At 38.8% G+C, this 144179-nt stretch overlaps 4 protein-coding genes across 4 annotated transcripts; 3 read left to right on the forward strand and 1 right to left on the reverse strand.

The window, feature by feature from the left end:
• Nucleotides 1-9448: 9448 nt before the first annotated feature.
• Nucleotides 9449-18719, forward strand: LOC114358921 (nuclear receptor subfamily 2 group E member 1). The gene is made up of 5 exons (XM_028313093.1): nt 9449-9515; nt 10931-11061; nt 12131-12246; nt 16970-17014; nt 18634-18719. Exons 1-5 carry the CDS (start codon nt 9477-9479, stop codon nt 18717-18719), a joined length of 417 nt encoding a protein of 138 aa, XP_028168894.1. The 5' UTR covers nt 9449-9476.
• Nucleotides 18720-18839: 120 nt separating this feature from the next.
• LOC114358922 (uncharacterized) lies at nt 18840-40920 on the forward strand. The gene is made up of 8 exons (XM_028313094.1): nt 18840-18866; nt 32355-32547; nt 33090-33160; nt 34318-34434; nt 35425-35490; nt 36329-36494; nt 39213-39259; nt 40756-40920. The coding sequence occupies exons 1-8, from the start codon at nt 18840-18842 to the stop codon at nt 40879-40881; spliced, it is 813 nt and encodes a 270-aa protein (XP_028168895.1). The 3' UTR covers nt 40882-40920.
• A 924-nt stretch (nt 40921-41844) lies between these two features.
• On the reverse strand, nt 41845-102589 carry CalpA (calpain A). The gene is made up of 18 exons (XM_028313156.1): nt 102275-102589; nt 93224-93400; nt 91321-91439; nt 84621-84689; nt 80032-80166; nt 79113-79281; nt 68645-68826; nt 61102-61215; nt 59949-60055; nt 59217-59326; nt 58047-58243; nt 57408-57515; nt 57206-57248; nt 56296-56425; nt 48583-48710; nt 47897-48018; nt 45251-45324; nt 41845-42652 (listed from the first exon to the last, which is right to left on the reverse strand). Exons 1-18 carry the CDS (start codon nt 102461-102463, stop codon nt 42570-42572), a joined length of 2256 nt encoding a protein of 751 aa, XP_028168957.1. The 5' UTR covers nt 102464-102589; the 3' UTR covers nt 41845-42569.
• A 21638-nt stretch (nt 102590-124227) lies between these two features.
• LOC114358946 (60S ribosome subunit biogenesis protein NIP7 homolog) lies at nt 124228-125454 on the forward strand. Its single transcript, XM_028313132.1, has 3 exons — nt 124228-124356; nt 124469-124761; nt 125236-125454. The coding sequence occupies exons 1-3, from the start codon at nt 124301-124303 to the stop codon at nt 125427-125429; spliced, it is 543 nt and encodes a 180-aa protein (XP_028168933.1). The 5' UTR covers nt 124228-124300; the 3' UTR covers nt 125430-125454.
• Nucleotides 125455-144179: the final 18725 nt, after the last annotated feature.

Below are 144179 nucleotides of genomic sequence, written 5' to 3' on the forward strand. Positions count from 1 at the left end.
GTTTTATAATATGATGCAGTTTCGTTGTATGAGTTGCTATCATGGAATAGGAATGTTCTGTTCCTTATTAAAGCGTGTTTATGTTTGTCATAATCTGCTGACATCCGAATTTTCTTCATGATAGAAAGTCAAAAATTTAAAATATTTTGTGGAGTAAAGCCTTACATTTCAAAATAATGTAAACTCCATTATTGCACTTGCCACCGTAACAACACAACAGTAGAGTGATATCGGTGTATAAATATTGGTTAGTATTAGTGGAATGCTTGTGTAAGTATTATGAAGAATTTGTTGATTGTATAAGCACAGAATGTGACAACCCAATTAGGTAGTCGTGCTATAAAATTACGTCCCATAACATGAAATAAATGCTGTGAATGTATACAACATCATGAAATATACTTTCATTCGTGTTAAATTGTTTTTACTTACGTAAAACTCTACCGCGACACAAAACTATAATGGCTGAAAATATTAGAGGCCCGCCCATGTCCATTTCCTTTTCATGTCCTAATTTAATTCTTAATGCTGGGGCCATACTAACGGCTAACGTCAATGCCCATTAACGTTATAATTATTTCGACACTGATGTAGTGTGGTATTGCCGCATCATCGCATTAATTCTCGCGTTGATCTCTTTTAGCTATAGCCAACGCCAAACGGCAATTTTAATGCCGTTGTCAAATTATCGCGTAAAGTCGTGGCTATTACACCTATCACCTACGGTTAACGTCCATTATCGCAATAATTAATGGCATTTCCCGTTAGTGTGGCCCGAGCATAACAAATACGATCTAATGATTTCATTTTAATTGGTCCATATTACCCACTTTGGCATGAAAAGACGGAATTAATGGAAAAATGTATGCGCACTGTACTGCACTAAAATCCACGCGAAAATATGTAGGTAATTTAAAAAGCCATTTCTTGATGGATTTCAAAAATAACTTCACCGGCTTTTTAATTTTGGTATATATATATTTTAATCCCATTCAGTGAAATCTTATGTTTTCAACATCACGATACTTGTCCATTACTTACAGCAGAAAATAGGTAGGTACGCATAAATGCCTCATACACAAGATACCAATAAAATCAATTTAAACAAAAAAAATTTAAAATAATTTTCATAAATTAGCATACAAAAAAAGTTTTCGTTTCTGAAACACGAATTACATAATAATTTCATTAATCTTTAGCGTAGTTACTATTTTTACTAACGTTGATACAACTTTGTTGTTTATTAATTATATGTATTATTTACTATCACAGTTAACATCTTTTGGCATGCAACGCACTTTTGTGTAACCCTTAAATGTTAGTTCATTTTGTTTTCATGAAAATCGGACTCGGGAATAAATAGGTACTCAATCAGCGGTAAGGGGGCAATTGAGAATACAAAATGTCGCGGACACGGCTGTGGGCGCTTGAAGTGAATAATACCTAATCAGCACAAAGTAAAGTCTAATCCGGTTTCGCTGGAAGCATAGAATATTACGGAAGTAAAAAGTACCGATTATGAAATACCTACTAATAGTCTAAGATCCCGCTATACAAGGACCTTCACCGAGATGCTTATTTGATGAAACATATTTTATATTCAATTTAACATGTCAATAATTATATTGCTTAAGGGTTGCTAATAAATTTCAGTCCAGGATATGATTAATTAATTATTAAAAAAAGTTTTNAAATATTTAAAAATAAAACTTTTTTTAATAATTAATTAATCATATCCTGGACTGAAATTTACTAGGCAACCCTTAAGCAATATAATTATTGACATGTTAAATTGAATATAAAATATGTTTCATCAAATAAGCATCTCGGTGAAGGTCGTTGTATAGCGGGATCTTATACTATAAGTAATATTATAAATGCGAAAGTAACTCTGCCTGTTTGTCTGTGTCGCTTTTACGCCTAAACCACTGAAACTATTTGGTATAGATATTACGAGTAGTTTAAGTCCCGGGAAAGGATATAGGATAGTTTTTATCCCGGTTTTTGAAACAGGGGCGCGCGCGATAATGTTCTGCGACAAACAAAATTCCACGGGGGCGAAGCCGCGAGCGGAAAGCTAATTACCTATACAGATACAGGTACAGGTCACTGAAAGATACAATCGCATGTACGAAGTTTCAGTTAATACCGCACCTATCGGTACGGAAAGATCAGATAGCCCATGACACGACTCTAGATTCTTTCTTTGGAAGTATTAAGTTGGAACATATTATCAAAGGGCGGGTGCTTGAAAAAACTATAATACATTTTACTGACTGAAGTCATTGATTTCAACTGAATACTATGTTATGTACCTAATTATGATAAAACATGTTTTGGTACCTAAGCACGCTGCTGATATACGAGTACGTAACAAAGATTGTACGTTATCAAGCTTATCAAAAGCTCTTCAAACGGAGTGGGTCAAGGTAGATAATGATTGTGTAATAAATAAATAAAGCACAACTTGTTATTCTTCAGTTACGTCACTCCCACGATAAGTCACTTAATGGACACACTTGAACTTGTCCTACCTTTCAATTGTCCGTTAAAACACACTTTTGAAAATATTATCGTAGTAAATATGCTGTTTCAGTGAAATAAGTGATAGTTTGGAACAAAAGAAACTAATGCCAGTGTTGAAAAGTAAGTGCTCTGGGTAGAAATCGGTGCGGTACGCCTCTTTCTTCGCCCAATGGGGGCGCGCAGCGTTGGGGCTGTTATTCGCCCCGCCCTGCTGAAGTCCTCCCACCGCGGCCGCCCCGATGCCGCAGCGAAGAAATACCCCAAAGCTTTTTTGTGCCCCGTGCTTGCCGGGCTTCGAAGCTGTGAGCGGTGAGTTCCTTATTTTTTAATTATCACAGCCCAATTAATATTCCGTGATTTTTAAATATCTTAGGTCAACTGCATTTTATTTTATCTATCTTATGCGCCATAAACGTTTTGAGATTAGTGTGTCAGATCGAGGTTCGATTTCGGTAAAATAATTCCTATTATATTGTTTTATTTATAATAATAAAATAACGCGAAGTAGTATAGGTACTTGATATTCGTACTTTTTGACGTTTATTAAGGTCAATTAAAATAAATAGAATTCACACAGGCAGGTACCTGCCTGCCTTATGTACCTAATGTACCTAATAGGTTTGCGTTGAAATATCTTTTTCGGAAAAGCTTATATTTTGAACATAGATTAAATCATTGGATTAAAATAACCAATCATACTCGTACATAGGTGCATACCATGCCCTTTTCTCTCACCTTTTAAAGGTTTTTTCTTACTAAATTAATAGTAACTTACCTTTTCTGTGACTCTCCAATTCCATGCGTTATTTTTCATGAAAAGGAGGACTAATAAAGTATCCTTCAGAAAAGTCCGAGTGTCGCTTTCTGTCTGTGAAAAAAACGAATACCTCTTTTTCCCGTTCAGTTACATCATTTTATGTTACGCTGTTACCCATTGGGAGAAAAATTACTGATTAACATCCGGAAATCAACGAAAACACGTATCATTTTCTCAGGTGACAAAACAAAGCTTTAGTAACTATACTTTTGCTACGTTACCTCTTCGTAGCACTCCGTAGCGTATTTTCGACCACTTGTAAACTACCTTTTTTAGACCGGCCTACGGCCCGATTTTTCGCCTGATTTTGCAGTGATGTATGGTTTATAATGATATGCATCGGACATAGGTCCGGCGTGAAAATTGACAGCAAACAAAGGATATATTCGATTTTTGGCGGTCTGTCTTGGATAAAAACGGATGTTGTACAAACGGCCTAGTTACCTCTTCGTAGCACTCCGTAGCAGAAGTAATTGTGAGGTATTGGCGAACGAAGCAACTTGCAAAATATTCCTTTCTACTTTTCTACTAAGCTTTACACCTTCTACGTTCTAAGTAATAGCAGGCCTGTTCATCTCCGCGAGTTTACATCGAAAACAAAACACGCACGATGGCCCACCTACAGGATACTATTCAACTTGAAGGCCTCACAATACGAGCGAACATTGACTCACGCACGCGTATTCTCGTGTATGATGGAAGAAAATAAAGAAAATGGTGTACTAAATACCATGTAGTATTTAACTGCCTAAACAATAATAAAAACACAGAATGTACTTTTTTAAGTTGCCTCAAGACACTGAAAGGTAAATAAGTAGTTAATGTTATTCATGATAATTTATTCACGCTAAATCATGTATTTCCTCCGCCATTTTCCGTAGTTTGGCACCTCACGTCACATCATTTTACCGAAGTCAGCCCTATAGCTTCGGCGCAGTGCCGATCACTGACGTTTGTCAACAAAATGGTGCTTGACTCTTGAGACAGGCTAAATTACACCATTGTTAATGACATTGAGCATCCTTTGTAAATACCTTCTAGTACGAGAGCCCACGACCAAAACCATGTCTCATAGCAATACGGCAAAAACCCTATAAAATCGTTAGATTGTATGATTCTGAACCCGACTAGATGTGTAGTAACGGTCGAAAGTGTAGCAACTGCGTGGGAGGCCATTTCTGCTGTGTCAAAAAAAAAAGACAGTCGGTATTATAGCAATACGTCTGATAGTGAAAATGTACATAGATTTTATAATTGTATTACGAAAAAGTTTGTTTTCAGACATTTAGCGCGTAGCATATAGCCTGTGCGCATTTTTAAAAATGTCAACAAATTTAGCCGACCTGTATCATAGCAATACGGATAATTATTTTTTTCAACTTTTCGTATTGCTGTCATGATTACCAAAAACCTGTTTTCAGACACTTTAAGTGTATCAAAAAGTTGTATGATAGAGAAGGTGCTACACATAATTTGTCTGATATAAATTTTTTGCACATGTGGACAACTTATTTTATCATGTCCAACAATTTTCAGACATATTGCTATGATACCGATCGGTAAAATTTGTTAACATTTTCAAAACGGTCTCAAAATTTAATGCGTTCACATTTCCGTCTGAAAATTGTTTTGTTCGCATCAAATTACCAAAATTTACTAATAAAAAAGATTTTCAGACGTATTGCTATGAGACATTTTTTTTGTCTCATTTTTAATTTTTTTAAGTGATTTTTCGGGTTTGCGCTACACCACTAACGTCTGAAAATAATGTTTCCGGTATCTCAGAACTATTATTCAACTACAGTCTGCAAATCAGACATATTGCTATGATGCAGTTCGGTAAAATTCTTTGACAATTTTGAAAATTCGGTCAGATCAAACGCTACGCGGAAAATGTCTGATATTAGTATTTTCGAGTTCAGGATAATCGTATCTATCGATTTGATGCGGTTTTGGCCGTATTGCTATGAGACAAAAATTTTGGTCGTGGGCTCTCGTACTATTCGCGAAGTAAAACTTCTGTACGTAGTACTTATAATTATTCTGTGGTAATAGGTAATTGGTAATACACACTGATCAAGAGTTCAAGACTGCCATGAATGGCGCCGGTCAAGTTGGCATGCAGAGTTACTATAAAATTCGCATAATGCTGAAAAATACGAGTTTCCACATTTATAAAGGTGTTCCAAAAATTACTAAATATTTTCTGCTGTACCTGTGAATTAATTAATTTAACCCTTACCCCTACTTTTGTGCTAACTTAATCGGGCTAAGCCTTCAGTCAATGCATTTTCAGGCAAGTGCTAAAATTAGTGTTCCACCCTTTTTAGGGCAGTATTTACACAGATTTTTTGTCTATATATTTTTATTTTTATGCTTATTTTATCTATTTACTTAATCCTTTCGTCAATCTTGCGTATTATGTATTTACAAATAAAAAAATGGGTACCTACCTATCTTGAATTTAAATGTACGAGTACCTACACGATCGGGGTTGAAAAAAACATTCAAGAATATATTACTTAACGGCCATTTAAATGATTTAACTTACGTAATAACTTCAGAACTAAGTTAATCGATTCGTTTTTAGGCTTCCGTAGCCAAATGGCAAAAAACGGAACCCTTATAGATTCGTCATGTCTGTCTGTCTGTCCGTCCATCCGTCTGTCCGTCCGTATGTCACAGCCATTTTTTTCCGAAACTTTATGAACTACACTGTTGAAACTTAGTAAGTAGATGTATTATGTGAACCGCATTTAGATTTTGATGCAAAAATAAAAAAATAATAATAAATATTGGGGGCTCCCCATATTTAGAACAGAAACTCAAAAATATTTTTTTCGTCAAACACATACGTGTGGGGTATCTATGGATAGGTCTTCAAAAATGATATCGAGGTTTCTAAAATACTTTTTTTCTAAACCGAATAGTTTGCGTGACAGACGCTTCCAAAGTGGAAAAAAGTTGTTCCCCCCCCCCCCCACCCCCCCATAACTTCTAAAATAAGAAAATGAAAAATCTAAAAAAACCTTATGATGTACAAATATAAAATCCGATTTGTATGGAAATTAAAATAATTAAAATGAAGATATCAATTTTCTGACTTCACCATACCATTTATATGACCATGTTAACATGGGCTAGTGTCGGCTCATATACCCATTTACCTAACACCCTGTATTTACCTAATAAAAATTCATTAGATGAAAATATTGAAAATTACTTATGAAGTAATTGCTTGCTTCTGAAGTATATTTTGTTAACGACGGAAAACTAAGTACGGAACCCTACACTGCGCGTGCCACAACACGCGCTTGGCCAATTTTTGGAAATAATTTTATTTTTACGAATTTTTATTATGAAAATCGCTTTTTTGCCTGTTATACCTACTTACGTTGAATTTTGCCAACCGGGTAGTTGACACCTTTATTAACCGATATGACGATGAAATTATAGACCTTTATCACTTCCTTTCTAGCACTTTATTCTACCCCTGAAAAGCTTTGAAATCAAAATAGTCTATTTCCTTCGTGGTTCTCTTTGTCATAGGTAGGTACAAAACATACGGGAGAGTCGCACCTACCCAGTAGAGTTCTGGCTCTACAATCTACAATACATCCGCATCTTTGAAGTCAGGATCTACATTCTGAAAGAACGCTCCAGCACGCTCAAGCGTGTTCTCATACACACAAGACTAGCTTTTTTTATTCAAATAATTAGATAGATCCATCAATTTTTAACTACGTTACTCGTATACAGAGATCTGTCTGTCTTCTGGTGTGTGCTAACAAAGTAATTTTCTAACTTCTTCATGAAACTGTGTTGTCTGATGAATCAAATAACAGACTATTTTCCTTTGCTTCTTTCTCTCTTGATAAATAATATATCTGTTTACCCAGCTAATCCGTAAGTATTTACGCTCAAGCCTCGGGGTTAGAGTTTAAGTAAATGTCATATGGCATACCGCCCTTTGGCGCGGGCACGCGAGGCCGATTTCATAATTACCCGGTTTAATAATTCCGGCAATATGTTTACATGCACACAAGCCACTTGTCTCGACCCCAAATTATAGTTTGGGCCGAAATCACTGTTTTCAGTCACTTTTGCTAACCAAAGTAGATACTCGTACATAGGTATTTGAGTTCTCTTTTGCCCAGAGTATATTTATATATAATATTTGTATCCATTTGATAAACAGTCAATATAGTTTCAATAAGTAGAACAAAAAGCGTGGACGTCCAGACAAAGGTAGCAGGAAGGCGCTGGATGCAGGCCGCTACCAACGGGTCATTTTGAAAATCATTGGGGGGCCTATGTTCAGCAGTGTACGTCATGTGACTGTAACGATGATGAGAAAAAAAACATCTAAAATATTTATTTGAGTTAATGGGACTTGAACCTACGACCTGTGGGAGTTGGTTGCTGGACGATTTAAACTGATCCGACGGGCACGATTTCGTACTTAGTTCTTTTTCACTGACAAAACCAAACATTTTAAGATGACTACGAGTAAAAGGGATGATTTTATTACCTCGTAATTCTTTAATATTAACATACATTTATAAGATACCTACATTCAAGTACGTTGCTATGCTATGCGTCACGCAGTTGGTATACTTCTTATACAGGGTGTTGATTTCAATCCTCGCCATATTAATTTAGGGAGTTGATTAAGTATTAGCTTATTCTGATCACGAATCAGTAAAAAAATTGACTTTGAAAAAAATTTAAAACGAACTTCAACTTTAGTTAGTCAAAGAAAAATACCTATTTACACTACCTATTTTACGTGGCTTCCTTCAGTAGGCTATCCGACATGATAAGCAAGCGATCCGCGTAGTTCGTTGGTGCCGCAGTGTAAACTTATTGCAGTAATGCGAGCCACAGTACAGTAGATATCGCACGAAAAATATTCGCTAAAAATTCCACTTTCGTTTGTAATTTTTTTTGGTGGATAATGCGTTTACTTTATTGTATAAGTCATAATAGATCACCTAAATAAACATAGCAAGGATTGAAATCAACACTCTGTATAGGGAATTTACTTTGTGTTGGTTGTCAGTCAGACAGGTTCGACATGGTGTAGGCAAAACAAATGGCCCTAAAGTACCAATCGTGCGTAAAGTCAAAACTTATACGTAACACGATTTATCGTCATTATCGGCCCCCACCGTTTAGCGGCGGCCTGGCGGCCTGCCGAGATTGTCGGCATACGGCGTAATTGTTTGTGGGCGGGCCGCGGCACGCGCTACCAAAACATTGATACCACGTCCACGCCACTTGCCGGCTTGCCGGAACCACGGTCGTCCTCTTTTGTTTTATTAATTGACGACCGTTTGCTAACTTACAAGTTACGTAACGCGAGGTGATTAATTGCATTTGTAACTATGAGATTTATGTAGTACCTCCTAAGTCAATTTTCCAGCAACTGTTATCATCTACCCACTTTATAAATGGTGTATGTTGGTAAGCTGTAGAACTGACGAAATATTTTTTTTTCTTTTCGCCTCATTTTCTTGCCCTTTGCTAATATGGGATATTATTTGCCAACCTTTACACTTAAACCTAAAATTCAATTCTAAATATTAGTCTACGTCCGTGTAGGTTAGATACTTCAGCAAGTAGGTGCCTAACAAGTGCCATCGTTTCGTCGTGGGTAATGTGCTGCTAATCACCAGATTTTAGGTTTATATTGTTTGCACAACAAACCAACTTTTTTACCATGAGAAATTGTTCAATCTCTAGCATTTTTCTCTTTGTAATTAATTTCCAATAATGTCTTTTTAATGCGATAAAGATGTCGCTATACGATAGAGATATGACTTTAGACAAATCGGAGGGCCGTGTTGGCAACTCTGACACCATTCGACGAAGTCACTCCCCCTCCGCCGTGACGTCCGTGGGAGACACTGCAGCCGGTCCAATTATCGAGGCACCCAACAACAAACCACCACAGAATAATTCCTGCCTATCGCGACATAATTGCAGTATAGGTACGTCACTAGATATAACTCGAATTATACTTTGATTGCTCATTGATTGCATCGATAGTTAACTTTAAATGAACGTTCTGTTGTCATTTTGAAAAACTACATTAGGAAGAATCCCTACTAAACTTTACGTACAGTTTTGAATGGACTACGCAGAGTGTTTTGTCAATGTTATGTTATTGGTACGTTTTTCTATTAATTATAATGCTGGTTTTTCACATAACAACATAGCGATATAACCGGTGGTTAGCGCGGGTGTAGTTAGAAGAAAATATTGATGTCAGTCCCATGGCCAATCCCGTTGATCTGATTTACAGAATCAGTCATTTGAAAGTCGATGTATTTTCATCGACTTTTAAATTGCACTACTTACATTCTCTTTTGTGGATACAACTTTTCTTAAAGATCACTCGTAGAATCAAAACACGCGTCAAAAAATCTCTTCTAAGAGCATTGTAGGGCAGCTGCTCTTTAATATAGTTAAAGTCGCCCTAACATCTAAGTTCTTCTGAGACCGACTATGAAAAACCACTGTGTCATGGCAAGTGCGAGGTAATGACCTGAACACTGGCACAGGGAAAGGAAAGGAATATTATTAGCCCACAACGGCACGTGACACGTCGCAATTTCACGCTCCTATCAAACACCCATTTATCTGTCGCCAACTCATATTTTTATATTTTGCGGTAAAGCATCGGGGCGGCGTTGAATAATCAATCGCTTATTAATACTTGATGTCGGTGACGCGGCAGTATCCTTTCACAATTACCTATCCCAAAAGGATTTGCGAAAGTTTGATTGAGCTATTGTATAAAAAAAAACTTTATGCGCATATTTTACGCTCACCACAATTGCATAAGAATAACATTATATGTTTTTGATAATGCGTTTATGATTTTGCAAACATTCAAAAGAAGAGATATCTTGGCTCAGTGTATATGGTGCGAATTCGATTTTTTATGTTCTTGATATGTTTGAAGTGAACATCGTAGTAAGTAAACTCCATGCGTCGTAGCACTCTATTTGTGCATCTCTAGATTATTAATTTAGTAGTTAGCATGGACTATTAATATTTCTCTAACTAAAGGACTGGCCATCGCCATACTGAGCATCGTAACTCATAAAGGAAGTTTCTATATTTTTAGGTAACAATAATGTTAATGTTTGTTAGGTGCTTGTAGGTGCCACAGACGGTAATGATAGGTGACTGTTTCGTCCGACCATTTCTTGCATTTATCATCACAGTAACCATCACCGAGCTTCCGGAAGGCTGGGCTGCACCATTTTACTTTAACTTTGACAAACGTCAAAAATCTGTCAAAATCCACAGGAAAATCATGTTAAGTGGTGCAACCTGGTGCAACTCAGCCTAAGTAATTTTTAGGGTTCCGTAGGCCTGACAAGGAAAAATAAAAGTAAATAAATAATTAAATCCTTAGAAGAAAATATTAAAAGTGACTTTAGATATAGTAATTGCTAGCTTCTGAAATATATTGTGGTAACGATGGGCAACTACGAAACCCTACACTGCGTATGGCACGACACGACACGCATTTGGCCGGTTTTTTCTAAACAAATCGTTTTCTGTTTTAAGCAGGTGGCGATGGAGGCGAGTGGCGGCAAGCCGGAGGCGCTGTGCCGGGTGTGCGGAGACAAGGCCTCCGGGAAGCACTACGGCGTGCCCTCCTGCGACGGCTGCCGCGGCTTCTTCAAGAGGAGCATCAGACGGTATCAGCTGTACTCGGACAATACACGATTCTGTTCGCTTTTGTCACGTGTGCGCCAGCTTCTCAGATAGTAAAAGTTCTGTTTGCTTTCTGACAATCCACCCTCAGAAACAAGAATATTATTACATGACGTGCAGTGGCGGATTTACAGATTTGCCGCTAGGCTAGGTAACCCGTTAAACATACTTTTGTCCCTATTAAATTATGTTTTACAAAGAGTTTAGCATTTGTTCACGTAGGGATGTTGAAATATTCAGTACCAGCTTTCAGCCCGCGGCTACGCTTGCATGGAATGTTGTCTGTCACAGAAAAATGTCGGGCGCGTCCCTGTTTCAAAAACCGGGATAAAATCTATCCTATGTCCTTTCCCGGGACTCAAACTATCTCTATCCCAAATTTCATCAAAATCAGTTCAGTGGTTTAGGCGTGAAAGCAAGATATGTACACAGACAGAGTTACTTTCTCATTTATAATATTAGTATAGAAGTGAGTCTGCCGCCCCATTAAATTTGCCGCCCTAGGCTTCAGCCTACTCAGCCTGCTGGTAAATCCGCCACTGAAGACGTTTCACATAAATCACGTAGAATCTACGTCGTAGATCTACGGCGTCGCGTCGCAACTGACTACAAAACGACCAGTGTCTTGCATGTCGTAGCAAGCTCGTAGCACCGATTCTGTAGACCGCGCTAATTTGCCTAACTTATTTTATTAAATAATTAAACAAATCTTAATCTATGCCTAGTATCTTTAATTGCTAAGAGTGAGTCAATATTTATTTGGTAAAAAAAAACTGATCAACTCATACGGTGCCTTCGTCGTAGCATGGAGCTTATATGTTCGTTTTGCCGAATTTAAGTATTTGTTTTGTCTGATTTGCACTCCTGTAAAATTACACTTATTTATCTTCTTTCTTCTTCCATAGTTTTTTCCAACTTTTCCCATATTTTAATAAGGTTACTCATTCATGTGGTCTATTACTGTGAAGAGTGTAATATTTTTCGCGTGAGTGAATACCGTCTCTTCTCAGCAGAAATCCAAATAGTGGATAATTAACTAGGTATGTGTTATAGGAACTTGGATTATGTGTGCAAAGAGAACGGGCGGTGCGTGGTGGACGTGACGCGCCGCAACCAGTGCCAGGCGTGCCGCTTCTCCAAGTGCCTGCGGGTCAACATGAAGAAAGACGGTGAGGTTCACTTTAACTTATTATATACTCATTCAGGCTGGGTTGCACCATCTTAAACTTTAACAAACGTCAAAAATCTGTCAAACTCCATAAAAAACACCGGTTATCGTTATATAGTTCCAAAATACTGGACTGTCCTGTCGATGACATTGACAGCGGGGCGCCACCGTCAATACCGAATCGCTGGTTCCGATTTTTTCCATGTTGGAAACCATATAGTTGAACGATGGTAGCGCCCCCCTGTCATTGAGTTTGGCGGGACAGTTCAGCGTGGGTCATTTATAGTTAGGTACTGCTAAAGTTAGGTGGCAACTCAGTCTCATATTTTATTTTACAATATATCGGTAACAAGACCCTGCGGCTACAGATACGACACTTTCTAATTGATTCGTAATTTTTTGCCACTTCGATAGGCACATTGCACACACTGCATTGAATGGCATCATGATAGAGAAAAACAAAAACGATAGCAACTTTTTCTATTACACATTTTTTTGTATTTTTATTAATACTTTATTTACTACATTAAGTGATAGTTGATACGCAAAGATGTACGCCATGAGAGACACCTTCGAATAGGCGAATGATGGTATGCACTACCAAACAGTTATGAGTATTTCTACATTACTTTTATTTATTTATTTATTCATGAATAGAATATTACGTCTTACAGCGGAGTGAGTAGATACTTTCGAGAATACACGTCGCACGTAAATATAATTTGTATATTGCACTTATTTTCGGCATTTTTCGCTAGACATAGAACTTTAATCAATAGCGAACACGGCCAAGCACTTGTCTCAATAAAGTATTTATCCAGGGCGCTCATCGCAGCATGTCTTTTCCATTAGGACGCGGTAGAGTATTTGTGGTATACAAGTGTCAGTAAGTGGCGCCGCCGAGGGGGCTTGTGCGACTCGCGAGCCCTCCGCGCTGTTCACACGGACGTGTATTCTTCTGGGTGAATGCATTCAACAAATTGTTCGTACGAAAAATCATATTTTTACTTCCACGTTTGTTGTCCACAAATATCGCATATAGGTATTTCTATCATACAGGGTGTTTTTTATACTTGGTAAACGAGAGGGGTTGATTATACTCATTACTTTGCGTACATCCAAAACAATTACATCCTCATACTAAATAACCCACGTGGAAAGGTTAATTTCGGTCTCTTGGGAAAAGTTGTTGTTTGAGCAGCAGAATCAACCCTTTCCGTTTGATCAAGTATAAAAATCAACACACTGTATGTATACGATCTAGCACGTTAGTAGGCTACAGTGCTACAGATTACGCATAGTAATCAGTTCAGTTTATAAGTTTGGAAGATGTCTCGGTCGGTAGTTTTTTTATTCTTTAGCTTGTTTTTGTAGGTGTTAAAATAAATTGCAATTTTGCAAAAATACAGATGTTATAAAATTTCTATTCAGCTTTAAGCTAATATCAATGTTGTTTTTTATCTAAAAAAAATACTTTATATACAGGGTGGAAACGATAAGTGATCTCACTCGATTATTTCTAAACTACACCAGATATCAAAAAACTAGTTACTGATCCTGAAAGTGCTTCATGAGCTCTATCAAACGGTACCAATAATAGGTTAAAGAATAAACTGGATCTATCCGAAAATTCAATGTTACCGGCTTCCATACATTTAGTATAGCCTCATAATATTAAAAACTGCAAAAGATATCGTAAAACTGGTTACTGATCCTAAAAGTGCTTCACGAACTCTATCCAATAGTATTAATATTAAGTTCCAGAATAAACTGGATCTATCTAAAAAATCATTGTTTCCATCTTCCATACATTTAGTACTGTCACAGATATGGCATGGCACTCATCTCTTGATAATATTATAGCAAATTTTATAAAAAAAGACTTTGAGGCTATATCATTTTACAGTTTTTGTTATCACGGACTTATTTCAAAAAAGTGATTAAATATATTTAGATCTAGCCTAAGGATACATTTTTTTTCATAATGATTCAATGGAAAAATAATCCTGTAGAAAAGAAAAAGAAATGGGAATTTGTGCCATTTTTGGCCAGCTTTACCCCATTTCTGGCCACAGTCATGTGCCAGTTCTGGCCATCAAAATTCATCAAAAAAAAAACAAAAACTACCCGACGGATTTTAACGAAACTTGGTACAATTATTTTTCATACTCCTGGGCAGGTTATAGTATACTTAGGGATTCCCACGGGAACGGGAATTAGCGGGAAAATCCTTTTGTATGAAAAATCTAAACTGCTTAAGTTAGACGCTCTAAATTTGGTATGTAGGTACCTTAGTAAACTTAAAGCTTAGTTAAAACAAGGAATTCCCGAAATTCCCACGGGAACGGGAATTCGCGCGAAAATCCTTTTGTATGAAAAATCTAAACTGCTTAATTTAGACGCTTGAAATTTGGTATGTAGGTACCTTAGTAAACTTAAAGCTTAGTTACATCAGGATATTGCAAAATTCCCACGGGAACGGGAGTTAGCGGGAAGAAACATTTGTTCGAAAAAATCTAAACCGCGTAAGATAGATGAAGGGGGTAAAACGGGATCCACGCGTACGAAGTCGTGGGCGGCCGCTAGTATTAAATATAATATCTCAGCTCGAATTGAAATTACAATTAAGAAGATCAACATTAACCTATAGTATAAGTTTATGCGGTTAGTACTGGAACAATTCTTTTCACAACACCGATTTTTTGAGTATTTTGTTTCGATGGAGGCATTATAATCGTAACTTATATCAAAATAGCTAAGTAATTAAATTGAAAAATCACGATAATAACTAAATGGCCAAAAGTGGGGTTCTTCGTGCACCACTTTTGGCCAGGCATGTGGCCAAAGATGGGAAAATTCATTCATTCTGGCTCCATTAGTGGCCACCTCTCATAAACCCACTTAATAAACAAATAGCGATAAAATATCATTAGTATCACTTAGACAGTGTATTCTTTATTAAGGATTAACATAAACATTAAAAAAAAAGAAGGATTTAGAAAATAATGATTGTTTACTCACCCGCTCGCCTTAGCCTTTTTGCTAAGACTTAAAACAATTAACGCTTCTCAAAAAGTAATGACTTGTTGGATTGAAGTGAAGCTTGACACATCAAAGCTGTTAACGCTATCAGTGTTGCTAATATTAGATATTTTTATTCCCGTAAACCATAGAGTAATATATTAGTCTTTGCCTTAGTTATAACGATTTGAAGTTCTAAATGGCCACAAAGGGGTCGGTGGCCACAACCGGGTCACTTGCCCTAAAGCCTAAAACTAATGTTTTCCATAAATAATTTTAAATAAGAATGCAATTTACGAGTTTATTTTAAGTTTTTTAAAAATTACACTTCTAATATTGAGCGGTTGGCATACATTTAGTATGGAAGCTGGAAACATTGAATTTTCGGATATATCCCGTTTATTCTGTTACCTCTTATTGGTACCATTTGAAAGAGCTCGTGAAGTACCTACTTTCAGGATCAGTAACCAGTTTTTCGATATCTGGTATAGTTTAGAAATAATCGAGTGATATCACTTATCGTTTCCACCCTGTAGATATTTTAGCACTGCGAGGGTACGTCTATTTACAGTTCATTACTTAAAGGTTTTAGGTAGGTACCATACCATTACGACCTCACCTCATAGTCTAATAGTTCTTGTTTACGTTGCGGTTTCAACTTCAATTTCATAGTTTTGAGATAAATCTTCGTAGACATGTTGGTTTTTACACTTCATGCTATACGATGTGTAATATTATTCGTAAGACTCCCGGTTGAAAAGTCGAGGTAGCGCGGTTTGTGATTTTCTTGACCCTTTCAACGCGCGGTGTGTGCGTTTGGCGCGAAAGTAAACATGGCGGGGCGCGGGCTGTCGCCAGCAGCCGCTATTCACACCGATATTTATTTACTCATCGCTTTGATTGCGAAAGCGAGACTCCAGGGCTGAGATCAATTTGTTTGCTATTACACCACAAAAAACGAGTAAGAATATAACTAACTTGATAAAGAAAATAGCGCATCGTTCAGTACAAATATCCAACTATCAGCAGAAAGACGCTATCTGAAACTCACGGCGCGATTTTCACCCGCGCCCGCGGTTGCAGGCCCGCAGATTCTATCTACATAATTATAGAGTGTAGATACTTATGTAAAAATTAATGCACAACTCACGACGCGGTTTACGCCCGCAGTGTGTGCGGTTGTATGCGGGTCCCGCTGCACCGGCGGACAACTAAAAGAATCGCGCGGGCCGCGGTAACCGCAGCCTCTGCGGTTATCGCCTGCGCGCTCTGCAATCGATTGGCGGGCGAACATTTTGTACCAGTGCAGCAGTGCTGGCAAGCGCCCGACTTGCCGTCTTGCGATTATCGCCCGTCACGTTTGCGGGCGATGATCGGCGGCTGCGTAACCGTTCAAATAACCGGTCCCGTGAGTTTTGAAATAAAACCGCAATTCCACAACCACCGCGGGCGCGTGTTAAAATCTCGCCATGAGTTCTTAGCCTTATAAACAATTTAGAAGAAAATAATAATAATTAAACCATTAATTAATACAATCAAGTCTTGGTTAACACATACGTAGCCATGAGTATGTAGGAAAATCTAAGTACGCTAATAGACTCAACTCTAAATTCAGTTTATCTACTTTTCTGGTAGGTGCCTAAATGGAAAATACTTTCCATTTATCACAGTATGTTTCTGTTGGGTTTTTAATTATTTTCCAGACTTTATTGAACTGATGTCTCCGACTCTGTATTCGCTTCTTCGATGTAAGTATCCACTGAAAATCCTCGTGAATGAAAACCTAAATATTGCTTAATCAGTATCTCTAATTCTCTATGCTATGGCATGTTGGGTTGGGGTTGTGCATTTGATTTTATTTAACTGATATTTATTAATATAAATGGCCTTAACTTCGCATATTTTTACTAACACATCATTCGTATCAATGAGATGTTCTCTTTGAATTTTCCATTAATTCCTTACATACATAATTCCATCCAATAATAAATAAATGAATATGAATAAATTAAAACTTCATGTACCGACTAGGTACTCCATTAAATAAGTTTCTCAGATTACAGTGCTATGTCAATTTCCCATTTTAATAACTGAAGATCTATTGTTTAATTTCAATGAACAAAAAAACATCGTAAGTCTAGTTAAGATAAACTATTGTTTATCCTTGGACATTTTTACACTGCGCGATTTAGTCACAAACTATGCAAAGTCCAAATTAAGAATAATTCATCGTTTTGACTGTTTATGAGTTTTGACTGTAACATATAACATTACATAGGTAAAGTATGTAAATAAAGGACAGTGCCAATCCATGTATGGAAGTTGGACCAAGTGCTGTCCAGAATGAAACTATAGTGCATTTTGTTCCTCAGGCCAATACTAATGTGTAAACCGGAGCGCACTGAAATCTATCCCTGGAGTTAAGAGAAAAAAAGAGTTTTGTTTTGAATTATTTACATATAAAATATCATCGATATATACGTACTACGCATAAGATTTCGCGATTGTGGCATTAAATAACACTCGATATTATGTTGAACTTAACCATACTGCATCCGTACACCTTACTTAAGTGCGACGAGCAGCTGGACAAGCTGAAGGTAAGAAGGCCAGAATCATGCACAAGCAGCTGGACAAGCTGAAGGTGAGAAGACCAGAATCATGCACAAGCAGCTGGACAAGCTGAAGGTAAGAAGACCAGAATCATGCACAAGCAGCTGGACAAGCTGAAGGTGAGAAGACCAGAATCATGCACAAGCAGCTGGACAAGCTAAGGCGAAATTGACAATAACCGTGCACTAGAAGCTGGACAAGCTGAAGGTGCGAAGACAAATCATGCACAAGCAGCTAGACAAGCTGAAGGTGAAAGACCAGAATCATGCACAAGCAGTTGGACAAGCTAAGGCGAAATTGACAATAACCATGCACTCGAAGCTGGACAAGCTGAAGGTGAAAGACCAGAATCATGCACAAGCAGCTTGACAAGCTGAAGGTGAGAAGACAAGTCATGCACAAGCAGTCAAGCTGAATGTGAGAAGACCAGAATCATGCACAAGCAGCTGGACAAGCTAAGGCTAAATTGACAATAACCATGCACTAGAAGCTGGTCAAGCTGAAAGTGAGAAGACCAGAATCATGCACAAGCAGCTGGACAAGCTAAGGTGAAATTGACAATAACCATGCACTAGAAGCTGGACAAGCTGAAGGTGAGAAGTCCAAAATCATGCACAAGCAGCTGGACAAGCTAAGGTGAAATTGACAATAACCATGTACTCGAAGCTGGACAAGCTGAAGGTGAGAAGACCAGAATCATGCACAAGCAGCTGGACAAGCTAAGGCGAAATTGACAATAACCATGCACTAGAAGCTGGACAAGATGAAGATGAGATGATAAGAACAATGCACAAGCAGCTGGACAAGGTGAAGTGGAAGACAAGAGTCATGCACAAGTAGCTGGAAAAACTGAAGATGAGTTGACAAGAATAATGCACAAGTAACTGGACAAGCTGAAGGTGAGAAGACAAGAGTCATTCACAAGCAGCTGGACAAGCTAAAGGTGAGATGATAAGAACAATGCACAAGCAGCTGGACAAGCTAAAGGTGAGAAGACTTATTCATTATTTCCAAAATGAACTTCTTGCTTCATTTTGGAAATAATGAATTTCTGTCAACTAGCCAAATACTATTAAAACAGCGCTAGATCGTTTCGCACTAAAGTAACGTGTACGGATGCAGTACGGTTAAGTTCAACATAGCGAGTGTTATTTAATGCCACAATCGCGAAATCTTATGCGTAGTACGTATAATCGATGTTAATTTGCATGTAAATAATTCAAAACAAAACTCCTTTTTCTCTTAACTCCAGGGTAGTCCAGTCAANTTTTTTTGAATATTTTTTTCATGATTTTTATGCTTCCTTTTGTAAGTTCTTGCTGAGAAATCAATTATTATTTACAAAAATAATTATCGGTCTAAATGGGTTAATAACAATTAACGTGATAACATCTTATTATATGAGATAATGTTATTATGACGTATGAACATCATTCATGTTAAATTGTACACTATCAAGTCGTCATGAAAGTGACGATCCCATTTAATGAATCGAAAACACTTGTATAAAAAATTTGACAGTTGTGTTAATTATAAACGGGACTATTCCCACATTTCCCACCTCTCTTTCTCACTACTGCAACTCCTGTGTAGCCAGGATCTACAGCTTGACCGCCAAAACCCAACCAGCGAAGGTCAAGTTTATCCCGGGGGAAAGTTAAACTGTCATTGGACCCGCAACGAAATTAATCAGAAGAACATAGGAGTTCGAAGTTAAGGTTCGATTTCCCTCCGTTGCAAAGCCTGTGCTTTGCTTTATGTTATTTATAAGGAAATTCCATATTTTGATCCTTGATATCATTAATTGTGAGAGGTCTTCAGCATTGTCTACTCCTGAAATGAAGTTTGAAGGAACTCCACCATCGTTCGTTACAGCCAAATGATGTCCACTGCTGGACAAAGGCCTCCGTCAAGGATTTCTGCATGTTGTTGCAATTTTCAAAGTGGGCTAAAACTGCTAAAAGGTCATACAATCTGTCTTACATAATTTACAATCGTTTGACTGTAGTAAGATACATAGGTATCTGTTATTTACCACTCCGTGTGTGATAAAATAGAACAAAGAGTTAATATTAGCCTGAACAATAACAAGTTTACAACAAAGTATCAATGTTCTAATGAAAACATTATTTCAAATCACGATTTTTCAGTCCAAACCAGCTTCGTTGTTTTCAGGCTGTATTACTGTAAAACGAAACACATTTACCTACGGAAGTAGTCAAGGTGAGTAAGCTAAACACTGTAGCTTTACGTAGTTGAAATAAATGCTAAAAAATGTATTAACTTAAAACAAATTTTATTTTTGCAATTAGGCTTTCAAAAAGCACTTTTACACGTCCCAGTATTAACCCTATCACTGCTTCGGGACAATAAATGGGCCAGTGCTGAAAAAAAGCATTTATATGTCTTAAGCAAGCTTATGTCTAACTATTCGATTGCGAAAGAAGAATTAACAATACTCGTTATTAAATTGACGTTTACTATAGTAGATTAAGTATTATTGGTTTTATAGTGATCTTTAGTAGCTTAAAATACTACTTCTGTCTAGGTTAACTTATGAGTAAGGTGTGTTAGTTTCATGAAAACAATCTCTCAAGGTTTTTATTTTTAACTGATGACTAAATTGATGTAGGTATGACAACTTTTTTTTTTCATTTTCTTTTACCGCCAGATTTTTTAGGTAATTCACGATAAGTTATTTCCTAAATACCTAGATCCCTATGATTTTGATTAACTTTTTTTAAAATTAAAAACAAGGATTTAAAATGTTTTTTCCGGATTCCTTTTTTGACACGAAAGTACCTTACCTTATTTGTGTTTATTCTTTTTTTTTGTATGTTTTCGTGTGAAATAAAGTTTTTTTCATTCCTCTCTAATAATTAATTTGTAAATATTAAAAATAAGTAATTTAGTTTAACAGAGCAATCGTCTGCACCGTTTACGATAAACAAAAGAATGGGCACGTGACCTCACCACGTGACGCAATTATGCGCGGGAGTGCATGGGAGCTATCGCTAGAGCCTCTTGAGAGGGCTTTACACCTATCGATTGGAGACACGTGAGTGTAAAAGACTTATTTTTAAATCAAAATCAAAAATATCTTTATTTGTTGAGACTAATTAAATTAGTTTTTACAAATCGTCAAACGCTCTTAAGGAACCTTTACATGTCTCATTATTTTTTTGCCCTGCCCTTTAAGTGCTGATTATAGTGTTCGGTAGTATCAGAGAACATAGAAAGAGGTTACTATTATCTTTAATCCGTACTAATATTAATAAATGCTAAGGGAATTCTGTCTGTATGTTTGTTACCTTTTTGATAGAGATAGTTTGAGACCCAGGCAAACATTTTGGATATATTTTATCCTGTACCTATTTCAAAGGGTCGACACGCGCGAGTTTATCGCCCGTATTCACAAACATTACTATGAGATCTCACAGTGCGCGTGGACGCACAGGGTGACACACGAACCAATCACAGAGCTTTACTCAACGCTGTGAGTTCGATTTTCTGATTTAACTTAAGCAAGCGTTTGTGAATACAGGAGGCGTATGTCTTTTTTAACAGGCTGAAATTCAAACGGGTTAAGCTAGTTTATTGTTAACAGTTTGCATTCGAAGACATATTTTTTAAACAGCAGTTTTTATAATATTTTTACAAGTTCTTTATAAAAAAGGTAAACTCTACTTTTAGGGAAAAATTTAATAATCATATTGTCTGACGCGGACAATAAGAATTTATGATCTAACAGGAAAAAGGCTACCACAAATCTAACACCTTCACTGGATTTCGTGTGAAACAAATACATAAGGATGAAGGTACATATACAAAAGAATTTAAATGGTTGTAAAAGGTGTGATTTTACAACAAAAATTATACATATAGTGTTGGTGACTGTACATAAAATACATAGGAATGCGTCAACTGTTATGTACATTATTTTAGTAGGTACCACAAACATATTGTTTAGGGTTAGTAATTTAGGTAATAAATAGTGTATTAACTAACAACAACAATGATTTATCCATGACGAATTCATTTTAGTTAAAAAAAAATAGTTTTAAGTACTGTGTGCCTACCATGAGTTTACGTTAGGTGAGCTCGCTAGCGAATACGTCAAAAAATTCTATGAAGATTTTATTTAATGAAAGTAGCCGCTAGGGGCGCTGCACAATATGTCATACATTTAAATGTCATTTTTTTACGCAGTCGCTAGCGAGCACACCTAACGTAAACTCATGGTAGGCACACTGGTAGTATTACCAGTCGTAGTGTAAATATGTAAATAGCAACGTCACGCGAGGTATTAATCGCTATAAGTATTGTAATACCTGGTAATACTGAAATCGATATCTGATGAGAGGTTTAGTAGTTGTTGTAGTATGAAGTAGTTAATGGTAATTAAGTAAGTAGGTACATTTACATATTTTTTTCCCGAAAATATCTTTGAATTTTTTTTTTATATTAGCATCAGAGATGGGCTAAAGACTGCGTGCGTGGAGAATAAATGACCAGGTGATGATGATCATAAAGTTGATTACTGAAATAATAATAATTATTAGTAATAATAATTACGATAGTGACCATAAAAGTTTAAAACAATATATTGATTACTGAAAACATCTTAAAATAAGTTAAGTCAATTCTAATCAATTAGGCTGGGTTGCACCATCTTACTTTAACTTGGACGCACGTCAAAAATCTGTAAAACTCCATACAAAAAGCGCCGGTTATCGTTATAAGTAGCTACGGTTAAAGTTAAGTGGTGCTTAAACTTCACAATTAGACAAGAATGACTTTTAATTCCTTTAAGGCTGAGTTGCACCATAAAAAGTTTGACCATAACTTTAACGATAACCGGTGTTTTTTGTATGGAGTTTGACAGATTTTTGACGTTTGTCAAAGATAAAGTAAGATGGTGCAACCCAGCCTAAGGATTTTTCCATCAAAACTTAGTTTAACCACGTCCTTTTCTCTTCCTTTTTGATAAAAACAATTATCTAAACAAGATTACCGTTGTAGCGACCTTTGGACGGCCTTTTATCCGGTTGAAGAAAGATGAGTAATGTTTTGACCGCGACAAATCCTAAGGTAAAACTGAAGTGGTTTGCATGAAATCAGTACTTATTGGATAATTCATTCGTTTTACTGACTCTGTGAAGAATCAAACTGTTACATTTTTTATTAATTTAATAAAATTATCATGGAGATACAGGGCTATCTAGTTTCAAACTATGCAAAGGGGTAACTAACCATTTTTTTTATAAAACAGATTATAATATTCATGCATGAAAATGTTTGTCTTGTGTGGGTACTGATCCCGTGAACTCTAGTAGTACTGTAGTTGATTTATCAACCACTGCCATATGGGTTATTAAATAATAAGCAAATGAATGGGATTAATAATACCTAGGTATTGTTTATGATACAATGTGTGTACCTATATGTATTATTAATTAAAAGTTTACTGAAATCATTGATGAGTAACAGCATGCGTAAATAAATCGTATTAAATCACTATGTGACTAATTTTACATTACAATAACAAAGCAAACAATATAAAAAAATTTGTAAAGAAAACATTTAGTTATGAGCACCAAATAAATGTAATAACCTAATTCATTATTTTTGTGTAAATAACAATGATTCATTATTAATAATGTATCATGTAGTTACGTGTTGATTAAAATTGTGCCTTATTATTACAACTTTTTAAAAACAACAGTGTAAAAAATAACATTTTCCTGATTGTTGTTATTTTAACAAAATGTAGAGAAATCTGTGCCTTTAATAAGGCATGGCCTTTTATAATAATTATGGATAATAAAGCAATGTAGGTATTAGATGTCGACAATATGCACGTGTTTAACATGGATAAAAACATACTACAAAATTTCATATAAATCCCGAAAGTAACTTCTGTCTGTGACCAATTTTGGTAGAGATGGATTGGACATTAGTATAATAGGCAGAATGAGAAGGACGTAATTTTTTAAAGGTTCGTTCGAGGTGGCGATTCTACTGATTTCTACTGATCGCCATCGCCATCGCCATCGCTATCGCGCACGCGGGCTGCACGCATTGGTTCGACGAAGATGTGAATTGGCCATCTGACAACCCAGGACAGATTGTCCTGGAGCCGCAGAACAACCAGAGCCGACTCCATGTAATGGAAAATGGCTAGGACAAAGAAGAAGAAGATATGAATAGGGGATTGAACAAATTATTTCTTAAGACAAAGATTTAAAATAGATATTAGTGACTGAGTTTCTTGCGCAGCTTCTTCTCAGCACTGGCCCATTTATTGTCCCGAAGCAATGCAATGGTAGGGTTAATACTGGGACGTGTAAAAGTGCTTTTTAAAAGCCTATTTGCAAAAATAAATGATTTTAAGCGTTTGGTTACTTATTAATCTTTTGAATAAAATTTCAGTGACAGTAAGAGATCCACACGAGCAAATCCTCGGGTAAAAACAAATACCTACCATAACACAATAAGAACAAAACATTGAAAACACGCCTTTTCCTTAAGCCGTGAAATACGTGAGGCTTCACAAACAGAACTCAATAAATACTAAGTCAAATATTGTGCGCGCGCGCACAATGGCGGGCGCCTACAAGACAGGGTAACGCTTATTTATGGTATAGCAAACAGGTTAAAAATGTGGCAAGTGTGATTCGAAGTAGAATGTAGAGCTCTGGAGACGTATATTATTTATGATTATTATCGAATGACTATTACTTATTAGTTGAAATTGAAATATTCACAAAATTAGAAAAAAATATAAACAAACCGCTGATTTTGACAAGTCCTTTGCCCAAAAATCGGTATTTCGGTAAATTTCTTTCTTCAAGAAACAATTTAATAGCAATACTAAAACTTGAGCAGTCCAGTATACCGTGGTCAGATTGTCTTCAACTTCAGAAAAACAATACCTACTTTAACTATCCAAACTCTATTCGAAAATGGGAGTTAATTTGTAACGCAAAACATTAAAACTTAATCACAAAAGATTAAAAACTTAAAAGTATTCTCTACATGCTAACCACACTCTCCGAAGGGACCCCGATCACATCCCTAAGCAGGCTCTGGATTGGAATCCCCAAGGAAAACGCAAACGTGGTCGACCCAGGCAAACTTGGCGGGGCACTGTATCGGACGAGGCGAAGAAGATCGGCAAAATCTGGAGCGAGATCAAGCGAGAAGCTCAAGACCGAACGAGATGGAGGACTGTTGTGGACGCCCTCTGCCCCATCTAGGGGACATAGGACCATAAGTCAAGTAAGTCAACATGCTAACCACCTTGTTGTTCTTTCATAAGACCCATGTCATGGGAGGAGTCTACATAATAATAGGGGCATATTTTACCATGTTTTCTTTTTGCCATGGGATTCTTACAATCCTGTGATTTATAACATAACTAATTCATTTGCATACAGAAATCAAAGCAATTTGATTGTTCTTGCAAAAAAAAACATCAAGAAGTGTGTACCTTCAGTGTTACTAAAATCAAGTGTTCGTGGGGATTTACTAATAAAATCAAAATAAATTGACTTCTTTCATCAACAGCTGATGTTAAACTTAATTTACAAACTGAAAAAAAAACTTCGATACGTTTTAAAAGAATTCTAATGTTTGTAGGAAGGAGCAACTCCTTAGAGCCTTTTTATGTTTTGGAATTTGAAAACAAGAAAATGAAGAGGGTTAAAAAATAGACTGACAAATGGTGACTGAGTTTCTGCACTTCTTGTTCCGAAGTAGTGGCAGGGTTAAAATAATACTGGGACGTGTAAAAGCTTTTTAAAAGCCTATTTTCAGAAAATAAATAACTTTTAAATCTACGGAACCCCAACCGATGAGGCAACCGTAGACGAGCACAAATACCGATAATGAGAGGGTAAATAAACATCCACAGATAAGATGCGACTGAAGACGATCAAACACTACTGTAAGCGCTACTTGACCTACTGAACAATGTGGAATCTGTCGTTGAGAAAGGAGAAATGACAAAATGTGTCAAATTCAAATTTTTTCAAATTTTCATTTATTCACAGAAATACACGTCCATTAGATGTTTGTAAATAATCAATTTCGTTACAGTGTACCTTGCCATAACTGGCATGTGAAAGTTAATTAGGAGAACATGTCAAAATATTAATAATCTTATGAAAAGTCATTTGATAAAATCATAACAATGTCAACAATCCAATTATACTAATCATTACAATTAAATGTCAATTACATAAAATAACACACAACCAATATTAATACATAAAATTTCACAATTATTTAATTCTAAAAAAACTCATTTACAGAGTAGAAACATTTATCGAGCAGCCACTTGTGCAATACATTTCTAAATTCAGGCATAGAAGCTCCCTGTATATAAGCTGGCAGTTTATTGAAAACTCTTATAGCCATACAAAATACATTTCTTTTATATAACGTTAAATTAATTTTGGGCAAATACAATCTGTTCTTGTGGCGAGTAGTCTTTTCTAATACCTGTTCATGCGTCTTAAAATTATCAGGATGTTTTTTTACAAATAGGCATAATTCCTTGATATATAAACATGGCAATGGCAATATTTTTAATTTTTTGAAGAGTGGCTTACAACTATCTCTATAGCCTGCCCCACACATCGCACGCATGCATTTTTTTTGTATTTTAAATACTTTTTCGGAATCAACAGAGTTCCCCCAGAGAATAATTCCATAATTTAGTATAGAGGAGACATAACCGTAATATGCCGACATCATTGCTTCATTGTTTGAAACGTATTTTAATCTTTTTAATACAAATACAAATCTGTCTAGTTTATTGCACACATTATCGATATGTGGTTTCCAAGTGCAGTGTTTGTCGAGAATTACACCTAGAAATTTAGTTGTTTCGACCTCATTGATAGATTTATTTTGATAATGGATATTTAATTTAATGTCTCTCGATTGAGTTGTCTTAAAATGTATCCTATTTGTTTTGTCAATATTTATTTTCATATTATTACTATCTAACCATGTCATCAATGTTTTTATTGTGTTGTTTATTTCAGTTTCAAGATCATAAGTTTTATCTGCTTTAATTAATATAGTCGTGTCGTCAGCATAAAGTAAACATTTGTGTCGTATTGTGTCGGGAAGATCATTAATGTACAATAAAAATAATATTGGACCCAAAATGCTTCCTTGGGGGACTCCAGTATCATTTATCACACAGTCAGAGAAAAAATCCTTTTTATAAAAATTCTGTAATCTATTTATTTTAGTACATTGCATTCGGTCACTGAGATAACTTGTGAACCAGTCATTTGCAATACCACGAATTCCATAACTGTGCAATTTATTTAATAGTTTTGTGTGGTTTACAAAGTCAAACGCTTTACTCAAGTCTAGGAAAATTGCCACTAAGGGAACCCCGTCGTTGATACTCTCGGTGACATATTTCATCAAATTAAAGCAGGCAAGTGTTGTTGAGANGCAGGTGGTTCAGGGTTCTGGCAATTTGAGTGAAATATCTATAGTCTGGCTAATATAATTTAGCAGAGAAATTGGAAAACGATGGTAAATATCTGTTTAAAAAAATACAAATATTTCAAAGTTCCTGATTGGCATCGGCCGATGGGGCAGCAAGGTTCTGGAGTGGATGCCCAGTACCGGAAAACGCAGCATGAGACGTCCACCCACAAGGTGGACCGACGACCTGATAAAGGTAGCAGGAAGGCGCTGGATGCAGGCCGCTACCAACCGTGCGATGTGAAAGTCATTGGGGGAGGCCTATGTTCAGCAGTGGACGTGCTGTGGCTGAAATGATGATGATGATTGGCATCATATTCACAGAGGTGGAAAATATAAAGTTATCATAAAGTACGTAATCAATAGACCTGAAAGGGATAGTCGATCTGAAAATCGAGAAGTGGCGCTATCCCATATTAATAAGTTTGCAAGGTCAAATAATCAGTAACTTTTACTACAACATCGAGTCATGAAAAGCTTATAAAGTTGGGCGCCAATTTTGTTATAATCGTAGTTTGAAGTAGCAGAATCAAGTAAAAATTTAATGTTTGATAAAAAAATACCAAATACGAGTAGACAGTCAATCAAATCACTCGCAAAAATAAACTAATAACATTGATAAAAGGACTTAAAATATTGGAAACCTGTGTTTCTGTCTTAATGGATTACATATTGATTTATTACATACTAAATCCTCATAATCTACAGATAGTGGATATTATATCACTGTAATTAATTACAATGCTCATTGATCACTTTGTAATTTGTAACCTATTTACCTCAATATTTTGTTTGTTAAGTTTTTATGAATAGTATGAATTAATAACACTCTACTAACTGTGACACTGTTTTAGGAAAGTCTGAAAATTCGGTGAATCTCCTTACTCTACATTTGGGGTGATGTTTGTAAGTAGAGTCGAAAGCATCTGACATACATTTTGATTGCAAAGTAACACCTGTTTAGACTGGGTGGGGCACATAGATCGTAGAGCTATCAGCTCTTGGCTGTTGGGACAGAAAAGTTTTCGAGTGGCGACTACGAGCCGGAAGACGTAGTGTGGGCAGGATCCTACTAGATGAACTGATAAACTGGTGATGGTCGCGAGAAGCACCTGGATGCGGATATAGCAGGACCGGTGTTTATGGAAATCTTTGGGGGAGGCCTTTGTCCAGCAGTGGACGTCATTTGGCTGAAATGAACGTCAAAAAATCGTAGAAAGTAGTTGAATAAAGCACCATTAATCAATGTAGTGATGGCCCTACTTATTCTACATTTGGGATTATAGATCGTCTTATCCACAGACGCGCACCACCAATTTTTGGTCGAGGGAAGAACGGTGTGCGGGGAGTTTGATCCGAGCAATCCGAGCGTCATTATTGTAATGTGCGTGTGCACTCATGGATGATTTAGCTTGTACCGATAACACTCAAACGTTAGCGCAAGAATGGCGGGGCGCGTCTTCGTGGATGAAACGATATGGTCGATAGATTTTTGTTTCAAATTAGCACTTATTGCAAGCAAATAAGTGGCCACAGTGTACCTATAGCTTGAAGTGTTTTCTATGAGCAAATAAATTGAATTCCAATGATGAATAACACCAGCACTTGATTTTTCCTGTCTTACAATCGTGTTATCGCCTCACTCATTGTTTGTACGTGACAGCTTGGAGTTAAGATTAGACAAATTCTTGTTCTCGTCTCACTTGAGTTAGATAAAAGGCTAGAATAAATCCATTTTGTCTTAGAACTGTGGCGCAATCACAAATAATATTAACAAGTCAGTAGAGTCAATTTTTTGACTGAAATATATTATGTTATTTTGATGTGCGTAAAGACACTATAGAGACGCTACAATGTTTGTATGTTTGTTTAAATGCATTTTCTTTATTATTTTTCAATTTTTACCTGAGAGAGATACGTATACCGGTACCTACTAGTCAGTGTTCACTTTTGCCCTATGCTTGGAGAAGATATCGGTATCAACAGAAAACAGAAAAGAATTAGCGAAATCAACTGCACGCATGAATGCTACTGACAACGCCACTCTTGTAGCGGAGTTTTGGGCTGATACTGTTAGATTTGTTGTCGACACTACAAGAAGAAGAAGAAGCGGAATTATTAGCGCAGGTGGAATATAAGTAGACCATATAGGAACGGCATTATCTTCAGCTATTGATAATAAATTAAACTGAGTTTTTAGGTAGACTTCAGCATCACAAGTCCCGGGCACGAATTAATGTTAGTACAGTCGCGAATTAAACCCCAATTTTCAGTTTATCTGGGCGACTGACTGAAAGTACTTTATCGTCCAAAGTTGCTATTTTAATGCATGAGTCCGTAAGAAAGAGCGTTTCAGTCATATCTCGGCACGAGGTCAGTCCGGCTATTTATCAAGCAATCAACAAATTATCGCGACAGGCACAGATTTTGGTTATTTCATTTATTATCGTTATCAAATGATAACGATTTGCTGCACATAGATCTGAGTTAGTTATACATAGAATAGGCTAAATAAATACTAAGATGTATGCCCTAAGGCCTAAGGCTTACTTCAAAGTACCTACTTCAATGGGACTATTCCCAGCTCTCGTTCCCACCGCTGCAACTCCTGTGTAGCCAGGATCACACACACACACAGATACAGTTTGACAGTTATAAAGTACTACAGTCAAATTAAGGGCCAAGAAACTGGGTCAAATTATTTTAAAACGTCATAAAAAGTTAACTATAACCATTAGATAGCGAAATTGTTATTGTAAAATTTTACATTAATTATAACTTTTAAAAATAGGTAGGTACTATGCTTCAACCGGCCGTCAGAGTATTAAACCATAAAAAATATTTATTTTCTAGAATTCCCACAAAGAAAGTAGTTGTATTTTAGCATAAAATTACACCTTTTGTACAGGGCTAGAATGAATGAAAATGAAAAATCATTATTCGATTTCGACCAATATTTGGCATTAATTTTAAACCATCTTGTTTATTAGATGCCAGTATACAAGTGATAATAAAATAAAGAATATTACATTGAATAAAACATGACTGCGTGATAAAATAATCGTAATCTTAACCGAGATAAATCCATGGTTCATATGGAAGTCTCAAGGTTAACGTACATGCATGAGATAGATTCACGATAGTTATTTATTATTTTACCGTTCGTATTGTCTAATGGTTAGGTAATTGGTACTTTACCTTAGAAAGATGGGACATTCAAATTGGAGGAAAAATAACTTACTTCACAAACTATTACTATGAGGTCTCACAGTGCGCGTGGACGCACAGGGTCACACACGAACCAATCACTTTATTCAACGCTGTGCGTTCGATTTGCTGCTTCACTTAAGCAAGCATCGTTTGTGAATACGAGTGTTAGCATGATTGGTTAGTAAACACTCTAACTTTAGATACTGGCACCTTAGGAAAATAGGACGACAAAATGGAAAAAAAATATTCGCAGTGTCCCGGAAAAAACCGAATCGTTTGAATTTGGAATTCAGAATCAGAATCATGCATTACTGCAAAACTGGATTCCTTATTCTCAAGATTAAAAACTGAAAAAAAAAAATAGTTTTCCATTTATAGGACCAATTGCACAACCATTGGTTAAACCGTCAATCAAATCCGCGTTTAAAAGAACAGATAAACACAGACGAGATGTCAACATAGATAGAGTGACAGCGTTTTTCAATGTTAACATCTGATAGTTGGTCGGGAAGAAAAGATTCTTTTGATATTATTTCGGAGTCTTATCATGGATACACAAGTATAAGATACATTATCTAACTGTCATACAAAATCTCTTTATTTGTGAAATACTGAGCTCGGCAACTGGTGATTCAACGTGGTTCAGATATGAATAAAATCGTGGAAATGTTGTGGAAGGACACATTAAAAAGCTTAGTTAAACTCAACTATATCACTCCTCCTATGTTCTTCTGATTAATTTCAAACAAACTTGACCTTCATTAGTTGGGTTTTTATGGCGGTCAAGATCCTGGGTACACAGGAGTTGCAGTGGTGGGAAACAGAAGTGGGAATAGTCCCGTAACTATATCATTATTTCAATATAGGTACTCGTATTTGTATAGTTGATCCCAGGACCTGCTAGATACTATCAGATTGACAGAAAACTCATGAACCTAATGTCATTTCCATGTTTAGAAAAAAATACTGGGTGACATTACACCCAAACGAAACAACTTCGAATGTTTTCATTTGATCTATACTAATATTATAAATGCTAAAGTAACTCTGTCTGTCTGTCTCGCTTTCACGCTTAAACCACTGAACCGATTTTGATGAAATTTGGCATAGAGATAGTTTGAGTCCCGGGAAAGGATATAGGATAGTTTTATCCCGGTTTTTGAAACAAGGACGAGTGCGATAAAGTTTTTCTGTGACAGCGAAGCCGCGGGCGGAAAGCTAGTTGTTTAATATCTTATGTGATTGAACATTATCTTAATGTACTTACATGAATGAAATGTACGCTATTTTTATTTTAGTACATTGGCAATTCTTTTACTAAGAAAATGCCCGAAAATGTTAATGTTCTATTAGTACGTCCGATTTAAAATTCGAACATCAGAAACAAAAGCCAGCTTAAATAATCTGAACTAATTACCGTCTTCAACTCTAATTATACAATTAAGACTGAAAATGTTCATTTGGTTCGCAGCTTACATCACTAGTGTCCTCTACGTTGACACTCGGCCAATTGTGAAGTTAATCACCGGTTTAACTAACAAAGCTTTGTGTCGAATTTTCACTAATTACCAGAAACGGTGCGGAATAACCTAACTATAGTTAAGTATGGTTAAGCAAACCGTCACGGCGTGGAAGGTCTTTGCGTTTTGTGTGGTTAACACTTGCTTCACTGAATGTCAATAATTGAGTCAAAGTCACTGTTTTTGTCACTTCATAATAAATAAATAATAAAAATAGTGAAAAATTAANCAGTCAAGACACAGGTCCCGTCAGTCAAGACACAGGTCCCGTCAGTCAAGACACAGGTCCCATCAGAAGGCGCACCCGCACTTCGGCGACTTCCAGATGATCCTGATGGCGCTGCACCGCCTCGAGGACGCGGCCGGCAGCGCCAGGACCCAGGTGTCCGAGCAGGAGCTATCCGCCTACAACAACAAGGCGCACGGTGAGTCGCAGACACAGGTCCCGTCAGTCCAGACACAGGTCCCGTCAGTCAAGACACAGGTCCCGTCAGTCCTTTTCCATTTCCAGGGCACCTATACACGTCCCAAATATAGCATACCCTACCACCATTTTATCCTCACGCAATTTTTATTCTCACGCAAAAACTACTGAACGGTTTTGACGAAACTTTACAGTTTTATTGTTTATCCAATCAATTTAGTCATTACATGTTATGTCTTTAATTTAATGTTCTTTAGTTTTACCAGCGTAAATACAAATGAGTAGGTCATCTTCATAGAAACTCGCAGCAATTTTCAAGATTCGGCGCAACTCCCCGCTAATCCCCGCTAAATTTTGTCAGTGTGTGCGTGCGCGCCGCATACGTATTGGCGCGCTCACATACAAATCGCGCTCGGGCGTTTCTATGAAGATGACCTCATTTGTATTTACTCTGGTTTTACCCAACTAGTCACGCTGGTCTCAGTCTTTACATAATATTCTATTCCGGCCTCCAAGCTTCTAGCATTATCTGTCTTGTTTCAGCCTTGGACACCATCCCCTACTCGCAGCTCCAGAATTGGAGTGTTAAATATGCAGACAGAATATCTAAGAAGGTAACGTAATCCAAACATCTGAATATCTTTTCATATTAGGCTAAGTTTCTGGGGTGGGGGTGTTGGATCTCATTTGACTTTTATCTTCTGAAATCGAGTAAGCGTCCTCTAAAATCCAGGTTTATACGGCGTATTGACAAATCCAGGACTGATATTAAAGTCGCATTAACTGCGCGGATTGCAGTTCAGTTGAACTGAGCGCGTGTTTGGATCGCGAAATCTAGTCATCATCATCATCATCTCAGCCATAGGACGTCCACTGCTGAACATAGGCCTCCCCCAATGCTTTCCACATCACCCAGTTGGTAGCGGCCTGCCAGCGCCTTCCTGCTACCCTTATGAGGTCCACTTTGTGGGTGTACGTCACACGCTGCGCTTTTCGGTGCGTGACCTCCACTCTAGAATCTTTTTTGCCCCATCTGGTGTTAGATAGTAAAATAGATAAAATTACTTAGCTTTTCGTCGCTCCACGCGGCATTCACAGGAGGTGACATTGTCGTCACGGCTGCGCTCCGACGACTAACCTGTGATTGCGTTTATGAGTGCGAATAGGCCTTTTATATTTTTTCCCCACTATTGTTGTAACGTACTACCGGCCGTCACTGCTTTGTTATCTATACTTATAATAAATCTGTAGAGAGGTCAATCCTGTACATGAAATATATTTTCAAAATAACTATCAGGGGGTGATTAGTGATCGATACTGATGTCAAAAATGCAATCAGTAAAATTTTTGTCTGTCTGTCTGTATGTTCCGTATAGAAATAAAAACTACTCGACGGATTTTAACGAAACTTGATACAACTATTCTTCATACTCCTGGGCAGGTTATAATATACTTAGGAATTCCCACGGGAACAGGAATTAGCGGGAAAATCCTTTTGTATGAAAAATCTAAACCGCTTAAGTTAGACGCTTGAAATTTGGTATGTAGGTACCTTAGTAAACTTAAAGCTTAGTTACAACAGGATATTGCAAAATTCCCACGGGAACGGGAGTTAGCGGGAATAAACATTTGTATGAAAAAATCCAAACCGCGAAAGATAGATGAAGGAGGTAAAACGGGATCCACGCGTACGAAGTCGCGGGCGGCCGCTAGTTACTAATATTATGGTATGATATTGTCGGCCTTTAAACTTAATTTTGCTTGTCCGCAGATCTTGGAGCACATCGATGGCTTAGACGTGAACGTGGGTAGTTCCGACCGGCCCGAGGACGTCGCGCGCCGCCGCGTGCGCGCCGAGCTCAAGAAACTCGTGCCTTACCTACCCACGGTGAGCTGAACAAATTAAATCAAATCAAATCAATTGAGCTGTATAACTATTGTAACATCTACCTTATTGTATTACCTTGTCTCGGTGAATAAATGATATTTTTAATCTTTTTTTAGGGTTCCGTAGCCAAAATGGCAAAAACGGAACCCTTATAGTTTCGTCATGTCCGTCTGTCCGTCTGTCCGTCTGTNAATGAAAATTTAAAGAGATAAAGCGCCCCAAAGTTCATAAGAAGAGGCCCGTGACGTCAACGCTTGCTTAAAAATGCCGCACGTTGTGACGTCGTGCGCAACTTCAACGCACCATAACTATGTAATTATTTGTTAGATTGACAAATAAAATTATACGTGTCCAATATTTTTTGATATTATACATTACGGACTAAAAAAATGTTTTTAGGCAACTAGCCTATTGAGCTGTATAACTATTGTAACATCTACCTTATTGTATTACCTTGTCTCGGTGAATAAATGATATTTTTAATCTTTTTTTTTTGAATCAAAAATGTGGTTTTGTGGACTTTTAAGGCGGTTGACGTACTACTCGTAGTCAATTAAGTTTTATCGCCAGAAACGCAGATCTTATTATCTTTGTAATAATAAAATGATTTTAACCAAATTCCACAATTTACTTCCAATTGAAATCCTTTACACAATCCTTCCTTCCATCATCGGGGAACCAGACGCAGGTTAGCGTACCATCCCTATATTGTTGACATTCAACCAGCTTGCACTAAGCGTTTCGATGACTTATAATGCGAAGAGCTAGGGACTGGAATTCGCTGGCTGCTGCTGTCTTTCCCGAAGACTATAATCCGGGCCTTTTCAAGGCGAGAGTGAATAGGCACTTACAGGGCAGATATGTACCATCCTAGACTGCATCTCACTTAACATCAGGTGCGATTGCGGTCAAATACCTGCCTTGTTGTGCATAAAAAAAATCTAGTTTTTTGTAAAAATATCCTTACTCCTGCATTTCTTTTCTTTACAGATCGTGCGTGATGTGGCCACAGAACAAATGACCCCAGATCACAACAACAGCGTCTTCAGAATGAGGGTAAGTGTGTTTAACCGTAAATATAACTTTAACTGGTGTTTTTGTATGGAGTTTGACAGACTTTAGCCTCCTTACTAATAAAAAGTTACACAAGTGTTGTAAAGATGTTTATATGTATTACTTTTTTATACTAAACGTCACTTTAAACAACCTGTGTAGGATCTACAGCTTGACCGCCACAAAAACCCGACCAATGAAGGTCAAGTTTGTCCCGGGGGAAAGTTAAACTGTCATTGGACCCGCAAATAAATTAATCAGAAGAACATAGGAGGAGTTCGAAATTAAGGTTCGACTTCCCTCCATTGCAAAGCGGATGACAAACAAAGGTTTAAAACCTTTAAGAAAAGATTATGCACCACGGACAATAAATATCAATTAAGGGGGCCTATCTTATGAGCAATTAGCAACTATAGTCTGGTCCGTGAGCACGTAGAATTTTGTCCAATGACCCCTAGCTACCCATCTTTATCGCTCGCGTGTAATTATGTTGCTATTGCGCTCGCACACTCACTGCGGGTGCCAGTCGCACAGTCGCGACAGCAATATAATTACGCGCGAGCGATAAGGATGGGTAGCTAGGGGTCACTGGACAAAATTCTACGTGCTCACGGACCAGACTATAGTTGCTAATTGCTCATAAGATAGGCCCCCTTAATTGATATTTCTTGAAGGTTAAAGCTTTGTTTGTCACCTGTCATCCGCTTTGCAATGGAGGGAAGTCGAACCTTAATTTCGAACTCCTCCTGTTCTTCTGATTAATTTCGTTGCGGGTCCAATGACAGTTTAACTTTACCTGCCAATAATATTTTTCACACGCGGCTCATTTAATTTATCCCAGATATACGGCGAGCCGTTCCTGCCAAACCACCACTCGGTGGACCCGATCCTGCGCAAGCTGCGAGCCACTCACATCAGTCGCTCGTCGTTCACCTTCAACATGGTGCGGTTTAATGTGCCCAGCGCTACCTACCATCAGACTATCGCGCTAAACGGCAAGGAAGTTGGTGAGTCACTTATTGTTCTTGTAGAAGAACAAATTTGAGCCCCTTTAATTCAAAATGAAGGCTATCGCTGTGACCTCTTATGGTATAAGGCACGCGCGTACGGGTGACTTTTGCAAACGTGACAATACTGTCATACTTGTCTTATATATGGAGAGACATACATTGTCTCTCTTTCCTACTTTATAGAAGTGTAAAAGAGAAAGATATACTGTCACGGTCACAAGAAGTCACCCGTGCGCACATTGCCTAATAGGGTAGGTACTCGATGCCATTATCAGGTCATTCTGTTTCGCCATTGCAGGAGGACGACTCTCTCCAAATCATCAAGGGAAAAATCCATTTGAAAGGACCAAATCTTTCATTTACTTCTGATAAATTAAAGAGGTTCGCGCTCCTACAACGAAGACTAAATTACCTGATGATGATGAATTTAGTACCAAGATGATGATTAGTTTATATTGCCCATAGTTTGTAAATAACCATTTCAGCCTGAGAACATTTCACCGACCTTCAAGACTAAACTTCTTCCAAGTCAAAGCTGGCAAGTGTAAAAGAAACTGGAAACAACATCCGACAACTGTCAGCCGCCTATCTTTAGCATAGTACCTACATTGACGTTGCGAGGTGCCATGCTAAAGGTAAATGATTGGCGTTGTAAGTTCAACGTGATATCTTCCAATAATAGGGATGTTTCCTGGGTAAAAAAGCAAGAGTTTTAATTAGTCCGTCGGTTAACTTATCAAAAAAATTCGACGCATATAAACTTTCTCAAAGTAATGAAAATTGAAAGAGATATTAAAGCGAGCCAATGTTCAAAAGAAGAGGCCCGTGACGTCAAGGCGTGCTTAAAAGCACTTACTGACGTCACACGGAAGTTCAACGCAAAATAACTTAAGTAATTACTTGTTTGATTGAGAAATAAAAATGACTCAAATTTTTTGATAATCTACTTGACGGACTAAGTTATTTTTTAGGAAACTAGCTTTGTATTGCCGTAGTTTGTACATAATCATTTCAGCCTGAGAACATTTCATCGGCCTTCAAGACGAAGCTTAAGAAACTGGATCCGACAACTGTCAGCCGCCTATCTTTAGCATAGTACCTACATTGCCGTTGCGAGGTGCCATGCTAAAGGTAAATGCTTGACGTTGTAAGCTCAACGTGATATCTCCACGCGCCGTCTGTCCACCGCCTTCTATTTAGCATTCATCAGAGGTGTTATATATCGCTTCATCCACGAAGACGCGCCCCACCATTCTTCCGCTAATGTTTGAGTGTTATCGGTACACGCTAAGTTATCCATGAGTGCACACGCACACTACAATAATGACGCTCGGAAAGCTCGGATCAAACTCCCCGCACCTCGCGCTTCCCTCGACTAAAAATTGGTGAGGCGCGTCTTCGTTGATGAAACGATCTATAACCATTTCAGCCTGAAAACGTTTCTTCATTGACCTTCAAGACTTCTTCAAATCTAAGCTGGCAAGTGCTTATGAAGCTGGATCCGTCCGACAACTGTCAGCCGCCTATCTTTAGCATAGTACCTACATTGCCGTTGCGAGGTGCCATGCTAAAGGTAAATGATTGGCGTTGTATAGTCAACGACTCAACGTGTTATAAACCAATAATTCCACTAAATTGTCAAAATGTTTAGTTTGTAGTGCCGTGTGCCGTAGTTTGTACATAATCATTTTAGCCTGAGAACATTTCTTCACCGGCCTTCAAAATGGCGAACTTCTTCAAATCTAAGCTTAAGATGCTGGATACGACGTGCGACAACTGTCAGCCGCCTATCTTTAGCATAGTACCTACATTACCGTTGCGAGGTGCCATGCTAAAGGTAAATGATTGGCGTTGTAAGCTCCACGTGATATAACGTCCTTCGTTTGAAAGTTTGAAACACATTTTAAATCTGCTTTGTAAGTTGTTATGTGGTTTAGAATCCATGTATGTAACTGTAACACAAATAATTATAATGAATAATTTTGTAATAAATGTTTTAAACTACGTGCTTCGAAATAACTGTTTTTATAATTATGTACTGTCGACAGCACCTCAAGACTAAATTTTTAATAAAAATAAAACTAATTGCAACTGTATGAAATAGCTCGAAATGCCGTCGTCTACTCGTCTTTAAACATAGTATGTGCGTTTTAATTTCTAATTGTTTTTATTTGTATTGAGCCTGTTTCATGTTTTTAGTGTCTATTTGATTACGAGATCATGTAATATACTAAGCCTAGGCGCAGACTACTCACTTTTAGTCGGCCGATAGTTGGCCCGATTTTAATTTGTATGAAGAATCGGCCGATAGCAAATCGGTGTAATGTGCGCACTTTCATACATCTCCGTACTGATAAACAGCCCGACCCAACTATCAGCCAACTAAAAATCGGTGGTCTGTACCTAGGCTTAGTTATTTATTTACATACATGCCTGTTTGATATTATCTACCTATTTAGATTTAGTACTACTAAGCTGCTGAGTTTTATGTTATTTTTGTGAAAGTGATATTTATGATAATGTAATTTGTTTTGTTTTGTATGTTTCCCTACAAAACATTGTAAAATTGGTGTTGCACGGCATTCAAGATGGTTTCCAAATCAAGAACTATTTATGTTTTTTTTTTGATAAATAATTGTATGTTTCCCTCCAAAACATTGTAAAAGTGCTGCACCGCATTCAAGATGGTTTCCAAATCAACAAATGTCTTTCCAGACGGCGCGAAGCTGATCGTCCGGTTCTCCATGGGCATGAACTACAAGGTGAAGCCGGAGCTGAAGCTGAGCATGGCCACGGCCTTTGACCCGGCCAGCAACTTGGACCCCATGGCGCTCGCCGACATGGAGGAGGAGATCGGCTTCGAGAACGGGGGCAGCTGGGACGAGTGATGAGGGGGTGGGCGAGTGATACGGGGAGTGGGCGAGTGATGCGGGGAGTGGGCGAGTGATACGGGGAGTGGGCGAGTGATACGGGGAGTGGGCGAGTGATACGGGGAGAGCTGGGACGAGTGAAGTGCTTAGTTAGGAAGGACTGCTTGTAATGTTAGGTTAAGTGACAATAAAGTTTATAAAAAAACTAATGTGGTTTTTCTTCACGTAGGTTAACTTACACCGAACGAAGATATAGTGAGCTGCCTAACTAAATGTTCGAAGATATAGTGAACTGCCTAAATGTAGTCCCAGGTTCGATTCTGAGGGATAATGACGTCTGCTGAATTTGCTCTTTTATTTGTCATGGCTGTCTGGCTGCATAGCTCACTTTTTACTGTCACTATAGGTAGAAGAAAACACCTGTATTTAAGTACCTTAGATATTGGCTACATGCGGCGGATTGCTTAATTAGGTCTAATATTCAAGTAGGATAGATTATCTGCTTGAAATCTTTTGAATTTGAGTACCACTATTTGGCTAGAAGGACTGATAGTGAGGTTTGCAATAGTTTGACAGTCTATCAGTGTTAGTAGATGGATAGTCTATCAGTGATAGTCGGTTCTCCATGGGCGTGAACTACAAGGTGAAGCCGGAGCTGAAGCTGAGCATGGCCACGGCATTCAACCCGGCCAGCAACTTGGACCCCATGGCGCTCGCCGACATGGAGGAGGAGATCGGCTTCGAGAACGGGGGCAGCTGGGACGAGTGATGCGGGGGTGGCCGAGTGATACGGGGAGTGGGCGAGTGATACGGGGAGTGGGCGAGTGATACGGGGAGAGCTGGGGCGAGTGATACGGGGAGTGGGCGAGTGATACGGGGGGTGGCCGAGTGATACGGGGAGAGCTGGGACGAGTGAAGTGATGTAATTGTGTAGTTAGGTGTATCTACGGACTGCTTGTAATGTTAGGTTAAGTGACAATAAAGTTTTTAAAAAAGCTATTTTAAGTGGTTTTTCTTTGTGTAGGTTAATTTAGAAGGATCGAAGATATAGTGAACTGCCTAAATGTAGTCCCAGGTTCGATTCTGAGGGACAATGACGTCTGCTGAATTTGCTCTTTTATTTCTTCCCATGGCTGTCTGGTTAGTGCTACATATCCCACTTTTTACTGTCACTATAGAAGAAAACTGTATCTATGTAGGTACCTTAAAGATATTGGTCATTTAATTCAAACGTAGTCGATTAGTCGGGTTGTATTTCGTCTAAAAAGTAGTGGTATTCTTTGGTCAGGGGGCATTAGTAATCCAACGGATGGCGAGAAACACTGATAGTGAGGTTTACAATAGTATAATAGTATCAGTGATGGTTCTCCATGGGCGTGAACTACAAGGTGAAGCCGGAGCTGAAGCTGAGCATGGCCACGGCCTTCGACCCGGCCAGCAACTTGGACCCCATGGCGCTCGCCGACATGGAGGAGGAGATCGGCTTCGAGAACGGGGGCAGCTGGGACGAGTGATGCGGGGGTGGCCGAGTGATACGGGGGCAGCTGCGACGAGTGAAGTGATGTGTAATGTGTTACGGACTTCTTGTAATGTTAGGTTAAGTGACAATAAAGTTTATAAGAAACATCATGGTTTTTCATTGGTCCCAGGTTCAATCCGTAAGGCTAAGAACTCATGGCGCGATTTATCACCCGCGCCCGCGGCGGTTGCGGGCCCGCAGCTTCTCTAGAATGCAGATACTTATTTATGTAAAAACTAATGCACAATTCACGACGCGGTTTTCGCCCGCAGCGGGCGCGGTTGTAATCGGGTCCCGATCGGCGGGCGACCATTTTGTACCAGTGACTTAGCACGCAGCGCAATTTAAAATCGCGCCGTAAGTTCTTAGAATAACCGCTCCCGTTGTTTTGAAATAAAACCGCAATTCCACAACCACCGCGGGCGCGGGTGAAAATGGGCCGTGAGTTCTTAGCCTAATAGTTTTCTCGCTACATATTTCAATATTGCTGTCACTATGGCCGATTGGAAATCTCTATAAATCTATTTACCTGATAAGTGTGCTAGGTATATCTAGGTGGAATAAGAGATTCTCTACTTCCGCCAGCGGGTTAGCCGGCGCGCGGTGGTGTTATAAATGGCCTTATGAATTTAGTATAGTGTTGCTTTTGCTTTGATGTTCAAAAAGCTGTGGCCCGGCGTCGCCACAGTTTAAGAAATTGCTTATCCAGATAATCTATTGGGGCAGCCTTGAATTAGTGTCACGAATCACTACCTATGCTGCAGTGTTTAGCTTGACTCTTGAGGGATCATTATTTTGGGGAATCAATTAAAACATATTTTTATATAAATAAATGAAAACAATTTTATTTCAGATCTCGATTGAAACAATAAATAGCAATAATTGTCATTATAATATTGAATAAAATTAACAAATGCATAGACAATGCAATAGTTTGGATACATATTTATATCTTTGAAGGTAATAATTATATAAAAATAACATATACGGAAGCATATAGCGTTGGTAAATCGCACAGAACTAAACAAGGATGTTGGGCGAACAATTTGACCAACAACACTGAACAAATCGAACAACAAAACCATTTCATATGGAATGAGAATTCGGTGGATAAAAAAATACTGATTCTATATCTCTTATATTAAAATATATGTTTGTACATCTTATAATGAACGAGGCATTTGTTTTCGTTAGAATGAAAAAACGATGTTTTAGAAATACAATAGCAATTTTAACATGAACTAAAGTACATATTTTTAAGTTGAAGATCAAAGGACAGGTAAAAGATGTCAAGAAGAACAACAATGCCAATGTATTCTAAGCTCATGTTATAAATGCAAAAATTTATAAAACACTATGTACCTATACCCGTATTTGAAACAAATTATAATAATGACATGAAATAAGTTAATTTGTGACTTAGAATGAATAATTTCTTACAAGGTACATCAAATTGCATCGGCCTATCTCAATATACGCGATTAATTACTATAAAAAAAGCTTGTAATATTTAAGTCTCATGAGTAAAGTTTTATAATGTTTCTTATATAGTATTTAACAATTAGGTCCAATATGTGTGTAGGTTTAAAATTCATAAGTTTTGAACAACCGCGTAGACCAAGATGGTACTTTAACATCGAATATTAATGAATTAGGCCAGTATAAGGCGTTGTGGACAAATTCTTACGAGTAGACTGTGCGATTCAACCATTCTTCGAGGGAGAACGTAGCGTATTCGCCTCCCGAGGATCTTCCTTTGAACGTATCTGTAATTTTGAATGTTTATTTAATAAAAGGTTTAAATTGGCGCGGTGGTGACATTTAGTAAGCGTTGTGCGGTGTCTGTGGTTTATGGCGCTAGTTTTATAAATATAAAATTGTTATTTATTTGATGTATTAAATTATAGTATAAAAAATAGGATAAAAGGCTTTGGTTTGGCTATGAAAGGTTTTTTTCACGCGAAATCTAATCTAAAATGTCTCAATGCATTTTTTGCGACTCATTATTATTTATTTGACCAAACCAAAGTCTAATTTATTGTGTAGCGTAATCAACCACTTTTGCTGAACATTAAAGGAACAGAAGATGTTACAGAAAGTATATTAGTGAACCTGGAACAAGCCCAAATGTGTTGCTTTATTATTTGCGAACAGTTGCACGTATAATAAACTTTTCAATGTTTTATTTAGTTGAGTAATTTAATTTGTTGAGTCTTATACTGTCGCAAATAATATTAGTCAAGAGGTAAAAGAGGAGATGCCATTTTGTTTAAATTTTAAGTTACATTTAATAAGGACTGGATCTTGGTGAAATATTATTAACAGAGTTAAGATTAGACCCCATATTTTTTTATTTACTTTTGTGGGATATCTATATTATAAGAACTTTCTTTTGTTTGAAATTGAGTTTTGGCATTGTCCTGCCCGGTGGTACCAAATTATCTCAATGATACCACCTTTGTAATACATAAAATGCAGCGAGTATTGATTAGCATAATCAAAAACGACGAACTTGAACAGTAATCCGCCAAGATCCAATAAAATTGTCAATAACATAGGTCAAATTTTTCAATCGTCTGACATTTTGACTGAAGAATAAAAATCAAATCGAATCGAATGAAAACTTTGTCTTAGCTTCTAAAAGCTAAAGTTCTTTTAACCACAAAGACTTAATACTGCTTGTCGTGCTTGACTCCTGCATTAGCAGAAGAAAGAATATAAACCCATAAGAAAACTGTCACATTCTATAATGAAATTGTCAATATAAAGATGAACTACACTGAAATGTCCCACCGACGACATTGACAGAAGGGCGCCACCGTCTTCGTTCAACTACATGGTTTCCACCGTGGCAAAAGTCGGAACTAGCGATCCGCTACTGACGGTGGCCCACCTGTCAGTGTCAAATAAAGGACAGTTCAGTGTAGTTCTTCTCTACCAAATGCACCGTCTTACTTTATCTATAACAAACGTCAAAGTCTATCAAACTCCATACAAAAACACTCATTAGAGTTACGGTGATGCAACTCCATCTAAATATTCTTCAGTTAAAAGTTATCCTACGATTGAATAATCAGTCCAAACACATAAAAGTTATCTAGCGGTTAGAAAAATCTGCAATCTCCCCCTTTCCCCTAGTGGATGTCGTCAGATGTGCGTACTTTGCACTTGTAACCTGCGCCGGCGCCTCACGCGTTCCACTGCATGTCACGCTCAAGATTCTCCAGCGGTTCGTTGTTCGCTGTTTTGATTATTGCACACAGTAAATTGTAGGGTAGTTAAAGATAATAAGTACTAATCTACCAGAGTAAAAAATACATTGTAAAGTACCTACTGTTTCGCTGTTTCGAATTGTTACAATGTTATTATTGTACACAGTAAATTGTAGGGTAGTTAAAGATAATACCTACAGTAAGTAAGAAAAATAAAGTACCTACTAGTCTATTTCGCTGTTACATTGGGATTATGCACACTTTAGTAATCAAAATAAGTAAGTACCTACAACAATAAAAAAAGAAAAACAAAATGCCTACTTTCAGTGGCGTATTTTTTTTTTTTTTTTTATCCACAACGAGGAAGCTCTTGGCCTGTATAGTCTGGTCCGGGAGCACGTAGAATTTTGTCCAATGACCCCAAGCTACCCATCCTTATCGCTCACGCGTAATTATGTTGCTGTCACGTTCGCACACTCACTGTGGGCGCTCGTCCCACAGTCGCGACAGCAATTACGCGCGAGCGATAAGGATGGGTAGCTTGGGGTCATTGAACAAAATTCTACGTGCTCTCGGACCAGACTATAGTTTGCCTTAGACAGGCCCTGTATCAAAATTTGTCAGGGGCTCGACCTAAAAAGATCATAGATCAAGGTGCGCTTTTCGTCAAAAAATATGACATTCCAAAATCTAATAAAAAAAATCCGGCACTGGGGCCCCGTATTATTGATACGGCGGCAGCTACGCCCCTGCCTGCTTACTTAAAAAAAAAACAACTAATTGCAATAAAAAAAACAATAATCAAAGTCTACCCTACTTTAAAAGATCGTCTACAGCCTAGCCTAGCGTAGAAATCTGTTGAATAAATTACATTACTTTTAATAATGGTTTGTGGACTATTTGTTGATTAACGGACTGTAAAGCCTGGTCCGTGAGCACGTAGAATTTTGACCAATGACCCTGCGCACTCACTGCGGGCGCCCGTCGCACAGTCGCGACAGTAATATAATTACGCGCGAGCGATAAGGATGGGTAGCTTGGGGTCATCGGACAAAATTCTACGTGCTCACGGACCAGGCTTTAGTAGGTATTGAAAATAAGTCCCTATCAGTAAAAGTTAAAATGATTTAGCAATATTAGTGCAAAACTTATCGATCATGGTCTTGAGTCGCACGGCGCACATTATGAAGTCGTCGAACTGTATGTACCCGTCTGATGAACCGTATCTGTGCGGACATAAAGTTTAAATTAATAATAATAAAGTTACGTAAGATTTGATAAGTTTAGATCAGACATTTGGTTTCTATTTGTGTACCGACTACCGGCTTCCAATGGGCAGTCAAATATTCCATAGATTATATATGGCATTAAAAGCCGATTGTGTCACTATTTCACTGCAGAAAAATGACTCTTTTATCATAATATAGGTTAATGGAGGATTTGGAATACACTCTTCACGTTAGTCAGACAATTTGGAGATGGGTCTATTACAAGCTTTTTACAAGCTTTTTTATTACTTTCACATGTCTGGTGTCTGTCGTCAAATCTTGCAACTTAAAATTGACCCACTTCCCGGTTTTCTATTGAGCTGGAATTTTGCATGCATGTGTAAGTCGGATGACAATGCAATATTATGATGACACGGAGCTGATCTGATGATGGAGCTGGAAGGTAGTCATAGGAACTCCGCAATAAAACGACACAGGCCTATCGAGTTTGGGCTCGTTTAATTTGTATTGACGAGAACTATAATCCTGTATGGTAACCATTAGGGTCTGATGATGGAGCCGGAAGGTGTCCATAGGAAATTCGCACTGAAACAACACAACCTCGTCGAGTTTGGGCTCGTTTAATTTTTATTGACGAGTACTTTAATTATAGATGGTAACCATCAGGGTCTGATGATGGAGCCGGAAGGTGTCCATAGGAAATTCGCACTGAAACAACACAACCCCGTCGAGTTTGGGCTCGTTTAATTTATATTGACGAGTACTTCAATCCTACATGGTAACCAGGGTCTGATGATGGAGCCGGAAGGTAGTTCAAGGTAGTCATAGGAAATTTGCAATAAAACGACACAATGTCATCGAGTTTGGGCTCATTTGATTCGTATTGACGAGTAGGTACTTTAATCCTACATGGTAACCAGGGTCTGATGATGGAGCCGGAAGGTGGCCTTATGAAATCCGTACTAAATCGACACAACCCCGTCGAGTTTGGGCTCGTTTTATTCGTATTGACGAGTACTTCAATCCTACATGGTAACCAGGGTCTGATGATGGAGCCGCACGGTGGTCATAGGAACTTTGCAATAAAACGACACAATACCATCGAGTTTGGGCTCGTTTGATTCGTATTAATGAGGACTTCAATTTTATATGATAAACAGGATCTGATGATAGAGCCGGCAGGTGGCTATAGGAATTCCACACTAAAACGACACCACCTTATCGAGTTTTCGCTCATTTGATTCGTATTGATGAGCACTTCAATCACATAATATGATAACTAGGGTCTGATAATGAAGCTGGAAGGTGGTCACATGAACTTTGCAATAAAACGACACAATACCATCGAGTTTGGGCTCGTTTAATTTGTATTGACGACAACTTCAATCCTATATGATACTAGGGTCTAATTATGGAGTTGGAATGTGGCCATAGGAACTCCGCAATAAAGCGACACAACCCCGTAGACTTTGGGCTCATTTAATACGTCGCAAGTCGTAACCCTATCAAATGGGAATAATGTTCGTTACATTTAGTATGAATGTAAGTAGTTTCATTTTGATTAGATGAATAACCCATTGCAAAGGTGCACGAGCTGAGAGCTGAATATGAATATTATGAGGGTGTATAAAAAATAATATGTCATAATCACTAACGCTGCGCCTTAACCAAAATGTTTCAATAAATTTCAACTTTTCAAACCCGCATTATAAATACTAAAAAGTCGAAAATAAAATTAAATAAAAAAATATTTTTCAAAAACAAGCTTTTAATGCTCTAAAAAGAATAAAATAAAACAAACCCATCAACTTATTACTTTACTCAATTTATATGATTAAAAGCTTGTCGCGAGATTTACTTGTATAAAAAATACATTAAATACGTAACTTGATCTTGCTAAAACTTTGATCTAAGAAAAAAATCAAATAGTTAAATACATACATCTAGTAAATCTCGCGACAAGCTTTTAATCATATAAATTGAGTAAAGTAATAAGTTGATGGGTTTGTTTTATTTTATTCTCTAGAGCATTAAAAGCTTGTTTTTGAAAAATATTTTTTTATTTAATTTTTTTATTAATATTATTCCTATAATCAAGGCAATAACATTTAAAATCTGTTGGGAACTAAATTCCCACCGTCATTAAAAGGCATCAAAGGGTTAACCTGAGACCTAGAATGTTGACATTACCCGGCTGATTCCAGAGCATCACGCAGGTTGTGTTATTAACCAGAAGAATAATAAAAAGAGTTGGAACTACAGCGCCCTTCCTGTATCCCGCTCCCTGGGTAAGCCCATGACTATAAGGCAGCGGTTCCCAAACTTATTTAGTCTACTGCCCACTTTGAGAATACATTATTTTTTAGCGCCCCCCATTTTTGTAGTCAAGAGTCGAGCTCAGTCGGTGTCTAAGAGTCCTCCTAGTAGATGACGCCTCCCAAGCCTCTACACAACGTCCCGATTTTTTTTCTGGGTCTCTTACCGCCCCCCTTTAAGCCTGCAGCGCCCACAAGGGGGCGTTATCGCCCACTTTGGGAAAGACTGCTATAAGGGGAAGAAGAATACGTACCTGTGAGCTAGAACGTTGAGTATATGCGCGTTGACAGTATATCCGGCCGAATGGAGTGCGTCACGTAGATGGTGAGCCGGGATCGCGCCGCGGCCTTCTGTGTCGTAGAGCCGGAATACAGCCTGCAACCATGATCATCATCATAGAACACAAAATATGCAGCTGGAACACAGCTCATGACCACGCACCACAAAATAAGGGAAGATATGTTACATTACATGTTATATTTGTATAAAATGAAATGTCTTTTATGAAATCACTGGCTCTTGCTTGCCCGAATTTTAGTCTATCATACAAAGTCACATTATCATACGCCCCTACTGATATTTTTACTGTGCCTGGATGAATTCTTGGAGAAATGTCTAAGCATGATAGCTACATATTATGTACTATCCTTCCTTATTAAGGACAATCGGAGCTATACAATTTATTAACACTCATTTTGACCTATCTTTTGAGATCATTTTCTTATCATTCAATAATAAGTCGATTTAATAAATAAAAGTTTAAAAAATGTAATACAAGGAAAATACACTAAATAATATTTAATTTCATTCAAATGCCGTAGACGTGCACATTTCTTTTTTCAAACTCAAATACAGGGCCCCTGTCCCTGCTCCTGTAACAGGGGTAAACAAGTTCAAATATTTAGAGGTGTTCTAACGTCAACAATGATGTAAACTCACCCGCCAATTGCGCAGATCTATCCACAGAGCCTTGAACTCCTCGAAGCCCAGGCCGCCGGAGCCGTCCTTGTCTAACATCGCGATCATGCTACGGCACACATCCTTGGAGAAACCTTGCCCTTTGAGTTCTGAAACAGTTGGTAACGGTTAGAGGGGGTGGTGGAGATTGGGAATGGGAGACGCGACTTGGAAATTAATTTGCGTTTTTTAAGAATGATGAAAACAAGACAAACATCTTCCATTGGTACTGAGGGGCGAGATAGCTGATGTCGCGTATTTCCCCATCTTTTGACACTCTGGCAAATTTGGACCAATGCTACGCTCACATGGTTCAGTGGTTTACGTGCTGGAAGTAAAAGTTGTGCAAGCAATGGTTGAAATATGAGAAACTTCTCAATATTAAAGTAGAGGGAGACAGAAATATACTGTAGATGAATATCACATCAAGACAGGACGAAAAAACAGCATCAATTGATGCTCTTTTCAATTATGTAGTTTGAAAAAGAAATAGATTTTGTAATATACATAACACAGCCGAACAAGTTTTTAAAGACATTCGTAGAGTGAGTAATTCATGCTAATTTCATTCATATTATACGTGAGTAAGGTTGATATTATCTCAATGAACGTATAATAAATTAAGTTCCAAGTCGCATCTTTAAATACACAATTAAATAACATAGTATGTACCTAATAAGAAAAAAACTATGTCATTTAATTATACTTAAAAATATTTATGGAAATGGAGGTGATTTAATTAAGACTAAAAAGTTTATTTCTTTTAAAATGCCCATTTTTGAGTGCCTTCATAGATGTGCCATATTTACATACATGCGTACAGAGAAGCTGTTATGTTGATATTTCCAATTAAATTGATAATATCAACATATGGTGTTAGTAGCAACGTTACAGCTAATAAAAGTTTTGTAAAACAATGCTTTTATGTACATTTTGTACAATAAATAAACAAAAACATAGATAAAAGCATAATTTTACATAAATACATACAGAAATAAAACAAAAGTATAATCGGAGACCACCTGGAATAAAAATAAAACACGAAAAAAACTTAAAACTAAAAAATAAAGAAAATAATAATCAAAAACAGACATTTTAAATTTTATTCGCCTCCATTTCAATAAAAACAAGTTAAAAATAAAAAGAAGATAGTCGCATGCATCCGACGTTCCGGGAAATTCTGAAAAATACAAAACTGAATACACAATTAGTAAATCAATTAATTATGAAGTTAAAAAAATTGAAAACAAATGAATATTAGATAAAAATAGAATTTTTATCAGATATTTATAAGAAACGGACATGGGAAATGTCTTAGTTCAACCGGACATTAAGTGAGCGAAGAATCGTGGTGAATTTAAAATACTAGCAAGTAGTTATTTACTTGGTTCACAATTTGACAGTTGCAAAGATGGTCGCAGTCAACCGTTTAAGAGATATACAAAAAGTTTTTGTGCAACTAGTATGAACCCTTAGACAGATGGCAAATTTGACTCTTGTAATTTCGAAAAGCCATCGATATGGCGGTTTTATTTTAATATTTTTATTAGGAAATTATACAGCGTGTATGGCGTTGCTTTGCTCCGCGAACGGATTCGATTTTCGGCGCAACAGAAAAACTTGTCTATGTCCGTTGAACGAACGATTGAATGAACGAGTGACTGAACGAATGAACCTATACCTTGGGGCTGCGGTTGAGTGAGGTGCACTTGCTCGCCCTGCTGCTGCGTGACTTGCTGTAGGTCCACGCCGATTTCCTTGCAGATGGGTGCGCAGAGAGCGCACAGCAGTTGTTCTAGGCAGCTCTGTTCCGTAGGGGGGGACTGGGGCCCCCCCACGTAGCCCCCGGGGCCCCCGCCGTCGTATGCGCCCCCGTGACGCATGGCCAGCTCTGGACGATATTGCTACGTTAGTTTGTAACCTAGCACCAGTACAGCTGGCCTATTACGACTTTTTAATGGCTAAAGTCTGTTCGCCGAGAGTTGATAAAAAAAAATATCAGAGGTTCTAAACTCATTATAAATTGCGGCCCGCTAATTATTTTTGTCGATTTAATGAAAAAGTTGGTAGATTATTTGGCCTGGCCTTTTTTTTTTGGCCTGGATTCTCGGCTCGGTTACAATTTAATTTTGGACTACCATTTATAAGAATGTTCTAAAAATACCAATTATCTACCAAAATCTACTAAACGATTTCGCACTACTAAATCATCGTTCTCTTTGCCTCAAATCTACCAAAAAAGTAGAAATCTACTAAAAGTGGTCACGCTGTGGCCGCCGCCGCCCGCCGGCCGGGGCGCTTGACGACAGCTGTGTGGCTCGTACCACGCCCGCCATACAGAATGCGATAATCAGTCGCTATTGCAAGACATTTCATAATATTTATCAACTCTCGGCGAACAGACGGTAGGTAGGTATAGCATTTATTTTGTGTAATCTTGTAAGGACAATGGCAAACATTAAGGTACTGTATAGATCGTTTCATCCACGAAGACGCGCCCCACCATTCTTCCGCTAATGTTTGAGTGTTATCGGTACACGCTAAATCATCCATGAGTGCACACGCACACTACAATAATGACGCTCGGATTGCTCGGATCAAACTCCCCGCACCCCGCGTTTCCCTCGACCCAAAAGTGGTGGGGCGCGTCTTCGTGGATAAAACGAACTATATGTAATGTATAGTCTGATTCGCTTTAATTATAAGTGTAGCTAATGTAATGTTTATTTCAGATATTTTGATCAGAACTTTAGATTAATTGGGCAAGTTGTAATGCATGTAATAACAATATCGATGAAATAAATTTCATTTATGCAAAACTACAAATCTAACTACGTAAATAGCAAAATTGCAAATTAAAACGCACAGAAATGATATTTGTAACATAACTATTCTTTCAATACTAATAACATTCATTCAACATGATTTAATTTATTTGACTAAAAAATAAGGCTGTAATAAAACTTCTTAGAGGCCGACTAAAAATATAACAAGACTAAATAAAATAATCAGATTTTAGCTAAATTGATCCATTAAATTGAGTCAATGGCGGTTTGGAGGAAAAAAGCGCTTGGAAGCCCCCATTGTTTTAAACAGAACGCGTTCTTAGCACATTTGACGTAAACAGTAAACAGCACATCAAATTATATTTTAGCCGGAAAATAGCATCCATCACAATAAGATGCCTCAGTCTATAGCATTGGTTCCCAAACTTATTTGAGACGCGCCCCCTTTCGACCATACAAAAAATTCCGCGCCCCCCATCCTCCAGTCAAGATTATTTATTGGTCGTATCGAGCAGTTTGGAATGCATTTTCTCAGCGGTCGCAGGTATTTTATACTTAAGTACACAGATGGCCCGCGCCCCCCTTTAAAGGTCTTTGCGCCACTTTGGGAACAGATGGTCTATAGCTTGACGTGCTAGGAATGCGTTCTGTAGGGGTATAATTACTCAAAATATTGCCTTTTTTAGCTCATAAGTATTGCTTATGGTAATAAGGTGAAAGAGATATCTAACGCTCTATACTTTTTTCATCAGTACAGCATTGGCTCTTTCTTAATTTTTCAGGATTTTGGTAAGTTTATAATTAGGAATTATCTAATTAAATCAACATAATATTATATTAATACTTACATATAATATATCTTCACACGGATAGCGAACGTAAAGACAAAAAAGCAGCTTTAACTCGGCACATAAGCGTTCCACATCGAAAGCTCAAAAATGGGCATTAAATAAAACTATTAGTTGTATTATTCTTACTTAAATAACTTACTTATAAATACTGAAAATTGTATCTTTTTCACAAATTTGCATTACTAAAAAAATGCGTTAAATATGTGTAAGAAAATAAAAAAAGCCATCAAAAATAATTAATTTAAATAATAGAAAACACGAAATAATAATTGGTTCTAGATTTTTGTAAGCTATTCTACTTTACTTGCCGTTTGGATATTCATCTGTCAATTAAGATATTTATTTTTTATTCGGGGCTGATTTTTATATCAGATTAAAGTTAATAAGACAATAATTAAGAACTAACTTGGAAAATATTTCTTTGCTAGATTAAAAATACAACTTTTAACTTATTAAAAATATTTGTGTAAGTTTTGAAATAATATTTATTGTTATTTGCATATTATCGTGTTATGCGTGGATTAAACACAATATTTTGTGAGTGAACAACATCCACACATGTCTTATTGTGAGGTTTTTAAGTTATTTTAAACCATACACATAGGTAAAATAAAAAAAAAACCTATTAAATATTAAGACATCATAGCTGTGAAAATGTTTATAAGCGTTCTGCCTGTACAAAAAATAAAAATGAAAAATAGGAATCGATTGGTAATCAATCAGTATCAAATAAACGAATCCTTACTGCATTATCAGTGTGTAACACCAATTAGATCGCTAGTTCCCAACCAGTAACACTGCAACGTGTAACACTGTCACTCGTTGGGAAAAAAATCCCGTCAAGCCACATGATTACGCGTTTAGGACATCTGTCTACTTATCTTTTCAACGATTTGCACATTAAGTACGTTTAAGATTTTAAACTTTCGCATTCCATTTCAACTAAAAGAGACGGTTCGACGTGTCGTGAGTACATAATGTAACTCATTCATAAATGTCGCGTAAAGACCTGTGTCTTTTCAATTTTAAGTACGTTTAATGTCAAGATAGAGATTTCATGAGAAAGAAACAATATACAAGAAAGTTACAAACCTAAAATATTTCAGAAAATGCTGTTTAGTAGTGTCACCGGTGTGGAAGAATTAAGTACCCGACTTCGTGACTTGATGGATTTTTTTTCGGCTTGTCGTACAGGGGTACTACACGGTAAAATAAATCTCGGAGGCGAAAACAGGATAATTTATATTGTTTTGTCTTCACTTTTATCTCCACCAGATATTGCTAAAATACAATTTCTCAGCGTAAAACACCGTTACTGGCACTTGCTTATAGACATAAAACAAACTTTTCCAAAGTAAAACATTTATAGTGGCAGTTACGGCTAGAAGATACTTTTATTTTCCGACGTAAAAATAGGTGTAAGATGTGGTGTCAAAGTAAGACTGATGTCAAGATGTCAGACAACTACGCCGTATCAACCGCTGATGGGATTTATTGAAAGACGTGTTTTAGCTGCCGAATGCTTTATTGCACTGATTATAAAATGTTAAACTACCAAAGTCCCAAATGTAGGTCAGGCGTAGCTGGCCAAAGTGCATGAATAAAATGCAAGTTAACAATAAATTACTTAGTTATAAAAAATGTGCGAGTTGACTCGTACAATAGGTAAGTGCCACTTACTTATAATAGTAACTTTAATTTTCCCTAGTGAAACAACGCAACTACCAGGTTCCTACAGTTAATTGATTAATTTGCCGTTAGTATAATGTTGAGTGAAATAGATTAGGTTAGAAACCATAATAATACCTATTTTCTTCATAAATTACGTATCAATTCACTCGATCTGCGCGAATTAAAGTGGCAGTTACGGGGCTGGGCGCGCGGGGATAAGCGTGAAGTCCAGCGTAAAATTTCGTAACTCCCACTAATGTAATTTTACTGCGGAAATCGTTCTAATTTTGTAGTTGCGGGATTTGTTTTTTGGCGTTTTAAGGTTCAATTTGAATAAAAAGTGTATGTTTTTTGAACTGAGCCGCAACTGTTGGGTCCTCTGAAGGTTTTGCAAACAAAAACGGCAATTCACAGAACTGGTAGATACTGAATTGTACGTAGGGACCGTCTATATAATATCTCAAATCAATTTTAATATTTTTAAAGGTTCCGTACATATTTTTTGAGCCGTGGTTTGAATTTTTGTCGAATTAATTTGGTTTTACATAATTATTTTTGAAGGTTCCGCATAATTTAAGTAATTTTTAAAATGAGTCATCAAGTTAAATTTTTATCATTGCAAAAATCGGAACTAGAGTATGAAGTTCTCATAAGAGGTTCTACTCCTGCTGCTACTGTTTTTGATTTGCGCAAACAAATTGCAAAATTAGGACCGATATTTCCTTCTGAGGACATTTTAGATAGTCCCTTGGAGCCTGCTGACGATATAAAAGGTGTTGAAGAGACTCAGCAAGGTTAAAAACAATCTAAAATCAAATTTAGATAGGAACACTTTGTTACGTACACAAAACTATCTAAACCATTTGTACCACCGCATAAACCGAATCATTAGCAATAAAGATACGGACGAACAATTTGAATTTTGCGTGTCTGAATTTAAAAAGTATACAGATATTTTAAAAATTAATACAGATACGGTTACCGATTCTTTAATACCAACAAGCAATTCAGAATGTCCGACTACCTCTGCTGCCCCACCTCTAAATATTTCTGTCACTTGTGATCGTGGAGGAGCAGTAGACTTAGGTAGGCTTAAATATGACGGTAAGTCTTGCGTACGAGCGTTCATTCAACGTCTTACTGAATTTTGCGTCGCTAGGAGTATCTCTGATACTAAGGCCATGTCTTATGCCACTGAAATTTTCACCGGAGACGCTTTTTTTTTGGCCTGGATTCTCGGCTCGGTTACAATTTAATTTTGGACTACCATTTATAAGAATGTTCTAAAAATACCGATTATCTACCAAAATCTACTAAACGATTTCGCACTACTAAATCATCGTTCTCTTTGCCTCAAATCTACCAAAAAAGTAGAAATCTACTAAAAGTGGTCACGCTGTGGCCGCCGCCGCCCGCCGGCCGGGGCGCTTGACGACAGCTGTGTGGCTCGTACCACGCCCGCCATACAGAATGCGATAATCAGTCGCTATTGCAAGACATTTCATAATATTTATCAACTCTCGGCGAACAGACGGTAGGTAGGTATAGCATTTATTTTGTGTAATCTTGTAAGGACAATGGCAAACATTAAGGTACTGTATAGATCGTTTCATCCACGAAGACGCGCCCCACCATTCTTCCGCTAATGTTTGAGTGTTATCGGTACACGCTAAATCATCCATGAGTGCACACGCACACTACAATAATGACGCTCGGATTGCTCGGATCAAACTCCCCGCACCCCGCGTTTCCCTCGACCAAAAAGTGGTGGGGCGCGTCTTCGTGGATAAAACGAACTATATGTAATGTATAGTCTGATTCGCTTTAATTATAAGTGTAGCTAATGTAATGTTTATTTCAGATATTTTGATCAGAACTTTAGATTAATTGGGCAAGTTGTAATGCATGTAATAACAATATCGATGAAATAAATTTCATTTATGCAAAACTACAAATCTAACTACGTAAATAGCAAAATTGCAAATTAAAACGCACAGAAATGATATTTGTAACATAACTATTCTTTCAATACTAATAACATTCATTAGTGTGACTGATTGGGAAGCGTCATATACAAAACCCATAACTACTAACATCCGGCGGAGTAGGTAAGTAAACAGACTCCTAACGAGTAACAGTGTGACTTGTTCGGATTTTATTCCCAACGAGTCACAGTGTTACAGTGTGACTGATTGGGAAGCGTCATATACAAAACCTATAATTCCTAACATCCGGTGGGGTAGGTAAGTAAACAGACTCCTAACGAGTAACAGTGTGACTTGATGGGATTTTTTCCCAACGAGTCACAGTGTTACAGTGTGACTGACTGGGAAGCGTCATATACAAAACCTATAACTTCTAACGTTAAGTAAGCAAGTATGACGTACCTTCTCTCATGGCATAATCCAGGATCTCCTTGAGCTCCTGCCAGTCCACCTCGCCGTCAGTGCCGGCCAGGCGGTTGAAGAAGTCTCTAACAGGATCCGCAGGTTCAGGGTTCGGGGTTACTTCTTTCACCTGAATTAATAAAAAAGTAAGTAAAACGTCATTTATTGCCAACAAAAGGTTCACAGACAATGTTGTTCTAGCTATAGTCTGGTCTGCGAGCACGTAGAATTTTGTCCAATGACCCCAAGCTACCCATCCTTATCGTACGCGCTCGCACACTCACTGCGGGCGCCCGTCGCACAGTCGCGATAGCAATATAATTACGCGCGAGCGATAAGGATGGGTAGCTTGGGGTCATTGGACGAAATTCTATCTGCTCGGCGACCGGACTTTAGTTGTGCGTCAGCCTTAACAAAATTTAATTTTATTTTAATTAATATGCTTGCCATCTAATCACAAACTAAAAATGCCAAATCCGTAGGACAAGGACCAGACCATACCATGCTATTTTAGAAATAATTTATTATGAAAAAAAAAATGTTCTTCATGTAAATCGATTATGTTACTGCTTCTGGGTCGCTTTTAATAAATTGGCAACACCTTGCAATGTCACTCTGTCATCTATACTAATATTATAAATGCGAAAGTATCTCTGTCTGTGTCTCTTTCACGCCTAAACCACTGAACCGATTTTGATGAAATTTGGCATAGATAGTTTGAGTCCCGGGAAAGGACATAGGATAGTTTTTATCCCGGTTTTTGAAACTGGGACGCGCGATATAAAGTTTTTCTGTGACAAACAAAATTCCACCCGGGCGAAGCCGCGGGCGGAAAGCTAGTGACAAATAAAGATGTGTAATAAATAAAATAATTACATAATTAGGTATGTCATGGAATTTTGTAACTTACCCTATCATCAACATCACCCATGCCGATATCTTCATCATTTTCTCTGAAAAAAAAGTACATTAACTTAAATAACCGAAAGAAAAAAAGATACATAACTCTCTTCTCTCTCTTTTGTGTTTCTTATTATCTTTTCTTGTTAGTTTTCTTTCTATCTATCGATGACTAACCTAAAAACTCAAGTAAAAAATTAATAAAAACTTACGCCATATTGTTGTCCTTTTCAGAGAACACACGTAGTAAGAATTCTCCTTCTTCGTTGGGCTCGAAGGTGGAAGGCACTATGACGTATGAGCCAGGCTCGAATTTGAACCTAAGAACAATACAAATAAGGCTTATAATTGTATAACTACTCTACTGTATGAGGCAAACAAGTATAATATAGATAATAATTTTTGATTTATGAGGAAAAAATAAACCCTTTTTCTGCTTATGAATGAAAGTTTTAAATTACTAGCAACCGTCGATCGGTAGTCATTGGACCAAGGAGGAGGATTTGCAATTTAGACTTCCAAATATATTTTTTTAGAGTTTTGGAAACATAGTCCATAGGAAGGGTTGTTTTGTCGATTATATACAAATCGATACTATATAAAATCGATTGCTATAACAAACTTACCGAACAGAGACCTCTCTCGGGTTGATAAAAGCTTGCGAACGCCCAATAGAAGCGTTTAGGCATATGACCGTAGTTGGAAGAGCTGTTCTATCGATACTTAATACATCGATATTCTATTCAAATCGATTGCTATAAAGGCGCTTTTACACTGCGCGGAAATTAGCCAAGTCAAGTAAAAAAAACAGTGGGGTGGGGATGAAAAATGATCCGCCATAACACACTTACCGAGCAGACACCTCTCTCAAGTTGATAAAAGCTTGAGACCGTCCAATAGAAGCGTTATACTTGAAGAAATTAACGTCTAATGGTTTGGGCACATGTCCATAGTCAGGCAGACGGTATACGGCGAAGCCAATGGTGAGGCACTCCAGGCCTTGGTGCCTTTGCGAACGACGGTTCTTCTGCATGAGAGCCACGATTATCTGGAAGAAAAGAAAACATTATTTTAATTAGATTTTGGAAATAGACTAGGCCAGCCCGAACTTTTGCCAATAAATAAATTATTCCTTTGTTTGGATGGTTAGATGCGTTTCGTTCGTTCGTTCGTTTCAGCCGAAAGACGTCCACTGCTGGACAAAGGCCTCCCCCAAGGATTTCCACGAAGACCGATCCTGCGCCGCTCGCATCCAGGCACCTCCCGCGACCTTCACCAGATCGTCGGTCCACCTAGTGGGAGGCCTGCCCACGCTGCGACTTCCGGCTCGTGGTCGCCACTCAAGAACTTTCCTGCCCCAGCGGCCATCAGCTGTAGGAGCTATGTGCCCCGCCCACTGCCACTTGATTTAAGCTATTCTGCGGTGCGCGATATTACATTTACATTACATTATTAAAGTAAAGTTTCGCGTGACTTTTATTCGGTCGTAAAATCAAACTTTCAGCACATATTGAGTTTGGTTTGAGAGCGAATCTTCTTAAAATGTCGTCTTCGCTAAAAGACAACTTCTCATAATGTCTTTTTCTCACAATGACAAATTCGCATTTGGTCTACTTCGCATAATGTCAACTACTTATTGATATTATATTTTCATTATTTTTAGAGTTCTAGTTCTTCTAGAGTTGTCATTATGTGAAGTTACCAAATGCGAATTTGTCATTGTGAGAAATAGACATTATGAGAAGTTGTCTTTTATAGATGACCCACGCTGAACTGTCCCACCAAACTCATTGACAGGAGGGCGCCACTATCGTTCAACTGTTTCTAACATGGCAAAAACCGGAACCAGCGATCCGGTATTGACGGTGGCGCCCCACTGTCAATGTCCCAGATAGGACAGTTCAGTATATTGGGTCTATATTTCCAATCTTTGCCATTTGACGTTTCGAAATCTTTCAACTATAAACTCACGGTGAAGCGACTGAACTTTGAAAGCACGTCAATCACTGCATACAACTCACCGTGCATTTGTTCTCATCGTCTCCCTCATCCACGTCACGTAGAGTGATGGTGTACTGTGGATTACGCCAGAAGCTCTCCAGGTAATTTCTGCAGCCGCCCGCCGTGACACCTGCGAGACACGTAAACGAAAAGATAAACATTTTTGTTGGTTAAAACGTTAAGCTTAGAAACTTTTCGTTTATTTACTACTGTACCGACAGCAGGGTTCGAAATTATCAAGATAATTACGCTTCATCATAATTATCAACAGTATAAGATACATTGTCATATCGTTTCATAAGAAATTCTGATTGCGAATGTTGCTTTATGTTTTTGGTTGCTGATTGTTGTAAAGTTATTCTTCGCTAGTCGCATAAAGCTTAGAAAATAGATAAATATTTTGACGCTAGATAACTAGTGATCATTGTGGAGCTAAATAGGTTTTATAACTATCTATGTTGATTAACGCCTACCACTAGACGCAAGTGCGGAAATACGTTCGAAAACTTCGAATACAGTTCATTTTCACGAGCGCATTTTTTTGTTATTATCAACCGATAATTATCGTGATAATTATCCTTCCAAACCCTGCCCGACAGACGTTGTCCTGTTTTAAGAAAAGTTTTTCTGTGCAACTTTCTTAAATTGTTCACAAATACAAACAGCGCTTCGTTTGCGCTAAATATTTTCAACTGCAACAATACAATCAATATACAATCTTAATAATATTAGTAGTAATAGTAATTACTAACCTCGAACCCACTCCCCTTCAAACACAGACATCTCCCACTTCTTAGTGCAGCCTTCAGGACATTCTTCGGGGTCCAAGGAATCCGGGTTCAAGTTACAGATCTCCACTCTGGAAAGAATAATGTTAAAGATGTAAAAATGTGTTACAAAATTAATCCAGATCAATGAGAAGATGTAATTCCATTGAGTTTTTTTAAAAGGTAACAGAAATTGAGTTATTCTCAAAGGGTTCTTTTTTTAGTATGGAACCCAAAAAGAACATAATTGGAACTGATACCTGCATTATCATGACATTTTATTCTGCAAATAAAATTATTTTATTTGATTTGAAAGAAGGTCAGAGAATTGGCTAGCACAAGACTATTTAGCATGTACACATTTGATTACACTCACGAAATGAAAGTTGAGGGGAACATGACGTATTTTCACCGATGTTATATTTGAATACAGGACACACGTATCACATTTCATTAATGTTCAAATATCAAGTACACTAGGCTACCCCGCTCTCGTTAAACGTTTGCAAGTGATAAAAAAAAACTCATTTATTTTTGCAAATAGGCTTTTAAAAAGCACTTTTACACGTCCCAGTATTAACCCTACCACTGCTTCAGGACAATAAATGGGCCAGTGCTGAGAAGAAGCAGCGCAAGAAACTCAGTCACTTTTGTCAGCCGCCTTTTCAAGGGATTACAGTCTTTAAGTATGTCGTATCAGAAATGAGGAGATCCGTAGGAGAACCAGAGTGACTGACATAGCCCGCAGAATCGCTAAAATCAAGTGGCAGTGGGCGGGGCACATAGCTCGGAAGAGCTGATGGCCGCTGGAGCAGGAAAGTTCTCGAGTGGCGACCACGAGCTGGAAGACGTAGCGTGGGCAGGCCTCCCACTAGGTGGACCGACGATCTGGTGAAGGTCGCGGGAGGTACCTGGATGCAAGCGGCGCAGGACCGGTCTTTGTGGAAATCCTTGGGGGAGGCCTTTGTCCAGCAGTGGACGTCTTTCGGCTGAAACGACAGTCTTTAAAACTCGTGAGACACTGTCAGTGCAAACAGCATATCCAGATACAAATCTTTTTTGTGTTGATGGCCTCAACTCACGTTGCGCGACCTATAATGACTAAAATAAACAAGTTAAAAAGAAGGGTATTTCTCACCTGTCAAAGTGTTGGGCGAAGTCTTTGAACGACATCCAGAACTCGCCGTCATCGTCGAAGTTTAGACCCAACTCCTCCTTTTCAGACTCGGGGATGAATCTCCACTCGGGAGACCTGAAATTAAAGTTAACGTTAATGGAATTATGGAACACTGTGGAATCTATGTGGTTGTAATGGGGGTAATTTTAATTTTATAATTACCCTAACATTGCAAAAAGAAATGCTGTGTATACCTGTAATTGAGGTCATATACGTATCATGTGTTAAACCATGTTAAAATGTATGAACTGTATTATGTATGTGACTTTGTTGGTGTACCTAATAAATAAATAAATAAATTTTGCAATGAAAATATGCAGTCTGTTATCTGTGAATTGCAAAATTTGTAAATAAGAATTTTTTTTTGACATTTACTACGCCAGCTGGGTCAAAACTAAGAAAAGTTTGTACAATGGGTACCAGACGACGGATACAAACATACTTTTAAATACTTTTTTGGAAACACATCATAAGCTACATAGAGGCCTATGCTAGGCGTTTCTTTACGAGATCGAATCAGAAATAAGGGGATCCGTAAACGAATTAAAGTCGCAGACATAGCCCGACGGATTAGCACGCTGCAGTGGCAATGGGCAGGGCATATGCATGCAGATCTGACGGCCGATGGGATAGCAAAGTTCTGGAATGGGGACTGTGTAATGGCAAACGTAGTGTGGAACGTCCATCCACAAAACGGATACAGGGTTTCATAAAGGCAGCAGGAAGGCGTTGTCAACCGGCTATTTTGGATTTCTTGGGGCGGCCTATGTTTAGTAATGGACGTCTTGGGCCCCGATTACGCTAAAATTTTCATCTTCAACGTGCCCGGACGACGAACAAACATCAGCTGTTTTGACAAATTCGTATCGCGGTGTCGTTTTGACAGCTAGTTGGTTGAAACGAAGCATAGACGTAAACGTAAAGCTAAATATATCATGTGACAATGAAAATACTAGGAAGGTACGTCCATTACCGTGATACCGAATTTGCACCTCAGCTGGAATGAAAAACGGAGCGCAACTGGAGAAGAAGCGCGTATGTATTGGAGACGTTAAAAATTAGCGTAATCGGGACACAGGGGCTGAAATGATAATGGTGAAGGATCTCACTTGTCGCTCCAGGGCCCGTTCCACTCGGCCTCGTTGCTTCATGTCGCGTCTTGTAGCGTTATAAAGCATCCCGTAGCGTCATGTAGCGTCCCGTAGCGTCATGTCGCGTCCTGTAGCGTCGCGTTATGTCGCGTCCTGTAGCGTCCCGTCTCGTAGCGTTATGTCGCATCCCGTAGCGTCATGTCGCGTCCCGTAGCGTCATGTAGCGTCCCGTAGCGTCATGTCGCGTCCTGTAGCGTCGCGTTATGTCGCGTCCTGTAGCGTCCCGTCTCGTAGCGTTATGCCAACTGGTGAGCGCTAAAGTGGTAGGAGGACTATCGCATTTGCACTCATCAAGATGGCGCCACTGTAGAGTAAGGTCCTGTCACTTGCTAGTCGCGAAGACAGTGGCACCAACTGGTGAGCGCTAAAGTGGTAGGAGGACTATCGCATTTGCACTCATCAAGATGGCGCCACTGTAGAGTAAGGTCCTGTCACTTGCTAGTAGCGAAGACAGTGGCACCAACTGGTGAGCGCTAAGTGATAGGAGGACTATCGCATTTGCACTCATCAAGATGGCGCCACTGTAGAGTAAGGTCCTGTCAATCGCCAGGGGTGCCAACTGTTAAGTATAAAAACGATAGCCCTCATTACACATTGATGTTTTTAGACGCAGTTTAGGGTGGTGCATACTGCATTCACTCCCGCCTTGAAAATACCTAGATTAGTAGTTTTCAACCTTTTTCATGACATGACCCCCTTGGATGAAAAAAATATTTTGCAACCCCCCGACCGTTCGTTTTTTATTCATGCATTTTATAATGTTACAAGATGTTTTAGGGACCGAATATGACGTGGTTTTTACGACCTCTCACGACCCCCTTAAAGAGGCTTCGCGACCCCACAGGTCAACTCTGACCTATATCACAGTGTTTGGGAAAGACATCAGCAGGCAGAGACAATTTTATATCTGAAAGTTGGTAGGAATCAAAAACTAAGGGGTCATTTATGAGTTGGAGCAACGAAGTACGCTACTTTTTGTTTGTTTTTTAGCGGATGCCTACGTTATGTTATATTATCGATAAACAGTAAGGGTTGCCTTTTATACTTATGGATTTGTCAATGTTGATATACGCATCCTTTTGGTAGTTACCCGTTCCACTCGGCCTCGTCGCTTCATGTCGCGTCCCGTAGCGTCGCGTCGCGTCCTGTAGCGTCCCTTGTTCACTCACTTGTCGCTCCAGGGCCCGTTCCACTCGGCCTCGTCGCTTCATGTCGCGTCCCGTAGCGTCGCGTCGCGTCCTGTAGCGTCCCTTGTGCACTCACTTGTCGCTCCAGGGCCCGTTCCACTCGGCCTCGTCGCTTCATGTCGCGTCCCGTAGCGTCGCGTCGCGTCCTGTAGCGTCCCTTGTGCACTCACTTGTCGCTCCAGGGCCCGTTCCACTCGGCCTCGTTGCCCCACGGGTTGCGCAGGCGGAGCAGCGGGATCTTGCCGGCGCGGCCGGGCGTCTCGATGTCCACGTACTTGACGCGCGTGACGGAGTACGCGTGGCCTCGGACCAGGCCCACGGGGGTCTAACCTAGGTGTCTTAGGTAGACGACGAACAAGGCAACGCGCGCGAATGTATGAGTAGTGCTACGTAGTCGCGTAGGACAGACGTCGCGTCGCGTCGCATCTTGCAGCGTTACAAAGCATCCCGTAGCGTCATGTCGCGTCCCGTAGCGTTATGTCGCGTCCCGTAGCGTCATGTCACATCCCGTAGCGTCATGTCACGTCCTGTAGCGTTGTCGCATCCCGTAGCGTTATGTCGCGTCCCGTAGCGTCGGGTCCTGTAACGTCGCGTCTTGTAGCGTTATAACGCATCCCGTAGCGTCATGTCGCGTCCCGTAGCGTCATGTCGCGTCCTGTAGCGTCGCGTCATGTCGCGTCCTGTAGCGTCGCGTCATGTCGCGTCCCGTCTCGTAGCGTTATGTCGCATCCCGTAGCGTCATGTCGCGTCCCGTAGCGTCATGTCGCGTCCTGTAGCGTCGCGTCATGTCGCGTCCTGTAGCGTCGCGTCATGTCGCGTCCCGTCTCGTAGCGTCATGTCGCGTCCCGTAGCGTCATGTCGCGTCCCGTAGCGTCGCGTCGCGTCCTGTAGCGTCCCTTGTGCACTCACTTGTCGCTCCAGGGCCCGTTCCACTCGGCCTCGTCGCTTCATGTCGCGTCCCGTAGCGTCGCGTCGCGTCCTGTAGCGTCCCTTGTGCACTCACTTGTCGCTCCAGGGCCCGTTCCACTCGGCCTCGTCGCTTCATGTCGCGTCCCGTAGCGTCGCGTCGCGTCCTGTAGCGTCCCTTGTGCACTCACTTGTCGCTCCAGGGCCCGTTCCACTCGGCCTCGTCGCTTCATGTCGCGTCCCGTAGCGTCGCGTCGCGTCCTGTAGCGTCCCTTGTGCACTCACTTGTCGCTCCAGGGCCCGTTCCACTCGGCCTCGTCGCTTCATGTCGCGTCCCGTAGCGTCGCGTCGCGTCCTGTAGCGTCCCTTGTGCACTCACTTGTCGCTCCAGGGCCCGTTCCACTCGGCCTCGTCGCTTCATGTCGCGTCCCGTAGCGTCGCGTCGCGTCCTGTAGCGTCCCTTGTGCACTCACTTGTCGCTCCAGGGCCCGTTCCACTCGGCCTCGTCGCTTCATGTCGCGTCCCGTAGCGTCGCGTCGCGTCCTGTAGCGTCCCTTGTGCACTCACTTGTCGCTCCAGGGCCCGTTCCACTCGGCCTCGTTGCCCCACGGGTTGCGCAGGCGGAGCAGCGGGATCTTGCCGGCGCGGCCGGGCGTCTCGATGTCCACGTACTTGACGCGCGTGACGGAGTACGCGTGGCCTCGGACCAGGCCCACGGGGGTCTAACCTAGGTGTCTTAGGTAGACGACGAACAAGGCAACGCGCGCGAATGTATGAGTAGTGCTACGTAGTCGCGTAGGACAGACGTCGCGTCGCGTCGCATCTTGCAGCGTTATAAAGCATCCCGTAGCGTCATGTCGCGTTCCGTAGCGTCATGTCGCGTCCCGTAGCGTCATGTCGAGTCCCGTAGCGTTATGTCGCGTCCCGTAGCGTCATGTCACATCCCGTAGCGTCATGTCACGTCCTGTAGCGTTGTCGCATCCCGTAGCGTTATGTCGCGTCCCGTAGCGTCGGGTCCTGTAACGTCGCGTCTTGTAGCGTTATGTCGCATCCCGNTTACTAACATCCGGTGGGGTAGGTAAGTAAACAGACTCCTGACGAGTAAGTGACTTGATGGGATTTTTTCCCAACGAGTCAGTGTTACAGGTTATAGTGTAACTGATTGGGAAGCGTCGTATGCAAAACCTATAAGTACTAACATCCGGTGGGGTAGCCGTAGGTAAGTGAACAGACTCTTAACGAGTAACAGTGACTTGATGGGATTTTTTCCCAACGAGTCACAGTGTTACAGTTTACAGTGTGACTGAGTGGGAAGCGTCATATACAAAACTTATAACTGCTAACGTTAAGTGATCAAGTATGACGTACCTTCTCTCATGGCATAATCCAGGATCTCCTTGAGCTCCTGCCAGTCCACTTCGCCGTCAGTGCCGGCCAGGCGGTTGAAGAAGTCTCTAACAGGATCCGCAGGTTCAGGGTTCGGGGTTACTTCTTTCACCTGAAGTAATAAAAAAGTAAGTAAAACGTCATTTATTGCCAACAAAAGGTTCACAGACAATGTTGTTCTAGCTATAGTCTGGTCTGCGAGCACGTAGAATTTTGTCCAATGACCCCAAGCTACCCATCCTTATCGCTCGCGCGTAATTATGTTGCTATCGCGCTTGCACACTCACTGCGGGCGCCCGTCGCACAGTCGCGACAGCAATATAATTACGCGCGAGCGATAAGGATGGGTAGCTTGGGGTCATTGGACGAAATTCTATCTGCTCGGCGACCGGACTTTAGTTGTGCGTCAGCCTTAACAAAAGTTTATTTTATTTTAATTAATATGCTTGCCACCATCTAATCCCAAACTAAAAATGCCAAATCCATACGACAAAGACCAGACCATACCATGCTATTTTAGAAATAATTTATTATGAAAAAAAAAATGTTCTTCATGTAAATCGATTATGTTACTGCTTCTGGGTCGCTTTTAATAAATTGGCAACACCTTGCAATGTCACTCTGTCATCTATACTAATATTATAAATGCGAAAGTATCTCTGTCTGTCTCTCTTTCACGCCTAAACCACTGAACCGATTTTGATAAAATTTGGCATAGAGATAGTTTGAGTCCCGGGAAAGGACATAGGATAGTTTTTATCCCGGTTTTTGAGACAGGAACGCGCGATATAAAGTTTTTCTGTGACAAACAAAATTCCACGCGGGCGAAGCCGCGGGCGGAAAGCTAGTGACAAATAAAGATATGTAATAAATAAAATAATTACATAATTAGGTATGTCATGGAATTTTGTAACTTACCCTATCATCAACATCACCCATGCCGATATCTTCATCATTTTCTCTGAAAAAAAAAAGTACATTAACTTAAATAATAATAAATAATAAATAAATATCCTTGGACATTTTACACTGCGCCTCTAGTTCCAAACTAAGCAAAGCTTGTACTATGGGTACTAGACGACTTAACCGACGAAACTATAACTTAGACGAAATAACCGAAAGAAAAAAAGATACATAACTCTCTTCTCTCTCTTTTGTGTTTCTTATTATCTTTTCTTGTTAGTTTTCTTTCTATCTATCGATGACTAACCTAAAAACTCAAGTAAAAAATTTAATAAAAACTTACGCCATATTGTTGTCCTTTTCAGAGAACACACGTAGTAAGAATTCTCCTTCTTCGTTGGGCTCGAAGGTGGAAGGCACTATGACGTATGAGCCCGGCTCGAATTTGAACCTAAGAACAATACAAATAAGGCTTATATTTTTGTAATTACTGTACTGTAAGAGGCAAAGAAGTATAGATTTAAGAGGAAAAATAAATAACCTTTTTTTCTGCTTATGAATGAGTTTTAAATTACTAGCAACCTTCGATCGGTAGTCATTGGACCGAGATAAATAAATAATAATAATAATAATAAATATCCTTACACTGCGCCGCTAGCCCCAAACTAAGCGAAGCTTGTGCTATGGGTACTAGACAACGGATATAAACATACTTAAATAGTTTTTTTTTGTAAATACATACATATTATACATAGAAAACACCCAGACCCGTCACAGAAATTAAAATTCAACATTTCAATTCCTGCCCAGCCGGGAATCGAACCCGGGACCTTCTCAGCATAGTAGTCCGTTTTGAACCACTACACCAATCGGCCGAAGATTCCAATATAGACTACCAAATAGGACGGACTAACTCATAAAGGTAGCAAGAAGGCGCTGGATGCAGGCCGCTACCAACCAGCCATTGTGGAAATCAATGGGGGAGGCCTATGTTCAGCAGTGGACGTCCTGTGGCTGAGATGATGATGATGAGTCCATAGGAAGGGTTGTTTTGTCGATTATGTACAAAGCGATTCTCTATATAATCACAGAATAATAATAAGTACTACGTAAAGAAGTTTTACTTCGCGAAGGTATTTAAAAAAATGTATGCTCAATGTCAATAACAATATNATGTCGCATCCCGTAGCGTCATGTCGCGTCCCGTAGCGTCATGTCACATCCCGTAGCGTCATGTCACGTCCTGTAGCGTCATGTCGAGTTCCGTAGCGTCGGGTCCTGTAACGTCGCGTCTTGTAGCGTTATGTCGCATCCCGTAGCGTCATGTCGCGTCCCGTAGCGTCCCGTAGCTTCATGTCGCGTCCCGTAGCGTCGCGTCGCGTCCTGTAGCGTCCCTTGTTCACTCACTTGTCGCTCCAGGGCCCGTTCCACTCGGCCTCGTCGCTTCATGTCGCGTCCCGTAGCGTCGCGTCGCGTCCTGTAGCGTCCCTTGTGCACTCACTTGTCGCTCCAGGGCCCGTTCCACTCGGCCTCGTCGCTTCATGTCGCGTCCCGTAGCGTCGCGTCGCGTCCTGTAGCGTCCCTTGTGCACTCACTTGTCGCTCCAGGGCCCGTTCCACTCGGCCTCGTCGCTTCATGTCGCGTCCCGTAGCGTCGCGTCGCGTCCTGTAGCGTCCCTTGTGCACTCACTTGTCGCTCCAGGGCCCGTTCCACTCGGCCTCGTCGCTTCATGTCGCGTCCCGTAGCGTCGCGTCGCGTCCTGTAGCGTCCCTTGTGCACTCACTTGTCGCTCCAGGGCCCGTTCCACTCGGCCTCGTCGCTTCATGTCGCGTCCCGTAGCGTCGCGTCGCGTCCTGTAGCGTCCCTTGTGCACTCACTTGTCGCTCCAGGGCCCGTTCCACTCGGCCTCGTCGCTTCATGTCGCGTCCCGTAGCGTCGCGTCGCGTCCTGTAGCGTCCCTTGTGCACTCACTTGTCGCTCCAGGGCCCGTTCCACTCGGCCTCGTTGCCCCACGGGTTGCGCAGGCGGAGCAGCGGGATCTTGCCGGCGCGGCCGGGCGTCTCGATGTCCACGTACTTGACGCGCGTGATGGAGTAAGCGTGGCCTCGGATCAGGCCCACCGGGGTCTCCGCTTCGAGCACGTTGGGGTCAGGCTGTTGACAAACATACAAAATATTCTTAAGGATCACAGGTGAGAGTGCTTTTTTAAAAGTAATGAGCGGCACCAGCAAATATCGATTGATTAAATAACCGGAAACAATAATGCCACAAATCAAATTAACGTAATAAAGATATATAATGATCTAGGTCACAAATATCAGTCCCTGAACCGAGAGAACGTCCGTCACAGCCAAGCGCTCGAGCTAAAGTGTGGCGGTGCGCCGGCGGTCGGTTTCTCGTGCCTTCTCACTCTAACAAGGCGAACACAGGATCGAACGATATGACGTCACGCTCACGGCGGATGTTATTTCTAAGAATATATTATAGCACATTTAATAATCCAAGCAAGGAAGCTCAAAGTTGCACAGCGTGCTATGGAGAGGGCTATGCTCGGTGTTTCTTTACGAGATCGAATCAGAAATGAGGAGATCCGTAAACGAACCAAAGTCGCTGACATAGCCCGACGGATTAGCAAGCTGAAGTGGCAATGGGCAGGCACATAGTACGCAGAACTGACGGCCGATGGGGCAGCAAGGTTCTGGATTTGAGTACGCGTACCGGAAAACGCGGCACCCACAAGGTGGACCGACGACATAATAAAGGTAACAGGAAGGCGCTGGACGCAGGCCGCTACCAACCGGGCAACATGGAAATCATTGGGGGAGGCCTATGTTCAGCAGTGGACGTCCTGTGGCTGAAATGATGATGTGACTTATGAGTAAATGTCTCGACTGACCTCGATACTGCACCCCATGAGCGAGTTCCTCTCATACGCCTTGAGCAGTATGGTGTAGAAGTTAGGCGGTAACTCCAGCTTGTCATACATTTCGGTGACGCCGCCGGTGAAGTCCTTATTATTATTATATTAACCCTACCACTGCTGCGGGACAATAACGTGGGCTAAAGTCCGGTCCCCGAGCAATATAACTACGCGCCAGCGATAAGGATGGGTAACTTGGGGTCATTGGACGAAATTCTATCTACTCGGCGACCGGACTTTAGTAACTATGAGTAAGGCCGGGTTTCCACTAAAGCGAAGAGAAGACGAGCGGAGAGGAGACAAGGTGTGAGGTGTTTGTAGCTGTCATACATCAATATGCTAACTAAAGCCCGGCCTGTGAGCATGTAGAATTTTGTCCAATGACCCCAAGCTACCCATCCTTATCGTTCGCGCGTAATTATGTTGCTGTCGCGCTCACACACTCACTGCGGCCGCCCGTCGCACAGTCGCGACAGCAATATAATTACGCGCGAACGATAAGGATGGGTAGCTTGGGGTCATTGGACAAAATTCTACGTGTTCACGGACCAGGCTTTAACACATTTAATAATCCAAGCAAGGAAGCAAGTTGCACAGCGTGCTATGGAGAGGGCTATGCTCGGTGTTTCTTTACGAGATCGAATCAGAAATGAGAAGATCCGTAAACGAACTAAAGTCGCCGACATAGCCCGACGGATTAGCAAGCTGAAGTGGCAGTGGGCAGGGCACATAGTACGCAGAACTGACGGCCAATGGGGCAGCAAGGTTCTGGAATGGAGGCCGCATACCGGAAAACGCAGCGTGGGATGTTCACCCACAAGGTGGACCGACGACATCATAAAGGTAGCAGGAAGGCGCTGGACGCAGGCCGCTACCAACCGGGCAACATGGAAATCATTGGGGGAGGCCTATGTTCAGCAGTGGACGTCCTGTGGCTGAAATGATGATGTGACTTATGAGTAAATGTCTTGACTGACCTCGATACTGCACCTCTCACTGCTCGATAATTCTACGTGCTCACAGACCAGACTATAGTAACAGTGTTACAGTGACATAATGGGAATTTTTGGGTGTGACTCGTTGGGAATAAGCGGTGACTTATGAGTAAATGTCTCGACTGACCTCGATACTGCACCCCATGAGCGAGTTCCTCTCATACGCCTTGAGCAGTATGGTGTAGAAGTTGGGCGGTAACTCCTGCATATCGTACATTTCAGTGACGCCGCCGGTGAAGTCCTTATTATTATTATATTAACCCTACCACTGCTGCGGGACAATAACGTGGGCTAAAGTCCGGTCCCCGAGCAATATAATTACGCGCCAGCGATAAGGATGNCCGCTTCGAGCACGTTGGGGTCAGGCTGTTGACAAACATACAAAATATTCTTAAGGATCACAGGTGAGAGTGCTTTTTTAAAAGTAATGAGCGGCACCAGCAAATATCGATTGATTAAATAACCGGAAACAATAATGCCACAAATCAAATTAACGTAATAAAGATATATAATGATCTAGGTCACAAATATCAGTCCCTGAACCGAGAGAACGTCCGTCACAGCCAAGCGCTCGAGCTAAAGTGTGGCGGTGCGCCGGCGGTCGGTTTCTCGTGCCTTCTCACTCTAACAAGGCGAACACAGGATCGAACGATATGACGTCACGCTCACGGCGGATGTTATTTCTAAGAATATATTATAGCACATTTAATAATCCAAGCAAGGAAGCTCAAAGTTGCACAGCGTGCTATGGAGAGGGCTATGCTCGGTGTTTCTTTACGAGATCGAATCAGAAATGAGGAGATCCGTAAACGAACCAAAGTCGCTGACATAGCCCGACGGATTAGCAAGCTGAAGTGGCAATGGGCAGGCACATAGTACGCAGAACTGACGGCCGATGGGGCAGCAAGGTTCTGGATTTGAGTACGCGTACCGGAAAACGCGGCACCCACAAGGTGGACCGACGACATAATAAAGGTAACAGGAAGGCGCTGGACGCAGGCCGCTACCAACCGGGCAACATGGAAATCATTGGGGGAGGCCTATGTTCAGCAGTGGACGTCCTGTGGCTGAAATGATGATGTGACTTATGAGTAAATGTCTCGACTGACCTCGATACTGCACCCCATGAGCGAGTTCCTCTCATACGCCTTGAGCAGTATGGTGTAGAAGTTGGGCGGTAACTCCTGCATATCGTACATTTCGGTGACGCCGCCGGTGAAGTCTTTATGATATTACACTGTGGCGACATCTATCAACACGCCACTATAGTCATCACTCAACAGATGGCGCTGACCTACCTTACTATGGCACATGGCGCCTACAATCCTGCATCGCGGTATGAAAGTTCTCCGCTCTAAGTATAATATGTAGAAAACCGAGATGATTGATAACTGGACCTTGCGCAGCACCCGTTCAGATATTTCGCAAGCAGCTGCTATCCTTATTATTAAGCAAAGCCCCCGTTCAGATATTTCGCAAGCAGCTGCTATCCTTATTATTAAGCAAAGCCTACTATACATTGACAGAGTTTTTAACTGACAAATTGTAAGATTCTTGACCTTTTTTATGTTTAAATGTTTATGAAATTGTTACTGATTGGACATTACTAACTTACTTTTTATTTTATTTAATTTCTACTAACCTAATACGACTCAATGATGTTATGTAAATTTGTACGCCGACCTTGGGCCAAACATAGTGATACCGACTTAATTTTTAACACCTGTAATATGTTATTTACCTATGTTCCACAAATAAACGTATTTGATTTGATTTGATTTGATTTGAAGGAAGCAATTCAACCTTGGCTAATTTATTGTGGTATCCTCAAATCCCACAATAAACGCCTTTATATGAATTAATGAAATAGTTTATTCAGTACATAGGTCCTTTCCAGGGCACTTATACACGTCCCAAATATAGCTTGCCCTACCACCACTTCGGGACAACATGGGCTGGTGCTGAGAAGAAGTGGCGGAAGAAACTCAGTCACCTTTGTCAGCCTCTTTTTCAATTCAATACAGTAATTTATAGCTTACATGACACGTAATAAGTGCGAGCTAGGCAGGTAAAGTCCACGCATATAGAAACACCTCGCAAATGTCTGTCTTGTTGTCTAAAGTCCTGTCCCCGAGCAATATAACTACGCGCGAGCGATAAGGATGGGTAGCTTGGGGTCATTGGACGAAATTCTATCTACTCGGCGACCGGACTTTAGTAACTATGAGTAAGGCCGGGTTTCCACTAAAGCGAAGAGAAGACGAGCGGAGAGGAGACAAGATGTGAGGTGTTTGTAGCTGTCATACATCAATATGCTAACTAAAGCCCGGCCTGTGAGCACGTAGAATTTTGTCTAATGACCCCAAGCTACCCATCCTTATCGCTCGCGCGTAATTATATTGCTGTCGCGACTGTGCGACGGGCGCCCGCAGTGAGTGTGCGAGCGCGACAGCAACATAATTACGCGCGAGCGATAAGGATGGATAGCTTGGGGTCATTAGACAAAATTCTACGTGCTCACAGACCAGACTATAGTAACAGTGTTACAGTGACTTAATGGGAATTTTTGGGTGTAACTCGTTGGGAATAAGCGGTGACTTATGAGTAAATGTCTCGACTGACCTCGATACTGCATCCCATGAGCGAGTTCCTCTCATAGGCCTTGAGCAGTATGGTGTAGAAGTTGGGCGGTAACTCCTGCATATCGTACATTTCAGTGACGCCGCCGGTGAAGTCTTCCATCGCTTCACATGTGGACCCTCCTTTGAGGGCCTCGTAGGACCCGTGGAGCCTGGGGAAGGAGAAATTAAGGGTAATTTTTGGTATGGTAACACCTTTAACCGTCAGAAATGGAAGCACATCGCCAAGAGAGCTACCCTCAGAGATGACGTCTAACACCCCACCGTGTACCTCGTCAGCGCAACCAAGACTAAGAAGAAGAACACCTTTAAGGGTTGCCAAATGTGGAGTAAAAAAGAAACGACATATGGTAACACAAAAAAAATACTAAAGGTAACATCAATCAATTGATGTAGGTACCTTTTATTTATGAGCTCTCTTCCATATAATTTAAATGGTAATGAGGATTAAGTATGATGTCCCTGTCCCGTTAATGTGTCAGCAACACAATTAATTTCGAATGTGTTTTTTTAGAAGTCAGCACTCACTCCTTAATGATATTAACTATTCACTAGAGAACTAATGTCTACCATGACCTTTCTATTACAAAATCGTTAACACTTCATAGGGCACAATAATGTTAAATATTTTCAATGTTTTTTGAAGTTACAATAAGTCAATAATTAAGGTTCCAATTATGGTGGCAATATTTGAGATCTATCAAGGTTGAACTGTAAATGATTAAAGTTCAAATTATCATAAGGTCGAAAATCAATGTTAATTTTAAGTTTGATAGTGGTAAACTTATAGTCGAGTCTTATTATAGCGAAAACTATACAATTTATCAAAAAAGTTGACTATCTCACCTGTAGCAAATTGAATATGTTTTTTTTTGGTTCATAGTAGTCATGTCACTAGGACGCATAGTTTCCGAGGATTAAGCGAAAAACCGAAAAGTGGCACCTTTAAACCCCCCTCTCCCCGCCGGCTCAAGGGCTAAGGACGGGGACTTTTGCTATGTTCACCTCCTAACTAGTCTAAATAAAGTCCTGAAGTCAGAAATTGTGTTCTACAGTTTTCCATCTATAATGCTTTATTGACTGGACTATTACTTATAGGCGCTGGACGCAGGCCGCTACCAACCGGGCAACATGGAAAGCATTAGAGGAGGCCTATGTTCAGCAGTGGACGTCCTATGGCTGAGGTGATGATGATGATGATGAAACTTACTTAGCATAAGCCTTCTCCAGCAGAGCGCTCCAGAACTCATTGGTTTCCGAGGAGTGCAGGAACACCAGTTTGCCTCTGTACGTGGGCAGGCGGTCGTCGATCACCACGTCCACCCAGCGGCCATACTGCCAGAAACTGGAAAGGAAGAATGAAGCCTTTAACGGGTATATCTTATTAACACATTCCAAAACCCACTTCCACTTAGACTCAGACATACACACACACACACACACACAGAGAGAGAGAGACACACACACATCCACACACACACACACACACACACATACATAGTGAGCAGCAAGCATAACATAAAAGCCACATGTACAATTAAATTTAAGTAATTACAATGTCTCCAGAGGAATCACTGTTCTCTAAGATACAGGATCTATCCTAGTTTAGAGGACAGGGGCATGCCACTCTACCGACTTGTACTTACTGTCATAGCTGGGCATTAACTCGTTAATCCGTTAATCGTTAATTAACGAAGTTAACATTTCTATTAACGGATTAACTTTTAAGTTAATTTTAAAAAATGTTAACGGACTCGTTAACTTCCGTTAAATTATCCGAAGTCCGTTAATCGTTAATCCAGTACCTACCATTTACCAAAAAGATACAGCATGCACGCTGAAAAACACTAGAAAAACGCGTTTCTGACAAGTATTCTACAAAACGAATGTAAATTTATTAGTCTACTGCCCGTTTTCACCATCAATCCGTTAAGCGTTTGCTAACTAAACATCACTTTGTTTAAACGATCGCCTAAACTGCCCACTAACCTAAGTTCGTTTTCACCATGCTATAGTAAACCTAAGTAGGGACTCTTTTGTTAGGTGGCGTTTCTTCGTGCGCCTAGTGACGTTTGAATAACCGGTAATTTCCGATAAAATATTTTATTGGGAATATCTTACGTATTTCACAGAAACAAATGAAATAAAAGTAAAATTAAGAAATAGTTGACCAAAACTGATGTCTTTTTGTATTTTTGAGTTATTATTAAAGACAAAAAAGATATTTGGGCTATTATGTAATCTGTGGTTTGGGTGCATAATGTAATTCCTTTGCCTTAAAAAAAGTAAATGTCAAGATGACTGCTGCACCACATTATATGAAGATAAAAATGTACAATGTGTACATATTGATTTTGATAGATATTTTGTTGAGTTCTGTGTGTAGTTTTGTGCGATTTAACGATAAAAACGACAATGGAAAAAAGAAATGAATATTATATTATATTTTTCCCTCAAGGAAAAAGATAAATTGGTTTACTTGCCCACAAGGATACTGTACGAGCACGTTAGCATCGACCGCGACCTACGTGCTAGCCGACTGGCCCATGAACCCTCAACGTGCACCGTAGGCACTCTACACCGACGGCATATTGGAATGGACACATTGAATTGTGTAAATCTTGTATATAGCAATAGCATAACAGTAATANCACGGGTTGCGCAGGCGGAGCAGCGGGATCTTGCCGGCGCGGCCGGGCGTCTCGATGTCCACGTACTTGACGCGCGTGACGGAGTACGCGTGGCCTCGGACCAGGCCCACGGGGGTCTAACCTAGGTGTCTTAGGTAGACGACGAACAAGGCAACGCGCGCGAATGTATGAGTAGTGCTACGTAGTCGCGTAGGACAGACGTCGCGTCGCGTCGCATCTTGCAGCGTTATAAAGCATCCCGTAGCGTCATGTCGCGTCCCGTAGCGTCATGTCGCGTCCCGTAGCNCTGTGGTTTGGGTGCATAATGTTATTCCTTTGCCTTAAAAAAAAGTAAATGTCAAGATGACTGCTGCGTCTGCTGCTAAATAAAAATAAAAATGTACATTGATTTTGATAGATATTTTGTTGAGTTCTGTGTGTAGTTTTGTGCGATTTAACGATAAAAACGACAATGGAAAAAAGAAATGAAGCAAAATTTTTCCCTCAAGGAAAAAGATAAATTGGTTATAATTTTACTTGCCCACAAGGATACTGTAAGAGCACGTCAGCATCGACCGCGATCTACGTGCTAGCCGACTGGCCCATGAACCCTCAACGTGCACCGTAGGGCGTAGGCACTCTACACCGACGGCACATTGGACTGAACACATTGAATTGTGTAAATCTTGTATATAGCAATAGCATAACAGTAATAAACTTAGTAATAAACCAGATATCAACCGTCCGCGTTGTGTTTCATTTACCCCCACTGAGGCCAAGAAAGCCTTAGTGCAGCCCTCCTTCCTATCAAATCTTTATTATATCTAATTATAAGGTATTGTTAGGGCTCTAGGGACTACAAACGAAGCCAGAAATATAGCTTGGTTATGAGATAAAGTTATGAGTGACCAATACCTAATAGCTATACCGTATGTAATCCTGTCTCACTCTATAATATTATTATGTGGCCGCCTGAATAAACTTGAGTGAAAAAGTGTTTCCACTGTCTCAATTGCATAAAAAGCTCCAAAAAAATCATTTAATTCAGTTTCCATTTTGCCGAATAGGCGTGATTGACAATATAACTGTCACCTAACACTTAGGCGGCCGAAAATCGGGCCCCTGTTTTAAAGTGATCCCATAAGGCCTAAGGTGTCCCTTATGTGTTGGTGAAAACGAAATTCCTGTTAGGTATTACCTAATATTTCATAAGGGTCGCTTTAAAATTAGGGATTGATGGTGAAAACGGGCATACGTCTATTAGTTTCGACGTAATTGTTGAACAAAGATACCCCTTCCCAGCGGTTTCCATAGCGCACGCGACATGCGAAAATGCACTGCCTGAAAGAATCACACAACCTATTCCGATTACTATGGAAACCGCTGGGAAGGGGTATCTTTGTTCAACAATTACGTCGAAACTAATAGACGTAGACTAATAAATTTACATTCGTTTTGTAGAATAGCTCAAATACTAANACTATAGTAACAGTGTTACAGTGACTGGGAATTTTTGGGTGTGACTCGTTGGGAATAAGCGGTGACTTATGAGTAAATGTCTCGACTGAGTTTGTTGCGGCGCTTCTTCTCAGCACTTGCCAAATGTTGGTCTCGAAGCGCTGGTAGGGTAAAAAGATTATGAGACATGTAGAGGCTCCTTAAGAGCAAAATGACGATTTGTAAGAACTATTTATTAGTCTAAACAAATAAAGAAATTTTGACTTTGACTTGACTTGACTAACCTCGATACTGCACCCCATGAGCGAGTTCCTCTCATACGCCTTGAGCAGTATGGTGTAGAAGTTGGGCGGTAACTCCTGCATATCGTACATTTCGGTGACGCCGCCGGTGAAGTCTTTATGATATTACACTGTGGCGACATCTATCAACACGCCACTATAGTCATCACTCAACAGATGGCGCTGACCTACCTTACTATGGCACATGGCGCCTACAATCCTGCATCGCGGTATGAAAGTTCTCCGCTCTAAGTATAATATGTAGAAAACCGAGATGATTGATAACTGGACCTTGCGCAGCACCCGTTCAGATATTTCGCAAGCAGCTGCTATCCTTATTATTAAGCAAAGCCCCCGTTCAGATATTTCGCAAGCAGCTGCTATCCTTATTATTAAGCAAAGCCTACTATACATTGACAGAGTTTTTAACTGACAAATTGTAAGATTCTTGACCTTTTTTATGTTTAAATGTTTATGAAATTGTTACTGATTGGACATTACTAACTTACTTTTTATTTTATTTAATTTCTACTAACCTAATACGACTCAATGATGTTATGTAAATTTGTACGCCGACCTTGGGCCAAACATAGTGATACCGACTTAATTTTTAACACCTGTAATATGTTATTTACCTATGTTCCACAAATAAACGTATTTGATTTGATTTGATTTGATTTGAAGGAAGCAATTCAACCTTGGCTAATTTATTGTGGTATCCTCAAATCCCACAATAAACGCCTTTATATGAATTAATGAAATAGTTTATTCAGTACATAGGTCCTTTCCAGGGCACTTATACACGTCCCAAATATAGCTTGCCCTACCACCACTTCGGGACAACATGGGCTGGTGCTGAGAAGAAGTGGCGGAAGAAACTCAGTCACCTTTGTCAGCCTCTTTTTCAATTCAATACAGTAATTTATAGCTTACATGACACGTAATAAGTGCGAGCTAGGCAGGTAAAGTCCACGCATATAGAAACACCTCGCAAATGTCTGTCTTGTTGTCTAAAGTCCTGTCCCCGAGCAATATAACTACGCGCGAGCGATAAGGATGGGTAGCTTGGGGTCATTGGACGAAATTCTATCTACTCGGCGACCGGACTTTAGTAACTATGAGTAAGGCCGGGTTTCCACTAAAGCGAAGAGAAGACGAGCGGAGAGGAGACAAGATGTGAGGTGTTTGTAGCTGTCATACATCAATATGCTAACTAAAGCCCGGCCTGTGAGCACGTAGAATTTTGTCTAATGACCCCAAGCTACCCATCCTTATCGCTCGCGCGTAATTATATTGCTGTCGCGACTGTGCGACGGGCGCCCGCAGTGAGTGTGCGAGCGCGACAGCAACATAATTACGCGCGAGCGATAAGGATGGATAGCTTGGGGTCATTAGACAAAATTCTACGTGCTCACAGACCAGACTATAGTAACAGTGTTACAGTGACTTAATGGGAATTTTTGGGTGTAACTCGTTGGGAATAAGCGGTGACTTATGAGTAAATGTCTCGACTGACCTCGATACTGCATCCCATGAGCGAGTTCCTCTCATAGGCCTTGAGCAGTATGGTGTAGAAGTTGGGCGGTAACTCCTGCATATCGTACATTTCAGTGACGCCGCCGGTGAAGTCTTCCATCGCTTCACATGTGGACCCTCCTTTGAGGGCCTCGTAGGACCCGTGGAGCCTGGGGAAGGAGAAATTAAGGGTAATTTTTGGTATGGTAACACCTTTAACCGTCAGAAATGGAAGCACATCGCCAAGAGAGCTACCCTCAGAGATGACGTCTAACACCCCACCGTGTACCTCGTCAGCGCAACCAAGACTAAGAAGAAGAACACCTTTAAGGGTTGCCAAATGTGGGGTAAAAAAGAAACGACATATGGTAACACAAAAAAAATACTAAAGGTAACATCAATCAATTGATGTAGGTACCTTTTATGAGCTCTCTTCCATATAATTAAAATGGTAATGAGGATTAAGTATGATGTCCCTGTCCCGTTAATGTGTCATCAACACAATTAATTTCGAATGTGTTTTTTTAGAAGTCAGCACTCACTCCTTAATGATATTAACTATTCACTAGAGAACTAATGTCTACCATGACCTTTCTCTTACAAAGTCGTTAACACTTCATAGGGCACAATAATGTTAAATATTTTCAATGTTTTTTGAAGTTACAATAAGTCAATAATTAAGGTTCCAATTATGGTGGCAATATTTGAGATCTATAAAGGTTGAACTGTAAATGATTAAAGTTCAAATTATCATAAGGTCGAAAATCAATGTTAATTTTAAGTTTTATAGTGGTAAACTTACTTATAGGCGCTGGACGCAGGCCGCTACCAACCGGGCAACATGGAAAGCATTGGGGGAGGCCTATGTTCAGCAGTGGACGTCCTATGGCTGAGATGATGATGATGATGATGAAACTTACTTAGCATAAGCCTTTTCCAGCAGAGCGCTCCAGAACTCATTGGTTTCCGAGGAGTGCAGGAACACCAGTTTGCCTCTGTACGTGGGCAGGCGGTCGTCGATCACCACGTCCACCCAGCGGCCATACTGCCAGAAACTGGAAAGAAAGAATTAGTTGAATAAATCTTACTTTGGGGCTAGATGGCGCTGTGTGAAATTGTCTAAAGATATGTAAAAAACCACTTGTATAAAGTCAACAGTTACTTGAACTGACTGATCTATTTTAAACTACCGAACAGATTGCACTGCATTTTGTACGCACTTACTATCGGCACAGTTCCAGCTACCCATTTCCGTTTTTTCTCTCGCTCTCGTCAAATGGCGATTCCTTGCGATAGAACGAGACGACATGACCGGAAATGGGTAGCTGGAACTGTAGCCGATAGTACATGGTTCTTATGACAGGCATCTGCTAAGAAAAGGTTTTCCATAACTATGGGGGTGAAATGGGAGTGCAATGTTTAACGCGCGGGCAAGTGACATTTTATTTAAAATAAATACATTATCCTTGGGACACTTTACACAGCGCTATAAATGGCCTTTGGAGATTTACGACCAGCATTAATTGGTGAAAACTATTTGAATATAATTAAAAAAGATATTTTCTTCTTACCGGAAATGAAAAACGCCGGCATATTCTTCATCGAAGCTTTGGTCGTCCGGCACCACTTGGAAGAACAATCTGAAAGAAGGTAATTTAATTATTTATTAGTATTTAAGTTTAGCAACTATATTCGGCAACGCGTGAACCAACTTTTATTCTTTACGAATATTTTTTCAGTGTCACTGGACGGTTAAGTAGACTAAATAAGGAAGGTGTGTAGGGACATTTCATATTGGTAGAGCGCTGTTGTCCTCCTGAGCGTCATTATTGTAGTGTGTGCACTCATGGATAATTTAGCGTGTGCCGACCGATAACACTCAAACATTAGCGGAAGAATGGTGGGGCGCGTCTTCGTGGATGAAACGATCTACAGGGTGTTAGGTAAATTGGTATATGAGCCGACACTAGCCCATGTTAACATGGGCATATAAATGGTATGGTGAAGTCATAAAATTGATATCTTAAATTTAATTATTTTAATTTTCATACAAATCGAATTTTATAAAATTTATTTTGTATGAAAATTTTAAAAATTTATATGACGATATCAATTTTCTGACTTAACCACACCATTTATATGCCCATGTTAACAGTACGAGCACGTTAGCATCGACCGCGACCTACGTGCTAGCCGACTGGCCCATGAACCCTCAACGTGCACCGTAGGCACTCTACACCGACGGCACATTGGAATGGACACATTGAATTGTGTAAATCTTGTATATAGCAATAGCATAACAGTAATAAACCAGATATCAACCGTCCGCGTTGTGTTTCATTTACCCCGACTGAGGCCAAGAAAGCCTTAGTGCAGCCCTCCTTCCTATCAAATCTTTATTGTATCTAATTATAAGGTATTGTTAGGGCTTAGTTTGTAGTCCCTAGGACTACAAACGAAGCCAGAAATATAGCTTGGTTATGAGATAAGTTATGAGTGACCAATACCTACTATCTATACCGTATGTAATCCTGTCTCACTCTATAATATTTTTATATGTAGCCGCCTGAATAAACTTGAGTGAAAAAGTGTTTCCACTGTCTCAATTGCTTAAAAAGCTTCAAAAAAATCATTTCATTCAGTTTCCATTCTGCCGAATAGGCGTGATTGACAATATAACTGTCACCTAACACTTAGGCGGCCGAAAATCGGGCCCCTGTTTTAAAGTGCTCCCATAAGGCCTAAGATGTCCCTTATGTGTTGGTGAAAACGAAATTCCTGTTAGGTATTACCTAATATTTCATAAAGGTCGCTTTAAAATTAGGGATTGATGGTGAAAACGGGCATACGTCTATTAGTTTCGACGTAATTGTTGAACAAAGATACCCCTTCCCAGCGGTTTCATAGCGCGGCTAGTATATAGTCGGAATAGGTTGTGTGATTCTTTCTATGCATCAATGCAGTCCATTTTCGCATGTTAACAGCGCTATGGAACCGCTGGGAAGGGGTATATTTGTTCAACAATAATGTCGAAACTAATAGACGTACATTAATAAAGGACATCATCCATTTTGGTCCAAAATCAAAAGTGCCGGCCAAAAAATAAAAGTGCTGTATTCTGATAGAATACGTCCGCCTTGGCATTTATTACTATGGCACTGTCGCAGGCAAATTGTATGATTCCGCATTTTACAAACGGCGTCGTCAATTCACAAACGCTCGCTGTTCTATGAAATGCCGAAGGCAGAATGTAAATTGCCTTGGCACTTTATAATATGCCAAAACACTTGACAGCCAATTCAATCGCTGTTTACAAAATGCCGCGGCAAATTGAAGTATTTAGTTCTTTTTCTCACCACGCGAGGCGCTGCTAATCAAAACAAGAAAAATGGCGTCGGATAGTGGTGTTGTGATACAGAAAACAGTGCAAATTCTACGTATTCAAAGGACTTTTCACAAAAAAAAGACATTTATTATACTTAGTGAATTAAGAAAATTTTACGATTCACAAATAAGAGCAGTGAAAAAGCTATGGAAAAATAAAATAGTTTTTGAGGTTATCCGGCACGTAAAACACGCTAAGGTGACAATGGAATCTGGTGCTCGGAGGACTGCTGCGGAATATATTGGTATAAAAATATTGTGTTAATGTCTTCTAGACTTCTTCTTGGTATAATTAAAATGTAAGACTTATCTAAAGGACTGACTATCGAAACTCATTTAATGTCATATTTTTATGTACCTACCTATAGGTACGTCAATAGCTTAAATTAGTCTAGTGTTGTTTTTGTTACAGAAAAAATTTAATTACTTTAGGAGTAGCAGTATTTTAGGTTTGTCTTACTTGAATAGATACCTACCTGATTTCTGAAATTATGTCTGATTTGTCCAATATGTGTTTTATGATGGTCACCCTATTGCAACAATCATAGTCGAAATTTTATCAATTGAACGAGTTGCCAATTTGCCTTCGGCATTTCATAGAACAGCAAGCGTTTGTAAATTGACGACGCCGTTTGTAAAATGCGGAATCATACAATTTGCCTGCGACAGCACCAAAGCTGTAGCACCACTGTGCATCGTAGTATTTGAGTTCTTCACTTGTTTTTGAAGGAAGAGGTGAAAACTAAAAATTAAAAACTTAAATCCTTGTAATTTTGCGATAAATGGGTCAAACCCCAAATTTGAAGTATTTTTATCGATAAAATTGTCCCTAGATTTCGCCCCTAAAGTTTGATCACTACATGCCCGGACACAATATTGTACCTATATTGACTTCACTTGTTAGTATGCGTGGCACAAATCTTGCAACTGAATTTAAGACCAGTTCTACTCAACCGATTGAGCTGCAAATTGATAAACTTATATAAGTACAATGAAAATGCAATGTTATGGTACCATTGAGCTGGTCTAATGATGGAGTCAGAAGGGGGCCATAGGAACTCCTAAATGAAACGGCGGAATCGCATCGAATTTGGGTTCGTTGGATTTGTCTTTTCGATCACTTTAGTACTAGATGATGTCCAGGGTCCTGATGATGGAGTCAAGAGGTGGCCATAGGAATTCCTAAACGAAACGGTAGAAACTTATCGAGTTTGGGTTTGTTGGATTTGTCTTTTAGAGCACATTGGTGCTAAATTTGTTTTGTAATTGAACCAAGGCTCTGAGATTGAGATACTATAGACTAAGAGCTGCTAAACGCCAGACCGTCATATGTAAAAGCTGAAAGTTTGTTATGCTTTGTTGTTTGTTATGTTATGCTCCCAATATAGGTTAGAATGTTGGTGGATTATGAACATCGTGGCTTTGGCAGCTAATTATACTAAAAAAACTGTCTGGAAAGGAGTTAGAACTGTCAAAACTGTCTGGCTAAAAAGAGGAATAAATTCCATGCGCGATACAATAGCTTTCGAAATTATTTGAACCTTGCATACAATTATTTTTTTCGTTTTATTATAATGTGTTAACGGATTAACGATTAACGTTAACTTGCGTTAAATCTTGTTAAATGTAACGTTTTAACGTTAAACGAAGTTAATTTTTTTATTAACGGTTTAACGATTAACGAAGTTAACTATTTGATTAACGGTGCCCAGCTATGCTTACTGTACTAAAATACTTGTATTATGTATGTATGTATCTCAAAAAACTCCAAATGAATTTTTTGGACCTTAGTCTTAAAAAAATAATTTGGACTTTATTCCCACTGTCGTATAAAGGGTTAAATCACTTCAATTTGGGTAGAAATTAGGCGTGGACTTATTCTATTAAAAGACCTATATGAGACGCTCTTGCTTAACTACTTTGTAAAACTAGAGAAACTTATTCTAAGGCTGGGTTGCACCATCTTTAACAAATGTCAAAAATCTGTCAAACTCCATATAAAAAACACCGGTTATCGTCAAAGTTAAGTGGTGCAACTCAGCCTAAGAAAATGAATATAATAAAAATATGAAATAAAGGAATCGATTTAAGAATCTAAATAAAAAAGATTTACAATTTATCTTACCGGAAATGAAAAACGCCGGCATATTCTTCATCGAAGCTTTGGTCGTCCGGCACTACTTGGAAGAACAATCTGGAAATAATTGATTTGGTAATTAATGAAATGTGATATTGGTTATTGGTAGGTATACAATACTCATTGTACAGTCACGGAATGAAAAGGTTCGTCAGTTTTCAAATTGATTCCTTCAACGAATCGCGAGCACATTATTACCTTTTGAAACTATGTTACAGAATAATCTCGAGTTAGAGAAAATAATCTTTAACTGTTCGTCAGTAAAGTTCAAAATTATTCAGATCAAAGTTGTTTGACGATTTATCTTGCCAAGAAGATTATTATGATTGATAAACTAAAACCTTCTTGTTGGTTTTGGTAGGATCTCCCGCTCTTAGATGACGAGAGAGAGAGAGAGAGAGAGAGAGAGAGAGAGAGAGAGAAAGAGAGAGAAAGAGAGAGAGAGACGCCTATGTCTGTAGTAGGGGAGAACTCACTTTCTATGCAGTGTAAGGTTGGCGACGGCGGCCAGCAGCCAGCAGTCGCCCAGCTGTCTCTGTTGCTCATCGAAGCGACTGTAGGGGAGCAGTTTTTGGTAGGACCTCCCGCTCTAAGATGACGAGAGAGAGAGAGACGCCTATGTCTGTAGTAGTCTGGGAAGAACTCACTTTCTATGTAGCGTGAGGTTGGCGACGGCGGCCAGTAGCCAGCAGTCGCCAAGCTCTCCCTGTTGCACATCGAAGCGACTGTAGGGGAGCAGTTTTTGGTAGGATCTCCCGCTCTAAGATGACGAGAGAGAGAGAGACGCCTATGTCTGTAGTAGTCTGGGAAGAACTCACTTTCTATGTAGCGTGAGGTTGGCGACGGCGGCCAATAGCCAGCAGTCGCCAAGCTCTCCCTGTTGCACATCGAAGCGACTGTAGGGGAGCAGTTTTTGGTAGGATCTCCCGCTCTAAGATGACGAGAGAGAGAGAGACGCCTATGTCTGTAGTAGTCTGGGAAGAACTCACTTTCTATGTAGCGTGAGGTTGGCGACGGCGGCCAATAGCCAGCAGTCGCCAAGCTCTCCCTGTTGCACATCGAAGCGACTGTAGGGGAGCAGTTTTTGGTAGGATCTCCCGCTCTAAGATGACGAGAGAGAGAGAGACGCCTATGTCTGTAGTAGTCTGGGAAGAACTCACTTTCTATGTAGCGTGAGGTTGGCGACGGCGGCCAATAGCCAGCAGTCGCCAAGCTCTCCCTGTTGCACATCGAAGCGACTGTAGGGGAGCAGTTTTTGGTAGGATCTCCCGCTCTAAGATGACGAGAGAGAGAGAGACGCCTATGTCTGTAGTAGTCTGGGAAGAACTCACTTTCTATGTAGCGTGAGGTTGGCGACGGCGGCCAATAGCCAGCAGTCGCCAAGCTCTCCCTGTTGCACATCGAAGCGACTGTAGGGGAGCAGTTTTTGGTAGGATCTCCCGCTCTAAGATGACGAGAGAGAGAGAGAGAGAAAGAGAAAGATAAACGCCTATGTCTGTAGTAGTCTGGGAAGAACTCTCTATGCAGCGTGAGGTTGGCGACGGCGGCCAGTAGCCAGCAGTCGCCAAGCTCTCCCTGTTGCACATCGAAGCGACTGTAGGGGAGCAGTTTTTGGTAGGATCTCCCGCTCTAAGATGACGAGAGAGAGAGAGAGAGAGAGAGACGCCTATGTCTGTAGTAGTCTGGGAAGAACTCACTTTCTATGCAGCGTAAGGTTGGCGACGGCGGCCAGTAGCCAGCAGTCGCCAAGCTCTCCCTGTTGCACATCGAAACGGCTGTAGCCCTCCACGAATAACTGAGGGTTGTCGGCTATTTCCTGCAAGGATGACATTACATTTAGTTTGCGCCATTGTGTGATGAAGTGCGATAAAAATCGAGATTGAACTGCCTCAGCAGTGTCCGTCTTCAACATCAATTCTATAGCTGTCTATTGAATTGATGTTGAAGAGATCTTTCTTTCTCAAGAAACTTTGATTTTTATGGACATCACACAAAGACAGAGGTAACACATAAAACATAATAATGGAAGAGAAAGTGAAATGAGCATTGTCACCCTGTCGCAACAGCGATGCCCACTGCAACGGGACCCCACTCAGCATATGCCGTGGCCCACGGTGACGAAGGCCACGACGCCCCATACGCTAGTTGTCTGTCACCGTCGTACGATTGACAATGTTTAAATGATGTCAAAACTCGACGCTCCCCTAGATTTTGTATGAAGTATGATGCCACTTTTTCACCAAGACAGTGTAGTTGACTTATTGTTTATTGATTTCATTTCAAAGGTACTAAACACATTTTTTTTAAAAAGTAATTGGGTATTCAAGGACAAAATTATTATGTACTTTTCGAGAAGTTGTGTCTTGGAATTTAATATTAGTGGTGTCAAGTCATTAAAGAACGATCAGTAATTGAACTGTCTCAGTGTCAATGCTGCTTAGCTTTATTTGTTTGAATATCGCCGTTTCTATTGGCATTATGAAATCTTTGATCCTAACCTGAATCTACTTCAATTCTTTAATCGACTTCCTCACAAATTCAAATTTTCTAAAAAATATCCTCACTTGAATTTCAGTAGGAGTGGTCACTAAAAACCACAGAAACTAAAGGGAGATGTGACAAGGGGGCGGGGTCGGTGTCGCAGCAATATGCCCAAAAACAGAACACATTGCTCGTGACAGCAATGATGACAGCAGCGACGTCATAATGTAAACAGTTTACATTGCTTGCGTAGTACTAAAGATTATTCGAACGTTGAGTACTGATACCGCAGTGGATAATGAGCACATATTTTGATTACTTTGTGTGTGTGAATTTGTAATGCGACACTGAGTTTCGAACTCAGCACATTAGTTGGCATCTCTCTATATCTCTATGCTAAAAACACACTTACCCCAGGTCTCAGCCAAGTGATGGGTCTATCCAGCCTCTCCTTGTAGTAGAGACTGCGGTCTATAGCAGGGAACTCGGGGTCTTCGAACAGCCTGCCTTCAGCTAGGCATCGGGAGCGGATGTCCTTGAAGTCCTGGTATGTAGCCGGACCGAAGGACGATGGACGGGTCTCGCCTAGCTGAAATTATATGGAAAGGTTTTGAGACCATGAAATAAATATACATTTTCTGAGGTGTATCGAAATTGGGAGACTGCTTACAAGTCTCGATTCAAAGACGGGGCCGTTGCGGGTCCAATTACAGTTTAAAACTTTCCCCCGGGACAAACTTGACCTTCACTGGTTGCGTTTTATTGGCGGTCAAGCTGTAGACCCTGGCTACACAGGAGTTCAAAATCAAAATCAAAAATATTTATTCAATTTAGACCACAAGTGGCACTTATGAACGTCAAAATATAGTAAATAACAAAAAAAGAAAAGGTAGCCCTTATGGGACACTTTACATGTCTCCTTATCTTTTGGGCCCTACCAGCGCTTCGAGACAAACATATGGCAAGTGCTGAGAAGAAACGCCGGAGCAAACTCACTCAAAGTTGCAGCGGTGGGATAGTCCAATGTGGATACAAAGTCGGTTTCGGGTTTAAAAGGGTACAGTTTTTGTGCTCAACATTTGGCACTACTGGTGAGTGACAGGACTTTACAGTGGTGTTATCCGTTCAACTCTGTAATTCAGTAATTACTTAGATTCGGCGTTTTCTTCTATGTATTAGTTACTTCGCTCTGTGAAGCGGTTTGATGAAGAATGAAAATTCCCATGAATGTTATTTTGTTTAGGGTCTCTGGCGATTGCAAATTATATGCGATATTAGTTGCCAGTTGGTGCTACCAAAGCCTTCTTCAAATCCCAACTAATATTATAAATGCGAAAGTAACTCTGTCTGTCTGTCTGTCTGTCTGTCTGTCTGTCTGTCTGTTACGCTTTCCCGCTTAAACCTCGCAACCGATTTTGATGAAATTTGGCATAGAGATAGTTTGAGTCCCGGGAAAGAACATAGGATAGTTTTTATCCCGGTTTTTGAAACAGGGACGCGCGCGATAAAGTTTTTCTGTGACAAAATTCCACGCGGGCGAAGCCGCGGGCGGAAAGCTAGTATATTATAAATAAGGGTACTACGGAACCCTAAAAATAAAACGCTTTTCAAACTACGGATTTCTGAGGTAGTAAAAACACCATAGGTAGGAAAATTAAATAGAGAACCTCCTTTTTGAAGTGGGTTGTACAAACACAATAATAATGTAATAATTATTTTACAACAAGGACAATTATTGTGGGGTGACATTCTGATATAAATGAGCGATATTATTATTTATCAGGTCGCATCCTTTTCCAGGATTAAACATAATAATTATAGGAATTAAATTATATCAATTACTAGCTGTGCCTGCGACTTCGTATGCGTGAAAACTCATGTTCACAACATTTTTCATTGTTGCTCTGCTCCTATTACTCGTAGCGTGATGGTATATAGCCAAAGCCTTCCTCGATAAATGAGCTTTCTAACACTGAAAGAATTTTTCAAATCGGACCAGTAGTTCCTGAGATTAGCGCGTTCAAGTAAACATACAAACAAACTCTTCAGCTTTATAATATTATAAGTATAGATGTACATTTACTTTCAGCCTCATGTATTTACATTTGTTACTGTCCAACAAGACAAAATCTTTGAAAATGGAAAACTTGAGATAAATAACAGCACAGTTTGGTGCTTGTCGATCCGTTCGAATTTATAATTCAAAGGACATTGTCAGAAACCGCCTAAAAAACCGCCAAAAAACATTAACCCATCATAATTATTTTCAATTTTTTTTAATACATTAAGCACCCTTTCGTTCTAATGGACACTTAAGCATTGAAAAATTAAATAAATAAGTCTTTTAACGTTTATTCTATAATACTATTACAACTTCCGGACGTTTTGGTACGTGGCATGGTCTAAAACCTATCAAGTTCCATAATTTTTGCNCAGCTTCGAGCACGTTGGGGTCAGGCTGTTGACAAAATACAAAATATATTATAACACATTTAATAATCCAAGCAAGGAAGCTCAAAGTTGCACAGCGTGCTATGGAGAGGGCTATGCTCGGTGTTTAATCAATCTGCTAACTAAAGCCTGGCCTGTGAGCATGTAGAATTTTGTCCAATGACCCCAAGCTACCCATCCTTATCGCTCGCGCGTAATTATGTTGCTGTCGCGCTCGCACACTCACTGCCGGCGCCCGTCGCACAGTCGCGACAGCAATATAATTACGCGCGAACGATAAGGATGGGTAGCTTGGGGCTTGGGGTCATTGGACAAAATTCTACGTGTTCACGGACCAGGCTTTAACACATTTAATAATCCAAGCAAGTCTTCCAATCTTTACGAGATCGAATCAGAAATGAGAAGATCCGTAAACGAACTAAAGTCGCTGACATAGCCCGACGGATTAGCAAGCTGAAGTGGCAATGGGCAGGGCACATAGTACGCAGAACTGACGGCCGATGGGGCAGCAAGGTTCTGGAGTGAAGGCCGCGTACCGGAAAACGCGGCGTAGGATGGCCACTCACAAGGTGGACCGACGACATTATAAAGGTAGCAGGAAGGCGCTGGACGCAGGCGGCTACCAACCGGGCAACATGGAAATCATTGGGGGAGGCCTATGTTCAGCAGTGGACGTCTTGTGGCTGAAATGATGATGTGACTTATGAGTAAATGTCTTGACTGACCTCGATACTGCACCTCTCACTGCTCGATAATTCTACGTGCTCACAGACCAGACTATAGTAACAGTGTTACAGTGACTTAATGGGAATTTTTGGGTGTGACTCGTTGGGAATAAGCGGTGACTTATGAGTAAATGTCTCGACTGACCTCGATACTGCACCCCATGAGCGAGTTCCTCNTTAAACAGGAATGGTTGGACGCACAGGACTTTTGTCTATGTGTGCGTGCCTCTTATACATTGACGTATTAGCGGTAATGACTTTTCGTTTGATTGGTGTGTTAGTTGACTTATTTTCGAGGATTTTTAAAAGGAGATCGGCAAAATGGACGCGAATTGGGCGATGGACGCGAACAGGCGAAATGACCCTATGTCAAAATTGTTGGTTCTTTAGGCGAACAATGTATGGAGAACGAACATTGTCCTTTAACAATTTGTTATTTTAACTACGAATCAAAAAACCGGGCCTTAGCCGCCTCTCACATTTGCAGTCTCACTTACTAGGTGTGCTGGAAGAAATTTCTTTTTAGAAATAATCTTTTTGTACGTGAACAATTAACTATAAATAAATAAATAAGAATGACGTCAATTTCGAAACACCCCCCCCCCTATCTATCATTTACCGTCATCCGCAGACCAACCCCCCCCCCCTAATTTAGAATGACGTAATATATGGACGGCCCCNAAAATTGATATCTTAAATTTAATTATTTTAATTTTCATACAAATCGAATTTTATAAAATTTATTTTGTATGAAAATTTTAAAAATTTATATGACGATATCAATTTTCTGACTTAACCATACCATTTATATGCCCATGTTAACATGGGCTAGTGTCGGCTCATATACCCATTTACCAAACACCCTGTATAGTAGGGGAGAACTCACTTTCTGTGCAGCGGCGTGAGGTTGGCGGGGGTAGTTTGACCAAGGAAGGGCGGAGTCTAACCGAGTGGAGAGGGCAAAATCAGATTTTTTTGGTCTCCAAGTGCAGTGTCTGTCTGTAGTAGTTCGGTAAAAGGGAAGAACTCACTTTCTGTGCAGCGTAAGGTTGGCGACGGCGGCCAGTAGCCAGCAGTCGCCAAGCTCTCCCTGTTGCACATCGAAGCGACTGTAGCCCTCCACGAATAGCTGAGGGTTGTCAGCTATTTCCTGCAAGGATGATATTACATTTAGTTTGCGCCATTGTGTGATGAAGTGCGATAAAAATCGAGATTGAACTGCCTCAGCAGTGTCTGTCTTCAATAACAATTCAATAGACAGAAAGATCTTTCTTTCTCAAGAAACTTTGATTTCTATGGACATCACACAAAGACAAAAAAGGTAAATAAAAAAAGACAGAGGTAACACATAAAAAATAATCATCATTTCAGCCATAGGACGTCCACTGCTGAACATAGGCCTCCCCCAATGCTTTCCATGTTGATCGATTGGTAGCGGCCTGCGTCCAGCGCTTCCCTGCTACCTTTACGATGTCGTCGGTCCACCTTGTAGGTGGACGTCCCACGCTGCGTTTTCCGGTACGCGGCCTCCATTCCAGAACCTTTCTGCCCCATCGGCCGTCAGTTCTGCGTACTATGTGCCCTGCCCATTGCCACTTCAGCTTGCTAATCAGTCGGGCTATGTCAGCGACTTTGGTTCGTTTTCGGAGCATAAAACATAATAATGGAAGAGAAAGTAAAATGAGCATTGTCACCCTGTCGCAACAGCGATGCCCACTGCAACGGGACCCCACTCAGCATAAGCCGTGGCCCACGGTGACGAAGGCCACGACGCCCCATGCGCTAGTTGTCTGTCACCGTCATACGATTGACAATGTTTATGATGTCAAAACTCGACGCTCCCATAGATTTTGTATGAAGTATGACGCCATTTTTTCACCAAGACAGTGTAGTTGACTTATTGTTTATTGATTTCACTAAAAAAAAAACCCATTTTATTGGAAACTAATTGGGTTTTCAAGACAAAATTATTATGTACTTTTTGAGAAGTTGTGTCTTGGAATTTATTATTAGTGGTGTCAAGTCAATTAAGAACGATCCGTAATTGAACTGTCTCAGTGTCAATGCTGCTTACTTTATTTGTTTGAATATCGCCAGTTTCTGTTGGCATTATGAAATCTTTGATCCTAACCTGAATCTACTTCAAGTCTTTAATCGACTTCCTCATAAATTCAAATTTTCTAAAAAATATCCTCACTTGAATTTCAGTAGTGGTCACTAAAAACCACAGATCACAGAAACTAAAGGGAGATGTGACAAGGGGGCCGGGCCGGTGTCGCAGCAATATGCCCAAAAACAGAACACATTGCTCGTGACAGCAATGATGACGGCAGCGACGTCATAATGTAAACAGTTTACATTGCTTGCGTAGTACTAAAGATTATTCGAACTTTGAGTGCTGATACTGCAGTGGATAATGAGCACATATTTTGATTACTTTGTGTGTGTGAATTTCTAATGCGACACTGAGTTTTGAACTCAGCACATTAGTTGGCATATATAACTCTACTATCTATATCTATATCTATTATATAAAAGAAAGTCGTGTTAGTTACTCCACTTATAACTCAAGAACGGCTGAACCGATTTAACTGTAAATTGTCAGGGAGATAGTTCAGAGCCAGGAGAAGGACATAGGATACTTTTTATCCCGTTATTTATTGCCATTAAGGCGGAACAAAGTTCGCCGGGTCAGCTAGTAGGTATATAAAAGAAAGTCGTGTTAGTTACTCCACTTATAACTCAAAAACGGCTGAACCGATTTAGCTGAAAATTGTCAGGGAGGTAGTTTAGAGCCAGGAGAAGGACATAGGATACTTTTTATCCCGTTCGAAATAAAAAAAAAAGTCTGCTTATTTATTGCCATTAAGGCGGAACAAAGTTCGCCGGGTCAGCTAGTATAACTCTATATCTCTATGCTAAAAACACACTTACCCCAGGTCTCAGCCAAGTGATGGGTCTATCCAGCCTCTCCTTGTAGTAGAGACTGCGGTCTATAGCAGGGAACTCGGGGTCTTCGAACAGCCTGCCTTCAGCTAGGCATCGGGAGCGGATGTCCTTGAAGTCCTGGTATGTAGCCGGACCGAAGGACGATGGACGGGTCTCGCCTAGCTGAAATGACATGAAAAGGTTTTAAGACCACGAAATAAATAAATTTCTTGAGGTGTATCGAAATTGGAAGACTGCTTACAAGTCTCCATACAAAGACGTTGCGGGTCCAAAAACAATTTAAAATGTTCCCCAGGGACAAACCTGACCTTCACTGGTTGCGTTTTATTGGCGGTCACGCTGTAGATCCTGGCTACACAGGAGTTGCAGCGGTGCGTTTAGGGTTTAAAAGGGTACAGTTTTTGTGCTCAACATTTGGCACCACTGGTGAGTGACAGGACTTTACAGTGGCATTATCCGTTCAACTCTGTAATTCAGTGATTACTTAGATTCGGCGTTTTCTAACATGTATGAGTTACGAGTACTTCGCTCTGTGAAGCGATTTCGGAATGAAAATTGACATAAATGTTATTTTGTTTAGGGCCTCTGGTCCGGTGATTGCAAAATATATGCGATAGTTGCCATATTGCTTCTCACTAGTGCTACCAAAACCTTCTTCAAATAATATAAATAAGGGTTCCTTGTCAGGACTACGGAACCTTAAAAATCAAATGTTTTTCAACAAGTACAACTACGGATTTCTGAGGTAGTAAAAAAACCATAGGTAAACTAAATAGAGAACCTCCTTTTTGAAGTGGGTTACAAACACAATAATAATGTAATAATTAATTATTTTACAACAAGGACAATTATTGTGGGGTGACCTTCTGATATAAATGTGCGATATTATTATTTATCAGGTCGCATCCTTTTCCAGGATTAAACATAATAATTATAGCAATTAAATTATATCAATTACTAGCTGTGCCTGCGACTTCGTACGCGTGAAAACCCATTTTCAGAACATTTTTCATTGTTGCTCTGCACCTATTACTCGTAGCGTGATGGTATATAGCCTAAAGCCTTTCTCGATAAATGAGCTTTCTAACACTGAAAGAATTATTCAAATCAGACCAGTAGTTCCTGAGATTAGCGCGTTCAAGTAAACAAACAAACAAACTCTTCAGCTTTATAATATTAAGTATAGATGTACATTTACTTTTAGCATCATGTACCTATTTAGATTTGTTACTGTCCAACAAGACAAAATCTTTGAAAATGGAAAACTGAGATAAATAACAGTGGGTCTAGACAAAGTGCAAATTATAATCGCAAACCAGTCGAAAAGTGGTCGAAAAGCCCCTTTTTTGTATGGAGTTTTGACGGATTCGATTTTCGATTCGATCAAAAAGTGCGTTTTGTCTAGGGGGCCGGCACAGTTTGGTGCTTGTCGATCCGTTCGAATTTATAATTCGAATTTCAAACTCACATATGCATGTTCACACGACAGTCCTGTTTTGCGGGATCCTGCATTACTGGATCCCACAAAATTAGATTATCCTGGGAACTAGCCCTTAGGCGGTCTTAGCCACCTCTTCCAGACAACCCAGACAGATAACGTTTGTTTAAGATAAAAGTAAACTGAAAATTGTTTAAATTGAGCCTGATGACTTAGATATATATACCCAAAAACTGGTCTAGCCAGGCAATAATATCAAAATGACAAACCCAAAACAGCTGTTCGCCTGTCGGCATGTACATTTTGCTCCCGTTATAATATGGCGGCATCCTTAACTTGTACTCGTTGTGTAGATGCACACGCGAAAGTTTTGGCACTTGTTCTTTTGGAGATTTGTTGACTAGAAACTTTTTACTCAACGTCACTTTAGGTGAGTAATGGGACTGAGATTCTTTTTCGAAGACTATAGCTTTATTCACAACAGCATGACTTATAGTTTTGATTTCAGCTTCTTCAATAGCCTTAACTGTTTTCTCTTTTGGACTGACTACTTTCGTAGCCCAGAAAGGCTTGTAAGAACTGTTCTCCCGCACTTTTGGCTGCTGGTATTCAAAATCCGATACCTTCGCTTTCTTGAAATCATCGAAGAGTCTTGAAAAGAATCCAGCATCTTTGTGCTCCGGTTTTTTCTTTTCTACACTTATCTGGTTTGATTTCTGTCTTATTATTCGTCCGGATTTGGGTGAGATTATAGACACAGATTTGCGTTTCCATTTTTCAACAGCGTTTGATACGTTTGCAGTTGCATAAAAGGTGTTCAGACGACCGACATCTTCTTTTCTTAATTTCAGGACCGTTTCTTCTTTGACTTCTTTAGGCATCGTGACGATCTTTACACACTACTTTGTACTGATGAGTTTTTTAAATGCTGTTGTTTTTAAGTGCAATTAAATCTTTGGATAATGAGTTACTTTAAAATCCAGTCCAAGGATGCATTTAAATGTAATAACATTGTTGAATTTTGGTCTATTTGTTATACAAAGCGTTAAGTATTGAGGAAAAACTATCGAGTTTACATAAAGGTTAACACGGAAATGTAATAAATTGTTTAAATATACATTTTACAATGTATTTTATATTGTTAGAGCGACATATTACCCATTAAACGAAAACTTTCTATGTCACTTCGATGTGGGCAAAGAGACCTTGAAACAAAGTTAATTTAATCGATTTTACAGGCTGCTTTTAGAAAACGTGATTGTATATTACCTATAAGCACAATTAACGTATATTTTATCGACCACGCTTTGTATGTAATTAAACTATTTCACTCTTTTTTTTCAATGGTTTTTAAAGATAATAACAGTATTTAAAATTCAGACAAAACTAATCATTTTTCATACAAATCCCTCATAAATTATAGTTTTTATTATATTTTTGACGTTCAAAGTTGGATTTTAAATTCACTAATGAACACATTTCACTTTTAACTTAACTATAAACACAGGACTATTTAACTGGACAGTTGATTAGCACGATGTCAACTGTCCATACGTCCAAAACTGAAATTATTGACTGAAGTAAGGACTGGCTGCTATCAGTCCTATTATATGAGTGGTCAATGCGTATATACATGTATGTGGAGGAAGTCCATAGAGAATACGATAAGGCTTGTGGTGTTGTTCTAGCTATAGTTTTTAATAACTTATTTTTAACTTTACAGTAATAAACATAGTGCATGCATAGTTTCGAAAGTATGATTTGGATATTGAATAATTCAGATTCAAGATGTGTATGTTACATTTTAGAATATAGACTTTACGTTTTGAAAAATAAAATGGAAAATTAATATAGCGTTTATCTAACAATTAAAATGATCGATGTGCCTCATCGACATTAAGATAAGTTCGTTAAAACTCAATTGTCTAAATAAACAAAGAATTGTCACACCAAAATAGTAACAATTGAGAAGTAGTATATCTCAATGACACAATGAAAATGTTTAGACTGCCTTAATTGTGTGACTGTATCACTGCCTTTAACACGACTTTGAAGACAGGTCAATTGCCTATCAATTTTATATCAAATCGTCACTACTAATAATTGATTATTTTACAATAGGCTTATTGCACTTCAATTTAAAAACATAAGAGATTTTATACTATTTATTTATAATCAAATAATATTTCAATTTGTAACTATCGCTTAAATAACCGTTCACACTACTAGCAATCCTTATGTAAAAATAGCTATCTTCATTAATAACCCTGATCAAATATGGGTCCCATGAGACCGCCTTGGGGTACACCACTGTCCAGGCGTGGTGTGCAACAATTCTCACTTGCCAAGTTATGGTGGGCCAATGGTGTCGTAAAAATAATTACCAGGCAACGTAATTTCCAAAGAGCCCTTTTAACTAATTGGGCTTTTATAGTTTTTCTACCTATGTTGCAGTTGAGTTGTTTTGTCGTACTCGTCAGCCTTTGACAAGTTTAGGTTTAATAAACAAAATAATTTGCTTGTTACCGATTGAAAAGTGTTATATTATTTTATTTTAATGTAATTGTAAACTGTAGAGGAAATTCCATGTAAGTATAAAGTATAATAACACTAAGCCTGTGGTTACTATAAATAAGAAAATGTTTTCCGCAATCGATTAGTAAATACATAAGGAAAGTAAGTTGAATATTAAATAGTAATTATACGCACATAATCATACTTTCTTTAATGTTATTAACACTTAGGTATGGACCACCAAATAAATTATTTTTAATCCTATCTTGAAGTAAAATCCGTATCCGTGAGTAATACGTAACGTTCAAAATGTTTTATTATTTATCTCATTTGTACTAGAAAGACCTTGTCTAGATAGTCGATCTCGGTGCCGGCATTTCCCCAATCGGGAAGGGTACACCCTCACACATCAAGAACAACACTATTGGTTGAGTCATAGGGTAATTTAAATATTCTAAAAAGTCGTTACTTCGTAATGTTCGTGGAAATTGGAAAACAACTCCCAATTACTGAACTTTTTTAATCGTAATCCTTTCCCACAAAGGTGTTCCCTCCCTCTTTGTCTGAAAGCGTTTTTGATAGACCACTCATACCATCGATCCAGGGTCACAGTCTGTGAGAGGTCGTCTGGCGTCTGGTGTCTAGACTGGAGGGACGGAGGACGGTGTTTTTACAACATTATTCAATAAAGGGAAGTAGTCGGAACTACGGGGATTCCTTTGTTCTCGTGATTTACAGAGCTGTTTTGGTTGTTTTACGTGTTTCTGAGAGTTCAGGACAATTATTCTTATTAAATAAATCTGTGAAGAAAGAAGCTTTGAGTGCTCGATTAGTTGTTAAGAATTAGTCCGAAAGTTAAGGAAAATTATTATACCATGAGGACAGAGGAATGATAGGACACGGTACGTCTTATTAATCAGCAAGCTAATGAAAATTAGCCTGAACACACTATGTCTTCCGCCCCGTTCCTTTCCTATACAAAATGAATTTTCAACGTATCCGCGAACTTCTAATGCAAAAGTAGGAATTTTCAGCAAAACATTTACACCCAAGAATCCGTATCTATGACCGCTCACGCCTACATTACCATCTGTATTCTAGCTAGGGTAATTAAATGGTGAAGACGACCCTATTCCGCAAATCGATTTCAATACAACTCGGCTATATTTTTCTCTTTCTATCCCCATGGCGTGATAGAGACAGATACGAGTCGATATAAGAAATCGTTTCGCGTAGTAGACCGCTGTATCACAAACATGCGGTGGGATGTATAAATATATCTCGTACTACGCAACGGTACGAGTTCAAGTTTTGAAATGTTTATTGAAGGAGTATTTTATGAACAAGATCAAAGTATTGAAGCATATTTCGTTTTCTTATGTTGAAACGGAACTTAATTTATTCAATCGGCAAAGAATTATCATTATATCGCATCTCTGATGAATAGTGAATGAGTCTCTAATGCAGACAAAAAAACCAAAATCGCATTAATAATACCGTTTATGTAAAAAAAAACATTCTGGTTTCCTCAAGTCAAATACACTTTTTTTTAGTTTCGCTGCCATACAACAAACTATAAGTTTACATTACATACAAGATAAGGGTGGTTGGGATGGTTTGAGGGACTTACGTTACGAATACATTTAGGAATATTGAAGAAACAAAATGATTTGCAGAATCAGAAGTTCCAAAAGACTTAAAACTCCAAAAAACGTATTGAGGGAAAAAGGACAATGACCAAAAGTGGTCCAAATGTCCACCACTAATGAGACCTATATTATCATATAGTCCATTAAATAGAGATTAACTTTCAGTATGGGACGAAAAAAAAATAAGCTGTCAGTAAAAAGTTATGACTGTTTGAAAAATTGTAGTAGTTTAGGCGCTAATCTCAGGAACTACTGGTCCGACTTGAAAAAATATTTTTGTTATGGATAGCCCATTTATCAAGGATGGTTTTAGGTTATATAACATCACCCTACAACCAATTTTCGCATTATTCCAAGTACATATTCCCATTGTTGTCTTTCTTCTGACCTTTTTTTTTTTCTTTTAGCGAGAACCTAACACGGCACACTAAGCGACATAACATAATATGCATAGATTAGACCAAAATGTGCAATGGGTAGTATGATATCAAGAACATTTTTCAGATGAAAAGGTGAAAAACATGACTTTTCATTCAATCATAACTTTTTACTGACAGCATATTTTTGATTGCGGTTTGGTTATAATGAATCAGTATTTAGTAGACTATTTTACTATATAGGTCTCGTTAGTGGTGGACATTTGGACCACACTCCATACATTTTTGGTCATTGTCCTTTGAACTGCATAAAATTCGCGTTCATTTGGGTATTCATTGTACCTAATAATAGACTGTATTACACATTGTGTTTGTTTATTGTTGAACTTCAGTGTTCTGTCACTCATTCGTATACCTATCTTTTACAATACCGCATCTTGACGCGTTGGCAGTCGGTCAATACGCAACTATTTTTGCTATGATAATGATGACGAATGGCATGTTCAAATGCTGAAGCTTTGTCAGTTCAATCACCTTTATGAATTTCGATGACAGACAGTTTATTGTATCTTGCGCAATTTTCTTTCAATTTTAAAACCACGACTATTGTGATTTCAGATTATGTATCATCAACTTTTTTTTCGGACGTTCTGTAAACAACGAGGAAAGGTGACCTCAAGATCCTTGGGATATTTTCAATCTATTTATACTCCGACGGACGAAATAGGTACTTGGTAAAACTTTCGCTAATGATTACCATGAAGCTGACTCATCTGAGGACCCACGCAAATACAATACACCCTTCACGGTTCTTGAAGTTGATCAGGCAAGGAGCCAAACGATTAGCAGTCAATGTCCTAGTAGCCTCATTAAAACCTAAGGTGTATGTATAGTCCGAAGCCATGGAACGGAAATTACTAAAATGGAGTTGTTTTTCGGCAGACCTTTTCACTTAGTCACGAGTCGGGAGGACATACAAAAATTCGGGAGAATCCCGCCATATCCCTAATTTTTCTCTCATCTGGCAACCATAATCATAGACATGTATACTGTCTAAAGTCTAGGCTATAACTACTTCATCTATCTTTATCTTTAGACCTTCATGAATTTGACCCGACTTCTAATCTTACACTTGCAGCTAACGTGCACTAAGTCTATCCGCATGACACTCACGTTGATCCACCAGTTCCCATGTCTCAATTGTTCAATTGCTCCGGAATGGAGCAAGGCCGTGCGGTTTAATATCATCTGTAGCCGGGCAGAACGTTTTAACTCGGCACGATTGATAAATAGATAAAAAAGACCGCAATAGTGATGCTTATAGATTATTTTATTTAGAAGGTATCACTGTGGAAATCCTTTGTACAGCAGTGGACGTCCATTGATTAAAACGAAGGAAAGAACATATTACCACTTTCCCATATCTTTTAAGACGTTAGAAGAGAAGTTTTTTGATGCAGTAAACTCGTTTTTTGATATTCAGAAAATACCTGAAAGTTAAAGTGCGAAAAACTTTGTTTCATTTAGCTCGTTTCCCTAAAATCTAAAGTCTAATTTATCAGTTCTGTAATTAACGAGTACACGACCTTGATGTGAGCTAATCAGAAAACCATTGTCTATTGTACTGCCCAGATCGTTACGGTCTTTTGGGACAATAGCAATTAGATTTACGGTTTGCGAACTAGGTATTTCCTTCCATTAAATGCATCCAATCAATGGTCAATTGATTCTTTTTCTCCATTCTGATGGTGGATATGATTAATCTTTGGAAGTTTTATGACATTATGAAAAAAAAAAACTGTGCTAAAAGAACTAGCAGTTCCGTATTTTTTATAGCCATGATTAATAATTACCATTTACTCGACGACGTAATAAATAATGACGTATTGCTAAAAGTATTGCCCATAGCATAAGCTATGTTATTGTGCTAATATTAGGTCTATTACACACAGCAAACAAAGGTTGGTGGATACGATAAACGATTGTATGTGTATGATGACTGCTATGACATTATTTGCATTATGTGTGGCCTTGGCTTTATCAGGAGGAAATGTTATACATTGCAATTGCATAGTTGTGTGATATTATTATACAATGTATGTCAAGTTGTGGGTTTACTATTCGACTTTTTTAGTCCTTAGCATGCCTATGAACTAAATGTGTTTTTTTAGATGAAGAACTTCTCAGAGAGAAGCGCCACTACGATGCGGAAATCCAAAAGAAAAAAAATATAGGAGACCAATGACCAAGTCAGGATTTTGGGAAGGCGATGCAAATAAACGAAAGGTACTCGGCGGCGTTCTTTGGTGGAGTTTTATGTCCAGCAGTGGACTTCTATACTCAGACTGGTGATTATGAAATAAGGAAGAACATCACAATTTCATAAATTATTGTGATGAAACAATATTATGAACTAATTTTTTTTCTATCTTATAAGCCAAGTTATGGAAATAAATCCAAAGATAAACCTTGGTCCTTCTCATGGTTGATTGTTTGATTTTGTGTGGGAAACAATTTGTATGACCACATTCGAATTACCTCTGATGATAAGGCGAATGCTAAGCCATTAACCTGAGTGGGCGAGGTGATGATTTATTATGGTTTGTACATCTACCCACACTAATAATAGGTTAGTTAAAACCCAGTAGACACAGAAGTCTTGGAAATAAGATTAAACATTTTCAAAGCTAATTTAATTTCTAATTAAAAATAATAATTTAATCTGTTAGAGATGTATCAATTTTAAACTTTTACGTAAAATTTTAATTGATTATAAAATATTTTTAACAATAAAATAATTTGTGATAAAAATAATCTGCTGTGGTACACATTTATCACAACTAGAGATGGGTTTGTAGCCAGCTAGTTTGGATAATAACTGATTATTATCTATTAATAGCCATTATTAGCCATCCATTGGCTATTAACCCTGCTATTAATAGTTTCTTACGTTTTTTCTTCCACCTTTAAAATCAAATCAATATTAAAATCAAATATTACTCAAAGAAACAAAAAAGAACTAAAAAACATNCATAGCTCTAATAAATCAATAACTCACCACTTTATAATTTTTGATGCTCGGCAAAAATCTTTTCTGCTCAACTTCTTTCTTTTGGAAGACCTCATTGATGATATTCCCGATTGCCTGAGCACCATACTGGATTAAAGCCTGCCCTCCTTGGTTCAAGAGCTGTCTGCCGGCGCCTTGCAAAAGCGCGCCAAAATCGCCGCCGCCATTTTGCGCCATGGCGCTGTCCCACTCACACTACTCACTATTGTTTACTATCTTACTCTTCGCTAGGACATTTTGAGTTTGCTGTCAAAAGTTTTTTTTATGAAAATGCATTCGCAATATTGGTGTTACCAGTTATTATGGTGCTGTTTAGTTTAAAAAACATTTAATTTTTATTAGATATTTTAACAAAAACTTTTTTAATGTTTTTTAACTTTTTGAAATAAAGCACAAGAAACACAGTCATTCATCCTATTGTAATCACAAAACTAACGTGGAATTGTGGAGGCTGAATGGAGGTCGTTGTCAGGTTACGCTATTATAAAGTGACATCACCACTGTAGAGTGCTAATTAAACCTCTTTGCAGCATTTCTGTGGAATGATCAACAATATTTTGTATTCTTACATTGTTTTTGTAAAACTTCTTTGAGTTTATAACAAAAGCTATTGATGAAAATGATATGATAGTAATTTTATAAGGTTTTTTTTAAGCTATTAACTTAGTTTTTCACATAACATGAAACAATCTTCATTACTGTATAGTAACTAAGCTCATTCCTTACATATTTTAACCTAAAATATAATTCATGAATGTTTATCGTTGAGTATTTTATCTAAACAACATTCAAATTTTATCTTGCAGTCAAGGCAACCTTATCAATAGAGCTTTTTCGATAAGAATTATTTACAAATATTATTTATATTGATCGAATTTTTGTAAAAAAACACTTCAAAAATATTCAAATGTGAAAATATAGGTCAGTAGAGCAGAATGTGAAAACTTATTAAAATAGTTGGAATATGAGAAATGTAATTGAACGATTTCATACTACGTGGTGGTCTTGATCCATCAGATAATCTTACAGCTTAGTAATTTGTCCAAAATACGTGAGGTCATAGTTTAGAAGTTAGAACCCGACAGCCGACCACTCCACCCACATTTTTAACGTTCTATCACATTTAATGGGTTTACACTTTTATTAAACAGTACCACAATGATAACACCAACACCTATGCATAATTTAAGCAAGATTTGTGCAGTAATTAATTGAAAATTAAATATTTTTTAAGACAGCACTCGTACCGTAAAATCTCTGAATTTGACAGCTACCTACACGATTAATTCAAGAATGCTCTTCGCTATGCATTGATTGGCCGGCTAACGTGGCCTACTTTATTCGGTCGCGTTGCGCACAGATTATTGCCAGAGGAATCGAATGACGTAAGCAACTAAAAGCAGTTTCATTAAGTTTTTATACTTCCGTTATTAAAACATATCCAGTGAACACNTGTATGTTGTATTGAATTAAGCATTATATCACGTTCATGTTTCCAAAGATCACACTCCCACAAGATATGATGGGCAGACTGCTCATGACTGACATCATCAGTGGAACACTCGCAAAAAGGAGACGGAACTAGTTTGAATTCGTGAAGTTTATGTTTAAAGTTGCCATGTCCCGTGAGGAACGGTCATAGTTTAGAAGTTAGAACCCGACAGCCGACCACTCCAACTACATTTTTATCGTTCTATCACATTTAATGGGTTTACACTTTTATTACACAGCACCACAATGATAACACCAACACCTATGCATAATTTAAGCAAGATTTGTGCATTAATTAATTGAAAATTAAATATTTTTTAAGACTGCACTCGTACCGTAAAATCTCTGAATTTGACAGCTAGCTACACTATTAATTCAAGAATGCTCTTCGCTATGCATTGATTGGCCGGCTATCGTGGCCTACTTTATTCGGTCGCGTTGTGCACAGATTATTGCCAGAGGAATCGAATGACGTAAGCGACTAAAAGCAGTTTCATTAAGTTTTTATACTTCCGTTATTAAAACATATCCAGTGAACACTGGAAATGTAGTAACTGTGAGTAAAATATTAATAATTAAATTTATCTCCTTTTATTGAACGATTTTGTTTAAGTTTCTTGCAACACCTATGAAAGTTCCGCGGCGTGACCTTGAATTAAAGTACTCAGTTGACTCATGTAATGATGGCGTACCTGTAGGTAACCGGAATTCCGGAAAACTGGGTCATTTTCCCATTGTAAGCTGGCTGTTGAGGAAATACAAAGAGGCGAGCTAAAGTACCTACAAATAATTTTGTATTGTAGGGAGGGAAGAACTTATTAAGCTTTTGTTTTTGAGTTCTTGGCAGTACAAACTTACGAAGAAGCACATTAAAACATTTTTTTTAATACAGATAATTTAATAACAGCTTTAATAAGTACATAATCTAAGCTTTTATGACTTTTTGGCAGGTTCCAGAATATTAACGGCCAAAAAAAGGCGTATTGAAGGAAAATGATTGTTCTTTAGAGTAATCTATAATACATAATCCAGTCATCTTTTAAAAAAATCAGATAAGTAGGGTAAGTGCGCTAGTTTTCGTCCAATTATCGGAGTTGCCAAATTTGTGATGCGAAATGAATATCTTAAAATACCCTTACTCATATGTATCATATGTCATTTTAGTCCTTATATAGTCTACTTTACGTTAATATTATATGACAATAAGTAAATACAACGGGTTTTTTTTATAAAAAAACATTTTATGCAAAAGAGGCGATTTCACTAGTTTTCGTCCAAAAAAATCAGTTTTCGTCCTAGTGTACGCTAGTTTTCGACCACTGTGTAGAAAAAAGGGTGCAGTTGAATTACTAACTTAAAACCAATTCTACAATACAGTAACTATGGATTGTGGTATATCATTTGAAAGGTAATTTTGTTAGCTTTCAAATGATATCAAAAAGATTTAAATAAGTTTCTTGCCTAAATTTAGGAAAATATTGCAATAGGTCGAAGGACAAATGGACGAATACTAATCTACAGGAATAGCTAATTTTGGTTTTCGTCCACCCCAGTGCTTGCTCATGACGTCATGGGCGAAAACACAACAACGTTTAAAGCTGTTTTTTGTTTTCGTCCACATCTTTTTAACGGTTTTTATGGGTTTATCACTGTTAAAAAGTGGACGTAAACTAAAATGTTTAATGTAATAGCAATAAAGATCATATTGGAAGAAAAAACATTGTATTTTGTAGGTCCATTGAAGTAAAATGATTATTAAAAATAGTAACTTGGTGTCAGGGTTTCCGTCCACGTGGACGAAAACTAAAATCTTGCAAAATTGTTATGCTAGTATTAGTCCACTTAATTATCTAAGATTTCTATACAAAACCTTTAATAAACCCTTAAAATAGTGTTTATTATGCTAATAATTAGACATGCGTGCCAAAAACATTTACATAAAGTAGCTAAAACAGTAATTAAACATACCATGAAAGTTCCCTACCAGTACGTTTTTTTTCTAACTTGACGACGTTTTCCATTCACCTGTGTGCAGCAGCAACTTCCGTAGATTATTTTGGAGTTATTACTTGTCAAATTACATTTTCATGCAGGCAGAACTGTTACTTAGATAATAAAAATTGTAACAAGTTCAAACTTGCACGGAAAGTTAGGCTTGTATTCTAATTTTCCGTATTTGTTTGTGGCAAGTCGGTCAAATGGACGAAAACAGGAGCTGGACGGAAAACCGGCGCAATTACCCTACAATAGATAGGTAGGTATACTCAATTTGAAGGCCCCGCCATTACGTATGGCAATGAGGATCATTTCGGTTTTTAGCTGTGAATGCAGATTTATAGGGCTAAGAAATCCTTAATAAACAGTGCNTAGTTGGAATATGAGAAATGTAATTGAACGATTTCATACTACGTGGTGGTCTTGATCCATCAGATAATCTTACAGCTTAGTAATTTGTCCAAAATACGTGAGGTCATAGTTTAGAAGTTAGAACCCGACAGCCGACCACTCCACCCACATTTTTAACGTTCTATCACATTTAATGGGTTTACACTTTTATTAAACAGTACCACAATGATAACACCAACACCTATGCATAATTTAAGCAAGATTTGTGCAGTAATTAATTGAAAATTAAATATTTTTTAAGACAGCACTCGTACCGTAAAATCTCTGAATTTGACAGCTACCTACACGATTAATTCAAGAATGCTCTTCGCTATGCATTGATTGGCCGGCTAACGTGGCCTACTTTATTCGGTCGCGTTGCGCACAGATTATTGCCAGAGGAATCGAATGACGTAAGCAACTAAAAGCAGTTTCATTAAGTTTTTATACTTCCGTTATTAAAACATATCCAGTGAACACTGTAAATGTAGTTATTGCGAGTAAAATATTAATAATTTATTTATTTCCTTTTATTGAACGATTTGGTTTTACGTTTCTTGCAACACCTATGATAATTCCGCGGGTGACCTTGCATTAAAGCACTCAGTTGACTCATGTAATGATGGCGTACCTGTAGGTAGGTAACCGGAATTCCGGAAAATTGGGTCATTTTCCCATTGTTAGCTGGCCGTTGAGTAGAGGGAATAGAGGCGAGCTAAAGTACCTACAAGTATTGTGTATTGTGGGTCCTCCGCACTATTTAGGTTTGTTTTTGAGTTCTTGGCGGTACAAACTTTCGAAGAAACACAATAAAATATATTTTTGTACAAATTTTCGTATAGATACCTAGTTTGATAACGGCTTTATTAAGTAATCTAAGCTTTTATGACTTTTTGGCAGGTTCCAGAATGAGGATCATTTCGATTTTTAGCTGTGAATGCAGATTTATAGGGCTAAGAAATCCTTAATACACAGTGCAAAAATTTTTGTTCTACGACAAAAATTGACGAAGTTATGGCCAAATTACTAAAAAAGTTCACTGACCGCCCGGCGCGGGGACGATGACGTCATTATATCCGATCCGAACGCTGCCGGCGTACTGCGTGGATAGAAAATATTTTTTTCTAGCCAAATTATCAGTTTTAGAGAAAAACTTGTAATGACATTTATTCATCAGAATAAAGTAAGCTATCGATAGGTAATTTTTAAAAATGGAAATTGTGAAAAATAACGCAAAAAATCCATACGCTCATACGATTCAATGGCACGCAGAGACGCGATTGGGGTCTCCGCGGTGGTATATTTGGCGATTTATTCAAATAAAGTGTACATAAGTGTTGTTAGAGTCATATCTTCTTCCAAGTAAAATATAAAAATGTATAAGTATTAATTTATTTACTTCTAACAATAAGGTATAACTTCTAACAATAAGACATTGCTATGAAAATCATTTCGATGTACACTTAATAATACCTACCTGTTATTTAGTTTTTCTGAGTTAAACCTACGCACCTACCTATCTATTCGCCGTTCCCATGGGCGGGCCAGCTGCTGCAGGAAAGGACAGCCGCTCCGTGCTGGAAATCTATTTAATCTTAGCCTAGAAGCTGGGTATGACTACCCCGCCCCTCTCCTCTCCCCAGGTCATAAGCTGGGCATGACTTCCCCCTCGGCCAGAAGTTGGGTATGATTTACCCACCCCCCCCCCCCCCGGCCCGAAACTGGGTATGACTTGACCCCTCCCCCTCCCCCCAGGCCAGAAGCTAGGTAAGGCTTGCCCCTACCCCCAGGCCATAAGCATAAGCTGGATATGACTCCCCTTCGGCCAGAAGCTGGGTATGACACCCCCCCCATGCCAGAAATGCCAGAAACTGGGTATGACTTGACCCCCCCCCCCTCCCCCAGGCCATAAGCTGGGTAAGGCTAGCCCCTCCCCCCAGCCCTAGAAACTGGTTATGACTTGACCCCTCCCCCCCCCCTCCCCCAAGCCAGAAACTGGGTATGACTTGCCTCTCCCCCCTCCCACCAAGGCCAGAAGCTGGGTAAGGCTTGCCCCTCCCCCTAGGCTATAAGCTGGGTATGACTTATCCCCCCCCCCCAGGCCAGAAACTGGGTATTAGCATCATATTATGTATTATTATGTTCAATACAAACAATCATTAAGTTACACTCACCCCAACCGCGTCTCCGCATTGCATCGAATCCTATGAAAATGTGGTTTTTGGACATAGCAATACTTATTTTTCACAATTTTTATTTTTAAAAATTACTGGTCGATAGGTTACTTTATTTTGAAGAATAAATGTTATTAAAAGTTTTTTTCTAAAACTGATAGTTTAGCCGGAAAAAAATATTTTCCATCCCATTAGTACGCCGGCTGCGCTCGATTCGGATATAATGACGTCACGCGGCCTTGCGTACGTTGACTTTTAGCGGCAAAAACGGCCTATGTTTATTACTTAATATCTTCGTAAGTAATGGTCCGATTTGGATAATTCAAAAAGATATATCTTTCTTATGTCTTAAAGATTAACGTAGATACTAGTTTTATTGAATTTTCTACAACAGTACTGATCCTCATTAAACTCGGTCGAATGTCGGACAAGGCTCCTTTTAAGGAAATGCCGAAAATAAGACAAATATAAAATGTTAATCATTACTTACTACTTACCTACTTTATGTTTCAGCAAGGTTATAAAGTAATGTAAAATTTAATAAACTCATGACTGAAACCTAATTTTGATAGAGTACACTACATCATTAGTCATCAATCACACAGTGTCTGAGAGAGGACAAAAATATTTCGGCGCTTTTTACTTTGCCTGGCCCATTCCCATTTTATTTGGGGTTCGCCCGCCGTATCATGCGTCTCCAGGAGGCTGGAAAAAATATATCTGCGTCAAATCATTTGCTAGAGCTAGAGCAAGGGCGCCAAAATTCTAAACCTAAGTACCTACCTACTTACCAATTTAAAAACAAGACTACATACGTCTATTTGGCCTGTCTGAAGGACCAAAAGGGCATTGAATACGTTTTAGAAGGTGATTGGCTTCCTGAGTCCTACACCTGGGTACCTGATAGTCATAGAATCCAGGAACAACCCTTTAGACCGGGACCCAGAGTCTAAAAATGGAATTATTATTTTTGCATGTCCATATTATTTAGTTTCAAAGATTTACCTAGGGTCCTAGCCTCCTAGGTAAGTTTACTTTACTTACTAAGCTAATTAATGAAATTCTGGAATGTTAATTAACATGCTTTCAGTAGATAATAGTTCTACCTACCTAAAGCAAATATGACGAATTACCTCATCTGTTGTCGCTAGGGGATCATCTCTATATTGAATAGTAAACCATATAACATACCACACGAAGGGACTGCCCGCGGTATTTATAAACGATGTCAGGGCAAATGAGTTCACATTTTCACGTTTAAAAATACATTCAGTGGTAACATTAATTTTGGTTTACAATGGGTCTTAAATATCTTTAAATGTGAAATCTTGCGGATTATGAAAATATTGAACATCTATTATTGAAAGTCAGCTTTTTATGTAGATGCCAATTTATCATACCTATCGTCTATCTATTGATAATATCTTCTTATTCTGCCTTTGCCTTATCCCGTTACACAAAGTCAGCTTTCTCAACCATGAGTTGCCATTTATTTCTATCAGGAATGTCTTGTTCGTAGAGTCCCAATAAGTACTTTCATGTCTTTTTGGACAAATTATTATCATCAAATTATGAGTCTACACTGTACGCATAATTACCCAATCAGAAGGCAGAAAATTAGACCAGTTAGACTAATTAGGTAGGTACGTCTATTATGATTCAAGGTAGGTAGAGTTGAGGGTTCCAAGGCTGTAAACTATCTCTGGAACTACTCAACTTTTACTGGTTGAGCCTTAGAGGTGGCTAACTACTCAATTTTCACTGGGTAAGTAGTCTCAGAGGCAGCCAAGCAGTCGACCTTGGCTTTAAAGGATTTTTAGTGATGGAACAAGAGGCAGAATTAATTTCATGTCATAGCATCGTTTTTATGGGCACAGAATAAAATAAGCTTCCTCATGCGGAAAGGGTCTAGCGGGTCCAAGGCCTAGTAGAGTTCTTCCTGATGGTAATCTGAGTCAAGACTTAAATATGGCCCTGAATTTAGGCTGACTGCACAAATGCAGTTCAAGATCGAAAGTGCAACCCATCATCTTCGAAGCGTTGAGAGTTGGCGCCATGCCCATGCTCTGATTTAGATAGATACTTAAACAGAATGCCAAAGTTCTGCAAAATAGAAGGAAATACAAGAGATTTCCTTATTGTAGGCGTTTAGGTGATCTCGGAAATCCCTGATGGAAATAAGTCCTTGGTCTGTCAGTCCCTTCCTAGGTTTATTATTAATGAAATGGAGCTTGTGATTTTCACAAAAGTAATTCTAATTAAGAGTTATTTTCAGATGAAAATTGCTAATAAATAATATCGATTTTGATGAATTTTTGTTGATCTGAATTTATCCACCCACATCTTATAGACTACAACTACTTACCTACATACATACTTACACTACGCTAATACGCTCATTATATTTGAATTGAACAAATCATTTGTTTTTTCGAATCCTGTTACTCCAGACCGAACTGAGAAGTGAACGACTTCCAGAAGTGTCGAGTCATTTTTTTTTACAGAATTTTCATCGTATTGCTGTTTCCAATAATTTAATACTTTTTGGGATAAAAGGATGAGACTGGCTCATTAAAATTCGTACGAATTCATACGACAGACTGAAACATCTGTTGTCTGGTTACTGGTTAGTGTACTATTTATAACACCCGGTGTGTCACTTCCGACCACGGAGAGGCGCCAAACAATACTTTTACCTGTTTGCAAAAACTGGAAATTTTGATACTAACGTTCTCATAGTCATGTAGTGTTTTACTTTACCTTTATCAACGGCACATCATTGTGTTGTGTTATTTTATTTTACTACAAAATTGTAGGTAGGTAGGAAGTACAGACACATACTGTACTGTACCTATATTGCATGAGCATTTCTCTTCATTCATCTTATATCGTGTCACAAAACCAATATTACGCGGCCTTTGTTGGGTCATGGTCATGTCCATACCCATATACTTGGCACGCATTCGTTCCAAGACTTATGGATATGAATATGAATATAACCAGTATGCTTTTTCCAGCGAGATCTAGATTTCGAGAAAAAGTAATCTCACTCATAAATAATATTTTAGATTTCGAAGGATCAAAGAAAAGCATGGCTATAAAACCTAACTTCCGGAATAACGAATGGTATATTAAACAAACTCGTCGTTTGCATTGAGTAGTATTCAACTTGCATCATTATAATGCAGAAAGAAGACCTACAATACTTTCACCTAGACCTAGGCAGGGACGCAAGATACACTCATTGCATTATAGATTAGAATCGTAAGGGCTAGTACTTTGTCAATGACTGAATGACTTGGTTGGACGATTCGTCCAAGCTGAATGATGATGTCAATAAGACTGTAAAGATGTTCTGAAATACTTATGTGGAAAATTAAACGTTAGGATGAATGGGGCCATAATTTTTTTTTGCGAATCTTAAGGTCTCGGATCGTGGTAGTTCTCGTACCGGAAGTTTCTGCGATTGCGGGTTCGAAACTCTCTGCAGTTGGTGATAACCACAAGTTACTTAACTACCTATAGACATTACCCAAAATCATTGGTTTAAACTTTAAAGGCAAATTGGTACGTTGATAGAAAAAATATTAAATGATCAAATCATAGGATTCCGGTTGCTTAGTTCAAGCCAGAAGATAGTCATAAATACCTTATCAAGATCGCATCAAAACCTAAGAAGTCGGCAAACCAGTTTTGATGATAATACCCATGTGACCAGATTAAGACCAATACGTCATACCTGATTCACAACATAATGGTGGGTCAAATACTTACGCGTTCGCGTTAGTCACAAGGAAACGTAGTGAATAACGTTTTACAGTATGATTCTTGATTTTAAACAGTTATTAGAATCAGATGATAATGACTAAGGCTGAATTGCACCATCTAACTTTAACCGAAAGTATAACGATAACCGGTGCACAGTGTTTTTTTTTACCCGAAAAAGTGACATTCTGTTTTTATCACTAATATCAAAAGTTTAACTTATTATTAATGTTAGACTAAAACACCCAGGTGACAAATAGCTATAGATTATTTTTAAAAAAATATTTTAGAAAATTTATTTTGTACTGGGTCAAACTACAATTTTATTATTATTTAAAGAAACGTACACACTAAGCTTTTCTTTGCATTGCTGGTAGGTAGGTTGGTATATGGCGAATANTAACGGCCAAGCAAAGGCGTATTGAAGGAAAATGATTGCTTTTTAGCGTAATCTTTTAATACACTAGATCTTCATAAAAAGCCTTTTTTCTAGGTTACAATACTACTGTAAAGTTTAATTAAAATCCGTTTATAGTTTTTGCTTGAAAGAGTAACATACATCCAGACATCTAGATATCCAAACTTTCGCATATTTATAATATTAGTAGGATAATGTAGTCATCCTTAAAAAAGCTGATAAGTAAGTAGGTACTCAATCTGAAGGTCCCGCCATTACGTAGGGCAATTAAACTCGGTCGAATGTCGGACAAGGCTCCTTTTAAGGAAATGCCGAAAATAAGACGAAAATAAAATGTTAATCATTACTTACTACTTACCTACTTTATGTTTCGGCAAGGTTATAAAGTAATGTAAAATTTAATAAACTCATGACTGAAACCGAATATTGATGGACTAGACTACGTCATTAGTCATCAATCACACAGTGTCTGAGAGAGGACAAAAATATTTCGGCGCTTTTTACTTTGCCTGGCCCATTCCCATTTTATTTGGGGTTCGCCCGCCGTATCATGCGTGTCCACTTCTCCAGGCGGCTCGAAAAAAAATCTCTGCGTCACATCACAATACTGAACAGTTGCAAGAGCAAGGGCGCCAAAATTCTAAACCTAAGTACCTATTACCTACTTACCAATTTAAAAACCAAGACTACATACGTCTATTTGGACTGTCTGAAGGACCAAAAGGGCATTGAATACGTTTTAGAAGGTGATTGGCTTCCTGAGTCCTACACCTGGGTACCTGATAGTCATAGAATCCAGGAACAAAGGTTAAAACCCTTTAGACCGGGACCCAGAGTCTGAAAATGGAATTATTATTTTTGCATGTCCATATATTTACCTAGGACCCTAGGTAGGCTTACCTACTTACTAAGCTAATTAATGAAATTATGGAATGTTAATTAACATGCATTCAGTAGATAATAGTTCTACCTACCTAAAGCAAATAAGACGAATTACCTCATCTGTTGTCGCTAGGGGATCATCTCTATATTGGATAGTAAACCATACAACATACCACACGAAGGGACTGGCCGCGATATTTATAAACGATGTCAGGGCAAATGAGTTCACATTTTCACGTTTAAAAATACATTCAGTGGTAACATTAATTTTGTTTTACAATGGGTCTTAAATATCTTTAAATGCGAAATCTTGCGGATTAAGAAAAGATTGAACATCTATTTATTGAAAGTCAGCTTTTTACGTAGATGCCAATTTAGCATACCTATCGTCTATCTATTGATAATATCTTCTTATTCCTCATTTGCCTTATCCCGTTAAACAAGGTCAGCTTTCTCAACCATGAGCTGCCATTTATTTCAATCAGGTACGACGACCGTACGTCTATTAAGAGGCAAGGTTGGTAGAGTTGAGGGTTTCAAGGCTGTAAAATATCTCTGGAGCTACTCAACTTTTACTTGTTGAGCCTTAGAGGTGGCTAACTGCTCAATTTTCACTGGGTAAGTAGTCTCAGAGGCAGCTAAGCTGTCGACCTTGGCTTTAAAGGACTTTTATTGATGGAATGTGAGGTAGAATTAATTTAAATTCATAGCATCGTTTTTATGGGCACAGAGTAAAAAAACCTTCCTCATGCAGAATGGGTCTAGCGGGTCGAAGGAAAAGTAGAGTTCTTCCTGATGGTAATCTGAGTCAAGACAATATGGCCCTGACTGACTGCCCAAATGCAGTTCAAGATCGAAAGTGCAACCCATCATCTTCGAAGCGTTGAGAGTTGGCGCCATGCCCATGCTCTGATTTAGATAGATACTTAAACAGAATGCCAAAGTTCTGTAAAATAGAAGGAAATACAAGAGATTTCCTTATTGTAGGCGTTTAGGTGATCTTGGAATTCCCTGGTGGAAATGAGTCTTTAGTCTGTCTCCCTTCCTATATTTATTTTAGTGAAAAATAGAGCTTGTGATTTTCACAAAAGTAATTCTAATTAAGAGTTATTTTAGATGAAAACCGCCAAATATCGATTTTGATGAATTTTTGTTGATCTGAATTTATCCGCCCACATCTAGATACCTATCTTACCTACGTACTTAAACTACGCTATACGCTCATTATATTTTGAATTGAACAAATAATTTGTTTTCCGAAATCCTGTTGTTCCAGGATAAACTGAAAAGTGAACGACTTTCAGAATTGTTGAGTCATTTTTTTGATTGTATTTTTATCGTATTGTTGTTTCTAAAAAATATTTTTGGAATAAAACCCTCAACCGAGGTGGCTCATTAAAAATTCGTACGAATTCATAAGACAGACTGAAACATCTGTTGCTGGTTACTGGTTAGTGTACCTATTTATAACACCGGTGTGTCACTTCCGATCACGGAGAGGCGCCAAACAATACTTTTACCTGTTTGCAAAAACTGGAAATTTTGATACTAACGTCACAGAATAAGAATAAGTACTACGTATTCTCAGTCATGTAGTGTTTTACTTCACCTTTATCAACGGCACATCATTGTGATGTGCTATTTTATTTTACTACAAAATTGTAGGTAGGTAGGAAGTACAGACACATACTGTGCTGTACCTATATTGCATGAGCATTTCTCTTCATTCATCTTATATCGTGTAACAAAACCAATATTACGCTGCTTTTGTTACTGCCTGGACGGCCTTTGTTGGGTCATGGTCATGTCCATACCCATATACTTGGCACGCATTCGTTCCAAGACTTATGGATATGAAATAACTAGTAGGTATGCTTTTTCCAGCGAGATCTAGATTTTGAAGAAAAGTAATGTCATTCATATTTATTAAGTACTAGCTGACCCGGCGAACTTTGTTCCGCCTTAATGGCAATAAATAAGCAGACTTTTTTTTTATTTGGAACGGGATAAAAAGTATCCTATGTCCTTCTCCTGGCTCTAAACTACCTCCCTGACAATTTTCAGCTAAATCGGTTCAGCCGTTCTTGAGTTATAAGTGGAGTAACTAACATGACTTTCTTTTATATATATAGATTTAGGTTTCAGCGGATCAAAGAAAAGCATGGCTATTAAACCTAACTTCCGGAATAACGAATGGTATATTAAACAAACTCGTCGTTTGTATTGAGTAGTATTCAACTTACATCATTGTAATGCAGAGAGAAGCCCTACAGATACTTTCACCTAGACCTAGGCAGGGACGCAAGACACTCATTGCATTATAGATTAGAATCGTAAGGGCTAGTACTTTGTCAATGACTGAATGACTTGGTTGGACGATTCGTCCAAGCTGAATGATGATGTCAATAAGACTGTAAAGATGTTCTGAAATACTTATGTGGAAAATTAAACGTTAGGATGAATGGGGCCATATTTTTTTTGCGAATCTTAAGGTTTCGGATCGTGGTAGTTCTCGTACCGGACTTCTGCGATTGCGGGTTCGAAACTCTCTGCAGTTGGTGATAACCACAAGCTACTTATCTACCTATAGACATTACCCAAAATCATTGGTTTAAAGGCAAATTAGTACGTTGATAGAAAAAATATTAAATGATCAAATCGTAGGATTCCGGTTGCTCAGTCCAAAAAACCAAACGATAGTCATAAACACCTTATCAAGATCGCATCAAAACCTAAGAAGTCGGCAAACCAGTTTTGATGATAATACCCATGTGACCAAATTAAGACCAATACGTCATACCTGATTCACAACATAATGGTGGGTCAAATACTTACGCGTTCGCATTAGTCACAAGGAAACGTAGTGAATAACGTTTTACAGTATGATGCTTGATTATAAACAATTAGAATCGGATGATAATGACTAAGGCTGAATTGCACCATCTAACTTTAACCGAAAGTATAACGATAACCGGTGCTTTCTGTATGGAGTTTGATACATTCTAGACGTTCGTTAAAGCTAAAGTAAGATGGTGCAACCCAGCCTAATTTTTCTTAATTGTGTATTCCTGAGATCGTGCTTATCCTCGTTCATATAGGTAATTATTAAAAAAAAAAAGGTAATGTTTACTCTTTTCATACAACAGTTGCCGATTGTTGTATTTATCACAGATAACATAATACTGTTGTATCAACATTGTCATTACCTACTTTATTGTGTAAAATTCTTTCATGATTAATATCTGTATGGTTTCCGAGTAACCAGCATCTGGCTTTATTTCGTGGACTAATAAAACTTATTTGACTAACTACCCTTAGATGGTTTCAGGGAATAAAAAGTAACTTTAGCATCCTTTGTGTTTTAAATAAGTAGGTATTCATCATAGTAAACAAAATGTCGACAGATAGCTTCAATAAAACTTAGTTTAACAGCGCACTAAAGTTTTAACAGTTCTTTGCAGTTGCCAAACTATAAAATTACTGATTTTGCACGACCAACACAATGTAGGGGATACACGGTGAACTCGATTAAGAGGTGAATTAATAAGAAAGACTTTGTTTAAAGGTAATTTGAACTAAACTAAATTCTTAAGAAACATTTCGATGGTCCATAAACAGAGCTGATTTGTTTCGAAAAGAAAAAAAAAATTAAGTGGCTTTGTGGCACTCCAATTTTTGTATTATATTTGTGCTGGCTCCTAAACAAGTTAGAGGTAGAGAGTAAAGAGGACAAAATTAAATACCTATGTAAAGGCCCTTTTCAGGGCACAAATTCACGTCGACGAAATCAAGTCTACCGCTTTTGTCAAATTCAAATTCAAATTTTTTATTGCATATTAAGTTTATTTTAAATTTTTTATTGTCTACACTGCAGTGAGCGATGACGGTATCAACCTATCTGAATGGCGAAGAGACCTTGATTGCATTTCGGGAAACCGGTTGATAACATTAACAATGGCATGATAAGAGAAAGAACTTGGCTTAAGCTTCCGACCTTGTGGTCTGTGGATTTTTATTGAACAAAACGAGCATTTATTTATTTATTTTATTTATCATCATCATCATAGCCGCGCTTTAGTAACTCCCGAATTTTCCGCATGGGCTCCCCTACCATTAATAACAATAATATTATTACTGTAATTTCCAAATAAAACGTGTAATAGGTAGCTACCTAAATTATTATTTTAATGATAGCGCCACATGATAACGTTGTTAAGTAACCCTTCGATTGTAGAGCCGAAAATTTATTGCATTAATAAACCTACTCGTAGATAAAACTGCAGTTCTGTGCAAAAAAAACAAGATAAATTGATAAGATGGTGGCTTTATTAGATTCATGCGTTTGAGGAAAATATTTTGTTTCAAATACGAGCTAGCTGATTAAAAAGATGTGTACGAATTATATAATAGCTATATTTATTTTGCAGGTCTTAAAAGTCAGAAAATATTTGTGATTAGAAGAAAACATCCGCTGTGTGCACTTTGGAAATATTTATACAGACTGTTACTTACACAGAGTTATTGGTGTAAACTTAATAACAAGAGGTGTAGTAGGTGCAGAGCCCTAGACAAGAGGGGTTTAGGAACCCCCAATGGGTTAAACACCACCCTTAAAATAACTTTTCCCAGTTTCTTTCCAAAAAGTGTCCAGTGCAAGAAAACAAAAACACCAAAAGAGCGAAAAAAATCGTCACCTGAGTCCAATTTCCATCAGATTGTTGCTAATGAGGGCAATTCAGAAAATATTAATATTCAAAATGCAAAAAATATTCTTACAATCTACACTCGTAAAGGAGAATGAGATGTGATGTGAATCATGTGAATGACATTATTTTTCAACTTAATTCACTTTAAAAAAAAGTTCGGAATCTTTTTTTTTTATGCATAACAAGGCAGGTATTTGACCACAATCGCTTGTAAAATAAAGAAAACTTACCTCTAAATTGACGTTCACGGATGCACACGCCTCCTCAACCACTTCCTCGACCGCGCCGCTCTCGTACTCTTCCTTCGGCAGGGCAGGGTACAACTTGCATCCTCCAGCGTTAAACGGGGTATCATCCTCACTAGGCAGCGTAGGGTACAGTCCATTTCCAATCAACGGTTCCTTACTGCCACCACTACCACTTCCTTCACCGCGTTCGCGGTTCAAAAACCCGCTGACCGCAGTCGCAGCGTTCGCCGACCTATGCCAGCCCCAGCCGTTGGCGCGAAAATTCTTCGGATAATAATTTATCATCATTTTCGCACTTTATTTTATTTATCTGCACAACACTACGCGTCCCGAAATAAACGACTGTACGCTCCAGACGCCGAACACTGTCTGTTTATTTATCTGAAACAAAGATGTGGTTTATAAAGTGAAATGCTGATTCAGTCGCGATTCCTTTGCGCACTCTCCGAATTCTAATATCAAATCGCGCGCCAATTTTGCGTCCTTTGTTTATGGATGAGTGAATGAACTGGAAAATGAACAGGAAAATAATAATGTTTGGAGAAAATGTTAGCGTATTTTTTATAGCTTTGGCTAGTGCATGCAATTTTAATGCCTAGTTGATTTTCTTGTTGATTTTAGTGAGTCATTCATTACGGTCAAAGTGTTGTTATGACCTTGTAGTTTATCAGTTCGTAAGTTTAGGTGATGTATTTTAGAACCTTTGTTCTCGGTAATAAGAGCTCTCTGTAGAAAACATTAGCTGGATATTTACAGATAACGTGAATGGTCGTTTGGTAATAGACAGACACAGCTAACTATAGTTTGCCGTTCTAATTGAAAGCTGGGATTCGGTTCAAGAGTGTAGAGTTTGGTAGTAACATTACTCAAACTTCTTTTAAATATCTAAACAAGTAAGTAAGTACCTTTAACCTACTCGAAATTGATAAAAATTAAGAAAATACTCGTGCAAATCGCTCGATATTTTAATCGTTCGATATTTTGATTGTTCGATATTCTGAACGTTCGATATTTTGAGCATTCGATATTTTGATCGTTCGATATTTTGATCGTTCGATGAAACGTATTCGATATTTTGATTTTCGATCATTTGTCATTCGATATGGCGTAGGTAACCCTGCGAATCCTCATACGATTTCGGGGGTGATTACGTATGCAAATTGGAATGCTATAGATTCAAAAATAATCCACTCGAACTTTACTCGATCCTCCTTGAAGTGATAGCACATTAGCTTTTACATTTTTGTAGCAAAATCAGACCTATTACACATACATAAGATGCCAATGTTTGCCGAAATCGTAGGTGTATAAATTCGTGACTCAGAAGGGTCAATAACTCGTTAAGTTGTTTGAACTGCAGAATTTGATGATCCACAAAACTAACAAGTAAAAGTCGTCAAGTTCCCCTTCCCAGTGAAAAGGGGGACTAAAGGGACTGACGACTGTAAATCAGAACTGGGAACTTAACGTTAAAAAGAGATCTCTATCAGTCAAGAAAACTTCCAAAAGGATACTACATACTACGTCCTATAGGTCTACCCTTATAGGGACAAACTTGATCTTCACTGGTTGGGTTTTATTGGCGGTCAAGCTGTGAATCCTGTCTATACAGGAGTTGCAGCGGTGGGAACGAGAGGTGGGAATAGTCCCGTACCTACCTAGGTCATCTAATACTAAACTAATAAAAAGGTAATTTTAAGCCCATTCAATATTTTTAATTTTTTATCAGTTCCCGAGCGTGCTGTGTTGACCTAAGGTAGGTCTGTAAACTTTAATTTAATAATATTTTTTCGCGGAAAGGTAATTTTATCATTTTGGGAGTGTCAATTCAAATTCGGGCTAGGTTGGAAGGACGTGGCCGCTCCCTGAGGAGTGGCGATGGGTGACCTCCATGGTAAGGCAAGTAGGTAATTACTGATTACAGTCAACAGCATATCAGGTTATACATTTTTGTTGCAGAATCGTACTTATTACAACGATATAAAGATGATAGTGTTAGCTTGATGTGCCGTCCGTACAAAAACAGTGCGTTTTTAATTTAGGACAAAGCAATTTATCGTCGGTTTTACGGTTGTTTGAGTTAGAGGACAATTTACTAGTACAGTCAGCGTCAAATACTTTATTGTTCGTGCGTGACACTCAAACTTAAAAAGTTTGCAACACGTTTTTGTTTTTTGTTGTCAATTTTTTGGACACTTGGGGTTTCACGAACTAATTGACGCTGACTGTACCTACATCATAGTTGGCTTGGGATGATGATGGGATCCGCGACGGCGCAGCACGTGTCCTGCGTGCCGCTCGCAGGAGGTTGAAGGCGTAATAACGCCTTCCTTGGTTTGGGGCTGCGCACTAAGCGAGCCGAATGCCGAGCAAGGAACGCGGACGAATGCTTGAGGCAAAACGCCGATAGTGATGTCCCGCGTTCCCGACTCATATGGCTACCGAGGGCAACGTCAGGTTTTTAGTGGGTAGGGCCTGTCCTTCTGGCAGGGAGAACCCCACATAACCCACTAACTGCCCCCGCGGCTGGTGGGTATACAAATCAATGTATTTTCCTGACGTAAAAAAAAAGGGACGATGATGGGATGATGGTAGGGATGATCTCTGGTGTCAGGCTTTATAAGGCATATTAGTCTCAGACGTGGCTTAATCTGCCCTAATGTGCTCTCCGAAGCACAAAATCATAATAATGTAATTTTGGATAAATAAAGCCATTCAAATCTTTAATGTTCTGACTTCTGAGCAAACTGGGAACAAATCGTTTTTATTTGCGACCCGGCCTGGGAATCGAGTCCGCAACTTCCAGAACAGAACTCCCGGATCAAGAGTGACTTCCGGAACACAGATAGGTACAATAATATTTAAAAGACTGATTTTTAGTATTGCATCTAATTAATAGCCTTCTTGTAAGTATAGGTAAGTATAACCTAACCTACTCGCCGCTGATAGTAAACGTACATAGCGTACTTATTAGTAGGTACTTACCTAACTGTTTATAGTGACTAATCAAAGCAAATTAATTCAAATATAAACTAATAGATTACAGTCCTGTTTAGTCCTCGATAATGAAGTAATAAACAAGTATACTAAGTTTATACATTTTCAAACCTTAGATTAATAAAGTTTCAAACTATATTTATCAACGTTGGATGCATTAATTCTGCAACTATTTCCAGTTTGATTCGAGTATGGAGCTAATGGAGCTCCCTAAATGCAGCAAATTATTTGTCATATTAGGGACCTGTTAGACCGGTAGGCAGGTAGTCTGGTAGGAACGTCTATAGGTAGGTTGTACTATACCTACAACACCCTAAAGTTTAGACCCTAAATTATAACACATACTACATACATCCAAAAACACCTAAATTAGCACGCAATGTTCTAACTAAAGTACAAAGCATCCGATTAGGCGTTAGTCCAGTCAATAAAGCATTATAGATGGAAAACTGTAGAACACAATTTCTGACTTCAGGACTTTATTTAGACTAGTTAAGAGGTGAACATAGCAAAAGTCCCCGCCCTTAGCCCTTGAGCCGGCGGGGAGAGGGGGGTTTAAAGGTGCCACTTTTCGGTTTTTCGCTTAATCCTCGGAAACTATGCGTCCTAGTAACATGACTACTTTGAACCAAAAAAAGCATATTCAATTTGCTACAGGTGAGATAGACAAGTTTTTCTATAAATTGTATAGTTTTCGCGGCATCTGCTCTAGAAGGTCTGTAATATTGGAAATTTTATTTTTGTCTTACATGTTCCCATCAGGAGAAAATCGACTAAATCAACATTGAGCAAACACTATAGACATGCGGGAGCATGTTAAGCCTAGTTCCATGGAGGGGACTGCACCGTGCGTATATTTAGACGAACCAATTAGAGCCACTTTTGACTCCTCATCATTCAAAAACTACTGTGCATTAACACTTCAAATTTGGCTCATGTGTTGAGACTTGCAAGATATACATCAGTTTCAAATTTCATAAATATGCCTCAAACGGTTCTTTAGATATTGACGTCCAAAAATCTACATGTCTGACCTATAGACCAAATTCTAACCACTTCCAGATGACCTCGAAGGTTCAAATTTGGCATCCAGAAAGGTAGTTATGTAAATACAAAGGAACAAATAAAAAACCAGTAAATTTTAACATTTCACATGTGATAGATAGATTTTAGTGCTCTAAATATCGATTTTTGAACGTCAATACCTAAATAACCGTTTGAGGTATATTTATGAAATTTGAAGCTGATGTATATCTTGCAAGTCTCAATACATGAGCCAAATTTGAAGTGTTAATGCACAGTAGTTTTTGAATGATGAGGAGTCAAAAGTGGCTCTAATTGGTTCGTCTAAATATACGCACGGTGCAGTCCCCTCCATGGAACTAGGCTTAACATACTCCCACATGTCTATAGTGTTTGCTCAATGTTGATTTAGTCGATTTTCTCCTGAAAGGAACATGTAATACAACAATAAAATTTCCAATTTTACAGACCTTCTAGAGCAGATGCTGCAAAAACTATACAAGATATAGAAAAACTTGACGGTCTCACCTATAGCAAATTGAATAAGCTTTTTTTGGTTCATAGTAGTCACGTCAGTAGGACTCATAGTTTCCGAGGATTAAGCGAAAAACCGAAAAGTGGTACCTTTAAACCCCCCTCTCCCCGCCGGCTCAAGGGCTAAGGGCGGGGACTTTTGCTATGTTCACCACCTAACTAGGCTAAATAAAGTCCCGAGGTCAGAAATTGTGTTCCACGGATTTCTCTCTACACCATCGTTAAGGCATTCATTGACTGGACTACGTTTTCTGTTTACGTCACGTGAGAAACAGTCGGTAAACGCAATTTTAACCAAAACAAGGTCGAAACAAACAGATGTTTTTATTTTATCAGTTGTTGAATAATAATAAAAAAATGCATATCCGTGTGTTTTTAATCCTTAAGTAGATCTTAAATTAATATCATGTTTATTTATAAAGTTATAAAACAATCCACTGTTTCCTGTTTTGGGGAAAAACAAGAAAGAAAAAGGAAAACTTACCACTGTCTCGCTCTATCCCCCTTGACTTGACTGAAGTTGACTGTGATGAGTGAATGGGTAAGTGAGTGAATGATGCAGATTGTAACATTTATTTGAAGTGTTGTTCTCCTTGACTTGCTATATTGTGGTTAAAAAAATACAACAAAATATTAGATTATTCATTGTAGTAAATACCTAGTAATATTAATCCTGAAGCTATTTCAAATAGTTCGTAAATAAACAGTTTCTTTTTTTTATGAAATCACGGTAGTCTACTATTTCTGAACGAAAACCAATCGTAAGGTAGGGCTGCTAACCGATTTTAAATACTATGTAGTAGTGACTGTCATTATTTCACTCTAGTAGCAGTTGGTAGCATTACTCTATGGTTGGTAGTATCACATAACATAATAAGACGTACTAGATAGTATTACTTTTATGTAAGATCACAATCAAGATGAGTCTGAAAAATGTTTTCTTAAAATTAAATGCTATAGAGTAATACTTTAATTAAAGTTTAAATTATATTTTTTAGTATAACTTAAAAAAAACAATACTTTATATTGTTTTTTTTTATGTGACAGGAGGCAAACAAGCAGACGAATCACCTGATGGTAGGTTAGTGATTACCATCGTCCATAGACACCCGCTTGAAATAATATGATAATGTTGAATGATAAAATTTACATATTTATATCACACGTCCACAAGTCTTTATTTTTTTTATTTGAATGAAAGGAAAAATAATATTACAGAAAAATACGCCAAGCTACGGAGCTGCTATTAGATATCACATGACTCACACACATCCCTACTATTGTCAATTCGTACGTCACGTACGTCAAAACGTCAATGTCAATACTGTCACTTTCTCGTTCCGCGGTGGTTTGCACGTGTTGTTATTACCAAAATAATTATTTAAATCAAAATGAAAGTCCTTTCAGAGGATAGAACTCGGATATTATTCGAGAAACTTACTAAATAGTACGTATTCATTAATTTCCTTACACTGTTTCATACTATCATAGTGTTTTTTATCAATAAGTTTCAGCCTCTTTGGTGCCGTTTTAATGGTGATTTTCTCTCTAAATTACAGCATTGGAATGAATGTGAAGCTGCTAATAGACAGACCGGACGGTACTTACTGCTTTAGAGAGAAGAAAGACCGAGTTTATTATATTTCAGAGCGACTTTTACAGTTGGCCCAAACCGTGAAACCGGATCACTTAATATCGGCGGGGACGTGTTTTGGCAAGTTTACCAAAACAAACAAGTTCAGGTTGCACATAACAGCGCTGACATATATTGCTCCGTACGCTCATTACAAGATTTGGGTGAAGCCGTCAATGGAACAGCAGTTTTTGTATGGTCACCATGTTATCAAGAGTGGTAAGTTAATCAGTGTCTCTAAATGTAACATTTGCAATAAACTTTGGTTTGGTAAAGTCTTATCCCTAATTTTTAAGTGACCTCTATGGTAACACAACAGAAATTTCACTAAAAATTACAGATTGATGGTGAAAACGGGCATAAGCTTATGTACATAGATACCTAGTACTTAGCAAGTCAATTATAAAATCCAATAAAATTGAATGTCAGTGTACAGACTGTAAATAATGCCCTTTGATAAGCTATTCTATCTCAAAAAGCATAGCAATTAGCAATATAGTCTGACACCAGTCGAAGAAACAGTCATATTTTTGTAATTTTAATTTAGCTTATGAATACATATAAAAATAGTAATTTGCTATAAAATTTATCCTTGGCCAGTTTCTGAAAAATTATCATCTTTTCAGTGTTACTTTGTAATTTATACTTATTTGTTTTATCGAGTCTTCACAGTGTCTACCATATCTGTTACAGGTCTCGGCAGAATAACAGAAAACACCCCGAAACACCAGGGTGTAGTTATTTTCACGATGTCAGACGTCCCCATTGGCTTTGGAGTTGCAGCTCGTTCAACGACAGAGTGCCGGCATGCTGACCCCCTAGCAACGATAGCCTTCCACCAGGCGGATATCGGAGAATATATTCGATCAGAAGACACCCTTACGTAGCAATAATAAAGTTTTTTTAGTTCTATTTGATAGTTTTATTTTTATAACAATACTTGTTCCTCCAGGTTCAGTCTCAAATACACTGAGTATATTTTAATGCTTTTTATGTAGGTATCACAGAAAAATCAGATTAAATAATTATGCATTTATGCAATATTGCATTTTGAAGCCTTGGGGCCATAATATTTTTTTTCGGTATGTTGCAAGGGCCGTAACAATTTTAATTTTTCTGCCCATCTATGCAATCATAGGCTTAGTCTTAAGCTGTCTGTCGCGGGCCGGATTGATGGCAGTGTCGGGCCGGATATGGCCCGCGGGCCGTAGTTTGGAGACCCCTGCACTAAAGTAAGAGTTCTAATTAAATCACCTTTTTAAACATACTTAGTTGAAGAAAAATAGCATGAAGTTTTTCAAATTAGGGTTTTCGCGAATGAAAGATCCGCTAGATGGCGGGACGTGGATGTGGGGTCTGACTGCTGCGTGATTGGTGGATTTTGACATATCTGTCAATGTCGTGTCAAATTTGGACCTCGCGTCTACGTATTGCCATCTGGCGGATTTTTCATTCGCGAAAATCCTCGTAAACCGTATACCTACCTAGCTTCTTCTTCTTTAATCATATACCAAGCTGAAATAGATTCACTGGAAATAAATGTATTTTAATCTGTTTCTTAAAAAGTCACATATATACACATCCATCTTTTGGCTTTGGTAGGTATTTCATAATTGGTGCTTTAAAAGCAAAAGCTCCAGTTAGTTTCATGATGCTTTTGTAGATAGTGCACTTTTATAACTACGACAGAGGGCGCTACTATACTTTGGTTTTAAGCCGTTTAGCTATACAAGTTTTTCGCCTGGACGAAAGCAAGCAATGAGAATTTTTGTGATTATGTATTATCTTTTTATTAAAAATTCTATTAGGTATTGCAATATTTTTTGAGCATTTAATAGATGCCAGTATGCCTCGCAAAGCCATGGACCTGGCAAATATTTTTAAAGATTTTTATTCAAATCATACAAATGGGTAGGTAGATATTATTATCTATTATTCACACTACAGACAGGCACTTTCTGCCTCTCAAATGGCTTTAGGTAGAGCTTATAAATATTTTTTCGCCACTTTTAGTCACTTAGTTTTTGTGCTTTGGTTTTTTGAATAGGTCAAATTCAAATTCAAATTCAAATTTTTTATTGCATATTAAGTGTTTACAATTGGGTCTTAATCTAAACAATGAGCTTTTAACTTAATTTAATACCCGGTCTCTAACTAAATTCAAAATTACCTTGTATGATTTTTTATATTCTACGTGTATTTAAATGACTATTAACAGAAACAGATGAGTGCTTATTTGAAAAAGATATTTCAGAATTGTCTGCAATTAAATCCATTATTCCAATGCCCCAAAGGACCCCATCTTAAATAAGAGAAACAAGTTATGATCATTATACCCACCAAGAAAATGTTTTAACCGTCTTTTACAGACTTTACAGAGAGAAAAACACAATTTTCTCTGTTCTTCACCAATCAGGCGAGAATCTCAAATTGGTACTCATTATGGCCACGCGAACAGGGTTGCTAGGTGTCCGGCTATAGCCGAACATGTTTGGCTTTTTACGGACGTGTCCGGCGGCCAAATATTCTCTTGTCCGGTCGGAAGTCGAAAGTCGAGCCCACAACTAAAGCCACGGCGCGATTTTTTAAATTATGAAATATTTTACTGCTTTTAGAATATACCAGGGCCTTTAAAAAGCCATCATTAGCTATTAAAAAGGTATGTCTGGCTTTTAGAGTAAAACATTACTTTGTTATAAAAGTCGTAGTTTTATACTGGTGCGGCAGTCACATAAAAAGGCCAACAACGGACAGACTGGACGAGAAAATTTTTTCCGGACATCTCTGTCAAAAGACGAACATGTCCGGTAAAATCCGGACACTTGGCAACCCTAGGCGCGAACCGTAGGCGGACGCTTGAAAGCCTTTTCGTGTTAGCTCGAACTTGCAGGTGTCTTCAAATGTTCGTAACAGACAATGGCCTAATGAGTCTGCGTGATTTGTTTCTTTGACGGTTTTTAGGGTTCCGTAGTCCTGACAAGACATTTCCTTGTCAGGACTACGGAACCCTTATAGTTTCGTTGTGTGTGTGTCTGTTCGAGGTTTTGTTCGGAAACTATTGGCACTAGAGAGCTGTAATTTTGTGGAGATAAATAGAAAAAGAAAAAAAAATTTTGTGTAGCTCCCCTACGTGTAAACAAAATGGGGATATTTTTTTTTTATCTTCTACTCCATCGTGTGGGGTATCGTTGGATAGGTCTTTTAAAATGATTTAGGGGTTTCTAAGACTGTTTTACGATTTAGGGATCCGTTTGCAAAAATTAAAGATTAAATTGTCAATTTTTGTTCGTATAAAAACTATTTTTGACAAACTGAAATTCATGCGGAAAAAACCTTGGGAAAATAATAACATAAATCAAGCAGATTCAAAAACTGCGACTCTACTTTGGTGTCCTGGGTCCATTTAATCTAAGAAGGAAGGTACTTGTTTCTGTAGTCGGTTGAAAACTATCAAACTTACGACACTTCTACTTAATTGCAACACAAACTTTTATCTTAAACCAGCAATAACAGTTTCTTATAATAGAGGAAAATAATATTACAGAAGTCGGCAAAACAGTACCTCTTGCACGAAAAACTTTCGTCTTTGAATCGTTTGCGTATTCGACAAAATTTAATACCCAGTCTTCGAATTTAACGATAACGTGACGTGACGATCTCGATTCTTAAAATTTCGTGCTACCATTTCTTAAACTAAGTTCACTTCACGTCACATTCACAGGGGGGCGTTATTTAAATCTTTTGATGGCCATTGAAACGCAAACGATTCGAAGTCGAAAGTTTTCGTGCTAGTGGTACAGCTACTGTACAGAAGCAATTAAATGTTTTCTCATTTGTTAAGTTAATAGAGGTTATTAGTTGCGACAGCAGTAATGTTAAGAAAATTCTTTGAGGCAAGTTCTAAAGTAACATCTTAAAGCTGGAGAACTGTTATAGCAACTTGACCTTGTTGGATGCTTATTGGCGGTCAAGCTGTAGATCCTGGCTACACAGGAGTTGCAGCGGTGGGAACGAGAGGTGGGAATAGTCTCGTTTTCTGAATTTGTCACCCCATTTCCCCCTTTTAGGGTATGAATTGTGCCTAAATATTTTTTAATTAACATTCCGCACCGCTCTACTACCTTTAGAACCTACTCATAACCTTTTTGTCTGTATTTTAGATATTAAAATGGAAAACAAGTCACAAACAAGGATGTAGTGGGATATTATTACAAACGAGTGCTATGGACACTCCCACCGAGTATTTTATTTTGACGAGGGTGTTAAATCGGACGCCCATTCCATCCCATCCCATGTTTTGGTATTCAAAAATATTGTTTATAAATCTTGTGTTTCTTTTTATTATCATAAGTTACGTATTATTCACTGTTCGTTATTATTATTATTCGTTACTGTCGTATCTTCTTGCTTTTATAAAATTACTATTTCTTCATTAAATTGTGCAAGTCCACCCCACAAGATGGACAGACGACCTCATAAAGGTAGTAGGAGGAAGGCGCTGGATGCAGGCCGCTACCAACCAGCTGTCTGGAAATCCTATTTCTAGGAATCCGTTGATATTGGAATACTATGGAAACGAAGTAAGTGAGGCATCACTTGGTAACTGTAGGATTTCCCAATCTCCTCATCAATTAACGACAGAGGTAGATAGAGGCTCGTTTGGGCTCAGTAATGAGGGCTATCGTTTTAGCGCTCACCAGTTAGCGCCACTGTAGAGTAAGGTCCTGTCACTTGCTAGTAGCGAAGACAGTGGCACCAACTGGTGAGCGCTAAAGTGGTAGGAGGACTATCGCATTTGCACTCATCAAGATGGCGCCACTGTAGAGTAAGGTCCTGTCAATCGCCAGGGGTGCCAACTGTTAAGTATAAAAACGATAGCCCTACATGGGACTATTCCCACCTCTCATTCCCACCGCTGCAACTCCCGTGTAGCCAGGATCTACAGCTTGACCGCCAATAAAAACCCAACCAGTGAAGGTCAAGTTTGTCCCGGGGGAAAGTTGAACCCGTCATTTCGAAAACGGCACGAGTCACACTTTTGTAAATATGGTTTTTTAGCGCCATTTTATTTATTGATGCATTCTATAAATTCTGTTACTGTCATTGGACCCGTAACGAAATGGCAAAAGTTACGATAACAATTAATTACGTTGTACTATTTTATCTGACTTTATGCACTCTCGGAGAACAAGAAAAATACCTAGTTAATTTGAATAACGAAAGAGCAAATCAATTCCCCAATTTTACAAAATTTTTGATGTTTTTAAAGACAAAGCTATAAACTATATATTTGTGAATGTCCATTTTAGTTTCAATTTCCATCTCATATTCTATTCAGTTTCCATTTCCATTAGTTGAATGGCTTGCATATTCAAGCAAAGGGATTATTTAGAATGTGTCGCTATAAATTACTTTTCATCTCATTGAAGAGAAGTTTCCAGCTGTATTTCCGCGAAAATAAAGGGAAATGAAGCTGAAATGAAATAGTGTGAAATAATTAAACGTGGTAGATATCCTCAAAAATAATTTACATTTATTGTATTACCACTAGCGGCCGCCCGCGACTTCGTACGCGTGGATCCCGTTTTACCTCCTTAGGGATTGAATTTTGTTTTATTTTAAAGAGTCAGTCAGTCAGCCAATCAGTGACCTTTCGCTTTTGTAAATATAGATTTCAAGAAGTTTATTGTATTTGCTAATATTTAATTAAGTTATGTACCTTTTGTTAAAATGTTAAACTACTTAAATAAACCAAGTATTTTATTTATTTTCTTAGCTTAATTATCAAGGCAGACTCTCGTAAAAATATTTTCAAGTCCAGTCATCTTAGACAGTTAGAAACATAGTTTTTACCCTCGTAACAGATTGAAATTCAAGCAGACAAAGCCATGGGCAAAAGCTAGTTAGGTTAATATAAACGCGAAAGTTTGTGAGCCCATCCCCACATGGATGTTTGGTTCTTCTCGGAAAAACTAGTGGTAAGGCCGCGTGTACATGTAGGATATCAGTTAGGCCCGGATTCCACCAAAACGAAGAGGAGGAAGATGTGTTTGCATAACCAATAAATTTGATTTGATTTGAAACCAATTTGATTTCCGAACTAAAGCTGAGCGGAGAGGTGATGTGGAAGTAACGAAATCTGATTGGTTATTCAAACTCTCCTTTCCACTTAGGTGGAAACCGGGCCTTAGTCTCGATTAGGGTTGCCAGGTCCAAAAACACAAATGCCGGAGTCTGTGCTTCATTGCTGGACATTTTACCCTAAAAGCCAGACATAATACCTTTATAATAGCTAACCTGCCATGCCATGTCACTGTGCAATTAACGTCATATTTTATAGCTCATGAGTGGGTACTACCTTTGATTGAACATTATTCTGTGGCTCGAGTTCGCGCGCGGCAGCCTCATAAAAAGCCGGACTGGCCGGACAAGACAATATTTGGCCGGACAAGTCCCTACAAAAACCCAAACATGCCGGACACTCCTGGCAACCCTGGTCTCGATAGATAGTTAAGTATGCCTACAGCCCACGTACTTAAACCACTAATTAAAACCGCCGACGAAGGTTGGGTATCCCCAGGGACCGGACGGACAACAAATAAAGGTTTAGACTTAATGATAAAACAAAAAACAATGGAATATCAAACGGTCGCCGATTGTCCGGGGAAAAGAGGGTAAAGTCTACCGTTTTTTGTAATTACTTAGGTTGTAAATAAGTACTAATATAAGTTACACGAAGCTAAGTCGCTAAGCCGTGTGGTGACGGCAGAGTAGAATACATTTGTCACCAACCCCTACTCTTGCCGCGGGTGTCGTAAGAGGCGACTTAGGGATTACACATCAAACAGAGAATGGGCAGCAGCGCTCTCTGAAAAACATCAATCTTTTAAACTGCGATCTCCAACCCGCCTGCCAAGCGTGGAGATTATGGCAAAACCCTCCACTATAGTGGAGGAGGCTCATAGTCCAGCAGTGGACTGTAAAGGGCTGTTGATGATGATAAGTTACACGAGGGTTTAAGGATTTGCAACACGAAATGTCTTCTGCGGTTAGCATAGATGATAGCGCTCTTTGACCCGATCAAAGAGCGCTATCACATTAGGGCGTTAGTAGCGCGACAGCAGCGCGGCGGCGGCGTTTTTTACCCGACTACGGCAAAGCAAAAGGAGGGTTATGATTTTGACAGGCTATGTATGTATGTATGTATGTTCATCGGTTCCCTCGTCACTTCTAAACCACTTATCAGAATTTGACAAATGACATATCAATTAGAAGCGTCATAATTGTCCGTTGGTTATAGGCTATATGGTTCACAAAATCTATTGTGTATCGTAGTACGTTACATATACCTACCTACCGTAGCACTTTGACAACGTGTGACTGCGGTTTTCCAAACATGAAAATTACTATGCAACTACATTAGCAACTTTGTTCAGTTCAGTACTTTTCAGCGTCGTTTTTTGTCGTAGTTGGGTTTTATAAGCCGTGTGGTGACGGCAGAGTAGAATACATTTGTCACCAACCCCTACTCTTCCCGCGGGTGTCGTAAGAGGCGACTTAGGGACTACACATCAAACAGAGAATGGGCAGCAGCGCTCTCTGAAAAACATCAATCTTTTAAACTGCGATCTCCAACCCGCCTGCCAAGCGTGGAGATTATGGCAAAACCCTCCACTATAGTGGAGGAGGCTCATAGTCCAGCAGTGGACTGTAAAGGGCTGTTGATGATGATAAGTTACACGAGGGTTTAAGGATTTGCAACACGAAATGTCTTCTGCGGTTAGCATAGATGATAGCGCTCTTTGACCCGATCAAAGAGCGCTATCACATTAGGGCGTTAGTAGCGCGACAGCAGCGCGGCGGCGGCGTTTTTTACCCGACTACGGCAAAGCAAAAGGAGGGTTATGATTTTGACAGGCTATGTATGTATGTATGTATGTTCATCGGTTCCCTCGTCACTTCTAAACCACTTATCAGAATTTTACAAATGACATATCAATTAGAAGCGTCATAATTGTCCGCTGGTTATAGGCTATATGGTTCACAAAATCTATTGTGGCGCCCTCTAGCGGACAAAACATACAGAGTAAAAAAATAAAGTTAAGATAAATATGCCGTGTTTGGTATCATTTGAAAGCGCTTTACTTGTACATTTTGAATATATATATATATATTACTAGCATTTGCTCGTGACTTTATCTGTATTCATGGGCTGATTGCATATAATCAATAAATAAATAAACAATTCACATCTTTTCGCTCATAGCTTCTTTACTATGTTATTAGTTCATCAATTTAATTTTTGTTAATATTATGTGCCACAAATACACTTTAACACCAAAATAGTACAAATATTAAATAAAAAGTAAAAAAACTAAAACCCAACTACGACAAAAAACGACGCTGAAAAAGTATAAAACAAGATTTTCAGAATACTGAACTGCACAAAGTTGCTAATGTAGTTGCATAGAGTAATTTTCATGTTTGGAAAGGCGTAGTCACACGTTACATATACCTACCTACCGTAGCACTTTGACAACGTGTGACAGGTGCGGGGCTGCGGGATGCGACCTGCGGTCGTTAACGCATTAAAAGAAAAGAAGAAGAAAAGTAATTTTATTTATACTAGTGTGGTTTGGGTACCTATCTTTTTATTCATCATCATCATTTCAGCCACAGGATGTCCACTGCTGAACATATAATTTCCATAATGGCCGGTTGGTAGCGGCTGGCATCCTTTATGTGGTCGTCGGACCAATTTATCTTTTATTATTATAGGGTATTTTTTTGTAACATCGGTTTAATTCTGTTATGATGTGAAATGGTGTCAACTACCAATCAACAATGGCTACAAATGTAAAAGACAACTTGACACCACTGACCTGAAATAAAGTTACGATTGTACACTCGGCGTCAAATAAATCGCACTTCCCGAGACAAGCACTTTTTTAAACGTAGGTAGGTATGCATCCCCACTTCCCACCAATATTGGTACCATTTGAAAGCCTAGTTCTAAACTTAATTTCATTATACTTAGTAAAGGATTTAACCCCAAAAAAAATATGTCTTTTGAAGGATTCAGATTCCAGTGTCTCTTAAAGCGACAGGTAGTTACACTTGAGCCTACTTTTATGGTTATAAAACTGTTAAATTTGAATTTAAAAGAAAGAAGAAAGAAAATAATTTTATTTTGACAACAACAGATTCAGGAAACAAAGACATACATAAAAAAAAAATTACTTAGTTGCCAAAAAAGGTCTTCTTCTTCTTCTTTTATTTTGGCCACAACTTGGTTTTGAGAACCACGATTTCGCCAATGTCACGTAATCAGCTTTGACAAAGTTTACAGGGTTTTTTAAAATTCAAAAATGTTTAAGTTTAAAATGTTAAGCTAAATTATTTGTGTGAGTACCTTAACAAAAAAGGTCACCCACTCAGTAATATCTTGACAGTGTGACTGCCAAGACACTGATTTTCAGTGGGTGCCAAAAGGACACGTGAGATCATTATTTGGTTTGATAACCACAAAAATTGGCCTAGTTGGGCTCAGAGGTAAACCACAAGAGAGGCTTTTTTCAAGTCACATTTATAGTACCTGTTAATTGTTTATAAAAAAAATAAATGTGTTTTATTTTTAAGTTTATTTATTGGGCTTTCAAATAACACTAATATTGGTGGCGCACCATGATTGTGTCAGAAGAATATATTAAAAGTAATAATATTCGCGGGAGGTGCGATTTATTTGACGCCGAGTTTACGTAGTTCTGACGGGGGATTGATCGTCCAATAAACTCGCTGGTTAACGTTATTGCGGTTGTAAACCGACTGCGACCGCGCCCGGTGATCTCATCAGTTGACAAACATCACACAAGTGCGTTGCATACAATGTATGACATGTGAACTGGATCAATACATTAGAACCAACTACAAGTTAACTATTTCAGATTAAGGCTGGGTTGCACCATATTATTTTAACTTTAATAAACGTCAAAAATCTCTCAATCTCGATACAAAAGTCCAGTGGCGGCGTAGCATGGCTTGGCACCCGGGGCGACCCCCCCCCCCCATATATAGCTGGGGGCTAAGGCACTCCAGAATGGTCTGGTCTGGTGCCCCCCAGGATTTACCGATTTGAAGATGTTAGTACGAATCAGCTATATGATAATCGCACCCGTATCATGATCCTTGCTATGCAAATGCGCCAGTGAGTAGTACTAATTAAATCAAACTATTTAAATCAAAGATGTAATGGCTAATTCATGTAATAATAAATAAATAATAAATAAAATAATAATAATCTGCACGATTGTTGTCACCCCCTGAAGCTTGGCACCCGGGGCGGACCGCCCCCACCGCCCTCTCCCCCTTACGCCGCTACTGCAAAAATCACCGGTTATTGTTAAACTTACGGTTAAAGGTGGTGCAACTCAGCCTAAAATGTCTCTTATTATAACGGGACTAATCCCACCTCCCGTACCTACCGCTGCAACTCCTGTGTAGCCAGGATCTGCAGCTTAGCATCCAATGATAACCAACCCGACCAGTAAAGGTTGAGTTCCTAGTCCCGGAGGATAGCTAACAACCAGTGAAGGTTAAGTTTGTCCCGGGGAAAGTTAAACTGTCTTGGATCCCCAACTAAATTAATCAAAAGAACAAGGAGTTCGAAATATAACTTCTTCTACATTCCCTCGTTTTAGTAGGTAATGAAATGAATGGTCTCTGGACAGCAGGTTTCAATGGAGAAAACAGAAGAGTAAAACCCATATGCTCGATGGACCGACGACTTCAAGAAGCTAACTGAGAGCTGAAAAAAGCTTCGTTGCTTTGTGAGATTCCGTCGTCCGTCTATCTGTGGACCACCTTTGTTAACTTATGATGATGATGATGATGACAGCACAAGGTGATATACATATTCTTCACTATCTAAATACAACAAATTCCGCGGCAAATTTAGCAAATTACACGTCCGTCTGTTCGCGATAAACTTAAAAACTACTGAATGGATTTCCGGGAAGGTTAGGGAGGTTAGGAAGGATTTTAGGTAAGGAAAAAGACAGGTTAGTTTCATCCCGGTTTTTGAAAGGGAACGCGTGCGATAAGGACTTGTTGTGATAGTCCTATTTCACACCAAAAAACAAAAGCTTGGAATTTAGGTACGGGACTATTTCCATCTCTTGTTTCCTACGCTGCAACTCCTGTGTAGCCAGGATCTACAACTTGACCGCCAATAAAAACCCAACCAGTGAAGGTCAAGTTTGTCCCGGGGTTTGGAATTTAGCTACATATAGATATAACCCACCACAAAAAGTATTCGTCGCGACTAAATTGTCGCGTAGTAAGTCTCCTTTATCTTGATTATCCGTTCCTAATCCATTGCTGAAAGTAGCCTAATCAACACTTCACTTACTTAACAACCCAGGCTAAATTACGTCGTACGAATCGGGGAGCGGTGGCAACACTTAATGTCCATTCCATTAGCGCCATAAATGGTGGTGTTCTTTATGGACCAATCGGGAGGGCGTGTTCTTGGTTTAATTGGAGGAAGGCTAATCGCGAAACATTGGCAACTACTGGGTGAAATTTAAATCGGTGGCATCCTTTAAATTCCCCAAATTTTAATACGAGACAAATATCCAAACTTCGGGGTCAGATTTCGATGCCCCTCGAGATTTCAGGTATGCCTGGGATTGGCTTTAATTAAAAAAGAACGTGATAGAAGGTTAGTTTTAGGTCTCGGGCATAGAATTTACTCTGTTTCGGGTCTATGTTTCACATCAAATTATTAACAGAAGGTAGGTGTCTAAAAAAATTGCCCAAAATGGCATCTTTTCAGAAGACAGGCTTAAAAATTGAAAAAATGTTTACGCAGCAATTTTTGGGATAATGAAGATTGTCAAAGGCGTTCGTTAGATAAACGGATTCCGTCTGATCAGTGTAATTTTTGTTTGCCTATTTTATAAGGTTGACACGGATTTAAAAGCCTTAGGCTGAGTTGCACCATCTTACTTTAATTTTGACAAACGTCAAAAATCTGTCAAACTCCAAGGTCCAACAAAAACCACCGGTTATTGTTATAGTTACCGTTAAAGTTTGGTGGTGGAACTCAGCCTTACGTTCTTAAAAAACTTTTTACCTATTTTTGAGGGAAAAAATTCGATGTCTACGACGCACGTATCTATCTAAAGCCTGGTCCGTGAGCACGTAGAATCCCGTCCAATGACCCCAAGCTACCCATCCCTATCGCTCGCGCGTAATTATGTTGCTGTCGCGACTGTGCGACGGGCGCCCGCAGTGAGTGTGCGAGCTTTAGGTAGCACATAGGCATGTATTAGACTTTATTAAAAACATTGTCAAGAGCCAACCTACTCATTTGTATTTACTCTGGTAAGGGGTTATTAGAAAAGCCCGTATAGGCATTATACTGTCTGCGTAATCTGGGTCGCACTCGTAAATACCGGCACATTATTAGTGGGAATAGCCTTGATGTCAGACGGCGACCAGCGACCGCAAAATGGCAGATTAAAGCCTTGCTGTACAGGGGTCAGGGTCCATGGGGACAAGAGAAAATGTTGGGCATGATAGCCTAGGAGTTATTCCGACATTTAAAAGTATAATAATCGTAAATATCAGGCTTTACTAGTTACTTTAAATTGAATAACTACAAGCTGTGTGGTTCAGGCTGAGTAGGGGAGACNAATTATTACCGTTAGAGTCAGACTTTATGACGCTGAATAACATTGACAGTCTAGAATTCTAGATGATTTGCCTGAAATATCCCACAAATTAGGTAGCTTTCAAAAAGTATTTTAATTTGTGTGTCCTATTTAGGAATAGATCTAGGACCTCCGGATCTAGAGTGTTCAAGTATGTATGAGTATAATACTTTATGCCTACAACTTGTTTATACATATTTTGTGCTACAACATATAGGAACCTCACTCGTTTAATGCTGGTTAGTCATAATTTGTTTGCTTTTCATTTATTACGTTGGATCCTTAACATTTCAGGATTGCAGCTGGAACCTCCTTTAATCCTTATACAAATAAAATCTTCCAGAAAAATTCAAAGCAGTTTAAACCTGCTTTTAATTCCAGTTGAGTGCTCATTTGTTAATTGTCAAAAACGACTAAAAGTTAACAGAACCTCGTTAGTGTAACCTCCGAGTCAACAGGTGACTGCAGCAACCAAGATGGCGCTGGCTTCGCGCCAACTGACGGCTATGGCGGCAAAAAAAAGTGATTATTGCCGTCGGCTTCAACTGGCGATTTATAAGATTAGGCGGAAAGAGAAATGGGAAGTGCAGTTACAATCTATCTCCGCTAGGTACAAATCTGTCTTCAGTAGGTACAATGGTTCGAGTAACTTGTTCTATTTTCATACAATGGCCTAGTTTCCTAGATGGATTGCCTTGTTAAATCTTTTGGTTGAGGAGATTGAGGTTTTTATGAAGAATAAAATTACAATTATTATGTCAAAGAAATACTGGCATGTTTGCCACTAGATGAAAAAAAATCTACACACGTATGGAAAGATGAAGAAAACATTCGAATTTTAAATATTTTTCTTTATTCGGAAAATTGAATATTTATTTTGTCATTAAAAAGAATTTCCAACCAGCCAGTCCCAATTACCATACAATGCAGGTACAGGAAATAGGTCGTTAAGGCCGGGCGTTGCAGCGCTTTTGTCCTAGACTCCTGAAGCCAAGGACGGCTGTAATCTGCTTTATTTTTAAATCTATTTTCATTGGGCAGTCGGTTTTAACTGTTATTAGGCTAATAATACGGGTTTAAAAGGATTAAAATCTACAAGTTTGTAATGTAAACATTGTTATGTTTTTTGAACACGTTGCTCGAACATAGAGCCACATGTTTATGAGTTTTTAAATGGAATCTTAACGACACCGGCCTCGTCTAAAAATTAGGATACAATTCTTTCCCTTGATATAAAAAAAATACTTATGCTTAGTTTTCTTGAATGAAAATCACAGACAAATACTCGAATACTAATCTATTTTGTGTAATTTATTATGATAACTACAATATTCTAAATAACCAACCTTTAAGCCATGTACCTTATCCATTTTGGTTCGCCGCAATCGAAAAAATTCTAGCAACGAAGTCGGTTTTATGCGCGAAAGGTTCAATACGCAATAAACTCGACCGTACGCTCGTAAAGAATCTGGTCCAACCGCCAACGAACCAATAATGTGGGGCCAACATTGCCAAGTGTACATGCTTTTGTTTTCATGGTAAGTAGTAATAGTTCGAGATGGGAGGAATACATTATTTGAATGCCTAAATAAATGCCTGGTCCTTTTACGTCAAGCGTAAAACATCTACCATGTAGATAGTTCAACGTGTGTGTACCTATTCTATACTAAAATTTGTTATTGTTTACACAGGCTGTTATTTTTGGCATCATAATCTTAGAAAGAAATTTCAGGTTGTTTATAAAGTCGGCAACTTGATTGATTATAAAGCTTGACAAAAAACAATATTTAAAGTTGTTTACTACTAATTAATACATACAAATAACAATAAATTAATTTATAACTGTGTAAGTTTTAACAGCCAATAGAAAGTAAAAATTTCCACTAGAATATTTTTTTATTTTACGAGAGATCTAATTGAACGTAGCTTTTACTCAATAACTCTACAAAGAAATCAAACTGTACCATACTGGACCCTATTCAAACGAATTAAGGGCTACTCCTGGGACGGAGTGCCACATCCGAAAGACAAATAGTCCTCAGCCTTCTGAAACCTTATTGGCACGCCACAGGGGTCATCCATTATTCCGCTTGTGGACCTCTCTTGCATGTATTATTTGGAAAGATCTACAGATTTACAAGATCCATTTAGGCCCGGTTTCCATCCCACCAAGTGGAAAGGAAAAGAGATGTGTTTGAATACAAAATCAAGTGAGTTTAGCCACCTATCGCGGAAATCTTCTAAAGCTGAGTTGCACCATTGACTTTGCGACTTTAACAAATGTCAAAAGTCCTTTTAGACTATTCGCTGGTGGAACTCAGTTTTCTGATTTGCACGTAAAACAACATCTATGTTCAGACGATAGCATATCAAACCGAACCCTGGCACATTTTGTGGTTTTCCTTATTATTTCATTTATAATTATTTTATTTATTTGCAAACGGCTTATATTGTACACGTAAAAACATGCAATTATGGCAAAATTTTCAGTTCAGTTCTGAAAACCTTTATTAAGTAGGTACTACATTTATCCATAAATTGATTTGATATAGATACTCGTTCATTCTATAGTAAAATACCCAAAATAAAATACTGTACTATCGTACTGTAGTCCCGGGAGAAAAACTTTTTGTCATTCATCTGTAAAGAGTGAGACAGATAATATTGCTGTCCCTTTTGAGCCCATTTTACGCTCCTCGTAAACATCGTACGGGACCCTAAGGGCTCTATAATCACTCTACTAAGTCGTAACCTTGGATATCCACCTTTTGCTGGATTACTGAATTTCTTGCTCGAATTTTCAAGATAATCAAATAATGTAGCACTTTTCTTTGTCCAGCAGTGGACGTCATTTGACTGAAACGAACGAATGAATTTCTCTTTAAATTTTAAAAAACGTTCTTAATCAAAGAGCGTAAGAGCATAATATTTAAGTTTAAGAGCATGATATACATAGATAAAGATAGATTTATGAAAGTTTTAAGAAAAACTGGATGAAAGGGCAAATCAAAAATAAAAACTCAAAACATTGTTATCCCGGTGGCAGACCAAGAGACTCAGTTTGATAAACTTACTTAGCCTTGCTTGGTCTGCAACCGGCAATAAGCAAAAGTTTTTAAATTTGCATCACGTTCTAGTAGCCAAACTCTGAACTACTAACAAATAAAAGTCGTCAGTATCTCTTATGACATCAAATAAATAGTAAAACATCCCATATAGCTAGAAATTGACCTACAAACCTTATTACATACCCCTAAGATAAATTACAGGCCAAGTTTCTTGCCAAATCCTCACGCTGTGTTGGCAAGGACTCAGACAAATACAGACATCAACACAATTTGAGGCTATTGTAAATAGGATAATAGTCATTTCCATTTTTGCCATCCAAAATTTCTTAAATACATAATTCACCATAATACGTAATCTTCCTCTACGTAATCACTGTATACAGACATAAACACAATTTGAGGCTATTGTAAATAGGATAATAGTAATTTCCATTTTTGCCATCCAAAATTTCTTAAATACATAATTCACCATAATACGTAATGTTCCTCTACGTAATCACTGTATCTATCGCTGAAAACTACATTAAAATTTGTTGCGTAGTTTAAAAGATTTTCATTAAAAGATCTAAGCATACAATTTGCATAGCGGGAGTGACTAACGCCCGTATTCAGAAACGATTCTTTCTTATGTGAAGCAGCAAATCGAACGCACAGCGTTGAATTGAGCTCTGTGATTGGTTCATGTGTCACCCTGTGCGTCTACGCGCACTGTGAGACCTCATAGTAATGTTTGTGAGTATGGGCGTTAGTTTTATACTTTGTAGAGATTTTTTTTTGTGTTAAAAACGCTATGTAATTTCACGAGATTAAACTGCTTTTATGCCTAGAGATTAACATAATCATAATAGACTAATAAATACTAGTAAAAATAGAGTAAGATTGTAACGTTATTATAACGTTGGTTGTAATGAAGCGCCTTAACGGTTTTTAAGCCTACATTCCAACAAAATTGAGTACTTTACTAGTAAAAATAAAGTAAGATCTTATTAACCTGATGTCGGTCGTAATGGAACGTTAAACGCGTCTAACAAGACGCAAAAATAATATTTATTCAGGTTTGGCCAAACATTTCACCCTCTATATTTTTTGGCCAAAAGCCGTCAAGTCAATATGGTGGCGCGAAAACACAGTAATTAAAAACGTGACGTCACTGTCATTGGTCCTCCGAGGTCGGTCAACATTCGCCCTTTGACAAAAATGTCTTTTTTTAGCTGGACAGAATTTGGAGCAGGAGTTTACTTTTAATTAAATAGGGTAAACCAGAGAGTGATTGCCCACCGGTAGTGATTGCCTACTTTAAGAATAATATTGTCAGGTGCTGACTTTGAATCACTCTAGTTAGATTTGAATTTACTAAGTAGATGGCTCCGAGATCAATGTACAGTAGATTTAAAATTTACAATAGGAAACACTAAAAAAAAACAGTTATGGCGGATTTTGTCAAGACGGGTGAAAATGTTACTCAAACAGGTAAAGACTTTAACAATTTTACTAAGGAATTACTTGCTTAGAGGTTAAATTTTTTTTGCAAGTTATTTAATATTCAACTAATGATGTATAGTCATGATGAAATTATAAGTGTTTTCTCCATTATCAATGAAAATAACTGATAAAATTTGATTTCTAACGGTCATTTTAACGGTGGGTAATCACTGCACGTAAATCTGTATATTTTTAGTTATTGCCCACCATCATTTCAGTTATTGCCATATGTTAATGTATAGTTATTGCCCAGGCCAATTATTATTAGCTATTTTGTCATTTTAAAATTGATTATTTTGTTTTAAGATACTGGGCAATTACTGTGCTTTGATGTGGGCAATTAGTGTAAGTAATGGGCAATGACTGTACTTTTTGGAGGATTTTAAATTTATTTCAATATTTTCTAAGTTACGTAAGTTTTAACTAAAAACTGTTAATATTCTGTTTAACAGTTTATTGACTTATAAGAAAAAAGTCATAAATGGTCGATAATTAAAATACTTTCTTTAATTTTTCATTTCAATGTGTTTGAAATCTTTAAGTGGGCAATAGCTATACGGTTTACCCTACTGGCCGCATATTTTTTACCTTTTTCAGCGGTATAGAAAACTTTCTGCATAATTTTAAAGGAAGCTGACCTGTTTTTAGAGACCGAATTTTAAGACGAGTTTTTACACTTTTTACTACGAGTTTTTTATCAAGATTTACATGTGAGCTTATGTTTTCTCTTTTTTCTTGAATAAGCAAATAGGCAAAGCAAAAACTTATTAAATAACTTATTATGTTCAAAGAGAGAAAAGAAACACCAAAAGTTGTTTCAAATACCTTTAGCCGCAATCCCACTAAATCTTTTACAAAGAAAAGATTCAGCTACGTAAAGGGATCAGTATGTTCCCTGTTTACAAATCATTTGACAAACCCTCGGATCTGAAGTTTTCTCGTTAGCCAAAGATTAGAGAGATCGTGTTACGCAGAAGAAACGCGAACAAAGTGGAGTGAGCTAATGTATGGTCTGGTTTAATCAGGGTGCTGTATATCTGTATACAATACATTTATACAGAAGCTGTCTTCTATACAGGGTGTACAGTACAATATCAGAGAGTCCTTGAAACGGTGATCAGATGATGCACAGCATCTTTTGACTTCTACCACTTCTCAGCACGAGCCGAGATGTTTTCCCGAAGTGGTGGTAGTTCAAGCTATATTTGGGACGTATAGTACCTACTCCAAAAAAGGACTCTAAATAGGAGACTACATTTTAAATCTTCCAAAATAGAGTATAAAGTTCAGAGAAGCAAAAAATTATGATTGTTTGTCCACGACTACAGACAAGACAGGAGAAAATTTTTAAAGCATTCAAACAACTTTTCAATAACTAATAGTTTTTTTTCGGAGATCCGTAGGAGAACCAGAGTGACTGACATAGCCCGCAGAATCGCTAAAATCAAGTGGCAGTGGGCGGGGCACATAGCTCGAAGAGCTGATGGCCGCTGGGGCAGGAAAGTTCTTGAGTGGCGACCACGAGCTGGAGGACGTAGCGTGGGCAGGCCTCCCACTAGGTGGACTGACGATCTGGTGAAGGTCGCGGGAAGTACCTGGATGCAAGCGGCGCAGGACCGGTCTTTGTGGAAATCCTTGGGGGAGGCCTTTGTCCAGCAGTGGACGTCTTTCGGCTGAAACGACGACGAACGACGAATAGTTTTTTTTAGAATATGACAATCAAAAAGCTTGTATCTTTGCTTATGCCTTAAATGTCTCATCGTCCTTTTGCGCTACCTCAACTACTTACTCACGCGTGACCAGTTTATACATATATGAGTTTTTTGCGAGTCTGTTGTTTATTATTGTAGAAACATTTTTGATTATTTGCTTTAACCCACAGTCTTTGAAAAAATCACAATACACCCTATAAATAGAGTTGAATAAAAGCTAAATAGGGCTATGGGGTTTCTCCACTACACTTGCATGTGAGCTTGCAGGGTAATTATATTTCTACCGATCGAGCTTGTATTTTACCCCAGTTTAACCTAGATTATGCATTAATGGGTTTTTATTTATGCTGATATAACACGAATCGTTTATTTTCTATTATAAAAGTCTAGTTTAGATCAACAATATTATGTACTGAACTAAATACACATAGATTTTTTTCTATTTTATGAAAGTTCTAGGCCATTGATGAAACTTGCAATTACAATAATTAGTTATTAACAAATAAAATTACTCAATAATTTAATGTAGCTATCAAAAATTTCCCCTAGCTGATCCGGGGAACCTCGTATCGTTCATCAGAAATAATATAGGATTCTAATGCTGAAAGATTTTTTCAAATCGGTCAATTAGTATCGGAGCCTAATCAATACAAACAAACAAT

This window comes from Ostrinia furnacalis, unplaced genomic scaffold (assembly GCF_004193835.3).
Source record: "Ostrinia furnacalis isolate ACB-3 unplaced genomic scaffold, ASM419383v2 OfSCF4153, whole genome shotgun sequence".
Taxonomy (NCBI): Eukaryota; Metazoa; Arthropoda; class Insecta; order Lepidoptera; family Crambidae; genus Ostrinia; species Ostrinia furnacalis.

Coding starts and splice junctions, on each gene's coding strand:
- LOC114358922 (XM_028313094.1), top strand. CDS start 18,840: ATGCACAAGCAGCTGGACAAGCTAAAG. Junction 35,491..36,328: donor ACAGCGTCTTCAGAATGAGG/GTAAGTGTGTTT, acceptor AATTTATCCCAG/ATATACGGCGAGCCGTTCCT. Junction 36,495..39,212: donor GCTAAACGGCAAGGAAGTTG/GTGAGTCACTTA, acceptor ATGTCTTTCCAG/ACGGCGCGAAGCTGATCGTC.
- CalpA (XM_028313156.1), bottom strand. CDS start 102,463: ATGGCGCAAAATGGCGGCGGCGATTTTGGCGCGCTTTTGCAAGGCGCC. Junction 91,440..93,223: donor TCACTTGGCTGAGACCTGGG/GTAAGTGTGTTT, acceptor TCATCCTTGCAG/GAAATAGCTGACAACCCTCA. Junction 48,019..48,582: donor TAGATCTGCGCAATTGGCGG/GTGAGTTTACAT, acceptor TCATGGTTGCAG/GCTGTATTCCGGCTCTACGA.
- LOC114358946 (XM_028313132.1), top strand. CDS start 124,301: ATGAAAGTCCTTTCAGAGGATAGAACTCGGATATTATTCGAGAAACTT. Junction 124,357..124,468: donor TTCGAGAAACTTACTAAATA/GTACGTATTCAT, acceptor TCTAAATTACAG/CATTGGAATGAATGTGAAGC. Junction 124,762..125,235: donor TCACCATGTTATCAAGAGTG/GTAAGTTAATCA, acceptor TATCTGTTACAG/GTCTCGGCAGAATAACAGAA.
- LOC114358921 (XM_028313093.1), top strand. CDS start 9,477: ATGGACTACGCAGAGTGTTTTGTCAATGTTATGTTATTG. Junction 9,516..10,930: donor TTGTCAATGTTATGTTATTG/GTACGTTTTTCT, acceptor TGTTTTAAGCAG/GTGGCGATGGAGGCGAGTGG. Junction 11,062..12,130: donor TTCAAGAGGAGCATCAGACG/GTATCAGCTGTA, acceptor TATGTGTTATAG/GAACTTGGATTATGTGTGCA.